Source organism: Myodes glareolus, chromosome 17 (assembly GCF_982192425.1).
Source record: "Myodes glareolus chromosome 17, mMyoGla1.1, whole genome shotgun sequence".
Taxonomy (NCBI): Eukaryota; Metazoa; Chordata; class Mammalia; order Rodentia; family Cricetidae; genus Myodes; species Myodes glareolus.
In genome coordinates this window covers 56,709,199-56,853,377 of record NC_142042.1, presented here as the reverse complement: position 1 = coordinate 56,853,377, position 144,179 = coordinate 56,709,199, and the positions used below count along the sequence as shown (strand labels likewise).

General features: G+C 45.4%; 1 protein-coding gene across 1 annotated transcript; it reads left to right on the top strand.

The window, feature by feature from the left end:
• Positions 1 to 75,525: 75,525 nt before the first annotated feature.
• Positions 75,526 to 141,191, top strand: Vtcn1 (V-set domain containing T cell activation inhibitor 1). The gene is made up of 6 exons (XM_087897703.1): positions 75,526 to 75,611; positions 119,038 to 119,102; positions 126,592 to 126,939; positions 132,372 to 132,650; positions 137,113 to 137,281; positions 139,554 to 141,191. The coding sequence occupies exons 1-5, from the start codon at positions 75,580 to 75,582 to the stop codon at positions 137,229 to 137,231; spliced, it is 843 nt and encodes a 280-aa protein (XP_087753829.1). The 5' UTR covers positions 75,526 to 75,579; the 3' UTR covers positions 137,232 to 137,281; positions 139,554 to 141,191.
• The last annotated feature ends 2,988 nt before the right edge of the window (positions 141,192 to 144,179 follow it).

Genomic DNA, 144,179 nt, shown 5'->3' with positions numbered 1-144,179 from the left:
TCAAGCCGAGGCAGGGCCTGGCAGTGACTGGCCTGGAATCTGATCCACGCTAGGGAGTCGGGGTGTGAGGGTTGCTCTGGAAAAGTCAGAGCAAGAACCAAACCAAAGCGCGGTGCCAAGGGTGTGGTTGGCAGTGTAAGGGGGCAGGCAATCTGCACAGCTGCTGGCCCATGCAACTGCTTCTCAGGTGTTAGACAGTGAGGCTCCTCTGGATGGTCACAGCTCTGTGGCAGGGCCTGAGGTGGAGACAATCGTGCTTCAAACAGGTTGTCTGATCCCACTTGGTCATGGGGCTGCTTACTGGTGCTCAGAACACAACCTGTACAGGTCTGGGAAGTGGCCCTGGGGTCAAAGGTTAGAGCCTGGGAAGATCATCTGAGAGAACATGTGGGGACTTTCGGAAAATGTTATGAAAACAAAATTTGGAACATTATGTACAAGCATTAAAAACACATAGGAAGGAATAAATCTTAGTTAAGGTTTCTACGGTTGTGAGGAAATACCATGGCCACAAACCAACATGGGGAGGAGAGGGTTTATTTGGCTTAAACTTCCATATCACTATTCATCTTTGAAGGAACAGGACCTCAAACATGGCAGGAACCTGGAGGCAGGACCTGATGCAGAGGCCATGGAAGGCTGCTGCTTACTCGCTTGCTCCCCATGGTTTGCTCAGCCTGCTTTATTATAGAACCCAGGATCACTAGCCCAAGGATGGCCCCACCCACAATGGACTTGGTTATCCCCCATCAATTACTATTTAAGAAAATTTCCTACAGGCTTGCCTACAGTATGGAGGCATTTTCCCAATAGAGACTCTTTCCTCTGAGATGATGTCAGCCTGTGTCGAGTTGGCACAAAACTTTCTCTCCCAAGCAATCACTGTTGAATAGGACAAGCTGAAAGTATAGTATAACATTTATATACAGTATTTATAGTGATAGCATATAATTTTGTATTTCTTTACTATATAATAAATATACCAAGGTAAATTTCTGTTGTACATACTTTGGAAAAATGTTTTAGTAATAGCTTATCCCAAACCCTGGGCCTTCCACAGTCTACCACTGATCCATACCACCAGCCCTGGCTCATACTTTGGGCACTTTTCTTTTCTTTTAACATGTGTTTGTTTATGTAGTGCTGGTGTTTGAACAGAGGGCCTTTTGCATGCTAGACAAGGGTCCTACTACCGAGCCACACTTCCAACCTTTTACTTAATAAATTTCGAAGCATTTTCATATCCATCTATATGGATATGATATAATCTGCTTATTTTTTAAAAAATTATTTGTTTATTTTTGAAGCACAACTAATAAAAACACAGTCTTAGATGTTGGGGTTCAACCTGAAGACCAGAAAAGCAAAGCAGCCAGCCACTGACTCTTACCTTGACCTCAATCTGAAAAATGGCCTCCAGGAATCTCAGAATGAGACCAAGTCTGAGAGCTGTCTTCCCCCATTTTATAATCCTGTCTAGAGTTGAGATTAAAGAAGTGCACCACTGGGATTAAAGGTATGTACTGCCCGGTTTCTATGGCAACTAGTGTGGCGATTCAGATTAAAGGTGTCTGTTATCATTGCTTGGACTGTAAGGCTGACCAGTGGGGCTGTTTCACTCTCTGATCTTCAGGTAAGCTTTATTATCAAAATACAAATGAAATGCCACTACAGTTGTTGAGATAAGGTCTCACTTTGTAGCCCTGGCTAGCCTGGCACTCACTATGTAGACCTGGCTGGTCTTGAACTCACAGAGATCTTCTTGCCTCTGTCTCCCCAGTGCTGGGAAGGTGTGAGCCTCTAGGCCCTGATGGGACTCCTTTTCGTTACTCGGTAATTATGAGAAACCCAGTTACAGCGATGCCCTCCGGCTTATTCAGGTTGTTCTTGCTGAATGTTTCGCTTCTTTCTGGTTTCACGCTAGTTTTCCTCTTCCATGGCCTCTGTAGATGCCCCTTGGTGCATCGGCTAAGCAAGAAGAACAAATGGAAGCACAGTACTATGTCCACTTTAGGCTACTTACCATAAACTAGAAGCCAGGGCATTGTGACCTGTCAACACTTTGACTTTGCTGATAATGGCTAACATTGAACGGGTCGGGGTGGGACAGTGACATGGACCATACATTGCTTGGAGCTCCCCCTCTGAAGAAAGCTCCAGAGCGGTGCATGACATCACCCTGCTATGCCCCCCTTCCCCCAATCCCAGCCATGAGCTGGAGAAAGGCTTCCTCTACAGCCTTGGGCAGGTGACAGAGCAGGCCAATTCACCAAAACCAGATTCAGAAACACAGACCTAGAGCGGCAGCTATAAAGCCAGATCCACTTGGCCAACTTATTTCTAAGAGAAATGGTCCTTCGAGAGTCCCTCTGCCTTGGTGGTGACCATCCATTCCAGCGCCTCTGGGGTGCGTGTATGCTTTCTCTTGAGAGGGGCTCACCAGGCTGAATTATGTGTGGCTCTGTTTCCACATTCCCTAAAATGAGAAATTGAGGAAGAACTTGCTTTAATGACCTTCTTTCTTCCTGAAAGTTCAATCAAATGATAGGAAAGCAATCTGCATGTAATTATAATAACCTTCCAAGTGAATCCTGGTGCCTCAGCGGAGGAGAGCAGGGAGGCCCATATCTATAATGAAACTCAGGCCTGTCACCTCTAAATCCCAGGGAGGTTCATTCAGGCTGAGCAGTCACAATCAGAAGGGGCATGATATATAGCATACTGGTCATGGGGAAAGGCTCACATGTTGTTCTCAACAGTGGAGGGTAACAGGACATAAGTCACTTGAGATAAGGCTTGTGCTGCTATCCACCTCTCCACTGGGTCTGCTTGGTAAGCACCACGACCACTCAAGTTATGAATGGGTATATTGCCTTTTTAGTAGCAGAGCAGAAAACATATTACACAAAGTTCTTGCCCTAAATCTTCAAACTGAAAGATTTTATGACTAATGACATTGACAGGTCATGTTTTGGAGGAGCTGAAAGCAGTCACAGGGAAATGCCCTATCTCTGCCCTTTTGGGAATGTATACCCTCAGACCTCCATACGTGTCTGTCATCCTATAGGTGATATTTGGCAGGCCAGGGGCGGGCAGTCTCATGACTAAAGTGATGTCCATCACATTCTTACTGTCCCGGGGCGGGTGTCACATGAAGTCTTTGCTATCTGAGATGAAATACTGCTTACCTTTTAAAACTAAAATACATCAACCAGGCATGGTGGTGCTTACCTTTAATCCTAACATTGGGAAGGCAGGGGCAGGTGGATCTCTATGAGTTCAAGGCCAGCCTGGTCTACAAAGCAAGTTCTAGGACAGCCAGAATTGTTACCTTGTCTTGAAAAACTAAAAACCAAAACAAACCAAAAAACAAAAAGCAGCCAGACAGTGGTGGTGTATGCCTTTAATCCTAGCACTTGGAAACCAGAGGCAGGTGGATCTCTGTGAGTTCGAGGCCAGCCTGGTCTACAAGAGCTAGTTCCAGGATAGGCTTCAAAGCCACAGAGAAATTCTGTCTCAAAAAACCAACAACAACAACAACAAAAACAAACAAACAAACCCAAACCTCACATTCACTCTTTAGGGCTGTGACGTTGACCAAAGAACTCCAACCTGAAGTTTCCTGTCCATCAGCATCTCGTAGGACTCCTGGGTTACCAGGTTGTTCCCCAGGAGTCCTCTTTGCTTCTCCTTGGCTGACATTCTTCCAGTTCCACCCAAGGCCAGCAAACCAAAGAGACTCTGGTCATCAGACTCGCGCTTTGTCCAGCTTGGGTCTTCAAAGCAGATGTAAGCTTCGTTCCTTTTCTGTTTACTCCTGACAGCGCTCCAGCCCTGGCAAGACCTCAGAGAACAGTGTTCTTCCCAGAAGCCCAACACAACTCATCTTTGTTGAGCTTAGCTTCTGCTTGATTCAGGGCAGGGTGTCCAGTGGGTGGTGCCATATGTAAGATGGGCCTCTATGGACATGCCTACTTACTGAAAGGCACTGAATGACTACAAGCCATTCTGCATCAACTGAGACATGTATAGCGTTAAGTGGTGTGACAATGTGGACTTCATAGTATTTATCATAGCATTTCTCTCTCTCTCTCTCTCTCTCTCTCTCTCTCTCTCTCTGTGTGTGTGTGTGTGTGTGAGAGAGAGAGAGAGAGAGAGAGAGAGAGAGAGAGTTGTCATACCCACCTTCATCTCTTTTCCTGCAAGTTTTCATGATGGTTTGAATGAAAATGCCCCCGCCCCCATAGACTCATACAGTGACACTATTTGAAAGGGTTAGGATGGTCTTGTTGGAGTAGGTGTGGCCTTGTTGGAGAAAGTATGTCATTGGGGATAGGCTTTGAGGTTTCAAGAGCTTAAGCCAGGCCCAGTGTCTGTCTTCTCACTGCCTAGGGATCTGATGTCTAACTCTCAACTATCTCTCATCCCCATGCCCCCCTGCATGCTATCACACATCCTGCCCTGGTAACAGTGGAATAATCCTCAATTAATTGCTTTTCCTTTTAAGAGTTGTTGTGATCCTGATGTCTCTTTACAGTAATGTAACACTGACTAAGACAGTTTTCCCCCCAGTTGTTAGATGATGTATGACTTTCCCATGGATGAGATAACAGATGACCTTATATTTGGTGACATGAAGCAGCAGCAATTTACTTATTTTTATTGATTTTATTGAGCTATACATGTTTCTCTGCTCTCTTCCCTAACTCTCCCCTTCCCTTCAATCCTCTCCCATGGTCTCCATGCTCCCAATTTATTCAGATCTTGTCTTTTTCTGCCTCCCATGTAGATTAGATCCATGTATGTTTCTCTTAGAGTCCTCATTATTGTCTAGGTTCTCTGGGATTGTGATTTGTAGGCTGGTTTTCTTTGCTTTATGTTTAAAAACCACGTATGGGTGAGTACATATGATATTTGTCTTTTTGTGTCTTGGTTACCTCACTCAATATGATGTTTTCTAGCTCCATCCATTTGCCTGCAAATTTAAGATGTCATTATCTTTTTCTGCTGTGTAAATATACTCCATTATGTAAATGTACCACATTTTCCTTATCCATTCTTCGGTGGAGGGGCATTTAGGTTGTTTCCAGGTTCTGGCTATGACAAACAATGTTGCTATGAACATAGTTGAACACATGTTCTTGTGGTACAATTGAGCATCCTTTGGATATATACCCAAAAGTGGTATTGCTGGGTCTTGAGGAAGGCTGTTTTCTAATTTTATGAGAAATCACCATACTAATATCCAAAGGGGCTGTACCAGCTTGCACTCCGATCAGCAATGGAGGAGTGTTCCCTTTTCCCCACAACCTCTCCAGCATAAGTTGTCATCAGTGTTTTTAATATTGTTCTTGTCCATTCTTTCAGGTATAAGATGGAATCTCAGGTTGTTTTGATTTGCATTTCTCTGATGACTAAGGATGTTGAGCATTTCCTTAAATGTCTTTCAGTCATTTTAGATTCCTCTGTTGAGAGTTCTCTGTTTAGGCCTGTACTCCATTTTTTTTTAAATTGGATTATTTGTTCTTTTGATGACCAATTTCTTGAGTTATTTGTATATTTTGGAGATTAGACCTCTGTCCAATGTGGGGTTGGTGAACATCTTTTCCCATTTGGTAGGCTACAGTTTTGTCTTGTTGACCTTGTCCTTTGCTTTACAGAAGTTTCAGTTTCAGGAGGTCCCATTTATTAATTGTTTCTCTCAGTGTCTGTGGTACTGGGGTTCTATTTAGGAAGTGGTCTCCTGTGCCAGTGCGTTCAAGTGCACTTCCCACTTTCTTCTCTATGAGGGTCAGTGTGACTGACTTTATGTTGAGGTCTTTGATCCATTGGGACTTGAGTTTTGTGCATAGTGATAGATATGGATCTATTTTCTTTCTTCTACATGTTGATATCCAGTTAAGCCAGCACCATTTGTTAAATATGCTTTCTTTTTTCCATTTTATATTTTTTTGCTTCTTTGTAAAAAAATCACATATTTATAGGTATGTAGATTAATATTCGTGTCTTTGATTCAGTCCCACTGGTCCTCCTGTCTGTTCTTATGCCAATACCAGGCTGTTTTCAGTACTGTAGCTCTGTAGTAGATGTTAAAGTCAGGAATTGTGATACCTCCAGAAGTTCTTTTATTGTACAGGATTGTTTTTGTTAGGTATTTCTTAAGACGAGCCTCTCCACCAATGCAAATAATTCCAATCAGACCAAATTAAACCGAATTAAAAGATGTCCCTGTTTAATGCAATGCTCCTGAGTGGTCCTGGGACAGCATGGAGAGGGGGAAGAGAGGAAAGGGGAGAACACATGAAACATGGAGATCACATGTTCATTCCCTGGGGGGCAGTTTAAGTAGCTTGTAGGAGTGGGCTTGACCCTCCCTGGGGAGGGGTCACCATTTGGTGGGCTTTCTCAGAGGTGGAGTTTGGACTGAGGTGACTCCCAGGGGAGGGAACTTGAAATGGAGTTCCTGCCCAGTATTCCAAAGATGGGTGCCAGGTGCTGGGATGAGGCCCCCGACTAAACATCTCAGACTTTTTGTATAAAGGGGTATTAGGGAGCTGGGGTGATGCTTTTGACTAAACAGTTTTGCCTATCCTGGGCTTTTTGCTTTTCCATATGAAGTTGAGTACCGTTCTTTCAAGGTCTGTGAAGAATTTTGCTGGGATTTTGATGGGCATTGCATTGAGTCTGTAGACTGCTTTTTGTAAGATTGCCATTTTTACTATGTTAATTCTACTTACCCAGGAGCATGGGGGATCTTTCCACTTTCTGGTGTCTTCTTAAATTTCTTTCTTCAAAGATTTAAAGTTCTTGTCATACAAGTCTTCCACTTGTTTGGTTAAAGTTACTTCGAGATATTTTATGCTATTTGTGACTATTGTGAAGGGTGTTGATTCTCTGATTTCTTCCCCAGCCCTTTTATCATCTGTGTACAGGAAAAACTACTACTTTTTTTGAGTTGATCTTGTATCCTGCTACATTACTGAAAGTGTTTATGAGTTGTAGAAGTTCCTTGGTAGAATTTTTGGGTTGCTTATGTAAACTATCATCTCATCAGCAAATAGTGAGAGTTTGACTTCTTTTCCAATTTGTATCCCCTTGATTTCCTTTTGGTGTCTTATTGCTCTAGCTAGGACCTCAAGAACCATATTGAATAGGTATGGACAACCTTGTCTTGTTCCTGATTTCAGTGGGGTTGGTGGGAGTTTCTCTCCATTTAGTTTGACATTGGCTGTTGACTTGCTGTATATTGCATTTGTTATGTTTAGCTATGTTCCTTGTATCCCTGCTCTCTGCAAGACCTTTATCATGAAGGGATGGTGTATTTTGTCAAAAGCTTTTTCAGCATTTAATGAGATGATTATGTGGTTTTTATTTTTTAGTTTGTTTATATGGCTGATTATGTTGACAGATTTCGTGTGTTGAACTACCCCTGCATCTCTGGGATGAAGCCAACTTGATCATGGTGGATGATGGTTCTGATGTGTTCTTGGATTCAATTTGCCAATATTTTATTTAGTGTTTTTGTGTCACTGTTCATGAGTGAGGATTGGTCTGTAATTCTCTTTCTTAGTAATGTCTTTATGTGGTTTGGGTATCACGGTAATTGTAACCTCATATAAAGAGTTTGGCAATGTTCCCTTTGTTTCTATTGTGTGGAACAACTGAGTAGTATTGCTATTAGTTCTCCTTGAAAATCTTGTAGAATTCTGGGCTGAAACCATCTGGTCCTGGGCTTTTTGGATTGGGAGACTTTTGGTTACTGTTTCTATTTCTTCAACAGTTATAGGTCTATTTAATTTGCTTATCTGGTCTTGATTTAATTTTGATAAGTGATATTTATCCATAAAGTTGTCCATTTTCTTTAAGTTTTTCAATTTTATGGGGTACAAGTTTTTGAAACATGACCTGATGATTCTCAGGATTTCCTCCGTGTCTGTTGTTATGTCCCCCTTTTCATTTCTTATTTTGTTAATTTGTATATTCTCTTTCTGCCTTTTGGTTAGTTTGGATAAAGGTTTGTCTATTTTGTTGATTTTCTCAAAGAACCAACTCTTTGTCTCATTAATTCTTTGTATTGTTTTCTTTCTTTCTATTTCATTGATTTCAGCTCTCAATTTGATTATTTATGTTAGGAATATTTCCTAATATTAGCTCCCTGTAGATGCAAAAATTCCCAGTCAAGCCAAAACAAAACAAGGCAAATTAACAAATACCCAGGTTTAATGGGAGATCTGCGCTTTCGGGTGGCCCTGAGGGAGAACCGGGAAGCTACAGGAACGTGACCCCTGGGAGGAAGAAAGGGAGACCACATGTTCCCCTTTTTGGGGATCACTTAAATACCCTGGGGAGTGGTCGACCTGGCCTGCTGGGATTTGGAGTTCAGACCAGGCCTGGGGGTTGGGATAGATGCAAGGGGCTGGAGCCTACTCTCCCAACTTGACAATTTCCTGCCATCTAGTTCTCTTGGGTGAGTTTGCTTTTTTTTTTTGTTCTAAAGTTTTCAAATGCTCTGTTATTTTACTAGTGCGGAATTTTCCCAGCTTCTTTATGTAGGCATTTAGTGCTATTAATTTTCCTCTTAACTGCTTTCATTGTGTCCCATAAATATGGGAATGTTGTGTGGTCATTTTCATTGAATTTTAGGAAGTCTTTAATCTCTCCCTTTATTTATTCCTTGACCTATTGATGCTTCAGGTGAGCATTGCTTAATTTCCATGTGTTTGTGGGCTTTCTGGAATTAGTGCTGCTGTTGACTTCTAGTTTTAAGCCATGATGATCTGATAAGATACATGGTGTTATTCCAAGCTTTTTTTTTTATTTGTTGAAGTTTGTTTTGTTATGGAGTATGTGGTCAAATTTTTAGACGATTCCTTGAGGTTCTGAGAAGAAGGTATATTTTTTTTTATGTTTGAATGGAATGTTCTATAGATGTCTGTTAAGTCCATTTGAGTCATAATATCTGTTAGTTCCCTTATTTCTCTGCTAATTTTTTGTCTGACTGACCTGACCAGTGGTGAGAGTGGAGTGTTGAAGCCTCCCACTATTAGTGTGTGGGGTTTAATGTATGATTTAAGCTTTAGAAGTGTTTCTTTTACATATGAGGGTGCCATGTGTTTGGGGCATAGATGTTCAGTATTGAGATTTCCTCTTGATGTACGTTTCCTGTGACTAATACGAAATGTCCTTCTTTGTCTCTTTTGATTCATTTTAGTTCGAAGTCTGTTTTTTGGTTAGGTATTAGAATAACTATACCAGCTTGTTTCTTAGCTCCATTTGATTGGAAACTTTTTTTTCCAACCCTTTACTCTGAGGTGATATTTGTCGTTGAGGTTGAGGTGTGTTTCTTGTATGCAGCAGAAGGTTGGAGTCTGTTTTTGTGTCCAATCTGTTAGCCTGTGTCTTTTTATAGGTGAGTTGAGTCCATTTATATTAAGGGACACTAATGACCAGTGATTGCTCTCCCCTGTTAATTTAGTTTTCATTGTTGGTGATGCTATTTTGTGTGGGTTTTTTTTTTCTCCTTCTTTGGATTTGCTGCTGTGAGATCATCAATTGTCTGTGTTTTTGTTGATTTAGCCAACTTTCTTGGGTTGGAGTTTTCGATCTAGCACTTTGTGTAGTGCTGGGTTTGTGGTTAGGTATTGGTTAAATCTGATTTTGTCATGGAATATCTTGTTTTGAAGAAAATACCCCACAGTTGACAACTGAAGGGAACTATAGCATCCCTTTTATCCACAAGCTTTTGGTGGCTACTGGACATCCTTGGCTTCTTGCCCCCATTGCTATAGGCTTAGATGTTAGCATCGTCAATAATCCTGATACATCTTTATGCTATTCTGTCTATCCTGTGTATGTGTACTCTTCCTCTGCCTCCCCATCACGAGGATACCTGTAATTGTATCTGGGATCTACCCAGACGATTCAGAACAGTCTTCTCATTTTAAGATAAATAATTTAATAATATCTCCAAAGATCTTATTCTAAGTAAGATTACATCCCATGTTCTAGGGATTAGGCCCTGATCTCTTTGGGGAATGCTACTCATTCTATTAAAAAAAAATTCTCTTACACAGACATTTCTTATAATGCTATGCACAATCGGTGGATTTGTATAAACGCTGTTCTTTTTAAAAATAATGATGATGGGATGGCCCCAGGCGGCTTGCTGAGTCCGACAAGGATGGCCGTGAGTCCCTGCAGCGCCATGCGGCTGGGGGAGTCAGGCGGGCAGTTACGGCAGATAAAAGGCTCATAGGACATAGTATTATTTAAAGAAAAGGGAGACATTTATTGCTTAAAGAAGAGAAAAACAGAGAAAACAAAGACACACGTACACACGAGACGAGACAAACACACACACGCACACGCACGCACCCACACACACATACACACACACACACATACACACACACACACACACACACACACACACACACACACACACGAGAGAGAGAGAGAGAGAGAGAGAGAGAGAGAGAGAGAGAGAGAGAGAGAGAAGATGGGGGGAGGGTCAAAAGTGGCTGGGATGGGCGTGGTTAGTTTTTAAAGTGTCCCAATGGAATAACAGCTTCTTCAATTGAATCTAACTTTTTTTGGAAGGAGCGTCAGATCTTCGAAAGATAACCCTGTGTAAATTCATTAAATAGGTGTCTCATGCTGGATTCCCCAACCAGTAGGAAAGCAACCACCATTTATTTAATGTCCAAGGCTTTTCCTAAAGTCTGTCTCACTAAATTGTCACTCTAGATTCCTCTGCCTAGTACTAGAACCCCGAAAGGAGAAACAGACAGGGAATGAGGTAGCTAATCAACAGATATGTTGGGCAGCAGTTAGGGCTCTTTTTCTTCAACTCAGGAGGTAGAGGGTGCGAGCAAAGCTCCAGGGAAATGAACTAGAACAATGGTTCACATTCCTTCCTATCTCCTAACTCATCCTTACGTGACACCCACGGATCACAACACTGTGGGACAGGACAGGAATAAAATCAGCTACTGGACATTCAGGTTACTTCTCCAGGACCAATCATGAACTTCAATGTTTCTTTACAGCCTAACACAGCTTGTGGAACTTCAGGCTTTTCTCTGTAATTGATATGTTTCAAGACAATAGAACACATCTTAGACTCCCTTGGGAGGATGAACTGGCTTTGCCATTGGTAGGTATCATTTCTGAGAAGACTCTGAAGGTTGTGGTGGAAGAAAGAAGCTGTGCTAATTCGGAAGATTAAGACTGAACAAAACTTCAGCTTTACTGATAACTGGCGTCAGGGAAGCTTATCAGGCAGAGGAGGACAGGAGAATAGTATCAACCGAAGATAGTGTTTTGCTAACAGAGACAGCCATTCAGACTTCAGGACAAAGGCTTGTGGGGCCAAGAAGGGAGGACTATTGTCTGCTCTTGAGTTTTGAGGGTAATTACCTTCTATGCTAAAAAGACTCTGGCAGTCACTGCACATAAAGCTTTTTCCACCTTCCAATCTGAAGGAAGGCCTTCTCCCTTTGACACACACTGGACTCCTGTAGTCTCCTGAGCAGAGATTAACAAGTCTCAAGTCACGTTTACTGAGGATGATGGTTGACCAATATTCCCCTAGGGCTCCAGGCTACTTTAAAACCATCGCTGCTCTACATTCCTGATCCAAGCTGTTATGTTCTCTGCACGTCTTCCCATCCACCCCATCAAAATAGCAAGCTCTCTCTAGTAAAACTCTGCCATATTCTTAGATGATGTTCATATGCACCACCCACGTGAGAATCCGGGACACCACTGATTCTCTTCTCGTCCACCTCACTTATAATTTAGTTATTAAATCCACGAGTCTTTTCGGTCTCTATCCTCCTTCCTGTATCTCTGGCATTTGACCCTGTTGGCTATGCCACCCATGAAAGTCTCATCACCTCATCTCTACTGCATCCTCCATCCCTTGCAATGCTTGCTTTTCCTCTTACTTATGTCTTTTCTTCCTGTGAACCTTGTCAGTCCCTCAATGTTCTCTTCTGCTAGTTTTCTCTAGTCTGCAGCTCATTCCATTCACTTCTGTGATCAACTATTGTCATATCAAACCACTGGTGAGTCCCAGATATTCAACCCCAGCCCAGCTCTCCACATTCCCAACCTTTCTATCTATCTGTTCGCTGCACATTTCTACTTCTATTTTCTTAATCTTTTTATTTTTAATTTTATATGCATTAGTATTTTGCCATGGGTGCTGGGTCCCCTGGCATTAGTCACAGACAGTTGTGAGCTGCCATGTGGCTGTTGGGAATTGAACCTAGGTCTTCTGGAGGAGCAGTCAGTGTTCTTAACTACTGAGTCATCTCTCCAGACACCAGCACTTCCATTTTAACCTAAGCAAACTGACTTGCTACCGTGCTAAGTGATCTCCGATCTTCTGCTTTTGTCGTTTTTATTGATTTACATTTAACTTGTATTTTATATATACCTTATTATTGGACCCATTAATTAGCATGCTGATTATGTATATAAATTCTCTATTACTATTACTGGTGCAATTATGAACGTTCAATATTCTCACTGTTATTAAAGTAATTTTTATTGAAGGTAAAATACACATCACAAATGATAACTGAACGGGTCGATGAATTAATTGAGCCATCATCCCGGTCTAGAAACAGCTTCACTCAGCCTCCCTAAGGCCTGCCTTGTGTGCTTTTCCCTCCCTCCCTTCTTAGGTGCAACCTCACATTATATGCGAGTTTTGTCTGTTTTCCAATTTTATAAAACAATGGCATTATAAAGGACATATTGTTTTGCTTAATGTTTGGGTGCTTTGTCCAGTCTACCTTTACCTCATTCGTTTTCATTTTTACCTAGAATTCCATTCTGTAAATGTGACTAATGAACATTTAGATTCTTACTACTTTGGAAATAATCATAGATGTGGCTTGAATATTCTAGTACATATTTTTTTTTGGTGCATATACCTCTGTAAATGCCTTCTTGTGTCTGTCATTGTAAATGCTTAAATGACTCATCAAGTCTGTGAATTGCACAAGCATATTAGATAGCAAAGAAAAAAATTTGAAAAAAGCTCTTGACAGGTTGTAGTAATTAGCTGAAATGAACGTAGCTAAACTGAACAGTGGTAAATGTAAGATTTTCCATTTTGCTTTAACAACTATTATTACACATGGTATTTGTCAGTTAAAATGGAAAAGTCTGAATATCCAATAGCACTGGAGTGGTTGTCTTGAGCATGAGTCACTTCATTTCTAAGTCCTCTTGAGACGGTGCTTCACTCTCGTGGATGCTGCTGCAGAGTTCGCCTGGCGATGAAAGAGCCCTGGCTGCTTACACTGGGGAGGGTGGGAAGGCCAGCATGAGTGTGAAACAGAGAGACCCTGACATCATATCCTGGAGAAGTATGGGGAGCACACATAAGATGGAAACTTTGATCAGAGCCAAACCAAGCAATGACACAAATCTCTCGGCAGCACCTTGCCAGGAGGATGGAGAAGTCTGAATGGCATCGTCAAAAGGCCTGGAGGTGGTGGGCTGTGCTTGTCCTTCCTAGGTCTGGAGTTCATGTGAGAGCAAGCTGTCTGGGAATAAGTCATCTGCTCACGGGCAGACTGGAGAGCAACCGTGGGGGTGGAGGCTCCCATAGCTGGTACTCCCCACAATTACTTTAGGTCTTCCCTCCAATGACATATCTTGAGAGGGCTTCTGGGCTGTCGTTAAGTCGCGATGATCTTAACCTATAAACTTAATGTTTGCCCTGTGGGCGAGTTCATTTTTATTGTCACCTTGGCACAACCTCCAGTCACCTGGGAAGAAGGAACCTCAATTGAGAAATTGTTCAGATAAGATTTACCTATAGCCATGTCTGCAAGAGATTGTCTTAACTGATGATGGGTGTAGGAGGCCCCAGGCCACTATGGGTGCCACTGTCCCCAAACAGGTAGGCCTGGATTATGTAAGAAAGCTAGCCAAGCAGAAACCCGGTGAGCAAGGCAGCAAGCAGTGTTCCTCCAAGGTTTCTGCTTCAGTTTCTATCCCGGCTTCCCTCAGGGATGGATTGTGACCTGGGGTCATGAGGTGAAATAATCCCTTTCTTCCCCAAGTTGCTTTCTGTCGGGGTGTTTTATCACAGCAGCAGTATGAGACTAGAAAACCCTGTATTTTCCTAACTAAATCTGTTTTTACAACTTATGCCAAGAATGAATAATGTCCATCAGGATATCACTTGCCCCAGTTAGCAAAAAGTTATACCAAGTCTTGTTTTAGATGGTCATCTCCTTTCTACAGATGGCCTTCAACCCTCTCCTCTCTCTCTCTCTCTCTCTCTCTCTCTCTCTCTCTCTCTCTCTCTCTCTCCCTCCCTCCCTCTCTCCCTCCCTGTCTCCCCTCAACACCTATCTCTCTTTTCTAGGGCATTCTAACTTTATAAACAAAAGCTTTCATATTTAATGTTAATTATGTGTATAATGTGTGGGTGTGTGTATGAGAAGCCAGAGGCACCGATTCCCCTGGAGTTGGAGCTGATTGTGCGCCGCCTTAGGCGGGTGTTGGGGCCTGAGTTCCCGGACTCTGCAAGCACAATATTCACTCTTAATCACTGAGCCTTCCCTCCAGCTCTGGGCTGTGTAACTTCAAGCAGCCCTATTCTTTCTCAAGTCGCATGAGCTCCCATCTCTGTGTGGAAGATATGACTTATGGGGGTGTGCGTGAGATACAGCAGGCACACAAAAAGCTTTTGCAAGAAAGTATGTGATCTAATGACTTGTAAAACAAACCCCTCTATAGCCTGCCAGTGTCGAGAAAGGAAACATTACAGCAGTTTCCAAAGTCCCTTCCAGAGTTTAATCTTTCTTTTCCTAGAAAAGCAAATGTTCTCTTGATTTTTTTATAGTGTTAATTCCTTACTTTTCTTCCTAGTGTTAATTCCAAACTCTTTATCTTTACCTCTTAAATTTGTATATAAATTAGATCATACAGAATATATCCTGTATTGTTTGTTTTAACAAAGATTTTTTTTTTATTTTATATGCCTGGTGTTTTTGCCTGCATGTATGTCTATGTACCACACGTGTGCCTCATGCTTGCAGAAGCCAGAAGATGGCGTTGGATCTGGAACTGGAGTTACAGACAGCTGTACGCTACCTTGTGGTCCCTAGGGCTTGAACCCAGATCCTCTGAAGAGCAGTCAGTGTTTTTCACTGCTGAGCAACCTCTCCAGCCCTTCCTCCCACACTTTAAGGAAGCTGATGATGACGACGAGTTTGGAACAAGGTCTTAGTACACAGCCCTATTTGGTCTGGAACGTGCAACATAGACCAGGCCAGTCTGGAACTCCCAGAGAGCCACCTGCCTCTCCCTCCTGAGTGCTGGGATCAAGGCATGTAGCTCAGATTTACTTTATTTTTACTTATGAGCATGCGTGTCTCTGTGGATGTCTGCCGTGTGTGTATGAGTACCCATCAAAGAGGCCAGAAGAGAATGTTGGATCCTCTGGATCTGTACTTAGGTGAGATTATGAGTCACCTGACACAGATGCCAGGAACTGAACCCAGGTCCTCTGGTGGTTCTTGTTGTACACGTTACTAGGATATCCTGAAGAGCTGAAGACAAGAGGCTGGGGATAAAACGCTTTAAAATAACCATTTTGAAAACGGCATTTAAGGTCTGTTTCTTGGTCTAAATTTTGTAAAGCTAATTGCCTCTGTTAGCTCCTGGGAACTTGTCTATTCATCTTCTCTCCTACATCAGAATGTCTTGGGACTGAATTTAAGCTGTTTTTGGTTGGTGCTTGTTTTTAATTGTTACATTATCTATATCTACACACACACACACACACACACACACATGATGTGTGTATACAATGCATAATACTTACAGCAAGGTCACTAGCCTATCTCAAATACTTTTTTGGTTTGGAGTATTTGGTATCCTAGTATCCTTCCACTCATAAGTTTTAAATGTACAATGAATTGCCATCCTTCAGACTTTTCCTCCTGCTATAGGACATAGAAGTCATCCCTTCTATACAACCATACCCCGGCATCCATCAACCATCTTTATGTATGTGCCCTCTACCCAGACTCCGGGAACTGTTAAAAGTCGATCACGATTGTGCATTGCTCTCTACTTCCACAAAGTCACGTTCCTCATGTGAGAGCTCATGCTGTTTCCTTAAAGATTGATTTTTATATTTTTAAATTATTTGTCTGTGTGGAGGAATGTGCACGTGAGCCTAGGTACTCACAGAGGTCAGACGAAAACATTGGAACCTCTGGAGCAGTGGTTCTCAACGTGTGGGTCACAACCCCTTTAGGAAAACACAGAGAGTTACACGAAAATCCGTAACAGTAGCAAAAATGCAGTTAGGAAGTAGCAATGAAGACAACTTTATGGTTGGGGTCACTATAACATGAGGGACTGTATTAAGGAGTCACAACATTAGAAAGATTGAGGGTCAGTGCTCAGCACCCAGACTGACAGGTGGTTGTGGGTCTCCCAGTCTTGGTGCTGAGAACCAAACTCAGATTCTTTACAGGGATCTAATGCATGGTTTTAACCTCTGAGACATTTCTCCAACCTCAAAGCAGTGTTTTCAAATTAGGATTTCATTCTTTTTATAGCCAAATAATACCTCACTGTATAGAGTAACCACATTTTATCTATTTTTATCTATCTGTCGATAGGCACTTAAATTGATGAAGGGGATGATTTTGAGGCTAATCAGGATGGAATTCTCACAAAGCCATAGAAAGCAAAATGACCAGTATACCAAGAAGAGGTAGGCGAGTTTAAGAAACAACTGGATCAGCTACTAGGAAGGGGAGCCAGTGTTTGAACTCAAGCAATTTCTCTTCAAAACCCACACTTTCTCCACCCTGCTCTCTGCCTTTCTTCAGACTCTAAAACATCCCCAACAAGTAAGGCCAATCAGAGACCTGCTTCCAGATTGGTGGGAAGACTATTCCTTTCTAGTGAGGAAGATAGGCTGCTCCGGGCCATTGGCCTCATGCACAGCAGGACCTGTTAGCAGCAGAACCTGCCTTGATGAGAAGAAGCAGAGGGATAAAGGCGGGGATCTTGGTGACTCCTTCACCAGCCCACCACGTTTCTTGTTTGACAATTGCTTTCCAATAAACAGTCTCCGCTCACTTTTTATTCTGCCTTGGTTAGGTCAAACTGAGCTGCCCTTCCCCCAAACTGGGGATGGAACCCAGGCCCAGAATGCACCAGAAAATGCTCTGCCACTGAGGCATCACCTCTCCTCCTAAAAAGACTTCTTATACTTATAGTCAGAATAGTCTTAGGTGATATGGACGATGTGCTGTCTCCCAAAGATGCCAACAAGTATGAGAAGCATCAAGGCACTTGGGAGTTTAACACAGACTCCATTTTCCTGACTGTGTTTGATGTGTGTGTGTGAATGAGAAGGATTGCTCACATAGAAGTGCCTTGGTGGCCTTGTAAATGTGTCAGTCAGATCTTCCTCTGCCAAACACTGCAGCGTCTTAGGCACTTCCTTCCAGGGAACGAGACACCCTGTACCTCCTCGTCCGAACTAAGCTGTTTGTCTTTTAACCCATTTGCCCTGAATGTCAAAGTGCAGGTGCTTTGGCCATGAATCCTTGACTCCCACAAATACACATAAAATTTATTCTTTTTTTTTCCCCAAGTCATTACTAGCAAAATAGCCGGAAGTGACATGCAAGGAGCAACCTTCCAACTCTCCTCTTGTGGGTGAGTGTGCACATGAGGGGCTGAGCTCTACAGAGCTCACACATTTATCTCACCTTTCCCTCAGTGAATTTAAACCACAGAATCCACAGAGTAGCACAAAGCACAGGTCATGCTTTGGTCTTACACTAAATGTCTTCAAAATGCCACCCCACAGTTTCCAGCAGAGCACCACGAAGCCCTACACGTGGCCTGTAACTCTTTAAGATGCACTTTCTTATGGAATAGAGAATGCATGGTTCTGATCGAATCAGACTGCCCCCAGCACCAAGAGCAGACAACAGGCTTCCTCCTTGCTGAGCTGTTAGACTCCTCTCCAGCACCCCCGGGAGTCGTCCTTTCTGAATATCATCCCAGTTGCTTTTGCTTTTCTTATTCCTTTCCATGTTAGCATCCAAAGTAACGGGTTTCACTATAGCATCTTCATGCATCTGCATCCTTGCATCATTGCGCTTTGCTCTCACCCTCCTGTCCTCCCTCATCTGCCCTCCCCCCTTGCTGGCTCCCTCCCTCTACACCCTGTAACGCTTCTGCTTTCATGTCTCTCCTCCTCAAACCCTTAACATTACTCCTTTTCTCTAATAGTCCCCTTTAAACTTTCATTTAAAAAGTGCACAGGCACACACACACACACACACACGCACACACACGCACACACACTTCGTGCAGTGGGCAAGTTGACGTAACTCTAAGGTTTGAGGGTGAGAGCAAATGGTATCTGTCTTTCTGAGTATGTCTTATTTTGCTGAACATAATGATGTCAGTTGCATTCATTTCCCCCCCGTGTCGGGTTCATTTTTCTTCACAGCTGAATGCTGTTCCTTCACTTCTGTGGTCTGCACTTTCTTTGTGGCTCTCCGCCTCAGTTCTCTCAACCACGAAACAGGAGGCTGAACCCTAGGAAACTTTAGGGCCGAGGTTCTTCCCCTTTGGAATGCTGTGACCCTTCCTTCTGTTGCGGTGACCCCCTACCATGAAATCATGTCGTGGCTGCTTCATTACGGTCATTTTGCTTCTACTATGAATCAAAACGTAAATATCTGATAATGTGATCCCAAGGGGTCTTGACCCCCAGGTTGAGAACCGCTGCTTTAGGGCCTATAAAATCCTTTTCAGTTCTAAACTATGTCATTAAAATTAAATCTGTCATCAACTGAGAAGGCGTGGGTGGCCACTCAATTCCTTCAGGCTGTTGTCATTTCTACTTCCACTTTTTGAGCTCATCCCCCGGTGTCTACAATTTCATTGCTCCCTGAAGTGCTTTTGCAGAGTGGCATGTTGGCCCTTGGGATACTACTCTTTAAAAAGAATCCACTGATCCAGAACTACAGGCTCCATCTCCCAAGAAAAATTTCACAATGCTATTTAAAACCTCAGGATTTTCTTTCAGTAAAGAAGCTTGGGTAACTTTCTTCGTCCTGTGGTTTTACAAAAGTGTATTTAGCCATACAGCCCTTTCTGGAAAACGAAATGATTTTAATGATGCATTTAGGGGCAGGCTGGGTTAACAATTTCCCTTCTGTTTGCATGGCAAATAGATGCCCTGGTGGTCCTGGAGTGAGCATATTTAGACCAGATGATGCTATGTTTATTTACCTCACTTTCTGGTGTCACTTTCTTAGGCACTGAAAAGTGATTGTCAGGACTAAGTCTCATCCTACTAATTCCCACCCCAATGCTGTCAACAGCTATAAAAGATTCCTCTCAGTTGACCAGAAGAGGGAAGCAGAGGATCTGAGATGGCACGTGAAATCCCTAAGTAATTTGGGAATAAACAGGAACACTGAGGCTGGAGGTTCCTCTTGGAAAAGATCATCCTTTGACAGGGTGGTCCACACACAGCTCAGATGTCTTTTCTGAATAGGGCTGTCACCGTCCAAACCATTACCTCAGACCTTTATGCATTTGCCAGCTTCCAGAGGAAATGGAAACAGCGGGGATTATCATGAAGGAGCTGGCAGGGATGTTCAGAAACAGTGATGCCAAGTTAGAAAGGCTGCAGCAGCAGCAGCTCCTCGAGGATCAGGATTACAGGAGTGTACCTGAGGCTGCAGCAGCAGTTCTCTGAGGACCGGGATTACAGGTGTGCACCTGAGGCTGCAGCAGCAGTTCTCTGAGGACCGGGATTACAGGTGTGCACCTGAGGCTGCAGCAGCAGTTCTCTGAGGACCGGGATTACAGGTATGCACCTGAGGCTGCAGCAGCAGTTCTCTGAGGACCGGGATTACCAGGTATGCACCTGAGGCTGCAGCAGCAGCAGTTCTCTGAGGACTGGGATTACAGGTATGCACCTGAGGCTGCAGCAGCAGCAGTTCTCTGAGGACCGGGATTACAGGTATGCACCTGAGGCTGCAGCAGCAGCAGTTCTCTGAGGACCGGGATTACAGGGTGTGCACCTGAGGCTGCAGCAGCAGCAGCTCCTCGAGGATCAGGATTACAGGAGTGTACCTGAGGCTGCAGCAGCAGTTCTCTGAGGACCGGGATTACCAGGTATGCACCTGAGGCTGCAGCAGCAGCAGTTCTCTGAGGACCGGGATTACAGGTATGCACCTGAGGCTGCAGCAGCAGCAGTTCTCTGAGGACCGGGATTACAGGGTGTGCACCTGAGGCTGCAGCAGCAGCAGCTCTCTGAGAACCGGGATTGCAGGAGTGCACCTGAGGCTGCAGCAGCAGCAGCTGCAGCTCCCTGAGGACCGGGATTACAGGTGTGCACCTGAGGCTGCAACAGCAGCAGCTCCCTGATTACCAGGACTACAGGTGTGCAGATACAGCTGTCCTGATCTGATCTTCAGTGGAGATATTTTCCTCTTTGGGCTTGCTTTCCCCTCTCCTTCAGAGACTAGCAGGCGGGTAGCGAATGTTAGGCACTACACCTCTGTACAGTTTCTCTCTCTTCCAACTCCGTTAACAAATCTTCTATAAAGACTTATGTAGCGGAGGCTGAAGAGATGGCTTGGCTGTTAAGAGCACTGACTGGTCTTTCAGAGGTCCTGAGTTCAATTTCCCAGAACCCATAAGGCATTTCACAAACTGTCCGTAACACCCGTTCAGGTAATCCAACACCCTCATAGAGAATGCACATAAAAATAATAAATTATTTTTTTACAAGATTTATGCTGTGTGTGAGTGTGTGTGTTTGTGTGTGAGTGTGTGTGTGCTTGTGTGAGTGCCTGTGCCTATGAGTGTGGGAACCAGAAGAAAGTGTTGACTACATTTACCGATATTTTTGCTGGACACTCAGCTTGTTCATGGGTCCTGGGATCTGAATGCTGGTCCTCATGATCGTACGGAAGCACTTCTAACCACTGAGTCACCTCTCTAAGTCCCCACTGTCATCCTTCCATTTGTAAACAATCTCTCTCTTTATCTCTCTTATCACACACACAACCACACCAAACACCCAAATCATACTAAATCAGGCCTGAGTCTCCTAGGGCAGCTTCAACTGTTAGACTGTACACTTTCCTCTGCTGATTTGCTTGCTCAGAATGCTCAGAGCACCCGGCTATGTTTTCTACACTCTGGTGGAGTAGATCTAGGGTTGGATCTCTATAAGAGGACCTTTTCTTCTGATCAGACAATTTTGCAGTTTCAAATTTTCCTATAACCTTTCTGGGCCAGGGATATGTGGTCCTTACGTCTAGTTGACTAGGGCACCTGTCAAGATCCTGATTCTATGCAATGATCTTAGTCGTAGCCTTCCAGTTTTAGATCCCAAACCACGTATGACTTACCTCCTAAAGGACAGGAAATTCTGAGTTTAGCCATAGATACTCCTTCCCCCAATGCCTTGCTCAATGCCATAGTGGCTCCTATTTCTTCCTTTGGAACCTAGCTATTCTTTCCATTGTTTATCTTATATAACATCTGCCACTTCTCCATGGTGAATGTAGTCAGAGGTGCCAGTAGATTTATTTATTCTTCCAAGTTGACAGAGTAACTCAAGCAGAAAAAAATGTATTGTTTTGGTTTGGTTTTGCAATGCTGGGGATTAAACCCAGAGAACCTTGTGCACACCAGGCAAACACTCTATGTCACTGAACCACATCCCCAACCCGCAGTTTTGAATTTTTTCAAAAGATTATTATTCATCCATAGTAACTGTAAGCAGAGTCTTATCCACTGGGAAGAATTGATAAGTCATGTTATATAATATTAACTTTTTTTTTTCGGCTCCATTGATTTGCATACTGGGAACAAATTTCTTAGTTATGAAGCATGATGCATTTAATGTATATTCGGTTTAATTGGTTTGTGATTCCAGATGAACAAATAGGATGTTGCGAAATATAATTTGATAGACATTATCTTTTTCTCTTCTTTCATTCTTTTTCTTTTTGGTCAGATTAATATTAGGGCTGTCCTACACTTATACACACACATGCAGGCAAAACACTCATCCACACAAAATAAAAGAAATAAATCTTTTAAAAAGCTTAAGTCTTGGAGATGCTTCTCAGTCCTGGCTGTTACTGTTCTTTTCATCGGCATACCACTTGCTAGCTTCAGTATTTTTCCTCTCCTTTTCACAAACCCCTTTATCTCCATTCTAACTTCTTAAATTGATGACTCAATTCTCTTCTTCAATAAGTTAGGAAATGCAGAGCTGTCAGGGTTTGCATTTGCTGCTCTAACTCAGATGCACCAGGAAGGCTGCTCTCTGCTGGGGCACGCTCTTTCCATACAGATCTTCAGAGGGGAGTTTTTGGTGCTCAGAGCTCCGTGGAAAGGCGCCTCAGTGAGGTCTCCCCCGTCGGTGGAGCACGGTCTCCATCGCCTCATCCTGCTTTGCTTTCTCTACACGTGGCCAATAGCATATCGTGTCTGAAAAATGTTCTCATTTTCATTACTTTTGAAGTAGACTATGTCTGTGACCTTTATTTTATTTTGTCATAATAACTATTTGGGAGTTTGCCCTCTACCTTGAAGTGGGTGGTTTATGTGTTTGTTTAATTTCCAGTTTTATTACTTTGTGAGATGAGAAAATGGTTCATATAAATTTTTATGATTTGAAACTTATTGGGTTTATTTTTGTGTCCTATTTATAATCCCCCTTTTTTTTTGTAAATGTTCTGCCAAAGCTTAAAGTGATGCCATATTTTTTCTTTCTAATGAAAAAAATATTCTGTGATTTAGGTTTTCTGCTTCTTGATGATTTTTATTTTATTTAAGCTGTCAAAGATTGAGATATATGCATTTAAAAGCCGCCATAAATAGTGTGTCTTAAGCATTTTTCTTGTGTTTTCAAAATACTTTATTACTGTCACATAGATGTTTCCAGCTGTTAAATATTTATTATAGATTGTAACTTTGTTCAGTATAAAATGTTTTTCTGTGACCTGTGTCTAGCTTTTTGTCATGAATTCCATCTGTCTGAAATTGTCTGAAGAGACAATCAAAGAACTGCTGGCCTGGGGCCCTAATGGTTCCAGGACCTTTTCTTGATTGTAGACAAGGAGAAAATGATATTCCCCAAAGATCGGTTGAATGTGAAGTGGGGACAAAGAAGAACATGGTTGTGAATCCCTTCTAGGGGTGAGAAAATGACATTGACCAGAGCCAGAAATCACACACCTGCCCACCCGCTGAGAAATGTTCTGTCACCAAATATTTCCCCATTTTGGTTGTGTGTGTGATTCACCGTAGACTATGGAATTGACTCCTCAATGCCCCTAATGCTGACTGTATATCCACTTAGCTAGCCAGGTTCCTAAGGGAGACGGGTGAAGAACAAGGTAGAACGAGTCGAGTCCTCCAGCAGGAACTTCTAGTTCCTCTTTCTTAGTGTGGTTAACAGTGGTTTGTGACCTCTGTGAAGGTTAATTTTATATGTCAGCCTGACTGGGCTGAGGGATGACAGAGAGCTGGTAAAAACGTATTCTTGGCAGTGTCTGTGAAGATGTTCCTAGGAGAGATTGAATCAGGAAATGAGTGACGATCTGGATCCTGCAATGGACATCCTGCCATGTTTGCTTGGAGGGTCTGATTGAGAACAAGGCAGGGAAAGCTGATTCTGCTCTGCATCTGAATTTGGACAACGACCTTCTGTCCTCAGGTGACAGAACTTCTGTTCCTGGTCTTACACTAAGACTAAATTTCTGGTGTATCTCAGCCACGAGCCTGCGGGCAGTACGTTGGGCTTTGGCCCATAATTGTATGAGCCAGACTATCTTTTCAGGGGCTGGAGTGATACTGGCTTAGCAGTTAAGAACACTGGCTGTTCTTGTAGAGGACCCAGGTTCGATTCCCAGTGCCCACATGTGGCTCCCAACCTCATGCGCCTCTAGTTCCAGGGAATTTGACGCCCTCTTCTGGCCTCATCAGGCACCGGGCATGCATATGGTGCACAGACATGTATGCAGACAAAACACTCGTTAATATTTTAAAAATGAACAAGAAAAAATATATATAGTGAATTACTGTATATCCAATTGTTACAGTGCGAGAAGACTTACCCAACCTTAGTCCTAGCACGGGGGATGGGGAATGGAAAACACATGAGAACTCCATGATATTCCCAAGGGGCCCACTGAGCCCTGAGAAGGTATTCTCCGTGAACCAAACCCCAAAGCAGTCATAGCATCTGGTTAGGCAGCAAAAAGAGAAGTAAAAAGCAATGTCATTGTATAACCTTGGCTGTGTGGTAGGAGACCCACGAGATTCTAGGGCCCTGTCTCTAACTTTACACTACATGAGAGACGAGCATGGATAGTCAGAGATCACCTTTCAAGAGCCCTCTACAAATGGGGGAGGAAATTGGCAGTTTGTGAAATGCCCGTATAACCGAATGCAGCAGGCGTGCATCTTGGTGAGTGTGAAGCAGTAATCAGCACAGCCAATACATAAAAGAGTGGGCAGACATTTATTACTTATAACAGGCAAGGCTAGTGCCTGAGTAATTTCCAAAGCCATGCTTTGGAATCTTAAGGCAATGGAGACAACGGGCCGTGTTCAGGCCTTTTCACATAGTGGTGGCCCATTCCTAAGCATGCTCGGCTAAGGAGTAATCCTACGCAGGCTCGGTTTATGATCATGGAGAGTAAAATGATAGACAGGAATACCTCTGGGTTTGCTCGACTTCCAGTTTTAGCTGGAAATAAAGGAAAGGATACATGGAAAGTACAGGGATGCATGAGTCTGCCCAGGAAGGTGCCTGCCTCATTTAGCTGTTAACACTGGGAGCGGTTTGGGCTGCCAATGAGGTTACACAGAACAAAGCGGCAGGTCCCAGTGCAGTGCCTGTGACCGGACGTGACTGCCCCTTCAGTGTGGTGCTGGTGGTTTCCAGATGGTCAGGATGGCCCACGCTTGTGGAGGGGGATGAAAAGACTTGCTGTCATTGGAGACCCGTGAGGAGAAAGTTGTACTCAAACTAGAAAACCTCTCCAAAAGTATAAAGCGAGAAAGTGAATAAATATTAAACCAGAATGCGACGCATATCACAGGAAAGCTTCGAACCTAAGAGCTTCAGAAGACAGAAAGGAATTTTACCTCTGGCAGGGCCAAGAAAATCCAGTTCCATGCTCATGTTTCCAGACCCGACTATGAGAACTATGAGAACTAGTTCCCCAGTGAGAGAGATAAGCATCCTGGGTTTCACGGATGTCCCCTTGGCAGTTGACCACGTCTATGGAGCTCATCTGGGGGAGAATCATGGGCTTCTCTTGTCTCTTGTCATACAGATTGAAGTCAATGCTGTCTTCATTGCTGGAAAGTCTAGGAGCTTAGCCAGGTTTCTTTTGATCACGGGAGGGGACCCACACTTACAATAAGAAATTTCCTTTCTAGATAAGAATTTTTGTTGGCAGCAAGCAACACTTTCAGTTTTTAGCTTCTCAAAATAACCAGCACAGGGTGATGAGGATATGTATCTGGGCCTGGAACAGTCTACTTTCCAGTTGTTCAATTTTGGGACTGTCAGATTTTTATCCTTCCACAGAGGCTGTAGGAAGAGGGACAATATTCGAGAACGGGTCCTCTTCAAAGACAGCTCCTGGATCCCTGAGGAAATATTTCTGAGTCATGGGACTGGCAAAAGGCTGAGAAATAAGGATTATAGAAAACCATCGCCCGGGACTAAGACCATACACTAGCCCCAACAGTTAGACCGAAATCAGAATGGAGTCACTCATGTTCAAAGTCAAAATGAAACTCTACAAAACCTGAGAAAGCAGGAGAGATTGCACCCGAATCCTATGATCTCATTGGTCTGACAACGAAGGACCCCCCCCCACTCTACATCCTCTCAAAAGGTAATGCAAAGTAACCAGATATCAGCCAACTGGTTATTTTCTCAGCTTTCTGTGTCCTATCACTACCTCACAAGGAAACGAGCCTTTGAGTAACATATCTGATCCTTGCTATCCCTTCCTTCTTCCTCAGACCTTCTGGTAAGCCAGTTAAGACCCTCAAATTGTTGATCCGGAGATGGCTTATTCTGCCTTTTTCCAATTTTTGATGCATTTGCAAAAGGTAGGAAAAAATCTGAAAAATAACATATATATGTAAACATGTGCATTATCTTATTTTATTTTTTATTTTTTTGGCGTTTGAGACTGGATCTTTCTGTGTAGCCCCGACTTTCCTGAAGCTCACTCTGCAGACCAGGCTGGCCTGGACCTCACAGAGATCTGCCTGTCTCTGTCTCCCAGGTGCTGGACTTAACAAGCATGCGCCACCACGCTTGGCTGGTGCCTTTTGTTTTCAACAGGCAGAATTAACCTCTGGTTTTTAATTCTCATTTGCCCCGAGAGAGTCGGCTCTCCTTTAGAAACTGAAGGCCAAGTCCTGGGCTTCTGACAGCAAAGTCAGCATTGCGACCGCGCAGCCGAGCTTGAGGCTAGACCCCAACAGCAATGTGAGCTCTGGGCACAGTGGCAGGTTGTTTCTTCACGATCGCTTCACCAGAAATTTCTGTTTGTCTCGAGTATAGATATATCGCTTAAGGAAACACCAGTCTTGAAAGAGAAAAGTGGACTTTTAATGAAGAGTTAAAAGAAGAGAGACTGTAACCACCACTGTTATTAATTTGGCACTTAATGTGCGCCAGGTCTTGCTTAATAGTTTCTATCCTTTGTGTCGTTGAAGTCCCAGCACAGCCTCCTGAGAGGCACTATTATAGGCTTTATTTTATAGCTGTGGGAATCTAAGCTGAGAAAGGTTAAGTAATTTGCCCAGACTCCCATCTAGGAAGTGGTGGAGTGAGATTTGAAACCTAGTTCTGCCTGACTCAAAGGGGGAAGGGAGGCTAATTAACATCCAGGCAAGCACCTCTGAAACTGGGCTACAGCCACACACTTCCTCAGCTGCCCATAACAATCTTCTGCAGCACTGAGAACTGGATCTGCCCAGGGTGGTGCGTGCGTGTGTGTGTGTGTGTGTGTGTGTGTGTGTGTGTGTGTGTGTGTGGTGTGTGTGTGTGTATCTGTATGAGATAGTATGTATGTGTGTATGTGTGAAAGTGTGTGTATCTGTGAGTATGTATGTGAGTGTATATATGTATGTATGTGTGTGTATGTGTGTGTATTTTAATGTGAGTGTGCATGTGTGTGTTCATGTATGTATGTGTATATACACGTATATGTTTATGTATGTGCGTATGCAAGTGTGTATTGTGTCTATGTGTATATGTGTTAATGTATGTGTGTGTATGTGTGCATGTGTGAGTGTATATGTGTGTATATGTATGTGTATATGTGTATGTGAGCATGTATTCTGATATTGTGTATGTGTATGAGAGTGTGTATATCTGTGAGCATATATGTGAGCATATGTATGTGTATCTGTGCATGAGTGTGCATGTGTATGTGAGTAGGTGTATGTGTGCATGCTGATTTTTGTGTGTGTATGTGTATACATGTATGCAAGTGTGCGTGTGTAAATATATGTGTGTTTATGTGTGTGTAAGTATATGTATGTTGTGCAAGTGTGTATGTATTTGTGAGTGTGTATGTATATATATGTGTGTGTGTATGTGTTAATGTGTATGTTTGTGATACAGTATGTTTCATAGAAAAAAGGGGGGCAGAGATATCAGTTAAATTTCCCTTTTTCTTGGCCTATTTTCTTCTGTGACTGAAAGGAAGGTAGAAGCAGACTGAGACACATTTTTCAATATTCAGATGTACCAAATGTTTACAAATGATTGACATTAAAACCTACAGAAAAATCCATCTCTTTTATATTCTACGCTTTATTTAGCGTATGTGTGTGCATGTGTGTTGGGGTGGTGTGTGTGTGCGCGCACACGCGCCACAGAGCACAAGCGGAAGTCAAAGGACTATTGTAGGAGCCGGTTCCTTCCTTCAATCATGTGGGTTCAGCAGATTGAATTGAGGTCACGAGCAGGAACCCTTTCCAGCTGAGGCACCATGACAGTTCTATTTCTTTTATTTTTGAGGTTTTTCTATGTAACCGAGGCTAGACTTGAACTTATTATGCAGCTCAGCTGGCCTCAAACTCATGATCCCAGCGCCCCAGCCTCCCCACTGCTAGGATTGCAGGTGTCTCTATGCCTGACCCGAAGAGTACATCTTGAAAATAAGCCTTGTATGTTGTCTGATGGAAGGGACTATTCATAAATGTCCACGCTGTCTGCTATGGTTTAACTTAAGTTAAAGTTAAACCCCACCCAGCCACGCCCCCAGAACTCACATCCTCAAGGCAGCAGAGTTCCAAGGTGGGCAGTTTGGTGACGATTGGATTTTGAGGGCTCTGTCGTCATGAATGAATTAATCCCTTTATTATGGATCCATAATTTTACGGGAAGACCTCGAGGCATCAGGAAGTGGGGCCTGTCTGGAGGAAAGAGATTGCTTGTGAGGTGCCTTCCTTTGTTTGCTTTCTCTGTCCTCGTGAAGTGACCAGCTGTATTCTGCCCACACTCTCTGGCATGAAATCGCACTATTCCCCAGAACTAAGAGCAGCCGAGCCAGCAGCCGATGACCAGAGCATCTGGAACTGTGAGCCACAGAATGAATTCTCCTTTCAACTGTTTTCCGTGGGTGCTTTGTCACAGCAATGGGAATCTGATCAACCCTCTCTTTGGTTTAAAGTGTAGTTAAGAAAGATAACGTATGCCCTTTCTTTCAAAAGTCTGTCAAAATAGTGGTAATCCCAGGAGCTGGGGATGCAGTTGAGTAGGTAGAATGCTCGTCTAGCCCTGGGTCCAATCTTCAGTAACACATAAAGCAGACATGGTGGGGGCACACCTTCAGTCCTATGCTCAAAAGGTGGAGCGAAAGCCATCAGAAGTTCAAGGTCATCCTCAGTTATATGGGAAATTCAAGGCTGGGTTACACAAGATCCTAAGACAGAAAAAGAAGATGGGGGAGGGAAGGAAGGGAAGAAGTGGGGTATCATGCCGTGCACAGGCTCCTGTGTCCTGACACACCCACTGTGAATTCTGCCTTGTGAAACTTTGTTTGCCCAGCAACTGTGGGACCCACTGCAGAAATCTACCAGTGACTCAGTGGTAAGAGGAGTCACATTTGTGGGCATTCCCCGGGAGGGGCCCAAGCCCAAGCATTCCTGAGTCTCAACACCTCTCCACCCTGGCTGAGAACCTAAGTACTACTCCCCAGGCACTCAGTACACAGCATTCTAAGGTCCACCCACGTCCAGCCCCTAAGTCCCCATCAGTCCCTCCAGGCCCTATCCCAACCTCAGTCTCATGTCACTTATGCTTGCCTGACTGAGAAAGAGCATCCTGGGTCAGAGGCTGCATTCTTACATCGAAAGGTCTGAGCCTCTCCTGGAAGGACGCGTGTCTTTTAGACTAAGTGACCCAAGTGTCTGCTGTCTGAGCTTTCGCTTGCCTCTGTGTGTGTCCTTGCATCATCCAAGGGTCCCTAGTTGAGCATCCTGTGCTGTGTCTGTTTTATCCAGTCTGGAGGTAGACCATGGGAGACTAACAGCATTCCTGCGCTATGTTCCCTTAACACTGACTGACCAGCCATGGGGGACCCCAGTTCATCACCTGTCTGAGAAGGTGATGGACTTCCAGCTGTGGATTCTGGCTTTGCCCCGGAGAGCTTTTCTGTCTGGTTGTCTGATGAAAGTCATCCATGTCTTTGCAGTCCGGAGTTATATTAACGGCACTGTTTTTACCGATGCGTTTTGCTTTAATATGTTGGGGACAAGATAAGTGCTTTACTACCTGTATAGTTGGGGTTCCCTAGAGAAACAGAACATAGAGAATGAATCTCTGTATATGTAGAAAGGGGTTTTATTAGAATGACTTAGAGGCTGTGGTTCAGCTATTTCAACAATGGCTACCTATGAACTGAAGGTCCGAGAATCCAGTAGCTGTTCAGTCCGTGAATCTTGCTGTCTTAGTTGGTCTTCAGTATATACCGAAATCCTGAAGTAGGCTCTAAAGCCAGTGAAGAAATAGGCATGCTAGAGAGACGAGAACAGTAGAAAGAGAGCAAAAGACCTTCTTCCATGTCCTCATACGGGCTTCCAGCAGAAGATGTGGCCCACGAGGTGAATTTTCGGAGCTCAAAAGATCCAGATTAAAGGTATGTCTTCCTACTTCAAAGATCTGATTAGAAGTAGATCTTTCCATTTCAGATTAAGCACAAATCCCTCACAGGTGTGCCACTCTATTCTAGGTTAATTCCAAATGCAGCCGAGTTGACAGCCAAACTTAGCCATCCCACTCCCTACATTGTCTCATTTCCTTCCAAGAACTCTGTGCATTAGAGCCTTTATGCAGAGGGTGTGGAGCCTATTGTCCTAGTCCGCTTTCTGTGATCATGACAAAACACTCTGCCAAAAAGCAACATAGCACAGGAGAAGGTGCTTTGGCCTGTAATTCCTGGTCACAGTCCTTTACCGAGGTGAAGTCAAGGCAGGAACTCCAAGCAGTTAGTCACATTACACCCACCGTCAAGGGGAGCGAGAAACAAACGCGTGCATGCTGCCTGCTGACTCTCACCTGGCTTTTCCTTGTCCTAAACAGCCCAGGACGCTCTCCCTAGGGAATGGCGATGCCCGCACGGGCTGCATCTTCCTACATCAATTAACAATCAAGGCAGTCTCCCAGTGACGTGCTTATAGGTCAACCTGACCGGATCTAGATCATTCCTCATTGAGGATCTCATCCAAGGTAATTTTAGACTGTGTCAAATTGACAATAAAGACTGCACAGCATGCTGCCTTGCAAAAGTTGAGAGGGTGGGGGGCTAAGCTAGGGCTCAAGCTGGTTGGCTTGCTTTCCATGTTCCCCTTCTCCTGTCACAGTACTGCAGGTACTGTTTGGATTTTGTTTAGCCTAGCAATGCTTATTTAAAGTCCATAAAGGATTTCATACAGCAATACATACACAAAATTCTACCATCTTTTATAAATAGATGTGTCCAACAACCTCGAGTCCTCAAATTCTCCTGCCTTCTGAAGGCATCAGCTTCCCTGACTGAAGCGGTGTACTCTCGTGTGCAATAGAACCCAGCAGAGTAAGTCTGTTTCTGTCCAAACCCTGCCTGATCCCCTCATGCTCCCAAATGCCCAGCCTGACTGTTTGGACTCTTTAGCCGTGATATTTGGGTGCTGAATGTGTTCTCTCTTGAACAGACTGAGAAGCAGGATCCTGGGCTAGGTGTTAGGAGCAGAAAACATAAATAAGGCTACACTGTTGATTGTTGCAGAAAATTCTTGGTTATTTCCAAAGTCAGTTCTTCTATAAGGGGAATGTCAGGACAAGGGGTGGCATGAAAGGTGCTGGGAAGTGGCCAGAGACCTGGAATCTGCTTCAGAGTCTGCAGCAAGCTTCCTGTATGAGCCACACTGAGTCATCCCCTTTTCTGTATCTTTAAGAGAGATAAGAGCGGATACTGTGGTTGGTTCCAAGATTCTGCGATGCCATTACTTGCAGGTCAGTTTTCACAGGAGCGAACCTTCTAGATGTGGGTGATGGGAGAGAGGGGACAGGCAAGCAAGCAACCCTGTCAGGCTCAGGGTTCACAGCAGCTGCAAGTTATGGACCCAGCCCAGTATGGAGCAGTTGGCTTGGATTACTGCAGCCACTTCGAATGCCAGACTTTCCTTTTCATCATTCCGGGGGTCGGGTCAGGGCCTGGCCATTTATTTGGATGCCATAGGAGGAACTGCTGAAAACATTTATTGTCAGAGTGAAACCCACAGCCCAGACCTATCTCTGGGAACTGTAGCCGGGAAAATGACACAAGTATTCAGTGCTCTCAGAAACCCCACAGGGATGACATTACTGTGCATGCTCCCCATCCATCTTTTAGAGCAGACGTCTTGCCACAGAAAAATGAACCTGTTTATCCAATTAGAGCAATCAGGAAAATAAATAGTTATCCATAGGACTGATCTAAAATAAATCAAAACAAGAGATCAGGCCCAGGTCCAAGAAAAAGTCTTCATGATGTATTTTTCCAGTATGTTCTTTTACACTACCGTGAGCCTCATGATTTCCCTGAATCTGTCATCATTTCTGGTTTCATATTCTGGTTTCTTAGAATACTCTTGATTTTTCGCTTTAGCAAAATAGTATGGGAAAATGATCTTTATAGTTCACTTGCTTGTATGGAAACTTGAACTCGGTCATGACTTCCTGGTACCTCCCAAGCTTTGGGGATGCAGATGAGGATTAAAAGCGAGAACCTTACCTTTAATGGGAGCTAAGTGGATCTGACTAAGTTTCCTGGATTGATTTTTATAGAACCTGGCCTTATTCTGGGGCCAGCTAACATTCCAGACTGTTCTTGGGCAGTGTGTGTCTCCTAAAGTGTGTGTCTTAGACCTTAATATGTACACGCATCACATCTTAGAATGCAGATTCTAAGGCCCGGGGAGCTGGCTCAGAGAGCAGAGTGCTTGCTTTGACACATGAAGACCTCATTTGATCCCCATGTCTTATTTTGCATTTCCGCTGCTCTGCTAAAACACCATGACCAAAAGCAACTTAAGGCATGGTTCCTAACTTAACTTCCCTTCATGATAGACTGTAGTTTGTAAGCCAAACAACCCCGAAAGCAGAGGCCATGAAGGAAGCTGCTTACTGGGTGCTTCTTGTAGTTTGCTCAGCCTGATTTCCTAAACATCCCTAGGCCCCTGCCCAGGGGTGGCACTGTCTCTCCCACACCTATCATTAATCAAGAAGATATCCTACAGACATGCAAGCTGACGGAAGCATTTTCTCAATGAAGGATCATCTTCCTAGGTAGCACTAGCTTGTATCAAGCTGACAAAAAACCAGGACTTCCCAGGATCCAGATAAATGCTGGATGTGTGGTATATGCCTGTTATCCCAAAACAGGAGGATCTCAGAAGCTGGCTGGCTGGCTAATTCAGCCACATCAGTAGGACTCAGGTCCCACTGAAACCACAAAGTATATGACTCCTGAAGAATGACACCTGAAACTGACCTCTGTCTTCTACCTGCAAGCTCATACATGTGCGCATGCACTTATATGTGTGCACACACGTGACCACCCGCAGCATTAACACAATGCATGCTCTGGTTCTGCAGTCTGAGGTCAGTCCAGGAGAGTGTACCTGTCTACCACATCCCTGATGACCACGAAGCTGCTGATAGGTAGACTGTATTTGAGCTTGCAAGAGCACATTCATGGCTTTCCAAGTGCTCTGCACCCACAGCTTCACTTGGGAGCTCATTAGAAGACAGCTTTTTAGCCAAACCCCATCCTCTGAACTAGAAGCTCAGGCCACATGACCCAGCAAGCTCTAGTGGCTCAACGCTTCCAGGTGATCCCAACATATCTACTGGAGGTTGAGGATCACCGCCTGTGTCATCATTATGGTTTGAATGGTTTCCCTTCACAAGTGACATTCTGAAATCCTAGCCTTCAGTACCCAGGCACATATCATGTGGCCTGATTAAACAAAGGTTTAATCAAGTTAAGTGTGAGTCTAACCCGATGTGACCAGGGTCCTCATTGGAAGATGGCAATGTGAAGACACAGAGACAAGATGGTCGAGTGACAGCAGACAGCAGAGCGATGTGTGGCAGTATGCAAGAAACACCAAAGAAGCAGAACTGGAGGGGATGAGAGATTCCCACCCGCACCTCAGAGGGAACATGGCTCTGTCAACACAGGAGCTTAAACTTGCACAGCTGTAAGCGGCCGTGAATATCTCTAAGCTTAGCAGTAAAGAGGCCGAGGAAAGTGGATCTTTCGGAATTCGAGGCCAACCTGCTTCATATGGTGAGCTCCAGGTCATCCACAGGTACATAGTGAGACTCTCTCTCAGACAAAAGAAAAATAACCTAGATTCTGGAACTAGGCCATACATACGTGTTCTCATGAGCCATGCAGTGGGCAGCACATTATGCCAGCCCTCAGAAATTAATCCAACCGTGAAAACCTCACACTGTACTAAACAGCAGTGTCCAGAGGGCCCAGGGTGAGAGTCTGAAAGTCAAAGGAGAAACTAGAGAAGGAAGTAGAAGTTGAAATAAAAAACAAGAAGCAGTGATAACCCTTGGCTTGGAGTGTTTGTGGGCTTAGTGATTAAAAAGAAATGTTTAGTGCCAAAGAAAACCATGCTGAGAAAGAACTAAGGGAAACAACCCCATTCCCAACAGCCTCAAACACCAAACACCAATAAGAACCTTGTAAAGAGCCTCGGCTAGTAAGTAAAAGGCCTATACTATGAAAACTTTAAGACATTGAAGGACAAAATCAAGGAAGATGCAAGGGAATAAAAGACCTCTCCTGCTCTGGATCAGTAAGATTAATGTTATTAAAATGTCTATCCAACTGCAAGCAAGCTACAGATTCCATGCAATCCACATCAAAACCCCAGTGCAATTATTCACAGAAATAGGAAAAAATATTAAAATTCACATCGAAGCTCAAAAGACCCCAGATAATCCAAGCAATCCTGAACAATGAAAACACAATTAGAGGTGTCAGCATACCTGATTTTATGTGACACTACCCAGCCATAGTAATGAAAACAGCATGATCGCACAAGATCAGGCACATAGATCAATGGGATAGAGCTGTAAGTCCACATAGTTGCAGACACCTGACAAAGACGCCAAAATTATTGGAGAAAAGATAGCATCTTCAACAAACTATCCAGAGAAAACTGGACATCTACACATAGAAGAATGAAAATTAGACCCATATCTCTCACCCTGGACAAAGATTCCTTCTCAGGGGAATCAAAGGTCTTACGCTAGACCCGTGATTCTGAGCCTTCTAGAAGAGGGAGAGAGAACAGTTCAAGGCACAGGCATGGGAAGGACTTTCTGAACAGGACTCTAGCTGCTTAGGAAATCAGACCAATAACTGATGGGTGGGACCTCATGAAATGAAAACGTTTCCCTGCTGCAAAGGAAACTTACCTGTCAAAGCAGCAGTCTACAAAATCAGAGAAACTTTGCCGGCAATACAGCTTGGCAGATTTTGTCTGGGACGTACAAAGAACCTAAAAAGCTAACCACAAGAAAACAAACCATCCAAATTTAAAGCAGGCTCGGGAGTTGAACCGAGTCCTCAAAGGAAGGAATGTGAGTGGCTAAGAAATATTGCCGAAATTTGTTAAACATCCTTAGCAATCAGGGAACCCACTATAGCTGTGGTGATCAGTTCATCATGGAAAGGGGATGCATTCACGAAGTCCCTCTCTCCCGAGGGACTATTGACAATCAATGATTGTTAGGGGAAAAACATACCACTTTTTCAACGACGCAGGCACTGGTAATTTCCCATGTTGCAACCAAAAAAACCTCTCACGCATGCTTGTGTAAGCAACCTTAATTAAACTCAGTGGACCGTGCATACATGAAAGAGGGGGGCAGACTTGGTAAGCACAAGAAATGTCTCAAGGGGTGAGGAAGAAGGATGAGGAAGGGCAATGTGTCATAAAAATGACAAGAAGTCATTACATACTTGCCCAGAACTGTCAGTAAAAGTAAATAAACAGAAAAATAAGTCAATCCTTGTAAGTCATGTGACAAGTGCTTATTGAATGCTTCCTAAGTGCTGAGGTCAGTTTTAAACTCCAAGGAAATAACAACAAAAATATCAACACCCTGTCCCTCCAGATACTTCCAGTTGGTAGAGGAGGGGGAGGAGTAAATAGAACCTTACTGTGTGTGGTGTTGTGAATGACAATGGCCCCCGCAGATGAATATATTCAGATACTTGGTTCCCAGAACTGTTTGGGAAGGATTAGGAGGTGTGGCCTAATTAGAGGGCGTGTCACTGGGGTGGGCCTGGAAGTTTCAAAAGAGCCTACCATTCTCAATTTGCCCTCTGCCTCCTCATACTTGGATCAAGATTCAAGCTCTCAATCATTGCCCCACCCCCTGCCTGGCCGCATGCTGCCGTGTTCCCCACCATGATAGTATTGGAGTCTGACCCTCTGAAACTGTAAGTCCCCAATATACTCTTCCATAAGTTGCTTTGACGATGGTGTCTTATCAAAGCAAGAGGAGAGTAGCTAAGACACTGCTCAATACAGATGGCAATCTACTCTAGATAGCGTGAAATGCTGTGTGCAGAGACCACCAAGAACAGTCAAGTATTGCCCTACATACAGTCTCTGATGTGAATGGCCCCCTGGGTTAAAGTGGTAAAGAACAGCTCAGTGACCATGACTGCTTTCATGGAAGATTCAAGAAGGACATTTCATTCATTGTTTAGGACCAACGAAAGCTCCCCCAGGGCAGCAAGTGTCTAAACCGAGTCCTGGAAGGTGAATGGCAGTTACTCAGGTTAGGAAAGCTGAGTGGGTTTTGTGGGAATTAGGAAGGCAGGCATTCAGAAAAAGAAAATAGTATATGACATACTGAGGCAGGAGCCCTGAGGCAGACCTAGATGAACCCACCTATCTCCAGATGCTGGACAAATGGTAAATATTATTAAAATCTGATAAAATTACTGTTATTGTTAAGTTCTGCAAGTTTATCCTGAAAATGCTCTTAGATCCCACGTTCATTTTTTTTCTGTAAATAGGCAATGGCATTGGGAAGGGAAGACTTGATTTCCTAAGTAACAGTTGTTGGAGTTCCTCTTACTGTCCAGAGCAGAATGACTGTCAATCAGCAGCTAGATCATCCTCATGCCTGCCTGGCCACCTGGAATGCCCTGGGAGGCTTTGAGGGAACTCAGGAAAGGCTGCATCTGGTTGCCCTGGCTCCCAAAGGGCACAGCTAAACAAGCTGTTTGAATGGTTTGTACCCAACTTCTGAGGTCACCAAGCCTTGACAAACAATTTTCACATTGGCCAGAGGGGCAACGCTTTCCCTAGTGGAGTAGCTGCTCTAGGGGGGTAAGACTCTGATTGGTTCAAAACCTAAGCCTTAATGACTGTGATTGGTCCGAATGAATACTGTGATTGGCTAAACAAATTGAAATTGTTGGTTCAAACAAACTTTCATGGACTATACAAGCAATCCGTTGAGCTTTATTGATTTGATTCTGTGCGCCTGTGCCACCTCCCTTGGTGTTAAATGAGGCCCAATAAAGACTTCTCTGAACGAACTTTCTCTGTCTACTCTGTTTAATGAAGGCTGAGATAGAAACAATGAAGAAAGAAGTCACAGCGTCAGAGATGGCAGTGTGTGAGTGCGTGCATGTGAATGTGTGTATGTGCTTGTGTGTGCATATGCATACATGTGTGTGTGAGCACTCACGCACACGTGTATGCACATGTCTGGTGAGGGGATGAAGGGCTGCTTGACAGCCAAATAAGCAAGGCCTGCTCAGTGGCATTGATCTGCAAAACAACACCTCAGTCTCATCTTTGACAGATGACTGTCCCCTGACCGAACCCTGGAGGAACCTCCACCTCCTGGGTCTGTAGATGCAGTTTCTGTGCCCACTGCCACTTCTCATGCCAGTGAGTTGCTGGGGTCTGGAGCACCTGACTCCCTGCAATGACTGCTCGAGAGGTCCCTCACTACTAGAACCCAGTTTGTGATGGCCCAGCATCCAATCAGTTTCCAAGCCCCAGTCTGAGTCCCCCCATCCCCAAGGCAGGTAAGAATAAGTCTTCAATGCCCCCATAGCCCGACCAAGAGCCTTCTGCTGGAATCTACTCAATCATGCCAGAATGGGCAGCCACTGATCATGGGTTGACATTGCCTGGCTTAGACATCCAGAGTGATTCAGCGGTCTCAATTCCTGTCTCACCCCTGGTGTACCTGCAAGGATCTGGGGTAGAGAGGCCGCAAGCAGGCCCTGGTCTCCAGAAAATGCAGAGCGCTGTCAAGTCTTTTTTTATATAAGAAATTTTTTATTGATTTTTATTGTGCTCTACATATTTCTCTGCTCCCCTCCCTGTCTCTCCCCTCCCCCTTCAACCCTCCTCCCAAAGTCCCTGTGCTCCCAATTGCTGGTGGGAATGCACGCTGTCAAGTCTTTAGGGCAGAGATCTCAGACTACAGGCTGAGTGCTGTAATGCTGGCCGCTGCCAAGAGATGATGTAGATATTCGGGGCCTACATGATCACTGTGGCACCTGAAATGCTAAGGGTTGCCATGCCCAAGGCCAGTGTGGGGAGCTGTATATTAGAGAGTGTCACTTGCTCATCCTGTCTGCCATAACCACCCTCTGCTGTTACCTGGGACTGGAGTAAGCCAAGGACTGGTTCTTTAGTTGCCTCCTAAACCCAGGAATTTTGGGATAGAAGTCTTAAGGGATCAGTACTAGGACCTTTTGATTCCTGATCTCCAGTCCCCCCCCCCCCCGCCACACACACACACACACACACACACACACACACCAGCACTCTTCTTCTATTAACAAATGGGACGGTGCCTCTGGAGGAAGTCACAGGGAGAAAGAAGTTTTGAGTGGTGAGAGGCACTTGTTTATTATAAGAATGTAAATTAATATGAAAAGCAGTGGGGCATAAGGGTTAATTTAGTGAGGCTTGCAAAAGACAGCGCCCTAATTTTTTCATTTCATTTTCATTGCAAAAGACAGCTCCCCAGAAAACGGTGCTAGGGACCTCAGATCTATACCTACAGAGGATTAAAACCGATCCCTTCTCTCGCAACCTCTAAGAAAGAATAAAAAGTGGACTAAGGTCTTAATGTGAACCCAGTACTCTGAAACCCCAGGGAGAAAATGGAGGGAGATCATCTCCAGACACTCTTACCGGCAATGGTGTTCTGGATTTGACTCCAAAAGCACAGGAAACAACAGAAAAACAGACGATCTAAAATCTGCATCACAGAGAAAACTGAGTTAAGAGAAAGGCTCCAGAGTAGAGAACAGACATTCATATGCATGTTGACTAATTTTATGTCAACTTGACACAGGCTAGAGACATTTGAGAGGAAAAAAAAACCCAGTTGAGAGAATTCCTGGGGAACCTATAGGATATTTTCTTAAGTAGTGATTGATGTGGGAGTGGCCAGTTCATCGTGGGTGGGGCCTGGACTGATGTCCCTGGGTTTTATAAGAAAACAGGCTGAGTAAACCATAAGGAAGAAGCCAGTAAGCAGCATCCTCCCTGACTTCTGCCTCAGCTCCTGCCCTGTTTCATTTCCTGTCCTGACTTCCTTCCGTATGGACTATGATGTGGAAGTATAGGCCAAATAAACTCTTTCCTCCTGAATTGCTTATGGCCATGATATTCCATCACAGCAATAATGACCCTAACTAAGAGAATGTGCCAGCAGGTTAATATCTGGAATATAAAAGCTTCAAAAACAAAACAAAAAAATAAATAATCTGATTTAAAACTGGGATGATGATTTGAGCAGATACTTCTCAAAAGAAGAAACGCAAAAGGTGAGTAAACGCACGAGAGTATATGGGACCATCAGCTATGGAGGGGCCATGGTCGAAAATAAGCGAATTCACAAATGCTGGCAAGGATGGAAGCGAAGGGCATCTTCCCACGGTTGGCAGAAAAAGTTGGTTCATCAACTCTAGGAAATCCTACAAGGTTCTTAAAAACCTACTATTAGAACTACCATGAGAACCAGCCACTCCATCCGTGAGGATAGCAGTCACACTATAAAAGAGAGTCCTCCCAGTCCGTGCTAATGTGGCACTGTTCCCAATAGCTAAATCTTGGAATCTGCCAATGGATGAATAGATTAAAAAATGTGGTGGATTATTGTTCAGCCAAAAAGATACATGAATATGCATGAAGATATATATCCTGTCACTCAAAGCAAACTGGGCAGAACCAGAAGACACCATGTTGAACAAAATAAGAAAGATACAGAATGACAAATATGTATGCGTATCTCTCTCTCACATGGAAATATAAAACAAACAAAAAAGTCAGCCTGAAATGGAATAATTAGAAATGTTTATGGCTTTGAGAGGGTACTAAGGTCACAGGGAGTTTGAGTAGAAAGGTGGCTAGATGGTTAATATATGCTGTGTGGATGAATGGGCATACCACTGCGTGGATGAAAGGACATACCTCTGCGTGAATGAATGGGCATACCACAATGGAGGCCATCAAAATATACAATTCATATAGTATCAATAACTACTAAGTAACAAGTAAAGTCCTTCCCAGAGGCTTTTATTAGAGTTAAACATGGTGGTACCTGACTGTAATCCCAGCACTCACTAGACAGGCAGGTGAGTTCAAGGCCAGTCCGGTCTATATAGCAAGTTCTAACAGGAACCACATAGTTCCTGTCTCAACAAAACAAAACAAGAGTCTATTAGTGGAAAGCTCTGAACACCTAAACGAACTCTATAGCTAGGCTGAAACTGTTGCCGCAGTGTGCGTTTCCTCACTCTTCTTACTCCACCGCAGGTGTATGTGGTTTCGGCACCAAGAGAAATTGAATGAAAGCTTTTACCACTTGTGCGTCACCATTCCTCTAGGGTCACCATTCCAAAATACAGAAAAAGTATTCAAAAAAAAAACCCAAGCATAATTATGTATATTTTTATATACCTAGAAAAATAGTATAAAAAGAGGTTCATGAAAATATTAACATGATTACCCATGGTTTAGCTGAAATAGTTGGCTAGGTTTCCATATTTCCCCTATGTAATTCTATATTTTTTTTTCTTTCTATAATCATGGAAAGCCTACTCACTGTGCTCCTTGCTCTGCTGTGCATGGGCTGGAGAAAGTGAATAGTAATAGCAATAGCACTGTATCGACCTACTGTGTGCTAGGCATCACTGGGGGCTCTGCGTGTGAATCTTTAGTAGTAACAGCAATAGCACTGTATCGACCTACTGTGTGCTAGGCATCACCTGGGGGCTCTGCGTGTGAAACTATAGTAGTAATAGCAATAGCACTGTATCAGCCTACTATGTGCTAGGCATCACCTGGGGGCTCTGCGTGTGAATCTATAAGGACTGTCACCTCTATATCATACCTGAGAAACAGAAACACAGAGCGGCACGCATCTGTCCAGGGTGACAAGCGATAGTGTTGATCCAGGTGGCTTGGTTGGCTCCAGCAGATACTTACAGCCACTCTGCTGTGTCATGATGATTAACCGACAGGATGAACAAACAAACGTACGTGTGTGCTAAAGGGAAAACAGACTTCTGACTAAGGCTCTAAAAAGCGAAAGAATCAATGGATCAGTAAAACTCATTCCAGAGGGTTCTGTTTAACCAGGATTTCACACATTATCTTTCAGAGCAAGGTAATGGGCTGTTTACACTCAGTGCCTTCCAAAGGCTGAGGAGACACTGATTTTTAACAGTTGCTGATGACTGACTTGGAAGAGCTGAACATTTTAATTTCAAGCAAGTGGAAGAATTAATTGCTAGCAAATTAAAAAGAGTCACCTGCCATTTCTCCGCCTCCTCCCTTGCCGGCCCTTCACCTGGAACAATTACAAGGGTGTGGCGACTTCAGCCATAACCACCTACTGACGTCTTTCCTGCCTTGGCAGCTTGTGAAATGATTTCTGGGGACTGGAGAAAAGGGCAATATGTCTGCAGGCCCCAGTCAGCTCTGCCCCCCAGGACTGAACGAACTCTGTGCACAGAGGAAAGAGTTCTGAAATGGAAAAACTAGGTGCCATTCCATATCCTTGACACAATATAGAGTGTCACATAGTAGGAGCTTTATATGAAATGGATACTTTTTTTTTGTCAGCTTAATAGATTTTTTTCCTTTCTTCATCTCTTCTTCCCACCCTCCCCATCTCTTTTTTTCCCTTTTTTTTTTTTCTGCACTGGGAATTAAGCCCAAGGGGTCTCCTGCAAGGTAAACACACCTTCTGCCTACCGAGCCACACCTCTAGATGGCCTAAAGCAAGGTCTACAAACCACAAATACTCTTGAATAATTAAGCCAATGCAGAGAACTGAACACACCTGTGCCAGCACCGTGACTTTAGAATAAGGAGGACTTTGTAACTCTGGAGTGAAGAGAACACAGCAGCTCTCCCTTGCCTGCCCCTCATCTTAAAGTACAACTCAGGATTAGTTTTATGGGCATGTGAAATTTGTCCATGTGCTTAAATTACATTTTTGTGGTTGCTGGGGGAATGAATAGAACCGCCACTGTTGTGTAAATTGAATGTGACTTCCTGGCAGTTGGGGCTGGTTTCTTCATGCACAGATGAGTTCAGAGTGTATCCACACATAAACATCTCTCCACGGGAGGTAAGGAGAAAACTCCCTGCAGGAAGAAGACACAGCAGCCTGACAGATGGAACAGACAGAGAAGCTTCACTTAAAGAGAAGCGTGTTTAAACTAAAGATAGTACTGGCCGTCTGATCCTTGATGGCGTGACCAGAGGCAGCATAGACCACCAAGCAACTGAGACAAGGAACGTACCTCATGACATCCTGGGGTGGAGGGGCTGGAGAGATGGCTCGGCGGTTAAGAGCACCAGACCTAACAAATGTTTGTACTCCTGTGTGTCACCTACAGTCTTCAGAGCTCTGTCCTGAGGAACCTGAAGCTCTGGAGGAAGCATTCTAGAGCAGGGCAGAGGTCAAAGTCTGGTTCCTGGAACTGGAGAGTTGACTTGGTGGTTAAGTACACTTGCTGCCGCAGAGGACCTGGGTTCGATTCCCCAGCCCTATATGGAGGCTCACTACCTCTCCAAGTTCCAGTGTGCATGGAGCGCACAGACACACATGCAGGCAACAGCACTCATAAACACAAAATAATAAAAATAATCTAAGAAACTTAAACAACAACTCTGCTCCTGTGGAGCACTTGGGCAGGGGAGACCATTTCCGAGTCACGACATAAGAAAGGTAAGGAACTTAATATTTAAGGTAAATAATGCATTCTATGATTCAAAATTAATTTGATGTTTATGCACTTCACATATTTTATGCTTTTCCCTTTGTTGTCCTTGTATTTAGTTCTTGCCTTCTCGAGCTAGTGGCTGTGAAACATTTCCCATACACTTGAACTACAAAAGTGCTACAGTTTGAATTCTTTCTGTATAAAAAAATACAGCTCACTGTAGTTATTGTCCATGACTCCTTTTTTTCTCCACCTCCATGCCTCATTTGGCGATCTTTCCATATCAATTCCACAAGAAGTACTCTCTTCATATTTTACAACCACACAGCACTCCACTGTATGAACGTGCCACGGGCTAACAAGTCCCCACCAACTGGCATTTAGGTGGCTGCTGAATTCCTGATACAACAGAATGAATAACCAAACTGACGTTAATTGCCCACACATGGGTGACACAAAACCACACACGCCAGCACTCATTCCCCTTCCATGCCACAGGTATGCAGTACAGATACATATTTGCTAATTTAACGGCATCATGCTATAGCCTGCATTTGGCGATAGCAGTTTGGCTTTCCTTCCCTGTGAACTCTACATCCCTTACCAGTTTGCTGCTTGAAAGTGGCGTCTTTCTTATTGACCTGTAGAGTTCCCTAAGATGTTAAAGACATTAACTAAGGTCTGTGAATTGAGTTGTACTCTGAGGCCACTTTTCGCTTGCCTTTGCTGGACTAGGTTCCGCCAAGCAGGGATTGTAGGAATTTTATCCTACACTCTCTTCCTTTGTTCACTATAGCTGTGGTATTCTTAGAGATATCCTTCCTACTCTTGATTCAGGCCGGCTCTATTTGATAATTGGTCCATATTTTTTCTTTTCCCCCCACAGGCCCACCATTGTTCCTGCACTGTTCATTGAATACCTGATCATTTTCCCTACTGACTTGAGAAGGCATGTCTAGCCCATGCCAGGGCTCTCTAGATTTTTGAGTCCACTTCTAAATTTTTTATTCTGTTTTATTGATCTGTCAAAAAAAAACAAACAAAAACAGGGAAGTTGAAACTGTGTAAGTCACTGAGATAGCAGTCAACACGGAAAAGGTAGAGAAATTTGGAAGATGAATATAATATTGATAGCTGGATGGTGGTGGCACATGCCTTTAATCCCAGCGCTTGGGAGGCGGAGGCAGGTGGATCTCTATGAGTTCAAGATCAGCCTGGTCTACAAGAGCTAGTTCCAGAACAGACTCCAAAACTACAAAGAAACCCTTTCTTGAAATATCAAGAAGAAGAAGATGAAGAAGAAAAAGAAGAAGAGGAGGAGGAGGAGGAGAAGGAGGAAGAGGAGGAGGAGAAAAAAACAAGTAATATTGAACCAGACATTTTTTGTAAGAGTATTATTTTTCACTATTTCAGTGAGCCTGAAAATCAGGGAACGGGGAGTTGGGGGGCTCAAAAGATGCTTCACATCGGAGGAGTTCAACACACTTGAGCTTTTTCATATCACTCATGTGGCCCTGCCTGTCCAGCCACAGATCTTGAGCACAGGATTATCTGATGAACACAGAGCCAGTATGAACCCTTCTTAGGAACTTGTCACAAAACTTGTCACAAAAAAAGACTCAGGCAGTTCTTGGTAAAGGTGACCATAAATCATGAAGTTCCCGACTTCCGCAGGAGCATACTTCTTCTGCAGGACTTCCTAGCAGCAGAGCTGGAGTAAAAGGGGCTCCAGACAAAGCGGCTTGTGAAGCCCTGCTCGGCAGCGAAAGGATGAATTGCCAAACTGCCAATCTGAGCAGAAGATGGAAGAGTCCCATTCGGACAAAAGCTTTGAGGGTGAAGACTTACGTAACAGATGTCAGAGCGGTGGGTGTAGAAATAACAATAGCTGAGTGCTTGCTTATCATGCCCAGGGCTCTGGGTTCCCTATCAACACTGGAGGAGAAGGAGGAGGAGGAGGAGAAGGAGGAAGAAGAAGAAGAGAAGGGGGACGAGGAAGAAGAAGGGAGGAGAGAGAAAGAGGAAGAGGAGAAAGAGGAAGAAGGAAAGCAGGGAGGGAGGAAGGAAGGGAGACAGGCTGGGAGGGAGAAATGGAGGGAAACAGGGAGGGAAGGAGGGACTGGAGAAATAACTTGGCCATCAAGAGCACTTGCTACTCATGCAGAGGTTCACAGAATGCATCCTGGGTGGCTTCTCACAACCCCCTGTACCTCCAGTACCAGGAGTCCCACCCACCTCTCTTGGCTTCTGTGGGCACTCATACATATCTTAAAAAGAAAAAAAAAACATTATCCAACAAGTGTGATGACACGTGCCTGTAAATCCTGATATTTCGGAGGAAGAAGCAAGGGGATAGTAAATTTGAAGACATCCAGGTGACAAAGCAAGTCCCAGGCCAACCTGGGTTGCATGGCAAAACCCTGTGTCCAAAACTAATAAATAATAAAACAAACAAAAATAATATTAAAAACAAACCAGGTAATTCCTTCCAAGAAAGATCCCTTACATCTTACATCCAGTGTATCACCAGTGTCAAGTCCAAAGGAAATTTAAACTCTAAAAGGCAGTCCAAATATCCAGAAATGAGCTCAGACTGGCCTGAAGGATTTCTGGGGGTTAGATAAAAGCCAGCATTCTGCAGGAACTTGTAAAACCAGTACCTACCTGCCAAAAGAAGATATTTCCCTTACATCAAGACAAATGGCTATCTGTGGTTGCATATCAAAGCCCCTGCTGGCCTCCAGTTCCTTCAGTAGCACAAGTATCTGTTGTATATTTCAAAGTTCAAGCTAGCATCTTAGCCTTTCTCACTTCCCCAGGCTTCTCTGTTCCCAGATGCCACTCTGTTCTCTTTATAAAGGCAGAGAGTCCCCCTGCCCTCGCTCTTCACACTACTCTATCTCCTGCTCTCTCCTATTCTCCTACTCTAGCTCTTGCTGTCTTTTTGCCCTTACTATGCCCCACTCTCTATGTATCGCTATCCCGGTATCTCCCCTCTTCTCTTCTGCTGTGGTGCTTAGAACAGGAATGCCCCATAGGCTCATGTATTTGAATGCCTATAGGGCGTGGCACTATTAGGAGGTGTGGCCTTGTTGGAAGAACTGTGTCTCTGTGGGGGCGGGTTTGGAGGTCTCATATATGCTCAAGCTATGCTCAATGTGTGACAGTTCACTTCCTGTTACCTGTGGATCAACATGTAGAACTCTCAGTTTCTTCTCCAGCACCAAGTCTACCTGCCCGCTGCCTTGCTTCCTGTCATGATGATAATGGTCTAAACCTCTGAAACTGTAAGCTAGCTCTCAATTAAATGTTTTTTAAATACGAGTTGCCATAGTTATGGTGTCTCTTCACAGCAATAGAAACCCTAACTAAGACACCCATTGTCCTTCTTCCTTAGTCCTGGCCATGGCCAATCTGCTGGTCATGTTCAGCCAATGTCTTTTTCTCTCTGCTTTCCCTCATATCTACATTAAAAGCCTTAATCATATCATGGATAGTCATGTTGCCCTCACTGTGTGCCCTCACTTACAACCTGATACAATCAATGTTACCTCCAGCATCTCTTCCATGACATCTGTTTTCCTCTCAGACCTGCATAGCCTAGATTCTCATCATGCTCTCCTCAGACTCTGTTCAGACTCTACAGCCGGGGTCCCCTCTTCCTTCTCTTCGTATCATCCCCACAGTTAGACTATTAAAACTTAGAGTTGATCCTTTTTTTTTCTTTTTACAAGAATTCTCTCATGCATAGTGATGGCTCAACCTGATACTCTCTGATTCATGCCTAGCCTGATTCCATCAAGCCTCTCTAGGGCACCGCTAGCAGACCCACTGTAACCTGCCCAGAAATGAATGTTCTAGAAAGACACCTTGTCTTTCTCCATCTGACAATCAAACTGCTGAAACAATGGACCCCACAGAAATAAGTATTTCCACTCCCCAAGAATTTTGTGTTGGGAGAAGGAAAAGGCTTCAGCAAACAGGGGAATTTATCTCCTGAAAAGCAATTTCACACAGTTATCACAACTTGTCAGACACCTTACAGGATGAGTCTAAAGGACAATGAGTCAGGGGTGGGCAGGACCACACCTTGATAGGATTGTTTATATGTGCATGCCCTGAGCCTTCCATTTAACCTTTAACTTCAGGCAGACTTGGGGAGTCAGGTGGGTCACTATGTTCTTCTTCCCAACTGAATAAACCTCCTTTTTTCTGCTTTCTTCCTTTTATTTGGCTCTTTAAATTGGATTATTGAGGTTGGGTAGCCAGACCTGACTTGAGGCACAAAGTTGTGACCTTCCTCTCCACATTACTAACACCATGGCTTCAGCCAGCATCATCACATCAGCCATGGCGGTCACTTTTGTCCCTTGTCCCTTCAACTGGGTCTGCCTGGTAACCCCCAGACCTGTTAAAGGTTCAAATATTGCCTCCTATTCTCTATTTGGCTCTTTCAGCTAACTTAATTGTTCCTTTGTCTGGGTCCTGAAGTTCCGGTTGTCTCTGCAACGTGATTGAAGAGAAAGCAGGGGGCAGAAAGTATGACCCACTCTTCTTTCTAACCCTGGAGACCAGTATGGTTTGCAGAGCAGCGGGAGTCGAAGGGCATCCTCAAATAAGGATGGAACCAACCCAGTTATAAAGCAAATAAAGTGCATTTGATGCTGGCTATTTGGTCTTCCTAACTCATGCCATTTTTTCCCATCTGCTCCATGCTCATGAGGAATTCTCTTTTCTGCCACCTCCTCTATCAGCTTCTCTGCCCTCCAGTGAGGCCTCCCATCCCCTCTCCCAGTTCAAACTGCCTGCCACCTCCTCTATTGTTACAAGCTAGCCTGCCAAACAACATTCCTATGTGACCATGTGCCTCTGTTCTCAGCTTTCCTAGGTTATAAAAAAAAATCCTATTCCTGCAAAAAGAAGTTTATGGACAAAGATCTCTAACCACAGAGATGGGCCGTCCTCAAAAAGAGATTCTATGCAGAATTTATTAATCTGTTTTCCAAAAACGTTCTGTGCAAGGCTCAGTCTGCCTCCCGGGTTCTGAGGGAGGGAAGCGGCTGTTTCAGTGCTTCCCCGAGTGTTGTCCCCACATGGAGAGTCACTTAAAAGTTTGGGTTTTGTTGTTTTTCTGCCGGCTTAGTGACTGCACATGAACAGACTAATATTTTAATCATCATTTGCTATCCCACAGCCCAGCAGTCAGAGCCCCTCAGTCACTTAAGCCATGGCCTGGTGGGGCTTCCTATTGATACGGAGGTTTAAACTAAGTCTCTATTTATCAATAGGACTCAGGAGTCAAAGGCTGGGGTGAAAACCTGCTAACTCACAAAGGCTGAGCAGCAACTAGCTGACCTTGCTTTGTTGCTGGAGATGCTGAAAGAGACGCATCTCTTCCCTTGTCCAAGAGCCTAAAGGAAACGCCAAGCTCAAGCCCCCACCCTTTTCTCCCTGTGCATCTTCTCTATCCAAATTGCCGGCTTCTCTATGACCAATTCCGGTCAGCTAGCTAGTCGTCGGCTCTGCCTTCTGATTCAAGTTTTAACTTTATTGACAATCACAGGAGTGACAGAGTATGAGCAAAAGACCCCACACTAACAAGGCTTGGGCTGTGATTTCCAGATCACCGCATTATAGGCACCATTTTCTTCCTCATGTTGTCCAAAGAGGCACCAACATTAATTCCTCCTGTAGGAGGAATTTCTAAGCAGTCTGTAAACCTGTTTATAAACGGTGCTGGTTCAATACAGAACTCAACAGGCAGCATTCAGAACCCATGGGGAGCTTTCAGGATGCCGGCTGCATATAGATTGTATGACAAAGATGAAGCTGAAGCAATTTCATTGTTTGTAGGTAAAACAGGGCATTGGACCAGAAACTCTCCAAGGGCTTTTCCAACTCTATAAATTTTATGGTTTCTGGAAGGATGAGAACAATTTTAGGTGAATTGTGGGAGAGACAAGTTTTTCCCCACAAATAGATAGAGCAGCATAGTAACAACGCTTGAAGAGACATTTCAAAGCTTATCCCTGAAGGTTTAGGACGTTCGTCATCTCACTTTTCTTGAAATGGCCCAACAAAATGGTCTCTTCCATCCCTTCAGGACAGAGGTGACAGTCCTGACAGCTGCTTTGGAAGGCCAGCAGGACCAAACAGGGAAAGGAGAAACCCTCTCTAGATGCTAAGTGTGTCCGGCACGAAAGTTAGGCTGGTGAGCTTCTTTGCCAATTTGACGCAAGCTAGAGCTATCTGGGAAGGGGAAATGCCTGCTGAGAAAAATGCCTCCATCATATCGGTCCATAGGGCATTTTCTTGATTAATGATTACTGTGGGACAGCCCAGCCCACCGTGGGTAGGTGGTCCTGGGTTGTATATGAAAGTCACATAAGAAGCCATGGAGAGCAAGCCAGTAAGCAGTATTCCTCCATGGCCTCTGCTTCAGTTCTCGCCTTCGGGTTCCGGCCATGAGTTCTTGCCCTGACTTCCCTCAGTGACAGAGTGTGAGCTGGTTGAGAGTTGCAAGCTGGTATAAACCCTCCCCTCCACAAACTGATTTTGGGCATGGTGTCTATTGCAGCAGCAGAAAGGAAGCCAGTTTCCTGGATTTGGCTCTCTGTAAGCTGGAATTAAAAGATGTGTTTGCTTAAACCATCAAGGGATACAAGGCTAGGAGATTCCAAGAGCCTGTTTTACCCTAATTATTAAAGAATCATTCAAATTTTCAATCTTTACACACTTTAGATTAATTTATAACGTCTTGATAGAAATCTATTCCCCATCCCCTTTGCGGCTGCAGATCTGTCTCCCTCGGGCCAGCAGTAGAAGCTGACACGCGTGCAGTGAAGTTTGTGGTCAGAGATCTAATCAGATCACTTGCAGCCACAAGCTGTTCACCAAAGTTTGCATCTCCATAAAGAGACAAAGTTTAATGAAGCTGGAAAACAAGGAAGAATCACTTGGAAGATGAAGTTCTACAAGCCAGCTCTCCCCATTCCTGTCTCAAATGTGCTATAAATTGATTATTCACCAGAAGCTACTTGTCTATGCACTTATTTGGAATGTTTTGAGACCGTGACTGAGGACTCAAAGGATTTGTTTTGTCCTTTGTCATGATTAGTAGATGGTTTTATGTTTCTTGATTACAATAAATCTGTTTTTGAAACTCATTATAATATCTAAATTGATCATTATCCCAAAAAGATGTTGGTGCTTGGCTGTCAGTATTTTGCCTTGGTAGAAATGAATAAACTAATGTTTAAAATGAATATCTTTGGCGTTTCTGTCTTAACTACAAAAAGAAGAAAGACAGAGAATGATAAGGTGGATTTGGAACGAAATGTGAGCTCAATCATTTATTCAATAAACCTTTGTCGAGTATCAGCCATTGGGCTAAGTGCTTTGAGGGGTGTGATGGGGAATAAATCACAATTCCTGCATTCGTGGAATTTATGGATTTGAGGAAATAAGCCAGAAGAATAAATAACTGTAATAAATGTAAAATGAAGAAATGCCTTAAGAGATGACAGAGTGCGTTGGACATCGAGGGGGATGGATACAAATTTAGCTGAGAAAGAGAAGATTCCAGAGAAGTTGGCACAGGATCTCTGTCTGGAGGGAGAGAGTCAAGATCTAGAAAGTGATGAGAGGCTGTTCCAGAGGGGAAGGAAAAGAAACTGCTTGTTGGAAGGAGGCGTGGTGTGGGGTAGCTGTGATGGGGTTGCCCGTGCGGGGCAGAACACACAGATTTAGCTCAGTAGCTGCTGTAGTTGCTCAGATGAAGTCTTAGAGCTGGCGCAGGTACGAGACTGCAAATGCCTACAGAGCCCCAGATTCAGAAGCTGTTTGGGAGGCAGGATCAGCCAACCTTGGGCATAGGTGGAAACAAGGGGTGGAGACACACATCTGGAAACCAGCAAAAGAAATTCTTGAAAGCGAGGAAGAGGCCAGCAACTCGGGCTTGCTGTCTGGAGTGCGTCAGCCAGACTCAGCGCTGGGCACAGGAGTCTTCACGTTTAGGTGTCCCTGGAGGGTCTGAGCACAGGTCTTGTCCTGCGATCATAGACATTTGTTGTGCCTTGGGTACCCTGCAGTGGAAACAGAGGAAACCAAAATGGGCTAGAAAACTGCTGAGGTGCCTGAGGATGACCTCCGTGAGTCTCTGAAGCCAGGAAAGAAATTCCAGGTAGAGCTCCTACAGTGAGCTATGATGGTCTCTGTCCTCGCCCTCTTGAAGCCTCCATTCCAGTGCAAAATGATACACACAATAGACAAATAGACATATGAACAAATAGTATGGGTTCTTACAGGCCATGGTGAAAATAAAACAGGATGAATCTAGAGAATAATCAGGGTGTGGTGTGTTGGGGGTAAAAAGATTGGTGAAATAAAAAAAAAATCTCTAAACTATAAAAGCAGAAAAAAAAACTCTCAGGACCAGGGCATTTGAGTAGAAATGGGAAGGAGGTATTTCTAGAAATATCTGGAGGGAGAGTGCAGCAGGCAGGGGGAGGGTGTGTCTAGATTCTGAGTGGAGAAACAGCTTGTGTTCGGGAAGAAGGACAAGGCCCGATGTAGTGAGAGTGATGGAGAAGAGGTCAGAAAAGCAAGCAGGCCTGGGTGATGGAGAAAGGCTTCTTCACCGTGGTCTCTAAGGCCAGAGTAAGGATCTTGGTGCATTAGGGAGCTCATTCTAGATGTGTTAGGAAACTCGCTGGGGTCTTTGAGTAGGAGAAGGACATGAAGGGGTCCCTGGGCCTGCTGTGCACTGAAGAGACCCTAACTAAGCAGAAGAGGAGGCAGCTGGTAGGCTATTGAGCCAGTCCACCGCGAGCAGCATGGGGACATGTCTGGGAAGAAGAAACGACATGGATGGATGATGATGGTTCTTGTGGAGGGGGAGGGAGGTTCCTAGGCTGATGTCTGGAGGAAGAACTGGGCTTGTAAGAGACAAGCTGTGTGATGGAATGGGAGCTGGAGGGAAAGCAGTGGACTTCGCCATCTCGCCATTCCTAATACCTCTCATTACAGTGTAGAGGAAGTCCTGAGTATTCAGTTTATCTCTCCTTCTCCTCATTTGTTTTTATAGTGAGGTCTTGCTGCTTTACCCCTGCTGGTCTCCCAACTCCTGGGCTCCAATGATCCCTCTACCTCAACCTCCCAAAGAGCTGGAAGAACTGGTGTGAACTACTGAATGAGGCAGATTCTTGAATTAATGCACTTTCAAAGTATCCTTACATTTATTTTCAGCTGAGACTTGGTGGTGCAAGTATAGCCTGGACAGTTTAAGTGAGCATGCTCAGACATCCCTATGTAGCTACGAGCAGGTTCCATAAGGGAAATCTCCATGATCGCTGTGTTTGCAGAAAGTCTTGCTTTGAAAACAGCTCCAGTGGATTCCTCCCCGCTACAGGTTTGTTAGGAGATGGGTGGAGGGTTGACCAGATGGATGTAGAGGAAACTACGGTTTGGGGATGGTAGATAGTCTATAGTGTGTAGAGGGTACTGGAAAAGTCAGCAGTAGAGAACAGGCCATGGTAGGGGATAATTAATACAGGTGCAGGAAGTAAGCAGGGCTCTGTGCCTAGGTCAGGAACATAACCATGGCCAGGGGAAAGCATCGGACACCATAGAACGGTGGTTCTCAACCTGGGGTGGGTCTCAATCCCTTAGAGGGCTGCATATGGGTACCCTGCGTACCATATATTTACATCATTGTAAATATTGATTCCTAACAGTAACAAAATTACAGTTATGAAATAGCAATAAAAATAATTTTATGGTTGGGAGTCACCATCACACGAGGAACCGTGTTAAATGGTCACAGCATTAGGAAGGTTGAGAACCACTGTTCTAGGGGAAGCTTGATTCTATTTACTGTTGTGGTGCGTGTGTGTGTGTGTGTGTGTGTGTGTGTGTGTTATCCATGAGAACAGTGCTCATTAAAAGCAGAGAGTGTTATATTTATGGAGACACATTTCTGTCAGCAAACTGCAGGGTTTTTTGAGCAATGTTGTCCCATCCATTTGCTTCTTCCTCTCTCCCCCCTTTTTCCTTCCATCCTTCCCATGCAAGTCCTTCATTAATAATTTTTATGTAATTGTATGTTGAATAGATGCTACTTTGGATGTTTGACTAAAGCACATCCTTTGTTTCTTTTTACTCTTGCTGTTGCTGAAGGCAAAGTCTTGCTAGGCTGACCCAGATCCTCCCTCATTCTCCCCAGCAGCTGTCGAAGCGCCATTTGCCAGCGTGTCCAACATGCATTTCTCTTTACTTATTCATGTATAGGGCCTCGTATTCCCTCTGTAGCAATGAACCTGCCTGGCTTTAAAGATGTTCAATAAATGAGTGAAAATAAACCTACTGAAGGAGATTCTAATTTAAATATCCCCTTAATCAAAGGGAATATAGGAACCCTGACCAATGTCTGACTTTTAACATGGCCCAGGGTCCCATGGAATGTTGTTTTAGGCTGAATTGGCAATACGACGTAGCCCGAGGCTGCCGTGTGACTACCCAAGCACCGAAAGTGTGTTAAAAAACGAGTGAATGCCCTCAGATAATTTCTATCAGAAGAAATGCTTTCTAAAACCCATCTGGATCAACCGGCGGCATCCATCACTGCTGGGAGGCCAGGGTTCTGAAGAAGCGGTTCTTTTACCGAACTGCTGGGTCGCTAGCCCAGTACCAAAACCTCAAGGTGATGGAGGCTGGATTTTGTCCCAACAGTCAGCAGCTTGTGAGGTCGCCTTGGAGGACCAGATCCCTAGTAGCTCTTCTACATCAATAATCTGCGACCATGGGAGAAAGAGGGCTTCATTCCTGCGGAGGCTTAGGGGAATGGTGTTAGACTGCTCACCTCAAAGAAAGTTTCCCTCATTTTCCAAAGGAAAGGTTTGGGGCTGCATAGGGGTTGGGGTAAAGGTCCCTAGACTCTGCAGAGTTCTGTGACCCCCCTCCCCCGCCCCGTATGTAATTTGACCTGCAGATCTGGAGGCCTGAGGCCTGAGGCCTGATCTGTGTTCTTCTTGAAATCAAGTCTCTGTCTTCGTATTGAGACTAGACTATGCAAAAAAAAAAAACAAAAAAACAAAAAAAACCCCAAAAATAAATAAATAAATAAATAAATAAGATAAAAGTGGACAAGCAGAGGCAGGTGGATCTCTGTGAGTTCTAGGACAACTTGATCTACAGAGCAAGTCCCAGGACAGTCTTAGAGAAATTCTGTCTTGAAACGGAAGCAAACCAAAACAGAGACCAGACTAGGCTCTGCTCCAAGTTACTTAGTGCTGGGTAAACCAGTGCCTTTCAGGTTTGCCCTGAGCGACTCCACTTTGTGAGAAACCTTTGACTCCATTTTGAGTGTGAACACGGGAGCAGGATGAGTCTGTCCCGTAATGGGCATGCAAATAGCGCTGACTGTCCAGCACAAGCCAGAAGACACAGACTGATAGGTAAAATGGGTGCCATCCCATAAATTCATTAAAAAAATTGGGATCATATAAGCTCATGAATGTATTAAAATCATATGAGGAAAACCAGGCCTCAGAACTTATCTCCCACCAGACCAGGGAAAGGACGTAGCACCTTCAGCAGGATTCCCTGAGGAGAATGCCCTAATGTCGTGGTGACGGTGACCCCAGTGACCTGCCCTCTGGCCATCCAGTGTGTGCTTCAAGGGACCAGCAGAGAACACACCACTGCTCCAGGGTTTCCAGCTCAGCTCTGTCTCCACTGCTGATGAGGCCTGAGCAGCTGTTGTCTCTGTGTTCATCCACTCATCCAGCTGACTCTACCTGTTTGGCTTCCACGTCTTACACTTTGCTTCTGCTCCCCCACTTAACTCAGCTCAACTCTGACCCTGTGTCTTGGCTCTGTGCAGCACTCCAGCACAGATGGCCTTTGCACCCCGATTGGCTTCCTGCTTCTGTCCCTCATTTAGGCCCCTTAGGTTCTCCTCCGACTAAGATGTGCCCTATTTGACCCTTTGCAGCACTCTTGAACCTGCACACATACAAATACATAGATAGATTTACTAGGTGACATGAAACATGTGATCTTAGGGTTAAATTTAGTAGCTCCTATTGGAGTAAAAGAACCTATGTTTGCCTTGGCCAGAGATCAAGGGAGTCGGGACTATTTGGCAAACTGCAGCCAATGAACCAAGATAGCTTGTGAACTTCTTGCTAGTCAGTAAACTCTGGTGTGGAGAGAGAGAAAACTTGTAGTATTTATCCATGCTCCTGACATAGTTCATTCACGACACCTGGTAACTTACTCCTTTTCCAAGTGAAAGCAAAGACAGGCAAACGAAGGGGAAAGTGTAACCTTCATCGCTCCTGAGAGTCTGAAATAGCTGATGAAGGAGAGAAGAAGGCCCCACAGTCACCCCTCTTGAGAATCTGAAAGACAACTTCTCTCACCCCTCATCTCTCTCTCTCTCTCTGCTGCAGATGGAGGCTATCCCAGGAAATCACAACTGGTCAAGGCACAGAGAATAAGAGACTGTGAGGTGCCCACACCCCAAGGCTCAGAGAACATCATGGAACTGGGGCAGGATGACTGTAAGGACCAATGAACTAGGAGGATGGCTGGGAAACAGTGTCTTCTGGACAAAACAGATTGTCGTACTCATGACCCCTCAACAGTATGGCTGCCTACCCAAGAGGTACCCAAGACCTTCATATGAGTTAACACCAGAGAAGGGATGGGGGAAGGGCTCACAAGGTCCCACCCCAAGGTAAAGGGCTATAGGCAGCTAATTACTGCTGAGAGAGAAGACAGTTTTCTTCAGGGATAAACCTGTACCCAAGTGGTCAGTCCTGCATCCGTGTACATATCAGCAACACTAACTGGACTCAATAGTTGTGTGTGTGTGTGTGTGTGTGTGTGTGTGTGTGTGTGTGTGTGCTTATGGAAGGAGAGAACATGATTTGAGACGGGTTGTGGGGTGATGCAGAAGGAGTTAGAGAAGGGAAGGAGGAGTGGACATGACAAAAAAAAACCATTGTACTCATGTATGATATCCGCAACAAATTTAAAATATCAGTTGAAATGATAACCATAGTTTTGACAAAAGGGAAGGTGGAGACAACAGGGCTTTGGGGAGGCCCATCAAGGGAAGACTATTTTCTCCTGTTAAAGCATGGATATTTTTATAAATTCTAGTCTCTCTTTAATTCTTTTTCATCTGCTCTGTTATATGATTTCTGATCAAAAGACAGAGTCTGTCGAACACCAGAACAGGAACCTCCAGGAAAGCCATCTGACTGAGAGACTTTAGAAAGTGAAACTGTGCTTGAAGTGCAGGTCAGTTCCATCCCCACTTGTAATACCCTTGGCTCAGCTTCTACACTGTACTCAATGTCGTCTCTAAATCATTTCCAAAGGGACCACAGGGCCCAGGCAGCTGAGGGTACACCAGATCGAGATGCTGGAACATTACATTTAATCTTTGCCAAAGTGGACCACTGAACTGGTTCTGGATATCTTGTAAAATGAGGCCACCTGCTAGGTTTGAGCCGATGTAAGTTGAAATAATCGGGTACACAGCTCTTCTTCCCAGTGTGGGAGCTTGAGGAAGGAAAGGAAGATGGAAGCCGACAAGAAAAGGGAATGAGGTCCCTCACTCTGGGATCTAATTTGACTTTCCTATTGACTGATAATTAAAAAAAAATCTTCAACACGATTAATAAAGCCAAAATTGCCTACAGAAACAATTGTTTTCCTAAAGACATTTCAATCAAGACTGTTAAAAACAGTCTGCTGATGGGGAAATTGGGGTTCCCTTCTTAGCCCCATTAATAAAGGAAGTTAAGAATGGACCCAAACAGAAGCACATTAACAATTTTATTAGAATTTAAGAGACCAGCTCCAGGGCAGGCCAGCTGTGAGTCTCAGCAGCTGCCTTTAGGGGAAGCATGGTGGGAAATGAGAAAGGTCAGGCATGCTGTTTGAGCTACCAGGCCAAGGTCTGTCACGTGCTAGTAGGCATGGGAAGTGGGGCTTTAGAGGAAAAATAAATAGTCCAAAGCATCAGGAAAAGCTTTGGCCAGCATCCAAGAGAAAGAGAGAGACAAACAAAACAAAGTCGTCACTGAATTCTGACTCAGGTGGGCAGACTCAGAGAACAGCCTCCTGACAATGTGAAGATCCCGTGCTAGGGAGTGGGGATGCCGGCAAGAAGAAGGGCAGTTTCTCATTAACAGAAGAATGAATGACTCCACCTATTTCTTTCTCTTTCTTTCTTTCTTTCTTTCTTTCTTTCTTTCTTTCTTTCTTTCTTTCTTTCTTCCTTCCTTCCTTCCTTCCTTCCTTCCTTCCTTCCCTTCTTTCTTTCTTTCTTTCTTTCATTCTTTCTTTCTGGTATTTTGTATGTTTGTTTGTTTGTTGTTTTGGTTTTTGGTTTTTCGAGACAGGGTTTCTCTGTGTAGCTTTGGTGCCTGTCCTGGAACTAGCTCTTGTAGACCAGACTGGCCTTGAACTCACAGAGATCCACCTGCCTCTGCCTCCCGAGTGCTGGAATTGAAGGCACGCATTGCCACCACTATTTCTTTAACTTTTCTTTAGCTTAAGGTGATCCTACTTTCCTAGGGCAGCCCTTCTTCCTGAGGGGTGGTCCCTTGGCCAGGTGATTGGCTTACCCAGCTGGAATGTCAGGTTTCCACAGGGTCAGGACTTTCCCATAATGGGCTCTCATTGATACGCAACCGCTTACTTAGGAGCACACGTTTATACCCTTGAGTCAGAGCACATTAGTCTTCTTCTCTCACCCCTCAGCCTAAACAGTACATCTCACAAACCCTTAGTGATTCTGTGACAGAAGAAAATTTTTACCATAAGAAAAACTAAACAGTCAGGCAGTGATGGGGCACACCTTTAATCCCAGCACTCAGGAGGAAGGTGGTGGGGCACACCTTTAATTTCAGCACTCGGGAGGCAGAATGGTCCATGGAGGGAGTTCCAGGACAGCCAAGACTACACAGAGAAACCCTGTCTCAAAACAAAACAACAAAACGCCAGAAAAAGAAGAAAAAAATAAGTAAATCAGCTTATATGTTTCTACTTAGCTTTTAAACTCTACTTAAATTTTAATCTTTGCTTCGCCTTTTATTTTAAGGGTTAGAGACTATAGTTTGTAGGCTGTAAACTGTATTTGTCAAGTCTATCAATCAAGAGGATGCGGCTAATACGGGGGACACGGACACACATAACATCTCAGAACTTCATTGCTGAGCCAGCCTGAGCCGCCAGGTTTCTGGCTGCTACACGGACGTCTGGAAATGCTGCATTTTATAACCCCAGATCTGCCTAGAGAGACTAGAATTTTTGGCAATCTTGCAAAATCACAAGAGTTTTAATTAAATTGCTTTCAACATGGCTTGACTTAATGAGTCGTCGGACAAAATGTTGAATTAACACAAAGAATTTCCTAATGGAGCGAGAACAAATAGGAGGTGCTTGTCTGAGCTTTCTATAATTGGAGTCACCAATCAGAAGTGTCAGCTGAAGGCTCCCTGAAGAAATCCTTTGTCTCTGAGTCAGCATACAAAAATCAAATGCTGAGGGGCAAAAAAAGAGTCGACTTTTCAAATGCCGAATCGTTCAGGGTCAGAGGGAGATGGATGGGGCCTTCCTCGCTGCTGAGAACTCATAATCTAGACGTGGAGGTGAGAAGTGGGCACGTATAAGATGGCTGTAAATTTCAGTTGAATGTAAGAGACCAAATATAAACACTGAAGCGTCTTAAGTCGGGTGGAGGGTCAGTGTGGAGGGTCAACAGAGTGTGCTTACTGCATGGTTTGGTGGGGGACCAAAGGAGCGTTCTGAGCCAGTCCAGGAAGTAAGGGTAATTCCATTGGAATGCGCAGACAGGTCAGGGTTCCAGGTGAAAACACGGTTCTTGTTGGACTGACACAGGATGAGAGACCAGCAAGTACACCAGTGTCAGTGCACAGTACAGCAGGACTATCCAGCAAGGAATCACGGGCCTTCAGGAACGGGCAGGTGGGGCTGGAGATGGCTCAGCCCTTAAGAACACTTGCCGCTCTTGCAGAGTACCTGAGTTCAGCTCCCAGCACTGGGCTCCCACGCTCACGTGCAAACACATAATTAAAAATGCAATAAATCTTATTTTAAAAGAGCAGCATGGATAAATTCAGCATTAGACCGAGAAGAGGGATGAGAAGAAAGATGTAAATTTGACTTTATCTTGTTGGAAGGGTGAGCAATACCTTCACGGTTGTGTTTACAGAGAAGCCAGCTAACGAAGTTCTCCAGACTGCCTTACAGGGAGAAAATAATAAGAGAAATAAGCCACGACTATTGAAATAGTTCAGCTTGTCTACAGCCATACCACCCTGAATGTGCCCAATCTCCTCTGAATAGTTCAGCAATAAAGATAATAAAGAAAGTGTAAGTGAGACGTGGTTTCAATAAATAAATTTGGAGGCCGGGTGTGCTCAGTGATAGAGCACTTATCTAGTGAATGTGGGCCCTGGATCCCATCCCCAGTATCACTAAATAAATAAATAAAAATAAATGCATCTGTGTTCTTGTTAGATTGACATAGATATTTACATTTTCATTTTGCTTGTGTATGTGAGTGTGGAAAGCCAGCGTGAGCCTGGGAAGGGCATCCTGACCAGATGCCCTGACGGAGAGAGCAGAGGTCAACTTCGGGTGTCTTTCTCTATCACTCACTGTTTTGAGACAAGGTCTCTCATGGAACCTGGCACGCACTGTTTTGGTTGGACTGACAAGTCATCAGTTCTCACGTCTCCACCTCCCTGGTGCTGGGATTAGGGACACGTGCCACCATACCTAGCTTTTGTGGGGTGCTAGGGGTCTTAGCTTAGGTCCCCATGCTTCAGTGACAAGCACTTTACTCACCAAACCATATCCTCGGTCCAAGTTTTAATCAGTATGTTCTCCAGACACCGCTCTGTTGCACACCAGAACCTCACTAGTGACAATTCCACAACAGCCTCAAGCAGCTGACATATGCATTCAGTTATACATGGCCACCCTCGGTGTGGTCTTGAACCACAGCCTCCACTAGTCCTTCCCACTGGCCACCTGAGCACATTTCTGTGTGAACTGGCAGAAAGGGGAAATGGTGTGAAAACGGGTCTTTGGTCTATTTACTGGTCGATGCTGAGCGTTCATGGTGCATGGTACACGGCATGTGCAAAGAATGGGGATGCCCTTGGGATCAACAACTACAAAGGGAGAAGCTGGGGTGGTATACATTCCAGCAAGGCTACAGCCAATTCCCCAGGAACCTCCGAGGAGACCTGCAGAAGGAGAGCAAGTTGAAGGACTTGACAGGATCTTCATCAGCCAGTGACGATCCTAGGTTGCCAGAGGAAGGGAACATGACCTTGGTCAAAGGATGCTCTTTAAGGAAACTCTGTAGTAGGCTGACAGCTAGAGTCTCTCCCACTTGCTGAAGAAGCTGTTCAATGGATTACTTCGTTTCTGAGGAGGGATCTGAGCAGCTTATTACCGTCCTCGAACAAACTTATTGAACCCCCAGGAAGAACAAATAGGGTGAGTGTTCCTAATATACAACAGGCAGAGCAAAGGAGAATCAGCTACACAAACCCTCGTGTGCAAAGTTCTCCATCTGCATATTCACCCAGTGTCTGCCCGCAAAGTCCTGGGCTGAGTGCGCTGAGGGCTGGAACGTCATACACAATACGGTCAGGCCTCAAGAGAGAGAGGACTTTGGTACAGACATCCACCACGCTACAAAGCAACATCTTATGACTTAATGTGTGTCCTAAGTGGATGCTTATGGAGGGAAAGGAGTGTGCAAGCCCCACCCCAGCTAGGGGAGTGTGGGAACAGGATTGGAGAAGTCATCCGTGTCGTCTGTGGCCTGAACGAGGGCTAATGTTGAACAGAGAAGTGAAAAGCACAGAGCACAGCTCCAAGCACAGAGGCAGTAGACAGGCTCGCCTGTCGGAAATCCTGAGCCATGGGTCCAAACCTTTGAGCTCGGAAGCTGGAGGTTCAGCTGCACATCCTCAGGACCGGGTGCTCTAGTCAACCCTGGAAAATCAAAGTGCAGCCTTTCAGTCTGGGGATTCTTCAGCCTCACAGGGCGAGTTATACAATTCTATGAGGCGTCGACTTTTAAGGCACTAGCCAGGCAGCAGTAAGTTCAGCCATGCAAACCATAGCACAGGCCAATGTACTAAAAGGCAGAGGGAGGGTTACACAGACAAGTGGTGGCTGGCTTAATCTGGTTTAAGAAGTTTAGAAGCAGAGCTGGGGAGATGGCTCAGTGGATCACATACTGCCGGGTGAGCCCGAGGACCAGAGTTCAAATCCCCAGCACCACCCAGATGAGCAGAGTGGTGCAAACCTATAACCCGACTGCTGGGGTGCAGGGCAGAGACAGAGATTCCTGGGGTTTGCTGGCAGGTCAGTAAGTTTTAAAAATGTGAGCTCCAGGTTCAGTGAGAGACCGTCAAAACAAACCAAACCAAAACAAAAACAATATGGCAAATGATAGGAGCAGACACTGGATGCCCAACTCTGGCTTCTACATGCACACACACGCACAAACACACACACACACATACATACAAGTGAGTGCACCTGCCCGTGCTTATACACGTGTGCATACAGACACATATACACACACCAAAATTTTTGTAAACCTTTAAAAATTAAAATAAGTAGGTAGAAAGTTCTTGGCTAGTGTAATCTTGCAGATGAAGAAACTGAGGCAGGAGAGAGTGTAAGGGTCTCATCAAGGTCACATGACACACTGGTGTTAGAGGTGAAACATAACAGTAAACACACAGCCTCCCTGTCCCTCCGACGACCTCCTAATGTTTGGCCACAGGCTCCCTTGTCAAGCCTGTAAGCCTCTTCCTTCAGTTACTAGCCACAGGCGCCATGGGCCAGCGCTTGCTGGGTCAAATGGCAGCTCTTCTAAGTGTCACCACTTCGCAGAGCAATGACAGTGGCTGAATTAGCCATCTGGTTTCCTGGAGTTCATGAATGACAAAGCAAAAAATACGGACTTTATTGCCAGGATAAGAGAATGATTTACGAGGCCCTGGCAGAGGTCATTAGCCGTGGCTCTGATGGGAAGTAAGAAATTGCTCAAAGCCGTAATTCCGGAGAGTGGCAAACTCTGTAGTCACCTGAGACCGTGGTTTCAGCTTGAGGTTCCAGTTCAGCTTTGTGTTCATTAATTTGCTTGTTTAATTTAATCAGCTTGGGTCCCGCTTCCTGGTATGTCTCTAAAACAGTCTCCCTGTCCCCTACTACAAATGACTGTGGCATTTCTCAGGGACCTAGATCTCTTTAATTATTTGGTGACATGTGGGATACCTTGTGACCAGAAGGGAGCAAGATGGGAACTGGGATGCCAACAGCAGTGACTACAGTGTGTGACCAACTTGAAATGAAACAATAGAAAGCTACGGTCTCAGGACTCCAGAAACTTGAAAACAGGCTCAGGTCTGTCCCTTGTCCCAAACGTGGTGACTTCTGACTAAAGAAGGAAGCAATCACTGTTTTCCCTCAAGAGCGGTCCAGGTGGTCACAACTGCCTGGGTATGACCCGCTTGAGTCTTCTTGCTTGTTTTGTTTTGAGCCGGTGTTTGGCTGTGCAGTCAAGGCTGGCCTCAGACTCTTCATCTCTCGGCCTCGGCCTTCTGAGGGCTGAGACTGGAAGCATGTGCTACCCCGTGAGTCTTGTACTCATAACTGTGGGGATTCAGATGTTTTGTGCTTGATTTACTGGTTCTAACAGGAGCCAAGCACATGGAGAGGCTTTGTTGACCCCCCTTATTCTGTCTGTGAAGGTCCTCCATAGTGCCAGTTTTGAAACGAGACCTGGGTAGAATAAAACTTTATAAAATTGCATTCAGCTTCAACTGTCGTCACTTACAGATATACCCAACGTGCATTAGAACAGGCAGAAACAGTTCCACAACTGGTTTGCTGTGCAATAGTAAGCTGTAGTTTGCTACAAGGTGATAGTTCTCCATCACCGAGATAAAATGCCTGAGGTAAGCAAAGGAGGGAAGATGTTGTGGGACTCGTAGCTTTAGTTTGTGGTCATTGGCTCTTTTGTTCCTAGGCTGAGGGTGAGGCAAATCATTATAGCAGGGAGCACATGGCAGAACCAAACTGCTGACCTTGTAGAGGCTGGAAATGGGGCCGAGGCATATGTGGGGACAGGAGAGGAGAGACAGGGAGTACAGGACCTCCTACCTTCAACTAGGTCCCATCATCTAAAGTTTACACTCCCTACCAATAACCCATGAATTTATAAATCTACAAGTGGATTAATCTATGCATGAAGTCAGACCCTGAATGACTCAGTCACCTCCCTTAAGTTCCACTTCTGAATATTTTGGAAGCCAAGTCTTTAACACAAGAGTTTGGGTGTAAACGTAAAATCCAAACTGCTGGGCTGGAGAGATGGTTCAGTAAAGTTAAGAGCACTTGCTGCTCTTTTAGAGAATCTAAATTTAGTTCCCAGCCCTCACATCTGGCAGCTCACAACCATCTGTAACTCAGGTCCAAGGAATATGACATTCTTCATGGGCACCTATACACCCGTGTATACACACATACACACACACACACACAGACAGACACACACACTAAAATGATGATGATGATAAATGTAAAATCATCCCAAACTAACATTAGATAATTAGTAAAAAAAAAATATGTGTTTTACTAAGAAATGATGACAATCTGTATTAGTTGAGGTTCTCAGAGGAGCAGAACAAATAGAATATGTATATATTTGCACACACACACACACACACACACTATATATATATATATATAGTGTCGGGGTCTGGTACCAGCCTGGACCATAAATTATTTCGTCGGACCAGAGGGGAAGCATTGGATTAAAGACACAATTCAAGTGGCTTTATCAGGTGGGAGATTCTGAGTGATCCTTCATGAAATCCTGAGTTCACACCCTGAAAAATTCCTCTGTGCTTATTCTCCAATCAGCCTTTATACCAAAACATAAACTGAGGGGAAAATTCATTGACATACTGTTTCCTAGGCAACCAGGTGAATGTCTCTGATCACGTCCACACCTTTGACCACACTCACCGTTCTATGCCCATTTTGTCCCGTCTCCCTATCTTGCTGCTCTGTATACCAGCTCTGTCACATAGGTCTGAATTAGCATCTCTATCCCAGGCATCCTCCAAATTACAAAGGAGGAGCAGAACAATCCTGACCCTTTGTTAGGGTAGGGACAGACTGTCTGGAAGACCACCTCAGGTGCAAACTACGGCCGCCATACCATGTAGATATGTGGGCCTACAACACACACACACACACACACACACACACACACACACACACACACACGTACACATTAAAGGGCTAACACAATGGTTGTCATAAACCAGAGAGGCTGAGAACCTGGTAGCTGCTCAGACCATGACTCCAGTCCCACTCTGATGATGACAGCCTAGAGATCCTGGAGAGCTTCAAGCCTTCAGTCCACACTAGAAGCCCAGAGACACTGGTTCCAACAGCAAGAGAGGAATCAGCAGTGGCAGCACAGCAGAGATGAACTTGCCATAGAGAGTGAAGTCCTATCCAGAAAGAAGTTCATCTGATAGTCTCCTGGTCCATTCTCCCTGCCATGCACTTTTTTATGATTAACTTTTGCCCAATTGTAGGGTTCAAAGGTTAATCAGGCCAGGAACCTATCCATTTCTCATGTGCTGGTTACCTGTCCCTATTATTCTCCACATGGCTAGAAACACATTCAAGTCAATCATTTCTTAAAATTCAGATTTAACCAAGATGGGTGTGGTGGGTCATGCCTGTATTCTCAGCATCCAGGAGCTGGTACAGGAGTTCAGGGTTGACCTCAAAACATCATGAGTTTAAGAACATAATGGGCTACGTGACTCCCTGTCTGTCCCCGTACACAAAATTAAGATCAAACCAAGATATGTTAGACTTAAATGTACCTCAATGAGAGAGGGCTTATGTTGCATGTTTAAGGCCCTAGATTCGATCCCCAGTACTGTAAAAGAAGCAACCGAGATATGTCCTGATGGGGCGACATGTTGATGTGTGAGTCTATGTGAGACACAGATTGACTTGCTTCATCCTGCAAGCGTCCATGTTCACCTGGCTTGGGGCATGAGAAATATTTGCATGATTAGGTATGTGGCAAGAGACAGGAGAGGAACAAACAGGGGTTAAAAATTAGCTGTGGCAGGTGCCGGGAAAGACGACAAACGAGAAAACAGCAGAGTGTCCAAGTATACTCAAGATTCTCAGGACACCACCATCCTGGGGAGAATGAGAGGGTCTGGGCTCTGCTCTCTATTTTTGATCCTAGAGAAAGCCTCCATGCTACACTGTAACCTCTTTTCCTCCTCTCCATCCTTCCTTCACCCCTCTTTGCTTCCCTCTGTCTTCTAGTTGAATGGCTTCTATTCTCCAGTCTAGCAGACTTCAGGTTACTTTCTTTGTCTGTGCTTAAACTATTTCTGTATTTCACTGAAGCCTCTGGCAGCAGCATTTGGGGAATACAGCAACAGCCCGAGGTGCTTGGCACACAGCAACCCAACTGATCGCTGACAAGCCTATGCTGAGAATTTCTGTCTCTAAGGATCTTTCCAATCCCAAGGCTTGTTGGGAAGGTTAAATAAGTATGTGGGAATCTATGACATACAGCAGAACTCCCTCAGTCAAGAAGTTTGTGAATCTGAGCTCACAGGGGTCTTAACAGTTTTTGGACTGGGTGGATGTGTCCTTATTCACCTATATATAAGTCTGTACACTGAAAAGTGGCTATATTGCTAGTCATGGAAGGCTGTCATAGAGTGGGGGTACCCCGTTTCTCCATTAGGACATAAGCTCTGAGATTGATGATATTGGCCTGATACTTCTGAATTGCCAGCCTCCTTGGATACAAGTCAGTTTACCTCCCTAGTCTGTCTCCCATGGTCCTTCAGGGTACCTACATTTTCAATAACTAACATTGCTGCCCAGGTACCAGGTACAGGACTCTGAGTGGCAAGGCTGGGAGGAAGACCCGAAGATTTACCATGTGTTAAAAGCTATCCATGTGCCAATTCTGAGCTTGTGCGTTCACCTCACTTACAAAGATGAATAAAGCAATACCTGTTCGTAATGAACAGAAGGAAATAAAATATATGAACACCAAAACATGTCAAATTATTCCAACCATGTGACAAGTGGAAGTCAGAGCAATAAGAGCAATGAGAATTCAGAAAAGGTTAGCGCTAAGGGGCATAGTCATGGATGCTTTTCAAAGGTGCGGGTGAGCTTATTTTAGACTATAAAGGGTGGGAAATACCTGGGTTATGAGAGAAAAGAAAAATAGACCATGCGTCAGGAAGGTGAACAAACCTAAAGACAGGAAGGACTCTCGTGTGTGCCTAGAAGACAGTGAAACACAGACATGAGCAAATGCAAAAGTGTGTGCACCTAACCGGCTTCACTCACCAACATCTTGGCTAGCTTTGCAGATCAGTGCACGTCAGCTTCCTGATCCTTTTACACACATGCACAGCATTCTACAGTTGGGCTGACTGTTGCTCACGCATCTGGCTCCCCTTGGTGAGTGCTTAAGCCGCTGCCAGATTCTAGTTATTGGGAACCGCTGAAGGGAATCACCTCGGGCCTTTGGTTTGTTGGTCCACTTGACGATTATCAGACTAAACTGTGCATTTGTGATTGCCACTGGTATTACTGAATTGTCCTGTGGACTACACTCCCATCTTTATCATATGAGAGTGCCTATCTCCCTCATTGTCAGCACAGTCTGCCAGCCAGTCTGGAACACTAAAACACCTATAGCTTTCCTTGGCACTAATCTTATGGCTGAAATTATGCTTTCATACATTTTGAATGCTATCTGTGATTTCTTTATAACAAACAGTACGCTTGTATCCTTCCATCGTTTTCCTGGGATTCTCGGGAACGCAGAATGAGCGGCGAGAGCACCCTCCACTCATCACTTGTATTTTGAGTCTCATTTTGTTTATTGCATCAGCGATATCTTTTCTTCCGCATCACAAACCACCACAGAAAGCATTAACTTGAAGCCATGGCCACGCGTTTGTTCAAGATGGCCACGCGTTTGTTCAAGATGGACTCAGCTGAATACCTCCGTGTTCTACCAGGTGCCCTTGTCCTTTGCTGTCAGTGGAGAAAACCTGCCACCTGGTACTCTAGAAGCCTTCTTGGGGTGCTCACAAAAACAGTTTAAAACATCCAAAAACAGACAAAAAACCAGCAAGTGAGCCAGTACCATGCCATGTGCCTGAAGTCTCTGCATCGTGTCTGCTGCTGAGCCAGTGGGCACAGGAGGCTGGACGAGAACACAACACAGGAGAATAAAGTAAGAGAAGAGAATCTGAGGTCAATCACTTTGACCCCAGCCTGCGTTCCTTTCCTTATTAATACTCCTGGGATAGTTTTTGTTTTGGGGCAGTTTATCACTCTCTATGGTCTTGAGTCCTGGAATTTGAGTTGTATCTAGGAAGCTCTTCCCACTTCTAAGATTACAAAGGTAATTATAACTTTTGTTCAGTCCTGTTGTAGATTCATAAATTACACTTGAACTTTGACTCATGTGGAATTTACCCTTGTATTCGCTCTGCAGTTGAAGATTGTATTCTTTTTCTTGCAGTGCTGGGGATCAAACTCAGGGTTTTCTAATAGCAAGACTTTACTACTGAGGTACAGTCACAGAACTATACTTACTAATTAAATCATAGTTTTTCTCTCTTTGAAAATGGTGTGACTTTAGCCAAGATTGGCAAAGCAAGGCCAAGAACAAACGACTTAAATCTCAGTGACCTTGGCACAAAAGGCATTTTCCAAGCTCATACTCTACACCTATCATGAGTGAGCATAAACTCTGAGCATCAGCTGTACTCCAAGATCCAGGCTGATGGGCCACTCCCATTGGGAGAACAGTGAGTCTTACACAGAGCGAGAGCGATCAACCCCAAACAGGAGCTGACAGCTTGCTGTAGGGCAAAAGTCCCACCTACACACATTCCATTGGCTAGGAAGGCACAGGACCAATGCTGTCAATAGGTTGAGGAAGACTTCTCCCTCGAAGGACAGCAACAGTTCACTGCTCTGGGTTGTCCTTTCTGCGGATGTCGCTTTGGGAAAGATCTGAGGCCAGCTGAGTATCTGGTCTACCCTACAAAGCCCTGTAGTTATGAATGTCAGAGCTGCCTCAGTCTCTTATTCAGCCTCTGGTTCACACGTCCTAGATGCTGCTGAGAAGAGAGAGTGCCCCAGTAGACCGAGGCAAGGGTGTGTAGAAAGGAAGAAAAGAGGGCCGTAATGGGTTGAGTTGTCACCTTGGGCTGCCATAACAAAATACCATCTTCCAGGCAATTAAACAACATTTGTTTCTCAGAGTTGAAAGGCTGGAAATCCAAGACTGAGGTGCCATCAGAATCGAGGCCCTCTGAGCGACTCTTAGGGGATAGAATGGACCGACCTTTGAAGTTTCTTCACATGACCAAGAGAGGATGGGGCAAGAGTTTTTGCTGAGTTTCCTATAGCAGGGCATTGATCAGATCCTAAATCATCTCCCCAGGTACCCTCATTACCCTGAGGGTTCAGATTGCAGCCTACGGGGAGGGTGCTGTGGGTGCAGCTCAGGGGCAGACGCTTTTCCAGAGCATACAAGGTTCTGGGTCCAACCCTCAGCTCTGCAAAGGGCTAAAGCCACAAAGATTTCATTTTAACACAGGAGTAAAGAGGAACAAAAAGACTTCAGTACCCACCAGAAAGATATATTGCATTCTTGACAACACCTCCCCATCTCTGGAGCCCTGGATGTGACCTTCTTTGGAAAGAGTCTCTTTACAGAAGTAACCATGGTACAGTGAGGTCATCTGAGTGGGCTACAGACGCGCCAAGGGAAACAGCCAGGCAGATATGCAAAGCAGACAACGTGAAAAACTCGCCTATGGGGCAAGGAGGGAAGCTTGTCCCACAGTCATCGGAAGGAACCAAGCTGCCAGTACCCTCACGCTTCAGACCGAGCACCCACAGATGTCATCTCTTCAGTCAGCCTCTTAGCTACAGTGCCTGTCTGTCTGTTTCCACACACCACAGCAGTCACCTCCAGCTGCTTGGTAGGGGTTGCCTGCTTGCTGTTTTAACAAGCACCATTCTCATTCTGATCGGAAGAGAGAGCTGTGGCCAGTTAGCAATGTCTCCCAAGACTCAGGGGAATGAACTTGGAGTCACCTGACCAGAGATTTTACCCAGCATTCCCATGTACTCTGCCTTAGTGAGTATTGCAAAGATTACATAAAACTATGACCTGCTAAGTCCGTGGTTGGGCTTTGAGGAGTCTGTGTCTGGGGACTTGGACCGAAAGGGAAGACAGAGAGAAGACGTGGCGTCTGCCTCAGACACTGTTCCCTGCAGATGAAGTGATAGCTCCTCAATGTTTTCAGGACCGTGGCTTGAAGCCAGAGCCTCGTGCGTGCATGACAGGCAAATGCTCAGTCACCAGACCGTATTTCCAGGCCAGCCTCTTAATATTGCCTAAATAGCAGCAATCCTTACTGAACCCTCTGAGGCTTGCAGCAATACAATTACAAGGTCTGTTCTAGATAGTTCTGCTGAGCACTAAGAGCTTTCCTCTAAATACGCTCGGCAATAATCAGTGGTATGGTTCAAAACAGTCAGGAAAGGTAATCTTGAGTCTTTGTGTCTTCCTCAACACAAAGCAAGGACGTATGGCTGAGGGGACACATGCCAGTGACCCTGATCTGACCAGCTAAAACTGCCCACATGTATTAAATGTCACTCCGTCCCCCATAAAAATAGGTACAATTGATTATTATGTATCAACTACAAATAAAAATACATTTAAAAGGCTGACTCTGTTGGTAGAGGTGCAGAGAGAGAGCCCTGAGGGTATGCATGTGGCATAGCTGGCCACACACCTTTTGTCTACCATGTGGTGGCGAGGGCGAGGGAAAGATGGACCCCTCCCCTTGCCTTGACCCTGGCCAGCTGCAGCACAGTAGAGCTGATCCTGTTGGTGGAGGTGTGCCTGAGTCAACCCCGATGTTGTGATCATGGGACAGCTGCCTGCATTGCTCATCCGTCATGTGGCAGCATGGATGGGGAGAAATGCTCTTCCTCTACACATATACCCCTGCCCATCAATGCTAGAGGCCAATGGAAGCCGGCCCTGAGGTCCTAAGAGAGGGGGAGCTGTCCCTACCCCTCATCGGCTGCAGCACTTGGGAGAGCGGCCCCTGCACCTCCCGTGGGCAACACAGTAGAGCTGGCCCTGAAGGTGTAGGTGTGGGAGAGCCCACCCTGATGATGGGAAAGCAGGAGAACTCTGGCTTGCTGCATGGCAGTGCTGGAGAGCTCACCCTGGTGGTGAAGACAGGGAAGAACTGGTGGACTGACCAACCCCACAACTACCCAGGCCCAGAACCAGGGTTATTGGTTGGCCCACCCCAAAATACACCCCATCTGTGATCTGTTGGAGCTGGGGCTAGGGCTGCAGGATCTCCACGACACAGGGCAGCAGCTGGATGTCCAGGAAGCGTCCTAGTGAGGATGCAGCGTCCATGTAGCAGAGATGGCCAGGGGCCTCAAACCAGACCAATGAGTCCTTGCAAGGAACACCTTTATCTAAAAACGTGTGGCTAACGGGGTTTACTGCGTGACTCACCGTGTCATATGCAGCTTCCATGACGAGATTTTTCCCTTCGTTTTTTTTTTCTTTTTTTCTCTTAAATTTTATTTTGTTTTATTTTTGGGGTGGGAGGAGATGGGTGGGATTGGGAGGCAAGATGTGAAAGACACAAAGAGTAAATAAAAAGAAAGTTTTTAAAAGGGGGGGACAAAAATCCATTTTAAAAACTCTTTTCTAGCAAACTGTCTCACAATAACAAAGCTTCATGTCCTTGTCACTTTTCGGTTGTTGTAACATCTATAGATGATCAAGGTCATCTACAGAGCAAAAGCTTACTTGGGCTTCCAGCTCTGGAGAAAGAAGAGTCCTACGTGGTGGGGAGGCGTGGCAGCAGGCGAGGTGGCTGGAACACCTACACATGTTAGGCTTGACTTAGTGTGTCCTGGCAATAGCAAAATGACACAGGAAGTGGCTCCCGAGAATTTCAGAGAGAAATGTGGAGCAGAGTAAGGTGAAGGTTTGTTATCTATTGCTTACGTAACAAAGCACCCCCAAATGTAGCACCTTGAGGCCCCAGCCTTTTATTTGTTCACCATTATGTAATCCAGGCAGAGCTGGCTGGGTCTTCTCACCCGAATTTATCTGTGTGGCTGAAATCAGCCACCAGGTCAACTGAGGCTGTTGTTCCAGGGGTCTTGGCTGGAATGGCTGATCACCCCCCCCCCCCCATTTCCACATGGTGGCAGAAGAGTGCTCGATAGCCAGATAGGACATCCCAAATGCTCAAGGACTCTGAGACATGTCTGCTAATCTTACAGAGGCTAAGTGTCAGTGCCTGTCTGGGTTGATCAAAGATACCAGTATAGGAAAGCGTGTTCCTAGGGGCCCTTGTAGGCAAATCCTCAACAGTCTTCCTGGGAAACCTTAGGTGATGCCTTGAGACTACAAAAGGTAAAGTTTGTAGAAAAGCCGGAAGTTTGGTCTCAGAATGTACGTTCGGGAACTTCGAAATCTGTGTTTCTTTTGTTAGTATGATCTCAGGTAAACACCTCCACAAGTAGGACCTAGGGAACTCAGATCACTTGGCTTTGAACAGTTCTTTCATCTGCGAGGCTTAGTCTCCTCTAGCTGGCAAACTCCTCCCCTAGGTTATTTGTGGTGAGGGTCCTGTGAGCTCGGGGTCTTTTGTGAGGGCGGTAGAAGCCTCACACAGGTGTGGATGCTGTTCCTGACACGGCCAGGCCCCCACTGTTCCGGGAGACATTACGCCTGGTGTACAGGAAGACGTATGATACTCAGCAAGAAGCATGAGGCCCCGCTGTGTAAATCACCTTAAAAACTCATGTGAGGACTTTTCTTTATTCCATACGCATTAAATTTATCTCTGTCGCTCTCTTTCCCTAAGATCAATAAAAAGAAACTGATTTTATTTAAAAGAAAAAAACCGAATTACTTCTGCTTCCCCTTTGTGCTCAAACCTAAATGGCTCCTTCTTTTCCGATGCAGCATGCTCTCTTCTGCCTCTAACGGTGTCGGTGTCGATCCAGCTCACCTGGCAGTTCCAGGAAGAGTTAACTGATCACGATCCAAGCCGCTCCCTGTTCCCCATCCATCAACTGTTACCGAATCCTTTTCATGTCTGGGTTGGTGCTAGGACCTGGAGACAAAGAAAAAGCTGGTTTCTCTCCTCCAGGACCTCACAGAGCAGCCACAAGACAGATGCTTGAAGGGGGAAACAGTGCCGTGGCTGGGTACTGTGAAAGGGAGCAGATGTGTTTATTCAACAAATGTTTAATGATCGCCTGTTCTGTGCGTGCCTCAAGTCAGTGTGAAATACAAAGACGGTTAAGCGACCTCTTCTATTTTTACGGTAGAGGAGACAGACACGTCAACAGCCTTCCCAATTCAGGACCACAGAAGTCGGCTCCAGTGTCACGTGGGAGCAGGGAGAACAGAACGGGCTAGGCGGAAGTGATTGGGAAGGATTCCCACACCAACAACAATTGAACAACAATTGAAACAGCAACAATAAAAGGACAGGGATAGATTCCAGGCGGAAAGACCAACGGACAGCCAGGCTCAGTGGCCTGCAAAGTATGGCACGTGAGAAAAAGCAGTGGAGCCTGCCTGGTCCACGGAGTGAGAATGGGGAAGGGAAATCCAGAGATCAAAGCACAGGGAAAAGATAGCCTCACTGGATCTGCACTGTAGGAAGATCATCCCAGAAGTGGGTCAAATGCCCCCTAGGCGCTGCCTCGGGAAACCAAGGCACTTGTAAACTAAATTTTTGTCTAATTCGTATGTACTGTATGTGAGTCTGTGTACCTGAGTATGTGTGTGTGCCCATGTGCGCGAACCCACAGACATCAGAAGAGGTCTTTGGAATCGAAGCCACACCTGTGAAACAGCTCTGCAGAGGAAGACTGTCAAGGTGGAGAAGACCCCACGCTGAGGTGATGGGCTGGGCTTCAGGAGTCATGGAGCCCACCAGCATGTCCGCTCAGGCTTACCACCCAGCCTGTGGCGCTCTGTTCTTCAGGCCACTGTAGCAAAGTGCTCACAGAGGAAGAGCCAGGCAATGGGTGGAGGAAGGGATGTAGGGAGCAAGGGGACAGAGAGGGGAAAAATGCTGACGTTCCTGACTTGTGCAACCTCATGATGAGCCTCAAAGAATAATACTGTTAGGAAAAAATTATCCTAAGAGGGGCGCCGAGGAAGGCGTTCATGTCCGGGGTACATGAGAAATTGGTTGGGAACGTCTTCTGGCACCCAGATCTCACCTCGGCACGAGGCCCGGCCTCTGCTGGGTGTGTGTGTGTGTGTGTGTGTGTGTGTGTGTGTGTGTGTGTGTGGTGTCAGGCTTTAGGCACGGCCGTGACTTCAACAAAAGCCCGAAAAAGTGGTCACCCCAAAGCCCTACCTGCATGCATTTTAAATGGGGAACTCACCAAGAGAAGCCGAACTTGCCTGGTGGAAGCACATGTGCAGGAAGGCTCATTTTCCAGCGTGGCCCTGGACCCCGGACTCTGGGGCCTGGGACCGCAGGAAAAATTAAGGCCCTTCGGTGGGACCTCCATATGTTAGAAAAAAGTGATAAAAAGGGCAGCTCTGCTGGTGCAAAGAAATCCAATTAGGTCAGATCAAACCAAATCAAAATGCCCATTGTTTTATTAAGTATGGCGCTCTCCGGTGGCCGAGCGCATGGCAGGGAGACAGGAAAACGGGGAACACATGCAAACCCGGAACTATGTGTTTCTCCTCTGGGAGCCCACTTAAATACCCTGTGGGAGTGGTCCCAGGGAGGTGTCAGGACCTGGTATGCTGGGATTTGGAGTCCAGACCAATATACTCCCAGGCCAGGGGGCAGGGATGGATGCCAGGGACTGGGGCTACGCTCCAGACTTAACAGATACCACCAAAATCTGGTGTTTGGGGAAACATGAAGCCTTTGACCTAAAGGAAAAGCTTGCTTCTGCCCATCCAAGGCTAAGTGGAAGCTCTGGAATCCCCCATCTCTGCTGAACGTACGCCACCCTCCACCCTACAGCGAAGCCCAGTAAGATCAGTAAGACTGAAAGGATAATGTCTCTCCCTTGTGCACGTTCAAATTCCAAAGAGGCCGCTTGACAACCTTGTGGTCCTCTAAGCACCTGTGGGCCTCTGAAACCGTCCTCATAGCAAACAGGGCACCATGGTGTTTCAGTGACATTAAGTGAGTGACTCCGTCACTCCCTGCGCGTGTCTCTCTCCTCTTGGGTGTTAATCAATTGTATGTTTTTTCTTTTCAATCTTTCTTTGTTGGCTTATTCAGCTTATTCCCCTGGCCTTTCCCAGACAGAGGGCGCGTTTCCTTTCGCCTCTGCAATAGCCCACGGGGCAGCTGTGTTCCGAGAGGTGTGACCAGGAAGACTGGTGAGGCTGCAGATAGAGACGAGGTTGTCTACTTGTGAGGTCTCTGAGGGAGATGGCAGTGGAGACTAGCAACTGGCAGTGTGAGGCCAGAGCTCACGGGGCATGAGCCGAGAATGCAGGTGTTGGGGTATCCAGACACAGGGCAACTGAAGCAGAGCAGCGGCTGAGGTCACTCTCAGGACATCGAGTTGTGCGAAGAGTTGGGCAGTGCTCAGGGGCTGAGGCAGGAGGATGGACGGAAGTATGAGACAGCCTGGGCTACATAGAGAGCTTAGTGAGTTTCAAGCCAGCTAGCCAGGGCTGGGGTGAAAATCACCTCAGATAGGAGAGACACAGAGACAGGGAGGGAGGGAGAGAGAGAGCGGGGCAAGTGATCTGCCTTGCACTGAAAGATTGGAATGCTAATCCACTCACCTTGAACAATTTTCTGCCCTATGTATCCTAGACAACAGCAACAAGAAATGGGGTGGGGTGGGGCTGTAGTAGGGAGAAGTGGTCCCCTTACCCTTTCACTGAAAAAAAAAAAACAGAAGAGATTTGCTCACATGGTTGGGTCTTGCCAGAGAGCTTCAGTAACACAACAGGATTGTTGTCTCTTCTGCTTGTCTCTCTGTGATGCCCCAGTATGGATCAGAGGTGTGAGAATGACTCCATTTGGGGGGTGGAGGGGATCGACCCAGGCTACTGTTAGCCCCAGCCAGGATCAGGTGCATGAGAGACTCTTTGGGGTGACCCAGCCTATGTCTGAGGTCAGCACCAGCAGGAATGGACACTTCCATTCCTCCTCCCCCGCCCTCCCTCGCGACCCCTCCTGGAACTCTTCTGATGGCGAGTTTGGATCACCTTAGCTAACTCTCCCTATGCAGTTGGAAGCTAAAGACCTGTCTGAACTCAAGCCCTGAGGTCGTCCTCTCTCCGGTCTGGGCCTGGAAAGCATCCCTGGGCCTTGGCTTCACGGAGCTGTTTCCTCATACCTGAGCCTTCCACGGCTGCATACACCCCTCCCGGCCTGCACTATTTAAAGCCAGCACACAGGTGTTCCTAGTGAGTCACAGCACCCAGGAGGGCAGCGGCAGGCAGCTCCACTCACCCACCCCATTCTTCCTCACCATGGCTTCTTTGGGGCAGATCATCGTCTGGAGGTAATGAGTCCGTTCTCTCTCTCTCTCTCTCTCTCTCTCTCTCTCTCTCTCTCTCTCTCCCTCTCTCTTTCTCTCTCCCTCCCTCCCTCCCTCTCCACCCCTCTCTTCAGATTAAAAACAGGGATGGGGTCTTAGGGAAGTGCTGAGAATGTCTGGGCTGTGCTGCAGGGCCACACTTGCACCCTTATCTAATCCAGCATTGGGTCAGGAAGAGGTTAATCAAATTCAAAGCACACACACACACCTGCTCAGACCCAGGGAAGGTTCTGGTTGGTGGTTTATCGTGGCAGGTTGTATCATCCTGCTAGGGCAGCTGTGGGCTGAAAACTATGTGTACCACACTAGGGACTTTTCTGAGATGTTCAGACACACTGAAACCCAGTGGCATAGAGCTGTCTAGAGAGGATGGAGGGCAGGGACTGGTGGTGGCTTTAACACGGGACACTCTCTCTGCAGCCCTCAGGAGGAGGCAGGCAAATGTGCTTCAGCTCTTCTGTGGGTATAATTTCTCTGTACTACCCAGAAACTCACATCAACACCCTGCCAGAGACCTGGCTGAAAGATGAAAGATGGGGTCCCTGGTTTTCCCAGGAAAACCTGGAGGGAGAGCCTGGTGTTTATTGCTGCCTAGCCCCCAGAAAGGAAAACAAAATACAGTAAAGAGAAGCAAGCTCATCTGCGTTTGCTCCTCAGGAATATTCCAGCTCCCTTACCCCCCAGGACATCGTTTACCTTTCTCATTGAAAAGAGATGGAAAATGGAAGCTTTTGCTTTCCTGAAGTAGGTGGTGGTTTAGTATCAGTCCCAGCTCAACAGTTTTTAGGAAGAAAAGCATGCTGGTTCTTGGCCTTGTTTGGAGGACCAGTCTTCCAACTCCTATACATCTTTTCCAGTTTTTTTTAAAGAAAGAAAGAAGGAAGGAAAGAAGGAAGGAAGGAAGGAAAGAAAGGAAGGAAGGAAGGAAGGAAGGAAGGAAGGAAGAAAGAAAGAAAGAAAGAAAGAAAGAAAGAAAGAAAGAAAGAAAGAAAGAAAAAGGTGAGGTAGAAAGAAAAGCAATTAACAATGAAAAGTCTATAAAAAAAAAATGACCAAGTGAACGTCGCTTCCCATAGACAGCCTAGAAAATTCTTTTCCCTGAAACAGAACTCTCCCTCACTCATGTTTGGCAAGAGGGAGTGGGGGGATGGGACTCCACAGGATCAGCAGAGGGGTCTCTAGGCTGCACCCCTTCCTCACTGTGCTGAGCCAGCGCCCTAGAGAAGCAAGAGATGGCAGCCACCTCCATCCAGACATCGCAGCCTGTGTGAATATCCTCAGGAAGCGCCTGTGGCGGGGGCTGGTATTTTGTGAGCCCCTCTCCTTCTGCCTTACACTCACTGCAGTGTGCATCTGGAATCTCAACACCCCTTGTGAAGGTTCATTGTCACCTCAGAGAAATCGGGCATTTGTTCACGGCCCTGGAGCTATATGGACAAAGGGTGGGGCAGTTTTAAACCTACTCACCCTGAAAAGCCTATGAGATGCTCACTCCTGCTCCCACCATTGCCCTCCTCCCCCGTCACCCAAGTTTAGGTCCCCAGGATGGGAACCATGAAACAAGTGTCCCTGTTGTTCCAAGGACCAGCGTGTGGGCTTTCTAATAATACACTACAACCAGTCTGACGGGTTTTGCTGGTGGATCAGCCAGAGGTGGGTGTTCAAACTATGAGTCCTCCACCCTCTAAGGTTTAGAGACCCAGGAGGGTCAACAGAGGCTCCTCTTGTTGCCTTGTTCACCATTTAAATGTTGCATTTGCAAAAACAGAGACAAACCTTGAGGGTGACAGCCTGGGAGGGTACATTGAACATCTCAGTGAAAAGTGGGGTCAAGAACTTTCCTCTAGATTAAAAAAAAAAAAAACCCGTTTGCAGAGACCCAGTATTCCTCCTTAGTGCCAACAATCCCCTTCCTTTGTCATAATCCCCTTTACTCATAATAGTTCCTCTCATTAATAATAGTTCCATGGCAGAGCGCATAGGAGGGCCTGCCATTTTTTGCAGACCTGGCAGATTGCTCCCTTAATAGAGAGTTTAATCCCTTCAAACCTCTCTCTCAGGATGTACGTTCCCCGGTGGTAAAATGCCCTAGTCCATGAGGAACTGTGTGTTCCAGACTCCTCTTCCTTCATGGCTGTCCATGACACCAGCATTATTCACGAAACTTTTGTCAAGTGCTGCTTGAAGTCCAAGGGTAGAGAAGCTGGATTCCTATTTCGGAAGGTGTTATGTTCTAGTGAACAATCTATCAGGGTATCTATTCTCTACAGCGTATTGCTTTAGACAATGGGACAAAGACGATCAATGCTGACAAGCGTATTGTCTAATAATCGTAAGGTCCCCAAAGATATTCCTATGTTATGGGATGATAGACTCAGATGCCAGCGGGAGCCCTTCCTTGCCCAATGCCTTGGGGAAGGTTTCCTGAGCCAGATGTCTGGGCTCCTTCTTAAAAATGAGTTTGTAGGAACTACGTTAAATAGAGCGAGAAAGACACTCTACATGGAAGGAACAGGACAAACTGAAGCTCACGGCAGCACGGAAGGCTGGTTGCTACTTTGTCATACCATCCCAAGGTGAACACTGAGATGTGCTGAGAAATGGGACAGGGAGGTGACACCAGGTCACTCGAGGCCTTATTTAGCAGGCTGGGAGCTCAGGACTGGTTATTGATGATGACCGGCCCTCGAAGAATTTTCTCCTTAGGTAGGCAGGAGTCTGGAGGCAATGAGAACAGATGGAAGGCATCTGATGTCAGAATGAGAAGGACAAGGGAGAGAGAACAATAGTAGGGACCTTGGGAGGGGAACTAGATTCACGTAGCACCAGGCAGGTGGTGCAGAAGAGCAGAGGAGGGGAAGGGCCGATCCTGGAATGAGTTCCCTGGCCCTGGATAGGGAAGGGTGAGATGGGAGAGAGGGATGTGATAGAGAAGTCCCTTAAGTGTGGTGCATATTGAGCTTGAGATTCCCCTGGACCCATCAGATCTTGCTGATGTTCAGAAGAACAGAAAGCACGGGGAAGAAACTAGGAGGGGGCATGGGTGGAGATTAGATGTCACCAGCTCTCTGGCAGGTAATGGTTCCATGGGCCCGTCTCCTTAGGAAAGCCCATAAGAGGACAAAGCAGCCAGGGACTCAGGGGTGAAGAACACTGACATTTAGGGGTAGGCGGAGAAGAGAAGGGGAGAAAGACTGGATGTCCAGAGAGGTAGAGAGGAAGAGAGATCGGAATTGAGAAATCACAAATACCAGTGAAGTAGATTTCCGCAGACCACCAAAGCCTAGGACTCCATGAAACCCCTCTCTCTGAAATTATAGAAGATCATTGGATGGATGAAGACACCCAAAGAAGGAGATTACTGGACAGAAGGATGGGTGTCTCTCTGTCCCATGAAGGTGGCTAAAGTAGATGATGAAAGCTTGAGCAAAGGAGACTCATGGAGCTGGGCTCTGAGTCCTGGCCTTCCATTTCCCCCATGAATTCATGTAGGCAACCAGACAGAATCTCGGCAGCACTGTATGAGCTTTCCTGGTGAGAGGGCTCAGCCTTGATGAGGTTAACTCTTCAAGTCCCACAGAGACATTAAAAGATGGAGTCCAACTTTGATCTCTTGGAGCCAATTAAACTGAAGGCTGCGGGGTCGTAGGCTCCCATGAATACTTACTTGTGTGTCAGCTGAACACAAACTCGTCCCCACCTCTGCCCACTGTGGTGGCTCCCTCTTTCTTCAACAGTCAGAACGTGTGCCACTTCAGCTTTGAAGTCAGTCCCTTTTGGCTTTTTCTAGGCACCTTAACTGCCTCTTTTATGTTCCCAGCCAGACGTGCTTATGAATGTATGTTCCTGGTGATTCTACTTTCCTCATTAAAGATCTGACATGATCATTTTTGTCAGGGAGAGGGGGACAGTTATCACTGTAGACACATATCTGGGCTCGGGCTGTAGATTGCCCTGGACTGATTGCCTGCACAGTTGTGAATGTTTATCCTCTATAAGAATCAGTTTCCCTACCTATAACACAGGGTTGATGATGGTAAATAACTGCTCGGGTTGTATGAATGGCATGTAATAAGTATGTACCCAACACACCCTAGTGTTCTACAGATATCAACCGTTACTATATTCATTTCATGCAAGTTCCTCTGTAAAATCTATTATGTGACTGGCTAGCCATAAAAACCTATCTTCAACTCTATGGCCATTGGCTTTTCTGTCCTTGAAACAGATATTGTAGTGATGGCATTGAGGACTTTTAAAGAGCCAAGCTTGTGTGTGTGTGTCTGTGTGTCTGTGTCTGTGTGTGTGCCTGTCTGTGTGTGCACATGCACACAACATGACATGCAGAGACCAAAGGACAATGGGTGTTTTCCTCTATTACTTTTGACCTTAGTTTATACATTCGATCTTAACTAAAAGGCTAAGAAATGATATAACTGGTTATCAATGATTAGAAGTTGGGTACCTGTCTGTCAGTTTGAGACGTACTACAGTCATCCAGGAAGAGGGAATCCCAATTGTGGGATTGCCTTTATCATATTGCCTCTAAGCAATTCTATGGGACATTTTCTTGATTAATGATTATGTGGGAAGTCCCAGACCCCTATGGATGGTGCCACTCCTGAACAAATATGGTCCTGGGCTGACCATTTGTGAGAAAGCAAACTGAGTTATCCATGAAGAGCAAACCAGTAAGCAATGTTCCTCTATGATTCTGCTTTAGTTCTGCCTCCAGGTTCCTGCCATGACTTCACTCTAAGGCAGACTGTAAGCTGTAGTATGCAGTACCACTACCCTCTGCCATGTTGCTTTTGGTCAAAAGACAGCAAACTAGAACAGTCTCCTACTGAGCCCAAGGCTCATTTTTTTTCTGATATGCTGGCTGGTCAGAGAGCTCCTGAGATATCTGCCTGTCTCTGTCCCCCAATTCTTGGATTATGGGCGCACCGGCAATACCTTATTTGTATATGAGTGCTGGAGGTTTGAATTCAGGTCCTCTTGTTTTCATAGATAGCACACTGATTCACTGAACCATCTCCTCACTCAGCAAGACAATCTATTTTAACAACACTCTAGCCACAGAGGGTTTTTTTCTTTTGAGGGAAAACCCACAAAAGTAAAGTTGGTCACCCTTTCACTCCTGTCTGTGAGTGTGAGACTGTCATTCTCTAAACCTGGGGATCTGAGAATGAGATTTGAGAAAAACTGCGTCTGATAAACATCATTGTCCAGACACTGAGGCAAGGGGCTTCCAATGTAGGCTTTGGGAAGTCCTACTGTGCGCACAGCTCAGCATATGCACCTTCTGATGATACAGTGTTGATGACAAACATCCACCCACCCTGCAACCAGGGAAGCTGAGTCTCCAAGGCACGAAGAATATTCCAAAGATGTGATCTATGGGATAAGCAGGGAACTTGAGGTGTTTGAACTTGAGTGCGGCTAATTATTTTTATTATGAAAGCAAGCAAAACATGAGGGGACATTTACAGTTAGCTTAAGCAAAGACAAGTACAGTGAGGGACTATATCTGGTTTTATACGTCTTATTATCTTTGGTCATGTGAAAAGAACCAAGAATATTTCTCCTGGGCCTTTGTCTTTTCCCACAGAGGTAATGTGTCCAGGCATTTTTCAATGTCCTTGTTTTTAAGTATTTGTACTTATTATAGCTTATGTAACTTTTTAAAAAGAAGGCTGCCTTGTGGGAGGAACATCTTATACTCTGTCCCATCTAAAGTTTACAGTAAGGTCACAACTTTCTTACACAGGAGCCCACAATAAAAGAAACACCCACCAGAACACAGTTAGAGTATGGGCCAAGGACCAGACATTCAGAACTGGCCACTTGGCTTAACTGCCTCACACGCCTAATGAGCTCCATTTCAGAGCTGCAGAGACCGAGGCACAATTATTGCCCGACAGCACATGCTGGGAGCCCACAGGTTCCTGACTCATGCTCTCTACTGAGTTATAAAGAGAGTCCTCCTTCTCACCAACTCGCTTCATCTCCTGCCATTAAAGCAGAACCCAACTCAGTGCTGGCAAAAACTCTCTTCCTCGGTGACTGGTGACTGCCAAGGTAGAAGACTCCATGGCTGGCTGACAGGGAGCTAGACTGAAGACCCAGAATTAGGCTCTCCACTGTTTCAGTAGCTGCTCTACAGATGGTATCTTAGTCAGAGTTTCTATTGCTGTGAAGAGACATCATAACCACCGGAATTCATACAAAGAAAAACATTTAATTGGAGTGGCCCACTTACAGTTCAGAGATTCAGTCTCTTATCACCATGGTGGGACATGACAGCAAACATGACAGGTGCTGGGGAAGTAACTGAGAGCCATACATCCTGCAGGCAACAGGAAGTGATCTGAGACACTGACAGTATCCTGAGCATAGGTAACCTCAAATCCCGCCCCACAGTGACACACTTCCTCCAGCAAGGCCACACCCACTCCAGCACAGCCACAGCTCCAAATAGTGTCGCTTGCTCCCTATGAGATTCTGGGGCCAACACAAACTATCACAGACGGTAAGCATAGTAAAAACAAAATAAAAACAAACAAACAAAAAAACACATAGCACACACTCACAGAGCTGGGACTTTGCGTCTGTGTACCCCTCAGACAACTAAAATAAACCATGTACCTTCTCCGAGGCCATGCAATTAAAGAGTCACAGGAAAGGACATTTTCAAAGTCCTGGAACACTAATGATCTTAGATAGAAAGCTGTGCTGTCCTAAGAAGACTGTTTCACTCAAGCGTCAGGGATCTTCGGATCTGAGCATCCAAAGCTTCATTTGTGTTTACCCTGATATATTCTTTAAAAAAATGGAAAAATGCAGGAGTTAGTTTGACCTGTCCATCTCTCCATTTCCTTGCTGTGTGACCTAAGCAAGCCATTCGATGTCTTCGTTCTTATCCCTCATCAGTAAATTGGGTGTCAGTAGTTTCCTGGCCTTTAGGGTTGATGTGAGAGCTACCTGAACTGATAAAGGACAAACTTGGCACTCAGTGGGTCCCTCCTCTTAACTGAATTGTTCCTTCCCTATGTTTGTTGAAGAAAAAGAGTGACTTGGATGGAGGGAGGGTCAGGATCATTCAAGAAGAACCTAGAATGGGTCTAGAATGTTCTGGATTTCACTGGATCAGAGATACCGTCTTTTTAGTCTTTTCTCTGTGAGAACTCTCTGCCCCTAGGGATGTTGAACTGGGTAGACTTGAAACCACATACCTTGTCACGGTCACCCCCATATTTCAAGTGTGACCCGCAGCAGCAGCATCCTGAAGCTGTTGCAAGAACACATTCTCAGTTCCTTCCAGGTCTTCCGAACTGGAATGGGCCCAGTGATGCGCACTCGATAGTCTCTCTGGGTGCCTCACAGAGCCATGCGAAGCAGATCCGCTCAAGCCTGGGATGGCCCAGCCAAAGGGCAGAGGCTTAATCCAGATGGACAGAAACTTCACTGAGATCAGTTTTGCCACATTCCTCTTTAACAAGTGTTTAAAACAGCAATGGGTGGATCTTGATAAAAATGAAGCCAAAGGTTTGGGTTTCCACGGGTAAGAAGCAGCTGTTCTGTTTGCCTTCATATTTACCCTTTGAGATCCTGAGCCTAGCACCCTTCCGGATTGCCACGGCACCGTTGCCAGCGCCTTTCTGTAGTCCCAGCACAGCAGTAGAGGAGAAAAGTTTCCTTTCTTTTCTATGTAGATTTGAAATGAAACATTTCACGGAACGATAGGATAGAAGACTTGAGGAACAGTGTCAGTAAGATCTGGGGCATCAAATGGCGTCTTTTCTCTACCCATCCTGGTTCCTTGCTGGGCTTTCTTCTCTCTCCTGCCCCCAGAATGGTTGTTCCTCACATCTCTTCTCTTGTCTCTCTTCGGTCCTCTGACCAAACCCTGCCTTCCCATCGCCTTGGCCTCAGCTAACTGTCTGACGTCATCCTTCACCGAGGAAATGGAAATGAGCAGACAGGTACTTCTCTTCCTCTTCGTTTCCAGCTGCCACGTTCATGGACGCCTTTCTCTGCTTTCAGACTGGACTTCTGGGTGCAGATTTGCCCAGCGCTATCAAAGGTCATTTCCACAGGCTCCCTACCTGTCCCATCTCCCCAGCTCATGCACACTTCCTCTAGCTCTCGCCATCCATCTTCCCTGCCCTTCTATTCCCCAATTGGCACACAGACTGGGCATCAGGATTTTCCATCTTAAAGACAAGAACTGTCTCTCAGCCTCCTAACGGCTCTGGCTGCCCATCTCATCTCGCTCTTCCCCTCCTTAGCAAACTTACTGCAACGCTGGTCTGCAGGGATTGAACTGATTGGTGGCTTGGGGGTTCTGAACACAGAGCGGAGCTAGCCTGCCTGTTCATTCCCAGCTATGTGGCCTTGGGTGGGCTTCTTATCCTCTTTGTGCCTGGGCTCTCGCTCTGGGTGCCATCTCAGCCAACACTATAGGATCGTGTGAGAATTACACAAACTGAGCTTGATAAAGCACTTACCAGACCCTCACTGACAACTACCTGTTCAGTTGTGATGCCCCCAGTTGGATTATTTATCCTCACTGGACCGAGATATTACATGTGTCTTCTCGTATTTACCTTTATGACAGCTCTCAATACGGATGCCCGATGACCTCCTGGAAACACTTCTTCTTTGGTTTCCATGACAGCACAGCCCCCTTCTTTCCAGCCCCTTCCTTCTTCACCTTGACATGGGCCCCAGATCTTGGAGCTGTCCTCTGCTTCTCTGCACCTGAGATAGCAATCAGCATTCTGTAGCCAAGAATCTCGCCTCGGGCTCAAGGATCCAGTAGTCGTTCCTGCCTTGTGTTTGACGATGGATCCTTTCCTTTGCCAAAAGGCTCCAGGCTCCAGGAGCAGAATGGAAGAACACAGGGACCATCACTCTTTGTGGTGGCTGGCACACCCTACACAAAGTACTGTAAAGTGTGTGTGGTGGGGGGGGAGTCAAATAAAGAGCAAGCAGGGATAGGCCTGGTGGCTCGTGTCTGCAATCACAGTATTTGAGAGGCCAAAGCAGGGATCGATCATGAGTTTAATGCCAGCCTGAACCCTGTCTCGAAAAAATAATAGTAATTTTTTTTTTAAATCAAGCACTATGTGGTGTAGAAAGGAGCATGCTGTAGACCCCAGAACAACCTCAGTCAAACTCCCTTAAAGTCAGGGACATTTCCAGACAGGTTCTGATGGAAAACCTTGTGGAGGGAGAGTTGGCTGAGGAATCGCTCCAAGCCGTAAGCTGGTCTTTGGTTTTTAGCTTCTACCTGTTCAGAGAACCTACTTCTCATTTTCTCCTTCTTTTCTTTGAAGAAAGGACATGTCTTAGAGACTGTCTTTTCAGTTAAAGAGAAGCCACAATCAAAGGGAAAGTCTGGCTGTCCTATTGGCTTTAGACCAGGTGACTTCATCTAATATCTTTAATGTAAACTTGTAGAAAGTTAGAAAAAGGCAACCAAGCACCCCCTCCCCCCAATTACCACAGACACCATCACCTTGGGGCCAGCTCTGTGGTGCTCCCCTGCAGAGGAGCTTCGTCTGGTGCTGACTAAGTTGGCCCCCTCACAAGGACAGTGTACAAGGATCAGGCGAGATGGGCTTGCCCATCGCTGCTGGCCCAGAACTTGAGACCTAGGTAGCATCTGAGAGTGAGACAGGGTGTAGAGAGGGAATCAGGCCTCTCTAATTCCCCACTGAGGTCTGAGGGAAAAGGGTTGTCTTCCGTTAGCTGAGCCTCTCTGAATAGCCCCACGGAGCTACTGTATTGAGGCTGTCCCGTAGGCCAGGCTTGGCCCGATAGCATGGGCAGAGGAACTCCTGTACAGGGTGACCAGGTCATCCTCACCAGCATCCTACAACGGTTGCAGAAGTGTCCTAAGTAAGAATAAGAAGAGTACTTTCCATGGCAACGGCTTTATGAATGCCAGCCAGGTGCCAAATGAATCCGCAAAGCTATTCTGAGTCCTAATTGTGACAGTGCATTCCTATGCCTAATGCTTTCTGCTGTCACTTCTCCTTATGAGTGTACAGGATTTTGAAGCATTGAGATTCAGTGTTTAAGGCCTTGCTGAGACAGCTAATCATCATATGTAAAGAGCGAGGCTATTTCAAAGAAAAGACTTAGGGGCTTTAGAAAAGAGCTCTTGGCAGATGAGGAGGTAACGCAGACAGAAAAGTTCTCATCGTGTAAGAACAAGGACCTGATCTGATGTCCAGCACCCACATAAGAAGCTAAGCGAAGCTCTGCGTACCTGTAACCCTAGCACGGAGGAGGTGGAGATGGGAGGACCCCTGCAGCTTCCCCAAGCCCTGAGCTCCAGGTTCAGAAAGGCTCTGCCTCCAAGAGCCAGGTGAGCAACAGTGGAGGAAGACACCCAACATGGACTTCACCCTTGCATGAACGTGTGTACACACTCCTACACAAGCATGTGCACACACATGAACATGGGCACACATACCTTAAATGTACACACACACTGTGTGCCGGGAATGCCTGTAGGTTTTGGAACCCATGTGGGTGGGCTTCTTCTGAGTGAGGAGAGGTGGGTGCTGCTCAAAGGTTGGCGCTTTTCCTTTAGGTCTCTTACTAGTGACTTTGCTCACCTTTGGGAGCTAATATTTGAGGGAGGAAGGATTAATTTTGGCTCACAGTTGGGGGCAACAGAGTCCACTGTAGCAAGGGCTGCACTTCTCTGTGGGTCTACGGATAGGTGTTTAGACTGCAGTTAGAAATTATAATGAATGGTTTAGAGAAATGGAAATGACCGGCTGGTCTCTAGATTCAATCACTTCCTTAGCTATGGGTGGTTGTTTAGGTTAGACAACACGGTCAGGAAGGCACGATGCTAGATGACTCCATGACTGCAGGAACCCATGCTGGGGCTCGCTCACATCTCAGGACACCAGTGAGGAGAGAGAGAAGCACGCTGGTACTCACCCAACTTTCTCCTTTGTAATTCAGTCGAAGACCCCAAACCATAGGACGATGCCATTCACATTAAAAGCTGGTCTTGCCCGCTTCAGTTAATCCTCTCTAGAAACACACTCATTAATACTTCCAAAGGGTACTTTAGTAAGGCCCTTGTTCTTAACCCAATCAAGTTGGCAAATTGACCATCACAGGTCTTCAACTCTGCCCAGATTAGTGAGGAGGCTGGGAGGTCTTAACATGGTCATGCCTGGCGATCTTCTCTCTTTGATGTTTCTCTCCCACTTGGAAAGACGGGAACAGGGGCTTTGGGATCGTCTCAGAGGATAGTCCAGAACAGGCTCAAACACGGAATGAATTATAATGAATCCTCTGCATTTTGGCCAGTTGTGAATCTCTGAAGAGGTCTCCACCTGCTAAAGAAAAAAAGTTTCTTTACTGAGTGATAACTACGTGTGTCTGTGCATATAAGGATAAGTATCTAGAATACAGCTAGACGTTATATCTAAGGGCTTTGGGAAATGGAAGTAATAGGTTCTTCCCTAGGATCTATGGCTTTTTTAGCTATTGGTGGTTGGTTAGATTTACAGCAATCCCGCATGAGTTCCTTCCTATTGAGGGGGCTTTAAGCCCATTCAGAGAGCTGCTGACTACCCCAAGTTAACAATGTCGTGATTGCACCATTGGAGATATCTTGCTGGGTGGGTCACAGCTGCAGTTCCCACGCTTTACCCCTGGTAGGACTACTGATTGCTTTTCTCCCTTAACATCTTCTGAGACTAAAAGAGCTAGTCCTCGGGGAGGGGCCTCCAGGTCAGCTCCAGCATGGTCCCTCCAAGTCCTGTGACCAAAGTGTGTGGTGTCTTCAGCAACAGGATCCCACATCCGTTTCTGCAAGGCATCAAGGGCAATGGAAACTGACTATATTTTTTTGGAGTCCCTTGGACTCTCATGACCAGGAATCAAAGGGAGGTTTCTCAGGTCTAGCCCAGGGTTCTTGTTAGTCTATGTCTGCTGGAGTAGTCTCACCCCATGTGCACAACTCCTGGGAGTGTGTTTAAGTAAACTTATAAAAATAATATGTTTCTCTATGGCTTTAAAAACTATCCTTAGTGTTATTTATCTTTCCTCCCTCCCTCTCCCTTTGTATTAACCTCCTCCCTCCTCCCCATTTAAAGGGCCCCCGGGTTTTCCCATTTCCTGCTTCATAGCACCCTCGTTTTACCATCCCATGTAATGTCTGGTTTTATTTCACTGTGAAATACAATTGTAACATTTAAGGAAATGTTGAAAATGATAATTAAAAAAACCAAAGTCATCTGTGGATTAATCACTGGGACTATTTTCCTTTTGGTTTCTTTACTTCTAAAGTCAACTATAAATAATTTAAATAGTTGTTAATAACGAGGAACGCTTTTATACTCGGCTTTTCCTATTGGATGCTTTTGTTATTAAAACTAAATTTGAAAGCAGTTGTACAATTAAAGAATTTCTGTTTAAGGCTGCAGCAGTCGTAACCCTATATGGTAATATGTCTTTGCCCTCCTCCCCGGTTAGAAAATACCATATCTGGCCACTCGTATTAGTTACTTTTGACATCACTCCGACAAAACCCTTAATGGAAGCAGCTTAAAGAAGACATTTACTTTGGATTCAGTTTCCATCACGGCGTGGAAGACATGATGGCTGCCACAGTTTGGTCCACCGCGGTGGGAACTTAGAGTGTAGCATGGTCACACTTTGAAGGAAAAGGAGAAGAAAACTTTAATGGCCTTCCCCAGTGAGCCACCAGTCAGACCTCACAGCCTCCCCGAACTGAAAAGCAACTGTGGACCACAGGTTCAAACACACAGCCCTGCAGAGGACATTCGATCCAAACTATAAAGACACCGTTCTTCCTGGAAACTCGGTCTCAAGGCCTAGTGGGATTTCCCCCTCCTGCTTTTTAAAAACCTTTCAATTCTCCTCAACCCAGTGTCTAGTTGAATGTGAGCATCATGTGGGCCTAAGTAACACACATGACTTGGTACTCAGTAGTATTTGTGCATAGATGCTAAGACAGTACTTCCCAATGAGAGTTCTAACCCTTATCCCAGAAGAGTTCTGTAGTCAAGCCAGTATGGAAATGCTGAATGGCATTAGGATTGGCCATGTGGAATTGCCTAGGGCTAGGGGTTTTTGTTTGCGTTTCTGTGGTCGTTTTGTTTGTTTGAGACAACCCAGTCTTGAACTTGCAATTCTTCCTGCACCGGCCTCTTAGGTGCTAGAATTACAGGTGTGTGCCTCCAGACCTCGCTGCTCAACTGTTTTTAATCAGTTCAGCCATAAATTCAGCAGACTGAACCCAGCACAAATGCCTCTCTGCCATTGATTACGAATATCTGTGCTAAAGGCTTGACAAGCTCTATGGAGGTAAAGAGGCCACTGATGTTATAAAAATGCAATCCTTTAAAATTATACTAATTAGTATCCATCAGGATACCTTCGAGTTACCAAGGCCTAGGAAATAATAGTAGCCATTGTTATACACGCAGGCCTTGTAGGTGTAGAAGGGAAGCTGAGATACATTACCCTACATATGAGTTTTATTGGCAGAGTTAGAGCATCCTGGCCTGGAGTGGGAACACAGGTCTTCAGGTCTCAGGAAGAGCTTCATTAGCTGACATAACCATCACAGGTAACATGGTGGGGGACTTAAGAGAAAATGCTTTCGATGTCCTCGGTTTCCCTCAGATTACAAGAATGAGAGCTTTGAGCCACTCCCTAGAAGGGAGAGTCGAACCTTTCATTTCTAGGGAATCAAAAGAGTTGCTTTCAGGGGGGCAAGTTCCATACCATGTGACCCCATATACATACTGGAAGTTAGGAAGGAACCGGTAAAAGTCTAGCTATGGCTGGGCATGGTGATACAAACCTTAAATCCCAGCAGTTGGAAACATCTCCATGAGTTCCAGGCCATTCTGGTTTCTATAGTGAGCTCCAGGACAGCCAGGACTACATAGAGAGACCCTGTCTCAAAAACAACAAAAACCCAGCTCTAACGCCAGGCCATCTTGGATCTGAGCAAGATGGCGGTAGGAAGGCTTTGCTTGCAGCAGCAAAAGGGGAGGAGGAGAGGACCCAATTCTGTGAGAGCTGCAAGGTCACGGCACCCATTGCTTAGCAACTCTCTGGAAACATCTGTAGGGGTGTGTGGCTTGATTTCTGGGAGAGAGAAAGGAGCAGCCAGAGAGTCTTCAACCTAACAATCATCAGAAAAATAAAAAGCATATTACTGTGGAAATCCCAGGGCAGAATCAAGGGCCTGGACTGACATCCTACGACGTGAACACTTGCTGAGCAGATGTCCGGGAGGCCACAGAGGTTGATATTTCCTTCCCAGGAATTCCCACACGTTTTGTATCTTTTCAGACGTCCCCCTTTCCAGAAAGTCTTTGTGGCTTAGCGCTGTTTGTTGTTTATGATGAACTTGGGGCTTTCGTTCCTCATTAGACCAGAAGGAGAATCCTTGGGTGGCATTGGTGGCTTCACCTCAAATGATTTACTAGATAAACGTGGGGTGTTATTTTGACTGCTCTCTTGTTATTATAATTGCTAATTAGTTCCGCCATACAGGAAGTGATTATCACTCTAGTTTATGGGTGTTCCTCTGATTTGCCTGAACCCTCAAGCCGAATTACTCAGTCTAGATGCGGGGAGGGCACTCAGGACTGACTACGGCTGCTTGTGCGGACCCTGAAGACACACACAGCCAGCATGTGGGTTTGGGTTTGGACAGCTCCTGGAGCCGAATGGCCGGCACACAGAACGGAAGTGTTGGGCAGAGGTAGCTTCAGAGTGCAGTGACAGCGGTTGGCCAGGACTAAACCAGGACTGGAGATGCTCCCTCCCTTCCTTCCCTCTCTTCCCTCTTTCCTTCCTTTCTGCCGTCATTTTGCTATCTCACTGTCTGGAATTCTTTCCCGAGAGCCTTTCTATTGCCGTCTGGCTCTCACGCCGCCTAACGCTCATCGGTTTGACCCACACTCTACAGTAACTGCGCATTTTGAGTGTTTGTCAGCTACGTTTAGAAATAACAGTGACACTCTGGGGAAGCAGATGGAAGGTGGGTGTTACCCCTATGCGAACGCAGAATTAATTTAATAATAGTCGTTGACGATAGTTTGGTGGGGTTAAACGACATGAAGTAAGGTCCTGTGGATTTTGGTCCTTACAGAACGTGTCACTACCCAGAGAGGGTGTGCCTGTGACAGATGTTCCTGACTTTCAGGGGCACTGCTATAAACACTCAGTCACCAGGGGAAAAAAAAACCTTTCTGGGATCAGTGTGTTGACTCAAGTGGATAAAGGTACATGCTGCCAAGTCTGATGACCCAAGTTTAACGGCTAGGACCCCACATGGTTGTCTTTTGACCACCACCTATGCGTGTGTGTGCGTGTACACACGTGCACACAAGCAAAAAAAGATACCATTTTAAAATTTAACAAAGAAGCAAGCCTTTTGGAGTTCTCATGAAGTAGAAGTGAAGCCTTTAACCTGGGCTCCCTCAAGAAAACAAACACTGGCGAGTCTTGACCAGGCCACGGCATAGTGCGGATCCTCACATCCCATTTGTCCTCGAAACATAGAGGTCAAATCATCTTAGCACTGTGCAGGAGGTGCTCAGAGCACAATGGGGGAGGAGACACAGACACTACTAGTTCCCTTCCCAAGAGTACTGTGTGCCATCCCGTGCCGGTCAGTGTCTCCAGGCCTCCTATTTCGTCTGTCAGAAGACAGTGAGTGGCCCTCGCTGTGTGCAAGCTTCCCCCCTGAGAGCTCTGCAGAGTGCAAACCGCTGACCCTGGCGTCTGTTCTGACAGCTTCATGGGAGCATGATATTGTATGCTAATGGCGTACATCCTGTGTAAGAGAGATGTCAAACTCCATGTAACTTGAGGCAGAGGTGTGTAGGATGGTGAATGAGGGATGTGGGGGTAGCCCTGGGACGTGCAAAAGATGACCATGTAATAGTGCTGACGGCTACACATAGCTGTCTTGCATGACAAGGCATATCTACAATTGTCCTTTGGAGAAAAGAGAATTTAGAAAAGACCGCTATACCTTGGACTTTAAAATAAACAGAAGTCTGGACAATGGCAGTTTCTCAAATGCCCACTGTTTACCACAGATTCGGTTTTCAGTCTATCAGAGATGCAGCATGACGTGTTTGAATCTTGTCAATCGTTCAGGTGACCTCTGAGTGTGGCCTTTTGACGTCCCTCCACCCCACAATCACAACCTTTGATGTTAAGCTCCTTTGTGGTGTTGGCATTCTGCTCGGAGCACCACACACATTACTGATTTAACAAATGCTTGTTGGGCAGCTTCTACGAGTTTTACATATATTAGTTATTTAACAAACATTCATTGAACATTTTCATTGTATCTGGCACCACAGATCCTAGGGAAGTGATCAGGACTGAAGAATAAGGCCTCAATATTTAGGAACCGACTAGGAAAAAGAGACAGACAAACAAATACCCAATTACTATACTGTGCTAACTGCACCACAGGCTGCTCTCAGAATGTCGCAGAGCCTTCTTGGTTATGATGGTGGCAGAGTGTGGTCAGAGACGGTTTAGAGGCGGTAACTTCTAACTTGAGTGTGGGTCGCTGAGAAAAGAGAAGTGGGAAGAACATCTAGGCAAAAGGGAAAGCCTGTGAGGTAGAGTAAGGACGGGAGAGAAAAAGCGGAGATCCGTGTGTGTGTGTGTGTGTGTGTGTGTGTGTGTGTGTGTGTGTGAGTGTTCCAGAAGGCGCAGAGAGGTCACCCCAATCCAGGTGCGATCAGCCAGAGAGGTCACCCCAAGTCAGGTGTGATCATCCAGAGAGGTCACCCCAAGTCAGGTGTGGTCAGTCAGAAAGGTCACCCCAAGCCAGGTGTGATCATCCAGAGAGGTCACCCCAAGTCAGGTGTGGTCAGTCAGAAAGGTCACCCCAAGCCAAGTGTGATCTTCTCAACAAGGTAAAGTTTTCATTTTTCATCTGAATGAGTTAAGACTTAAAGTGACAGGAAAAAGCAAAACAGGACACTTGGAAGGGTGATTAGACAACATGAAATCCAGTTATTTTTAGACTAATTTGCTAACGAGCAAAGGGAAGATGCTGTCTAGAGCCACGGCAGGACTCTGTTCAGCCCACAGTTTCTTTCCTGACCGCTTCTCCCACGCACCAACAATTTCACCTTATCCACACTAGTGCTTAACACAGCAGACACCAAGGGAATACAGCAGAATCCGGGCCTACCAGCCCCCAAAACCTGTCTTCTTTTCTTATTTAGAAAAGTTGTGTGGTTTTATTGTCAGTGAGATGTTCAGGGTGTTTGCGAAGAACCCAAGTGCTTGGGCTTTGCCAGATGACTCTCAGGATAGCAGAAGCTACTTCCCAGAAGCCCCTTGGAGTCCAAACCCCAGAGGCCTCTTTCTGCAGCCTTTCTGTGAGGTGCATGAGGGGGAAACTCTACAGTCGGTGGAGAATAATGAGGATGCTTTACTCGTCAAAGCTGGCAAGACCTGGCCGGTTTTGAAGATCCAAAAGAATATTCCTCTGAGAGTTCTCCTAAAACTGGCGATGATTCCTTGTATTTACCAGTGAATGGATGAGAGAAACATTCCACTTTCACACATGTAGCAAACACATGATTACCCGATACCAATAAATGTCACTTACTCTTTTCCCCTGTGCCGTCACACCTAGCTAAGCAAGCCTCCCCTGAGCGGCACCCCCAGGCTCCACTCACCTTAAGAAACCATTTGTCTGAAGAAAAGCTCTCGTATCTCAAGGCACGGAGCGTGAGCCCTACATTTAAAACGTGCGGCCTATCAGCTAGCTTCATGGTTGTCTGCCCTCGAAGCAGAAGAAGCACTTGTGACGAACAGAATTGCAGGCTGGTGGCTTTTCCTGACTCCCTGAAGGCGTCACACTGTGAAGTGTTCAGCGTATCAGGAATTTCAGAGTGCCTGGTGCTGCACACCTGGGCTCAGCGACAAGGCTGATGTCCAATCCCTGCCTGGGGCAGCTGGCAACAGCATGTGTGCTGCTGGGGAGAACACGTGTGCTCACTTAAAGGCGGGGATATCTTCCGTGTAATTTATAGCACGCATTTGCTTGGGTACGGGTTCTTGCTATGAACATTCTTTTGAGTGCAAACCACTGACCTGGCAATCTGTTCTAGCGGCCCTGGGGAAGACTGAGTTTGAGAGGTGACGCCTCCAATCCAGTCTGAGATGTCGAACCTGGAGTAACTTACGGGGGAGACCTGTAGGATGGGGAGAGCAATGTTTTGAAAAATGAAACCCAGGGAAACATTTGAAGGACCCAAATTTAGCAAGTTTCATGGCAGTTTCAAATTCAAACTGCTACAATAAATTAACTGGGCATTCTCAATACTTGAACATGTTGGAACATGTGCACAGGGAGTGAAACAAGCATTGCACTTTATAAGCACTGTATCCTAAGTGGAAAATGCAATGTCTAATAAAACAGGTGGAAAATGGAATGTCTAATAAAAATATTTAAATTGGCAAAAAAAAAAAAAAAGAAAAATGAAACCCATTTTACATCTGATGCTCCCACATTTTACAGCGTTAGAGATTTTCCTGCTTGCTTCCGAGCCTTCTTCCCGTCCTTCCCTCTGCAGGATAGCTCTGTTGAGGTGTAACTGATGAGGACAGAGCCTGTATTTAAGATGCATGAGTATTTGATATTCACTGTGAAGTGACATTGTGTAGAGTTAACGAATATGTCCTTCCACTCAAGTTAACATTTTTGCATGTGTGTAGATCTGTATAGATGACATGTGAATATGTGTATCCGTGTGTGTGTGTGCAAGTGTGTATCTGTATGCTGTATATGTGTGTTATCAAAACATGGTCTCTCATCAGGTTTTGTATGTCTGATGTCATTACCTATATATGAGTATTAGGTTCCTAGAACTCATCCACTTCACATGTAAAAGCTGATACCCTATGATCAATTCCCATTCCTCTACCACCAGCCACTGGAGGTCCCCACCACCTCTCTGCTTCTAAGATTGCACAAATAGCTGACCTCTTATTACTTGTCTTCCTGTGTCTATGTTATTTCACCTAGGACAATTTCTCCAGGTTCCTTCTTGTTGTTGCACATGGTAGACTTTCCTTCTTCTTAAGGTTGGAGAACACTCCATGCTGTATTTGTGCCCCAGGGTCTTCGTGCATCTAACTACTGATGGCACTCAGATTATTTCTGGGTGGGAGATCTTCCAGACAGCATCACAATGGTTGTGGGTATACAGGCGTCTTCTCATTTCCTTTGGATTCATGCTCAGATGTGTGGTTGCTGGATCATCAGAGAGTTGCACTGGTGATTTTGGGGGGACTTTCCATGAAGTTTTCTACAATGACTGTAGTAGTCAATGCACATCGCCAGCAACAACAGACAGGGGTCCCATTTTCTCCATCCCCTCATTAATGTTTCTTACCCCTTGTCTGTCTGGTAAAGACTTTCCTAAGAAGTGGAGGAATTAGCTCACTGAGGTCTAGACTTATATTTCAGCCAGTTATGATAGCTCTCATCTATAGTTCCAGTATTCAGGCAGCTGAGGCAAGAGAATCTGAGGTCAAGGTCAGCATATGCTCCAAGACAGATCTTGTCTCAAGAGGTGGGAGATAGGGTAGGGTACTTCTTTGAGGATTAGTGATTGGGCACCTTTCCATACACCTGTTGGTTTATCATTCGGCTTCTTTGCTATCGAAAGTAAGTTATTTGGGGCTTGCTACTGACTTATGTAAGTTCCTTTTGTGTTTTGGACATTAACCCTTATATATGGTTAGCAAATACTTCTTCCTTTCTGTGCGGTTTTCCCCTTATTTTATTGATCACTTCCTTCATGACACAGACATTCTCTTTAGTTCGCGGTAGGCCCATTTACTTAGTTTTGCTTTAAACATCATATGTTTAATAACCATCACCAGAATATCTGGGTTATTTTTCCTCTGTGTTGTTTTCCAGTCAATGTAGGCATACAGGTTTTATGTGAAGATGTAAACCTCTTTCAAGGTCATTTCACATGTTAGAGGCTGGTGTTTCTGGGTCATCACGGGACCAGGCCTCACCCCGATAGTTACAGCCTTTTGTTCTCCTGTCTAGATCAAAACTCCTATAGAGGCATTTGTAGTTGGCATTTTCTTTAGACCATCAACCAGCTCCCAAATAAAGACATGGAGTCACATTATTCATTATGAATACTCGGCCTTGGCTTAGGCATGTCCCACTAGCGCTTTTTAACTTAATTTAACCTGTTTCTATTCATCTATGTTTTGCCTTGGGGCATTTTATCTTTCTTTAATTCTGCATGTCCTACTTTCCTCCCTTTGTTTTCTTCCTGGAGCCCAAATTCCTCCTCCTGCTTACTCTCTCTGTTCAGAGGTTCTGCTCCTATCTCCTCCCTCTCTATTGGCTGTTCAGCTTTTTATTAGACCAGTCCGGTGCCTTAGGCAGGCAAGGTAAAACAGCAACACATCTTTACATAGTTAAATAAATGCAACGTATCTTCACAAGTTAAACAAATGCAACACATCTCTGCATAGTTAAACAAATATTCCGCAACAGGCATCACTGTCCACAGTGGCTACCAAGTTAGTGATGGTGGTGGGGAATATGAGGACCTTCCCAGCCCCCCACTTTGCTGATGTCAATTCCCCAGCCTCCGTTCTCTAGTTAACCATGCTACCATGCTCTTAGCAAGGTATTCCCCATTCACCTGGATATCAGTGGCTAACAAGATAAAACAGCGTAGTAAATATTTCAGTTGGGAACAAAACCAAAGGCAGCTGTCTCTTCTCGTTTCTTTATTATCAACCAAAGAATAAAAGTTCCTACAAGGTGGAAAAAAACTTGCAGGGCCTGGGGACCATTGGCTTCCTCACATCTGATGCCATCCTTAGACAAGTCTAGGTAGGCAGTAGAGAAGAGATACCCACAGACTCCTCTTCCTGCCGACTCCCCATGCTCCAGCTCACAGTGACGAGCACAAGGGAAAAAGTCACACGGAGAAGTCCAGATAGACTGAGAGGGATAGGACACAAAGTAGACAGGAGGGAATACTAAGTGGGGGAGACCAGAAAGAGCCTCAGAGAGTTGGGGGGAGAAGGGCTTCAGGGAGGAAAAATGTTATAGAGGTTGAGAAAGAGGAATTCTTTAAAGAAAGATTTGCTGTGTATCGCCCATGAAATGCCTCTTAGTAACCTCCTAGCCGTTCACTAGGTTCACATCAAGTTTTCTGCTGTGTTGATACTTATCCTTTTGGCTTTGATTTTAAGATGGGGTCTTGTTAAGTAAGTACCTGGTCTGAAACTCTTTCTGCCTCCCAGACTGGCCTTGAACTTGTAACTCTACCTTAGCTTTCAGTGCTGGGGTCACAGGCACGGCTGCCACACTCAGTGCCTCATGCTCACTCGACTGACACAGTGTCAACAACCGGGCCACAAGACATCTGGAGTGTGTGTGACTGCAATAGGACAAGTTATGTGCATCTAGAAAACATCTACGGGGCGGGAAGTACTAGAGAGCAAACGCAGGGCCTACATATATGCTAGGCCAGTGCCTGCCTCTGAGCTGTAGTTTAGCACAAAAGTCGACTATAAATGTGGCTCGCTCTCTCTCTATCCCTCTCCCCCCTCCCTCCCTCCCTCCCCACCCCCCCCCCCCCCTCTTTCTCTCTCTGAGACATTACCTGAAATGAAAGGATGGAGTGTCCCTGAGTTTAGCTATCTCGTGGACATCATCTGACCCAGTAGTGGGCTGTCAGCTCAACGCCACATCTTCAGATAGCTGGGTGCTGAGTTTAGCTATCTTGTGGACATCATCTGACCCAGTAGTGGGCTGTCAGCTCAACGCCACATCTTCAGATAGCTGGGTGAGCCAGCCTACTTATGAAACGTGTCTTCTTCAGGGCTGTGCTGTCACCTCAGCCAGTGATTCCTCGAATGTCCACCTCGGCATGAGTTGCTTCGCCAGCTGCCTTTCCCGGGTGCCCTCCGGGCGAGCGGGCTACACAGTTCTCGCAGTTCTCGGAAGCCCAGCCTGCCAGGAAACCCCATGTGCCTCACTTCGTAAGCCAGCATTGGCTTCACAGGTGGAGATCTCTGTTCCCTCCAGCTGTCTCTGCTCTCTGTCGTCTCTCTCTCTCTCCTCTCTCATTTGGTCCGGATCACATTAGTTTTATAAAGTGTGATTTAGGCCCTCATTCACGGTCCCCCCCCCCCCAGCTTGCCTCATGGGGAAACACACAGCAAGCTCTTTAAACTATCTGTCTGTATGTATGGGAGAGAGAAGGGAAAAAAAAAACACTACAGAAAGATTCTCCAAAGAAACATGTTCACTAATCTCCTCTCCCTACTCTGAGCCTTTTATATCCTTTGTCTGAGGGATGCGGCTGAGAATTATGGAAGTGAGTCACAGACTCCCTCCGAAGCTCTGTGTAACGAGGCGGAACCTCTTTGGCATGCAGCATCTATCGTATGCCAGAACTCTGTTCAAAATTTAAATTTGACACCTTATTGCACAAAAGTAAAACGATACAGTTCTTGCTCCTGAAAAATCCCTGAGATTAGAGGAGACTCAAATGTAAGAACAAGCCACTTTAACACTGGGATCCTGTCCCTCTAGAGGAGTATACAGGGTACTTCTGTGTGGACGCAGAGGTGCAGCCACTGGCTTCTCCCAGAAATCGCCTAGAGGTAGGAATCACGCAAAAGAGAAAGGAGGCTGGGGCTTGGTTGTAGGGCACTGCTGGGAGCGAAGGGTTAATAAACACCTTACCCGCCCCCCCCCCCCAAAAAAAGACAGTCAAATTGCCGAGTGGCAGCTATACTCTTTAGCTGGTTAAAGTGGCTAGAAAAATAACTCCAAAAAAAGAAGGAAAGAAAGAAAGGAAGGGAGGGAGGGAGGGAGGGAGAGAGAGAGAGAGAGAGAGAGAGAGAGAGAGAGAGAGAGAGAGAGAAGCAAAAGACTTAGTTTATCATTAGTATCTGAAAGAGTCTGTTTGTGGTTATGTGCACTGTGACTGCTGGTACCTGTGGAATCCAGAGGAGGGCAACAGATCCCCTGGAGCTGGAGTTACAGCAGGCTGTGAGCTGCCCAGCATGGGCGATGGGGACCACACTTGGGTCCTGAGCAACAGCACCGCATAGCGCATCTCTCCCTCTCCTACAGCTCCTTTGTAAGAGTTTGAGAAGTGGCCCCAAAGCCCTAGCAGTCAAATGTGAACATGTTAAACCTCTCCGGTCTGCCCTAAGGAATCCTAAAACAGGGCCCATCTGTGCCTAGATAGTTGAGACAGACCCACGAAGCGGCTCTCAACTTCGCAAGCATTGGTGAGCATCTGTGGTGAGAAGAGGCCTGGCTACAGCATCTCTCTCCTCATTTCTCTCACTGTTTTCTACCCAATCTCTGCTCCCTACACAGGCTTTCTAATAAATAGTCCATTTCACCTCCTCCGTCTCCAACCCCAGCGTAAAATGTAGCATTATGAAATAGCAAAGGAAATACTGAAAAGGCCCGAGAGCATGCTTGTTCCCTGAATAACAGTGAACCAGGGAAGAAGGAAACGGTGACCTACAGCGAAGGCATTGGTGAAACTGCTGCTGGGCCCCAGAGTCCTGGAGCTGTTCCGGTCCTCTGTCCAAACAGAAACATCCACATTACACAGCGAGTGCTCGGGCTGGGCGGCTACGCGCCCCACATTTGACAAACTCATTCTCATTTCAGCTACCTCATCATCTTGTTGTCCCTTCAACGACATAGCCCAGAAATCAAAACAGAAATGAGTCCAGACCATGCCTTTCTCATGACTTACACTTCAAAGCCCTGCTCTTTTCCATTTGGGGATAGGGGGTGCCTTTCACTGGGGACCACTGTCCAGAGCAGGGAAGCCAAATTCCATGCAAGCGATGCCGCTTTGGGTCCTGATGTGGGTACTCCCGGTCCAACTAGATTTTGATTTTGATAGAAGTCTGTGAAAACTTCTGCCAGAAGGCTGGGATTGACTTTCATGAGCTAGCTGGAGGACTGCCTGAACAGAAAAGGACCAACAGCCCCAGTCAGCCCAGCCTCTTTTCTCCTGAAGCCCTGCTCCGTCTGCTCCAGACACGGAGTTTTTCTGAGTGTCTCGGGCTCAGCGTCTGCCCAAACTAGTACATTGCACCGAAAGACGAAGGTAGCATTTTGTCCTTGTTTCAAGTAAGATGCCTGAAGAGGGAAAGAAACCAAGAAGCATCTCAAATGTCAAACTACCAGAGCTAACTTGTTTCTATTCTGTCTCTGGGTTGTGAGAGGCAAAGCTAGTTGGCTTCTAGACTGAGGGAAATCTGGAGAGGCTACGTCTCCAGACCCGATTCTCAGGCCCTAGCGGGACCTGCCTCTGAGTGTCTCTGGGCAATCCTTTCCTCTAATCTTTAATCCTCCCTCTCCACCACTTAGGCCTTGCCGTGAGTGTATTTCAGATCCACAGCCATCCGAGGTCTTGCTGTGGTCCTTAGCCTTGTGTGAGAAGTAAAGTGTCTTAGTTAGAGTTACCACACCTGTGACAAAACGCCATGGCCAAAGCAACTTGAGGAGGAGCGAAGAAAAGGGTTTATTCAGTTTGCACTTCCACATTGCTGTTCATCACTGAAGGAAGTCAGGACAGGAACTCAAACAGGGAAGGAGCCTTGAAGCAGAAGCCTATACAGAGGCCATGGAGGAGTGCTGCTTACGGGCTTGCTCAGCCTGCTTTCTGATAGAACCTAGGAGCACCTGCCCAGGTGTGGCCCCACCCACAATGGGTAGGGCCCTCCCCCATCAACCACGAATGAAGAAAATGTGCCCTACAGCCAGATCTTAGGGAAGCATTTTCTCAGTTGAGGTTCCCTCCTTCAGATGACTGTAGTCTGTGTCAAGTTGACATAAACTAGCCCGTGCTGGTGTTTGTTTGTTGATGTTTGGTTTTTGGAGGCAGGACTTCTCTGTGGAGCCCTGGCTGTCCTGGAGCTCATTTTGTAGACCATGATGGCCTCTAACTCACAGAGATCCAGCTAATTACTTGGGTGTTATTATTATTATATATCTGTTAATATTTTTTCCCTAAATCTATCTGGCAATTGGTGTTTTGTTTGTTTGCTCATTTTAATATGTGCTAGGCTTGATTTATATTCTCTTTCTAATGATTTCGGTATCCAAAGGCTTTTGATTTGAAATTTGGCCCTGGTTTCCATTAGCTCTACCAAAACTAGTGTTTTCCTTGAATATTTTCTGACTTAGAAAAGATTACTATGAACTTCTACTTATGAGAATTTCATCAGCTGAAATTCTTCGAGGTCTGTGTTAAAAAGTGCATTTCCTCAGAGAAGAGTTATTTTTGCTACTACTGAGAATTGGAGCATTGTCAACCGTGCCCTTTACAGCTAATTATTGGTTTAAGAGTCTCTGGGACTGAAGGCACCACCGATGTGTGTCTCGAACACATCTGAGGGATTTGGGGAGGGGTTCTCTGATGTGAAAGTCTCCAGTCAGGGTCCTGTAAGTTTTTGGCCCTTAGCTTTGTCTTGACATTCTGTGTATTTCAAACATTCTGGAATACATGGATAGCCACCATGCTCAGCACTGGTCTGGATTCACTTTCTTGCTTCGCTCTTAGCCCCTTTGTCTCCTTCTCTTTCCAGTAAAACCAATAACCAGATTTCTGCATGTGCGGTTTAGGTTGGTTCTTCACTTCAGCACTCTGAGTACGTTTTAGTTAGATGGTTGATTTTTTAAGGGCTATTTAGTCCTCCTTACTGCTGTAATCTTTGCTAGCATCTCCTGCAATGTTCCTTTTCTCTTAGAGGGAGAACTTTGTTCGGGGCCTCATTTCCGGAGGAAAATGTCCAAGAAGACTCAGTTTGAACAAGTAATCACCCACTGCTATTATCAGTTCCTTCCCCAGGCTTCACTCTTGATCATAGCCAACCTGGGCTCTCTTATTTCAACGTTCCAGAACATTGTGTTACAATTCATAGCAAGAGTTCACATCACCATCTTCAAAAACAGTTTTCCTTTATAGAGAAAGACAAGTGATAATTTCTACCATAAATGGCTCCAAAAGTTCAGAATGGTTTTGTTTCCCATAGTAGCACGGTATGAATATTTATTAATCCAATGTGCTTAAGAAGCCATGTGTTAGACACTCTAAGGAAACTGTCTGCGAGGCAGAACCTTTATTTAACGGGCATGACAAAAATCACATTTAAATAATTAAATGCCGTGCTCCATGAACCTGTATAGCAGCACGGACAAGGGCGTAGGGGCCAAAAAAAAAAGCTGGGCATATTAAAGGGCCCAAAGTCATTTAGAATGGTTGGGGAATAGAGGTTGGCAGCCCAAAATGGGGGGGGGAATGGAATAACGTTTACAATCTATGCAAACTCTTGAACTTGTGTATGTGTGTGTGTGTGTGTGTGAACTTTTTTTTAACATTTAGGACCCATATACAGTCTCCCCTTTCTATAGTCAAATCAATATTTTTATATTTAAATCATAATCTTTTTTCGAGATAAAAACAAGATATTTGAAAGAACAGACATTTTAAATAGGAAAAGGAGAAATTTTAATTTCATGATAGCTCAGTAGCTCATGGCTGGGTCTATGCCAGGGTGTTGGCTGCAGTAGATCTGGATGGCCCCAAAAATCAGAAGTGGAATTTGGAGGTAGATATGGGAGGATTATAAATAGACAGAGGGCTTCCTGGCATGTGGTGTTGGGCTTGGAGTTCCTACCAGGAAGACTTTGTTGGAGAAGGCTAAGCCCCAGAGTTAGCAAGGACAAGAGGAAAAAATGGCAAAGTGACAAAACCTGAAGTCATGAGGTAGGCTGTGGGCTAGCCTGGCCCCAGGGAAGAGGGAGAGACAAGATCCTATGCTGGCGACTCAGAGAAACTTCTGTATGTTTGTTACAGATGACCAGGCCCACGGAATGGGTCCACTTAAGGACGACTGCTGCCCCTAGGACGGGAAATGTCACCCTGTCATGGGTCTCAGAGCAGTTCTTGATGTGATCAAGCAAAAGTCATAAGAGAAGTCCCAGAGTATAGCGGGGACAGAGTATAGCAAGGACACGGCTAGTCCACCCATAGTGACTGTGGCTCTAGTAGGCCAGGCCTTCATGGGATGAGTACAGCAGGCTGAGTGCACACCCAGATTCCCACAGGCTTTACAAGGCCTTAACTGCCCAACTCTCGAATATGAGAATGTAGTTCCCAGCAGGTAAGAGTAAGCACTAGGAAGACTGCTTTTAAGGAGACTGAATAGTGTAATGCCCTGTTGCCTTCCAGCACATAAGTGTGCGTTTTCATGGAAGATGTTCTGGTATGCCTGACGGAATGAATGACAGAAGCCTCAGAGCACACAGAACCTGACCCTGTGCCTTATTCCAGAGCACAGAGGAGCCAGACCCCTGAAACAGGGGTGTGACCCGGCAGACAAAAGCTCCAAGGGAGACAGATGGGCTTTGTCGGCTAGTTTTGTTAATGAGCAAATAGCAAACTGACCCCAGGGCAGGTTCTTGGAGAGGCAACCTGCCCAAGTGCTTCTGTGTCTTTTTCAGTGACCGGTCTGGGTTCCCAGGAGGCAAGAAGAGGAATGAGAAGTCAAAAGAGCCGCTGTGGCTTTAGGGTGTTGGCAAAGGGAACCTCAGTTAGATCATTGGCTGTGCCAAGCCGTGTGTTTGCCTGAGACCAGGTCACAGGGACTTAGCTCCTCAATGAGTGATGGAGAGGGTGGGCTACAGAACCGCCCTGTCCATCCCATCTCTCCTGCCTCCTGCCCTGTGTGCTAGTGGTGACCTAGGACCTGCCCTGTTGTCCCACCTCTCAGAGGGTCTAGGCTTCTGAGGTCCACCTCTCCCTCCTCCTTCACAACCTAAACCCATGAAGGAATGAGAAGAAAGGACAGCTGTGGGCTGGTCACTAGGACTGGTGCCTGAGGCTGAGACAGTCGACCAGTGGCTCCGGGTGGCTTTTGAAAATCCACAAGGAGATTGATAGCCACTCTAAGCAGAGAAGAAAAGGGCACAATAAGCCAGCCAGTTTGGTGAGAACACACAGTTCCAGGAACAGAAAGGTGAGAAAACTAGCTTGGGGCATTTTAGGGTGGACTAAACTCTGGCCTCACTTTGAACTTGAAGAGAGTGAGAAGGGATAAAAATAAATATTAATTTTACAGTGTAATGATAGCAGCTAATGTTTAAACTTTAGGAAGCTTAAGCTGTGTATTTGGCCACTCTCAACAACCCCGTGGAAGGAGCGTTGGATGTAGGTGTGGGGATAGGATGACGTCAATGTAGCTCAACTCTAAGTCCTTGCTATCAGGAAGCCTTGGTTAGGAAGAAAACTAACTTCTCTTAAAGAGTTGATGTAGGAGAACCCTCTCCCTGTTTCTTTGATCCCAGCCATGATACCCCTGACTGAGCCATGCTCCTGCCTCCATCCATGGCTGAACCAGAGGTATAAGATAAATAGCACAAGGCGCCATGCAGAGGGACTGTGAGTGAACAGAGGACCCTTCAGGACTACAGTCAGTCAGAAGAAGGGGGTGTTTGTTCACAGGCAAACCTCAACTGTTTAGGGGTGTGGTATGTGCACCTCTCTCCTAACCCCCAGTCTGGAGAACTTACAATTAGCAGACTGTTTTGGTTTAGATGGCGTAGCTTGCTTATGGGTTACCAGGCCTTCCTAACAGTACAGGTCCTTCTTCAAGGGAGAGTCATAAAATATCTGTTTGCAATGTTTGGTTTTGAACACAATGGAATCAGTTATATCGCTGAAGGAATCTTCTGGAATTTGTTTTTCTTCTCTGCATTGAGAACAGGAAATACAGGAAGGACTAGTAATCAACCTTGCATTGCCTTTTGTCTGGCTCTGGTTTACGGTAGAAACTACCAGGACAATGACAGGTGTGCTAATGTGTGCTTCACGGCAATCGAGGGCAGTTGAAAATAGAGCTGGCCCGCCAATGAAAAGAATGGCTCCACTGCCAATTCAAATATTGTCTAGGGAAAGGTGTCGGTGTGTTCATGTTCTGGAATTTTCCATTTGATACTCCCTTTCAGCTTCTCTTTCACAGTCCCAGACACAAAATAGCTTGCGAAGGGAGATGAGTATTGCTTTCAATCTGGGTGTGACCATGCATCCTCCCATGGGTTACAAGCATGCAGAGCACAAGGCTGGCACATGTTTACAGGACACATAAACACATTTTACAGACTTACATAAAACACACTACCATAGTCAAGACTAATGGGGATAGCATCTTCGACCAGAGTCTAACCTTGCTCTGATTTCCCAAGGAAGAATCCTTGGGGAGTTACTGCACATTCGGCCTCAGCTTGCTTCCTGAGGGGACTGTACAGTTGTGGGGACTGGATGAAGTACCAGTCGTCACTGTTATAACAGGAACAAAGGGACATATGTACAGAATCCATGACTATGGCAAAGGCAAGATCAGAATGAATTTCCAGGGACTATCAAATCACAGAATCACATAACATTCTTAAAGGACATTCAAAATTTCTGTCTTTTATCTGATGTGGCAAACACTTTGCCACCTGTGTCTGTCCCGGTGCTTACCCTACCCCCACCTCTACACGTTCATCTAGTGCTGAGGGACCAGTGTCAGAGAGCTCCGAGTCTAAATCTAACCCTCAGGACTTTCACCCAGGGGCTGTGTTCCTTCCAGAGTCATGGAGATTAAGCCCATATGGCATCTTCCAAATAGTAAAATGACCACAGCTTGTGTTTACTCTCCTTTAAATTAAATCAGTTTGATTCCTTCAATAGTTCTTCAAAAGATTTGTATTCTAATGGGGCCATGGACGTGAAAAGCTCCTGGCTACCAAGAGGGTGCAGGTTTGTAAGGAACCTTTCTCTGTCCTGCTAGCCAGCTCCCAAATAATGGCATGGAGATTTATTATTATGAAAGCTTAGCCTATAGGTTCGGCTTATTCCTAACTAGCTCTTATAACTTTAATCAACTCATATTTGTATTAATCTATGTTCTACCACGTGACTTTTACCACTCTCCCATCCCGTGTGCCTGCCTTGTTCCATGTCTCTATGGAGTCTTTTGTGCACCTACATTCATCTCCTACTTCTCTCCCTGCCCAGAAGTCCCGCCTATACCTCCTGCCTAGCTAGTGGCCACTCAGCTCTTTATTAAACCAATCACAGCGCTGTATCTTCACACAGTGTACAAATATCCTACAATAAAAGTTAAGGACTGAAAGGGAGAAGCCAGAGAAGCTGCCTACAAATACTTTACAATGCACCGGATTGCTGCCTCCAGCAACAGGAGCCTCATTCAGTCCAAGTAATCCACAGTGTCAAGGTTGGGAAACCCCATTCTAACCTACATGTGTCAATCAAAGTTTTCAGCATGTGCCCAAAAAGTTGCACAACGAGTGTCAGTGGTCACGTTTTAAAAGTAGCCTAAGATTCTAGCAGTTTTTAGTTGCAGCCATGTAGGGCACCGTTTATCTTGTTGCTGACCCACAACTGACAACCACAGGGCCTGCATGCTCCCATTTATCCTGGCTGGAATCCTTCCCTGGGAGCCCTCAGGCTACCTAGAGATCTTTTCCAGCACAATATTCCGGGCTACCACTATCCGTCATTCAGATAGTTGTTGGAAATGTTTCCTGGCCATGTCTCTCCCCTTAGATAGGTGATGTTGGGAGGTAATCACGGTCTATGCACCAGAGTACCCCCATAAGATTGTATTGTGATTCTTGAGGGGAAGCTAGAGAGAACAGAGAACATATAAACAGCGGTCAAGTGTCATGCATGTTGCTTCCTAAAATCGCCTTGCTACACACAAAACCTGCCAGCCACCGCCACCAAAGCACTGTGGACAGGACAGGGTGTCTCTCATCTCCCATGCACACTCCTCAAGTCCCAGTCAACAGTGCCTGCTCTCCCAAGCGCAAGACCTTTCACCCACTGCTCTCAAGCCTCCTGTTTTCAGTTTCCTGAATTAAAACTTGATTTTGTCTTCACCACTGGAAAGAGTTATAAGGGTGAGTGGCGATCAGCAAGCACTGTGCACCCTAGGTTCTTCAGCTGTGGGAGAGGAAAATGAGTAGACCACAGTCGGGACTCGGAAGCTCGAAGCTGATACTCGTCAACACCGAGAATACGGTTGTTTTGGGTATTTTCCCCCTTGAAGCTCAATGCATTGTTCTGCATGGTGTTTTAAAGACATTGTCCTTTGGAATCCGGGAAGAATGAGTTTCAGAACACCTGCTCTCTGCGCAGGCACGGAAACCTGCAAAAAACAGCACAGGGTTTGTATATGGCGCACCCATTCTTTCAGACTTTAAACACATTTCTAGACGGTGTGTGTTGCCTAATCCAATGTGACTGCCATATAAGTAGTTGCCGCACTCCGTGTTTCAGTACAGACACATGTTTCTCGGTATGCAGATGCTTAGGTAGTGCCACGCAGGGCTGCAGGGCTCATGGATATGGAAGGGTGGCTGTTATTCCTTCTCCCTGTTAAGGAGAAAGTCAAAGTCATGTCCTCAACTTTACTCAGACAATCTCCTTCATAGACTGCTTTAAAGCAGAGTTGTTCAGATTGATTTCATTTGCTAACCTAGCCTAGCTTTCAGTGTTTAAAATACTTTCAGTTATGCAGGTAGAGCTGAGCTGATGACCTGTTAGGAATGTGGTCGTGTCTACGTGTGCTTGGGAAGGAGACAAGAACCACTCATCCCGGAATAAAACAAAGAACGTTTATGTTTTCTAAACCAAGCACTCTACATGAGATAGATACAGCTTCAAAAAGCCCTTGTTTTCACAAAAGGAGCTAACTGAGATATGTAGGGGTGGTGACAAGGGGAGCTTTCCAACCTGTGGCCACCTTCCATGGTCATTCTCAGTACTTACAACAAGCAGCCAAGGGCACAGGCTCATGGGCCAGAATCCACAGGCCTGAAACCTAATCGACAGAACTTTGCACATTTGATCTTCCATGTAACCTAAGACTCAGTTTCCTCATATGAGAAAGGTCATGAGTGTTGCTTACTGTATAGGATTAGTGCTAGCATTGAACAACATATTGCACATGGTACATTGCAACACAGAACATACCAAGGAGCTATGGCCTCTTAATGACGAATGCAGAGTTGGGCCAAACGGAGTCTCCATTCACTGCTGGTAGGGATAGAAACTAATACAGTCACTATGGAAACCAGCATGGAGACTTGTATATAAAACTGAACACAGAACTGTCATATGACCCAGTTGTACCATTCCGGGGGATGTACCCGGACAACGCCAAGTTCTACCATAGAGATGCATGCAGATGCTCGTGTATTTAGTACTATTCATGATAGCGAAGACCTGAAACCAGCTTAGATGTCCACCAGCAAATGCTTGAGGAAAACATGGCTTATATACACAGTGAAATTTTGTTCAGCCATAGAGGAAAATGGAACTATAATGTATGAAGGAAAATAGATGGAAATTATTGTGTTACGCACAGCATCCCAGAATCAGAGGCAATTACTGCATGTTTCTCCAGATTTTAAGTTGTGTGTGTGTGTGTGTGTGTGTGTGTGTGTGTGTGTGTGTAAGTAGGGTAAAAGAGGCCCATGGGGGATGTGTAAAGGTGTGGGGGAGGGTAAGAGACCCTGTATGAAAGGAAGGCAGAAAGGCTGTGCAAGGAGGAAGAGCGCTGGCCGAAAGGAGGCAATTGGGGATGGGGAGGAGAGAACGGGAGGAGTGAGAGATAACAGCATATATATACTGCAGCTACTTTCCCTGTTGCTGTGATAAAATAACCCTGGAAAGAACAACTTGAAAGGGAAAGGTTTGTTTTGGACTCACAGTGGAGGTGTAGAAGCGGCTGGAGACGGACACGTCTGAGCATATTGCTTTTACCCTCAGGAAGCAAGGGTAACAAACATCACTGCTTCTCAGCTCACTTCTGATTCCAGCTCAGGGAATGGTGCCGCCCACCGTGGGCAGCCCTTCCCACTTTAATTATCCTAATCCAGATAAGCCTCCACTAACAGGCCCAGATGCCACCTCCCAGGTGACTCTAGATCTCGATGACATTTGAGATTAACTGTAATCGCATGGCAATTCCATAGTGAAATCCATTTGTTTGTATGCTAATTTAGAAACCAATTTTAGGAACGAGAGCTCTGATAAAATAAAATTTTATCCTTCAGAGATAGGGGTCTCTCTCCTAGTTTACATCTTAATATTTGTAGGAATATTGTCTGCCATAAAACGTGCTAGAACATGAGTAAGCTCTTTTGTGATTAGAGAGCAGGGGATTCGTGACGGTAGTTTGTGTGTTGCTTCGCACAGATTTATTCCCAGTGCAAGAAAAGCTGAAATAGAGAAAAACAACAACCTCAGTGGGAGAGGCTCTGCCTGGCTTTTCCGTCTCATTGTTTCCTTAATTCTGAATGAGTAGTTGCAACTGAAACCGCTTCCCTGGAGCGGGACACCCCAGCCCCGCGTGTCAGGGGTTCGCTTCTGTGCTCTTCTCGACGGGCCCACTGCTCACGGGGCCAAAAGCCAGGGCACCCATTTATTAGTCTGTGTCTGGTTAATATTTTCTGAAGCTCTGCCTGGTCCTAATGGGCCACCTGTCTTGGCTTCCAGTTTACTAACCTAGGTATGGGTTACTGCTTCTGATGATGGGCCAATTACAAAGTTGCATGGGTTCTGGGTGGTCTGTCCCCTGCCCTGCTTTTTTTTCCTCCATAAGCCTTATTACCTTTATTGTAGAACGTGAGATTTTTCAGGAACTCATGAAAGATATTTTTTAAAATGCTCAATGTCTTTCAAGGCCTGTGGAAGGCAGCAACAGTAGGATCGAAGACACGTGAAGCAATTAAACATGGCACCCTGGGGCAGAAGGAATGTGTTTCGGCCAGGCCCCGAAATGAGATGCCAAGGTCCTGACCGCACCCCGTGTGGTCAAAACAGCTCCCTTTCTTTATGTCTCTGACTCAGACAGGCTCTCCGTAGTAACGTGGCTCAGTTGAATACATTTCTGAGTGAAATCTTTATTTTCACTTTCTGGAAATGGGCTGGCAAATGCCTTTTGATGGTTCTCGTTCCCCCCTTCCCCGCCCCGGCTTAAACAGTTCCGACCTCCATGGAATTCCTGGGAAAATTTGATTCTTTCTTTACCAAAGCCTTGATCACATTCTGCATCCTATTAAAATCATGTGTGTCAGTGTGTGTGTGTGTGTGTGTGTGTGTGTGTGTGTGTGTGTGTATGTATGATCTAACTCAGTGCCATGCAGAAAAGCTTAGGAAGGAAGTAAACATTTTACCTAGCATGTGAAAAGACAGAGGGAAAATATATTGAAATACACTGCAAAGTGGCAGCTCCCAGGGAGAGGCGATCACTGTAGAAATGGGGGGACGCTATTTGGTCTTAATCTTATGTGGCATTCCTGCTGGGTAGCTAGCCAGACAGGCTTCTCACTGTCTTGATTAGTGGTAAGCTTTATAGTGTGCATTGCCTCCATGAGACTGGCCACCCAAGGCTCCATGGGTCATTAGGTCACTAGCCAATAAAGTCAGGCTTCAAACAATGAGGGCCTGGTTGATAAAGTGGGGTTTTAGTTTTTCCTTTTGGCTGTTTGTCTTTACATTTAGTTTAACCATGAATGCGCCTTGATCACAGGGACTTTATTTGTCCTGGCTCTGTATTTCAGCTGCATTTCCTAATATCATCTCTTTAACATAAAAGATATATGTAATAAATATTTAATAAATTAACAAGTCTCCCCCAAAACATTGGTTTTCATTTGGGCCCATTTTTAAAGAGCATTTAACAAAACTGCACAGTGAATCCCAGAGCAGAGGTTACAAGACTGCTTTGTTTGTTTGACTGAAGACAGTCTATGCGCATGAGTGCTTGCCTGCAGGCATATCTGTGCACTGTGTGTGAGTGCTTTGCCTGCAGGTGTGTCTGTGCACCACGTGCTTTGCCTGCAGGTATGTCTGTGCACCATGTGTGTGAGTGCTTTGCCTGCAGGTGTGTCTGTGCACCACGTGCTTTGCCTGCAGGTGTGTCTGTGCACCATGTGTGTGAGTGCTTTGCCTACAGTTATGTCTGTGCACCATGTATGTGCATTGCCCTCAGAAGCCAGAAGAGGACATTGGATCCTCCAGAACTGAAATTCTGGATGGTTGTGAGCAGGCATGTGTGTGCTGGGAACAGAATAAGGGTCTTTTGCAAGCCTAACAAGTACTCTTAACTACTGAGCAATCTCTCCAGCCCCCAGAACACGGCTTTATGTTAGCGATTTTCCTTAGTATTGCTTCTGGAAACTATTCGGAGAAAGTTAAACCCAGAAAACAAAGTAAAACGTTTTGTTTGTGCTTTCTTTAGGCCCACTTGCTCCTTATTTCACACACTAAGAACATTCCATCCCCGTAAAGGGTCCCCAGGACAGTCCAGGTAAAACCACTAATAAACTCCTACTGAACTAGAATGAACAGTGCAGACTGGAGGCTAGCAGGGGCTTTGATATGCACCACCGGTTTGCATGGACTTTGATGTGCACCACAGGTATACACCAACAGAGAGCTAGATGCCCCTTTCACCAGAGGCAAGGGGACATGAGGGAAGTGGCTCTCTCTGGCAGGCAGAAGCCCATGGAACAGGTTTCTGAGGAATGCTACATGGCAGCTTCTGTGTCCAGCCTGAGCTGAGCCTGGACTGTCACTTTGGGATATCACTGCCTTTTGAGGGTGCTGAGCTCCTCCTTTAGACCTAACATCTTTCTCCACCAGGGACACACTGTAAGACCTTTCACCATTGGTTTAATGAAGCAGAGAGTGGATGCTGAGCGTGTGTGTGGCTCTTTCAAAAATCTTCTGTGCGTCAATATGTACTGGAGGATACCCAGGATTACCTGGAGAATGACTGATAGATTAATGGACCATAAGGCAGTGGACTTCATTCATTACACAATGGGTGACCTAAGGAGAAATGTATTTTTTTAATTAGCAAGCAGCAGACAGGAATTATTTAACTTGGCTGCTCTGACAGCCCCTGCTTCCCTTTCCAAGGCTCTGGAGGCTGAATGATTTCCCAAGAGAACACAAGTTTAGAAAAAACCTCCAGCTGGCGCCTTAGACAGAACACTGGCCTGCAGACAGATGCCAGTGTCCTGCGGTGATGTCCAGGGACATGTGTCGGCCTGGGGGTGACGGGAACGGGCTCAACTCCTGAAGTACACAACCTCCACTGCCCTCCTGCTCGCCGTGAGAGTTCTAGCTTCAGTCTGTCGCTGTGAGATACAGCCTCTGGTAAACAGCCGCTCGGGGGAGAAAAGGGTTTATTTCATCTGACTGATTGGAGTCCCCAGTGAGGGATGACAGGGTAGGAGTCAAGCAGGAGTTTGAAGTAGGAACCATGGCGGAGCGCTGTTGGCTAGCAGGCTCAGTCAGGGTCACACTTTGGTAGCTTACTTATACAATCCAAAGAATGGTACTGCCCACAGTAGGCGAGGCCCCCCTACATCAGTTAATCAATACAACTCTCACAGACATGTCCACAAGTCTGATCTGGGGAAATTCCTCCGCTAAGACTCCCTTCTCTGATGACTGCAGGCTGTGTGAACTTAAGAGTTAACGCTGTCTAGGACAGTGAGTTTGCAGGACTCTATCACTGGCTGCTGTCCAGTTGCTTCTAAATTTTTAAGAATTAACAAAATAGAATCTTAAGATTGAGCTTATAGGACTGGAGAGATGGCTCGGGAGGTAGATGTGCGCACTGTGCTTGCAGAACGACCAAATAGCTCACAACTATACCTGGAACTCAAGTTGCAGGGAATCCAAACCCTCATACCTCCTCGAGCACTGGCTGCACTCACACAATCTGACACAATGTATCTGTGCACACACATAATTTAGTAATAATAAATAGTAAAACAACAAAACTTAAAAGAAAGGGCTTATAGCAAATAGATACAAGTAAAAACTATTTATTATAGCAAAGAGTAAAGCATGGATAGCCCTTTGGGGGTTATGAACTATCAACTGTTTGGTCCCATAATAATGTTTTTGTTGGTTTGTTAGGGGACGTCATAGTCAAGTGGGACAAAATGGAAGGCTTATCCAACAGTAAGAGTGCCGTCTCATAGTCTAGACCGCAAGGCTAGTTACATCTGAGAGCTAGGAAAGAGACTGCGTCCCATCCCTCAGCCCCAGACTGTGGGAATTGCCAACCGAGCTTCCTCTGCTCTCACCCTCATGGGGCACTCTCCCTGTGTGTATGTATGTGTACATGTTTTTGCATTTTTTTTTATTTTTAACTGAATTCGCTTTTTGAAACTGTCTTATTATGTTGCCTACACTGGTCTTGAGTCCCTGGGCCAAGGGGTCTGTTGGGAGAAGGGTCACTTGTTCGTCCCGGCTTCGATAATAGTTGCACACAATGCGTCCAAGTTCATTTCTCCTTTCTGTGTGAGGACACCTGCTCATCTGAACTCACTGTCTCTGTAATGGCCCATTTGTCAGTAAGGTCACGTCTGTGGTACTAACCTAAGAATTTGGGGTGGAGGAATATATGCAAACTGTGGCATGTTTTCTCTAAGTGGAAATTGTTGATGGCCCATTTTATAAAGAAATGAGACTCAGAAGGTTATCATATCTTCAAAGGGAGTGAAAACCCTGTCACAAATGCAAGTGGCTGCAGTCAGGGCAAGCTGCAAAGTATCCCCCTTACTCTCAGTTTGCTAAACTACTCTCAGGCCTGGTAAAAGCTGAGGCTGTGCTGAGGTGTAGGGAGAAGGGAAGTGGTCACCTAGGTCTCCTGGAAGCAGGTTAGCAGATGCCAGGTTATTAAGAGTGCCACTCGCTGCCCCATGGCTGAACCTCAGCAGAGATTGCTCCGAGGCAACAATTGAGTCAAGTTTTTCCTTGCAAGTCAGCTCTCTTTGACTGGCCCATCCTGAGCCAAAGGGAGGAGGGAAGAACGAGCTCATTCAGGACCAAGTACAATGCTGTGGGCCTCCTTTCTCACTCCGTAACATCATCCTTTGCTTCCTGCGCCTCTTTTGTCTTGCCTGTTGCGTAACCACAGTGTAGGTGTCAGGAGTGTGTGAGCGGCCAGCCGCTGAGTGTTGCGGAGCCCACTCTTGAGGAGGTACACGGTAGGGCAGACGGCAGAATGGGAGCTTCTCAGAAATGGCTTTGCCAATGCACCCTTTCACCGGCACCTTCTTCTCTGCCTGAGTCCCTCGTGCCAGGTAAATCTCCTGGAGCACGGGCTCCGCTAAGTAGATACCCACACACACATGCCTCCCCTCCCCAACCTGCTGCGCACACCAGCTCCACCCGCCCCCGGCCCCGTTGCTCCTCTCCCCAGCCTGCAGCGCATAGGTGCATACCAGTCCACCAGCCTCCATTCTGAGGAGCGCTACACAAAGTAACCCAGTGCAGACCTGAGGGACAGTCTAACCTTCGCTCTGCTACTTGCTAGGGACTTTAGGGAAGATGCTTAATCTCCATGTCACTCATAAAGTGGAGGCAATGTGCTTGATTGCCTCATAAAGTTATTGAATGGGCAGGTGACGTAAGCTGTAAGTGTGTGAGGGACAACATGTCTGTCACACAATTCAAGCAGTCAGTAAGTGTTAACAATGCTCTCTCATTTAGCTGTTTTCTTTCTCAAGAGCTATTTGTTAATCTGTTAGCTAACAGCTGTCAGTATACATGTCAACATTGAACTGCACAGCGTTTGGGTCTGGATGATGGAATTGTGAGTGATTTCATTGTCCTATTTTTGATCGATTATTTAAGTTCCTAAACTTAATTGTTCAGTAAATGCGTATCACTTTTAAAATTTTTAGTGTTGGAGGTGGAACCTAGGGCCTTGAGCATGATAACCATGTGGTGTTTTTATTGAAAAATACTTTTTTCATAATATATTTTGCTCATGTTCCTTCTTCCCTGATTCCTCCCAGGTCCTCCCCACCCACCCAACTTCATGTTCTTTAACAAACAAAAACAAGAAACACACAAAAAATGACCCTACAACCTCTCCCCACCAAAAACAAAAAACAAAAATCAGAACAAGCAAAGGACTACTAACAAAAACAGCCAAAACACAGAAAAATGAAGCAAAAGGTCCACCGAGAATACCAGTTAGTTTCCTCGTGGCCCTCTACTGCTGGGCATGGGGCCAGCCCTGAAGTGTGATTTCTGTACCCAGGGAGACTCTACCGAGAAAATCGATTTCCCCTTTGCCATCAGATATCAATCACAGACAGCATTTCAGTCAGAGTGGGGCCCCATATTTCCCCATCTCAGTGCTGGGACTCCATCTGCCTCGGGCCTGTGCCCATCTTGTGTGTGATGTAACAGTCTCTGTAACGTCCCCTTTCCATCTCTAATTTTTATTAATTTGGATCTTCTCTCGGTGTCTTTTGTTTAATTTGGATAAGGGTTCCTCAGCCTTGCTGATTTTCGCAAGGAATTAACTCTTGGTGTCATTGATTCTTTGTATTGCTTTTGTTTGTTTCTCTTCTCTCCTCTTTTGGTTTTTTGAGACAGGTTTCTTTCGTTGTATAGCGCTGGCTGTCTTGAAACTAGTTCTGTAGATCAGATTGGCCTTGAACTCCCAGAGATCTGCCTGCTTCTGCCTTCTGAGTGCTGGGATTAAATTTAACCTCGAATGCTGGGATTAAAGCCACGTAACACCACCACACAACTGTATGTTTCTATTTCATTAATTTTAGCCCTGAGTTGGGTTCTTGTCCTCTACTCTTTTCGGGCGTTATTTTTTCCTGTTGTTTGCGAACTTTAAAGTATGACACTGTGCTGTTGGCATGAGATTGCTTCCAGGTTTCTGATGTAGACACTTAGTGATATGAATTTGCCTTTTAGAGACACTTGTATTGTGTCCCATCAGTTTGGGTATATTGTGTTTCCATTTTCATCCAGTCCTAAAAGGGTTTTAATTACCTTCATTTCTGCATTGAGTCATTTTTAATTCACTAGTGAGTTGTTCAGTTTTTTCTGCTGTCTCTGCTGTGGATATCCAGCTCTAACTCATGGTGGTCAGACAGGATGCAGTGTGTTATTCCGATTTTCTTATTTCTGCTGAGATTCCCTTTGTGTCCTAGTATGTGGTCGGTTTTGGAGAACGTTCCATGAGCTGCTGAGAAGAAAATAAATTCATTAGTGTTTGTATGGAATTTGCTGTCTGCTAGGTCCATTGGATTCCTGACATTAGTTAATGCTGACATTTCTCTGTCAAGTTTTTGTGTGGACGATCTCCCTACTGGCAAGAGTGGGGGTACTGAAGTCCACACTATCACTGGGTAGGGTCAATATGTGATTTTAGCTATCATAGTGTTTCTTTATGAATTTCACTGCTTACACTTTTCTGTAATTCCTTTACACAAATCAGAAGCTTACCTGGGTGGGGTCTTGTCTTGAGGTCTCCATCCCTTTATTCCACTTAGTATCAAGCATTTCATCTCCTTGAGCACTGGATTCAGCTCCATTCCACTTCCTGGTGCTCCTTTTCTCCCCAAACATTTTGTATTTTTTTTTACTTGCTCAGCTTGATCTTTTTAATTATAGATCTGGATGATCTATGATTAAATAATCTGGATGTCACTTATGGCCACATGACATAGTTAATACTCGGCTGTCTTGAAATTTCTTCTGCCAATGTCATTAATCCAAAACTCTCCAATTTAGCCTTGGGCAGATTTTTTTTTGGACAAAGGCAGAAAGCTGCCACATTCTTCTCCAAAATATCACAAGAACAGTCACTAATATTCTTTCCCTCTGAAATCTCCTGAGCCAGGCTCCCACAGTTCAAGTCCCCCTCAGCATCACTGTCTTTCATGCTCCTACTAGGATGCCCCCATTAAGCCCCACTTACAGCATTCAACTTCTTTTCTAATCCAAAGTCTACACTCCTCCAACAAACAGCACAGTCAGGCCTCACAGCAATACCCACTCCTGGTAGTAACTTCTGTCTTAGTCACTGTTCTGATACTGTAAAGAGACACCATGACCAAGGCAACTATAACAAGAGAAAATATTTAATTGAGGGGCCGGCTTACAGTTTCAGAGGTTTAGTCCATTATCATCATGGTGGGGAGCATGTTGGCATGCAGGCAGACATGGTGCTAGAGAAGTAGCTGAGAGTTCTAGATCCACACACACAGACAGCAGGAAGAGAGAGAGAGAGAGAGAGAGAGAGAGAGAGAGAGAGAGAGAGAGAGAGAGAGAGAGAGAGCAGCTGAGCCTGGCTTAGGTTTTTGAAATATCTAAGCCCACTCCCAGCGACATACTTCCTCCAACAAGGCCATTCTTCTTATTCCTTTTCAAGTAGTGCCAATCCCTAATGACTGGGTATTCAAATATATGAGCACTATTTGTGTTTCCTGGATGTTCTGTGCCTAGACATTTTTAGATTTAACATTTTCTTTGACTGAACCATCCATTTCTTCTACCTTGTCCTCAAGATCTGGAAATCTCTCTTTCCCCCTCATCTTATAATAAGCTAAGAAATCTTACCTCTGTGGTTTTTGTCTGATTTCTTAAGTTTTTCCTTTTCATTTCTAGTTTTATTTTAGCTTGGGGTTTTTTATGATTCTCTTTCTACTTTTGTGTCTTGAAGTCTTAAAATGTTTTCATTATTTCTTTTAACTGTTTGTGCTTTCACAGCCTTCATTAGGGCATTGGCTCATATCCTCTTTAAGGTCTTTGATCACATTCATAATTGCTATTTTGTAGTCTTTGTCTTATACTTCAGCTAAACTGCATTTCTCAGGGCTTTTATTGAAATACCAGCTTTCAGAGGAGGCATAGTGTCTTAACTGTTCATATTTGTGTTTTTGTACTAGGATATAGGTATCTGTAGTTATAATATTTGGGATATTTCTTGGCATAGATGTCTGATCTTTTTTTGAGTGGGAAGTTCTGTTCTTTGGTTGCTCATTCCCACTCTAGATTCTAGGAAAGTATGGTGGCTGAGGGCTCTCAGGTAGAGTTTGCTTCTGTCAGTTGAAAGATAACACAAAGAAATGGAGGTGGTCTAAGAGGAAAGGCAAAGAGGGTCAGAAGAGGGTGCACACCAAGAGGCAGAGGCCCCAAGGAGTGGAGGTGGGGTGAGAGAAGGGGCTCCTTCAGGAAAGCTCAAAGTGAGTCTAGAGAGGGGAGCAGGAAGGATGATGAATCCCCAGCATTGTGTTTTCTCTAGTAGAAAGTGTCTCTGCAGATCAGCATCTGGCATAAAAGAATGGAGGTGGGATGGAATGGAAGGATAAGTGGGTTAATAGGAAAGAGCTAAGAGCACCCTGGGTCTGCACCAAGCGGTGGGTGGAAGGTGGTGCTCCTGCAGCCAGGCTGTGATAAGATAAAGAGTAAATCTGGAGAAATAGGAATTAAAGGCTAGGGGGACCTTGGTTTTGCACCTAGATGTACAATTCTACATATGTGCTTTATTGCTATAATCCTACCACACTTGTTTAAAACAGGGACAGAAGACAGTCACTGAGAACCTGAAGGGCACGGTAGACCAGGTATGAGTACAGACAAAGTAGAGAAGGCATGACCAGGTGGAGGTGACAGTTAACAGAAAGAATCAAGAAGGGAAAACAAACGATACAAAGAGGTGGGCAGTGTTGTTAAGGGTAAGGCTGAGTAGGACACAAGGTCTCCTCAAGTGCCATTGGACAATGCAGAGACCGTGTTAACAGTCTTCTCTGGTCTGGAAACATGTTGTGGCATTTTAATTGTATTTTAATAAATAAAGCTTGCCTGAAGATCTGAGAGTAAAACAGCCCGGCTGGTCAGTCTGACAGACCAGGTAGTGAGTGGTAACACACTCCTTTAATCCGAGTAGCCACACTAGTTTGCCATAGAAACCAGGTAGTGCATGCCTTTAATCCCAATGGTGCATGCCTTTAATCCCAACCCTATAGAGGATTATAAAACAGGAGGAAACAGCTTTCAAACACAGTCTCATTCTGAGATTCCTAGAGGCAGGATCACCATTTCAGACGGAGATCGAGGTAAGAACCAGTCTCTGGCTGTTTTGCTTTTGTAGATCTTCAGGTTGAACCCCAGTTTCTCTGAGCTTTTATTAATTGTGCTTCACAAACAGGAAACTGAGATGACACTATCAGATAAAAGGGACATTTCTTCACTTGTCTCCAGACGCCAGTGGGATGGGGGTGGGATCTCTGAGACTCCTAAGGTTCTCATTTCTAAGAAAGGCTCATGTGGGCAAAAAGCTTGTGATGCCTGACTTAGCACACTTTACACGGGATGCTTGTGAGGCAGCGTGTTGGGTGGAATGAAGAAGTAACTTCCTGTTTCTCCCCCTCTGTCCGTAGTGTTATTAACATCATCATTATCCTGGCTGGAGCAATCGCACTCATTATTGGCTTTGGCATTTCAGGTATGTGCTATCCAATCCCAGCCCGTGCTGTGCCCATCTCCATTAAACCTCTTCTCACTCACTGCGACGTGTGGGAAGAGCAGGACTGTTCCCCAGAAAACTTCAAAGTAGAGACTTGCTCTATGCACTGTGTCCTCTTCGCCTGAGACATTTGTCTTCTTAGGCCTTAGCCATTTCTAAACAGGGGCCTTATAGAAGGATGACCGGCCATGACTACTGTACCAGGTAGGAAACAGATGACAGAAGAACCACTCTTGAAAGGCAGTCAGCGTGTGTCAGTCACAGGAAGCCCCCTCATCCCTCTTCCCATAGGCCACTTCTCTAGAACATCTGTTATGGATGCTGTTAATTATGATGAAAGACAAGTGAAGAAGACAGCAGCTGTCTTCTTTGAGGTGAATCCTGGAACTCGTTCTTGTAGACCAGGCTGTCCTTGAACTCACAGAGATCCACTTGCCTCTGCCTCCCTAGTGCTGGGATTAAAGGTGTGTGCCACCACCACCAGGCCCAAAATACTTATTTTAACTTGGTCTGTGACCAAGCTGTCACGTCATGATTTTAGTCTTTATAGTTTCAGTATGCTCTTTCCTCTGTACTCTCCTCCAGGGTATGGTTGCTTATTAAAGAGCAGCCATAAGGCCTGAACTAAAAAAAAAAAAAACTTGCTGTATGTGTATTTGCTTAACCACATTCCTTATCATCAAAAACATATTCTACTTGCTTTAAAATTGAGTTTTTCTGTTTGTATTTTTGTAATATTCTAGTTTTATTTTAATTATGCTATGTAACTGACAGCAAGCATGTGCACAAGAGTGCAGCGCCCAAGGAGGCCAGCAGAGGGCATTAGACCCCATAGAACTGGGTTACAGGTGGTTGTGACTCAGTGTCCCTGGGGAGCCAAACTCAGGTCCTCTGAAAGAGAGGAGTGTGCACTCTTAACCTCTGAGCCATCTCTCTAGTCCCTTGTTTTTCTTTTTGACTTATAGTTCTTTATATATTTTGGTTGCAAACTGGCTAAGTGAGTTATCAGATCTCTTCTAATCTGTGGTTTGCCTTTTCTCTCCCTTCATACATTTCAATGAACAAATGGTCTTCATTTTAACATAGCCAAATTCATCCATCTTTTCCTTCATATGTGGAACTCAATCTAATCAATTTTTAAAATGTTTGCCTTCCTTGAGGCTGTGACAGCCTAAATTTTTAGAAGCTTTGGTGTTTTGCCTCATGCAGGTATACTTACAACCCATCTAGGGTGGCTTTCGTAGCAGACAGGTCAAGATTCAGTATTTCAACATGGCTGCCCAGTAGACCCAGCACGATTTATTCAAAACTCTTTCTTCTCTCTAATGTCCCCATCATCATAAGTCAGCCATTATGTGTGTGTCGATAGATTTCTGAACTTGCTAATCTGTTTCATTCTAATGCAGATGGTCCTTGGTAAAACAACTACATTCCAATGTACCAATTGTATGCTGGAAACCTTGCAAGTTCAGGGCATTTGATAAACCCAACCTCTCAGACACCATGCTTGGCACACAGCACACTGCAGTGTGGCCATTGCCTCTACAATCATGGAGCCAATGGGAGCTACACTCACACCTGGTTCCCTGGTTCCAGAATCACCAGAGTATCCCACCACATAGCACCAGCACGGGAACACATAAAAGATCAAAATTTGGAGTGTACGTTTTACTAGATGTGTGTCATTTTTGCACCACTGTAAAGTCTAATTAACGCCAGCTGAACTACTGTAAATGAGGGACCATCTCTACTCCCTTTTACTTTCTTTGGATTTGTGTTATTTCATCTCTTTTCCTGCCCCTAAATCTTAGGTGATCTCCTCTTCTCTTTTCCCTCCATGAGGATTTATGCGCAGTAACAATTGCTAGGGCTGAGAGGCTCATGAGCTCTCCCTCCCCACAAAGAGCTAGTGGCAGTTAATGGTTGTTGGGCAGGGAGAGGGGAGCCTTGTTCCTCAGTGGAGTAGCCTCTGCTGAGTCACCTAAGCTCCTGAGATAATCTCTCGCCCATGCTCACAAAAGAGACCCTAATTAAGGCTATTGGGTCACGGAGAAGAAAAAAGACAAAGTAGAAAGGAGTCTTAGAAGAAGGAGATCCACGGGAGTGACAGAGGGACAAGAAGGGAATAATGGGTGAATATGACCAAAGGTATGAAAGTCATGATGAAGCCCACTATCATCTATCACTAGTCAATATATGCTAATAAATAAAAAGGAGAAAACCAAACCAAGGGCTGAGGATGGATCTCAGATGCAGAGCCCTTGCCCAATGTGCAAAATCCTGGGTTTCACTCCAGCATCGCAAAAATAAACAACCAAATATATAAATAAACATTCTAAATGTGGGCCTCATACAATACAAGCTGCACTTAAGGTGAATTTTTGCAAGAGAGGTTGAGAGACTCTCATCAACCCCTCCTTAAAGGATATTCAGGAGGAAGGGAGGCGTAGCAGAAAGGTGCCTCCCTGGTCACAGTAAGTGTCCCCCAGCACTGCACGGCGGTCACTACTTGCCCTTCTCCAACAGCCCCTCACAGTGCAAGAGTTTAAGGATCAGAGACAGGTGGGTCCCAAATTCGACAACTTCATGCCCTTTGGGAGATAACTTAACTTTACGGAATCAGCTTTTTCACTGTTAAAATATGCATGATCATGTGAGAACCTAAAGATTGCTCACACGTACATAAGTGGCTGACACAGCTGGACACCACGAATACTGTTAATACCCATTTCCTATGTCAATGAATTCATTTAGCACCTCTTGGGAACGACACAATTTTCTGGCCATCCCAAGGAAGGCCTTTATTGAAGTTAGGGTGGTCAAGACAGACAGCCAAAAGACATTATCTAATACTGTTCCACCTTTGGACATGAGATACGCCTCTGGGCCCCTATCAGAAGCATTGTACAAATTGTTTGGAAAACATTTCCAACATTGATACAGTTATTTGTAAAAAAAAAAAATAGCTCTTTGTGTGTCTTATATTTATGACCTTTAGATGTTTTTATTTTAAAGTTTTAACATGTGTGTACTGCCGTGTTGGGGTGAATCAAGCCTGGGGCTCACACATGCTAGGCAAGTGCCCTGTCACTGGATTCCATCCCCAGCCCTCTGGCTTTTATTCTTAAAGTAGTGATATCTTTATAATCGGTTGAAATATTTCAATCTAACTTTAACAATTAGCAAAATATGCCAGAAGCAGCCTGGGCTAAGCACCAGGCAGGACTGGTTTGGTCCTGGCTCCCTACTTGCTAGACACAGGGCACTAAGCAAGTCACTAGCATCAGAGCTTCTTCACACTCATTCATAAGAAGGATCTGATGCTCATTCTTAACTTTGGTGGCTTAAAATGAGCCACTAAGGGTAACGCCTTTAGCGCGAAATTCCTTTTTTACCTCCCGAGGCCTGGTCCTCTGTCTTTCCAAATTGTTGGGGTTAATGTTTTAATACCCAAGACTTAGATTTAGCATGACAAGTCGGGTACACTACTAAGCGTTTTACTTGTGCTGTATCATTTAGTCCTTTTAGGGATCCCATAAGGGCGCATCCTCATACTACATATAAAGGCACTAATAAAGATCTTGGAAATACCGCCCAGTGTCACATATCCAGAAAGTGACAGAACTATGATCCGGAAGGAGTGACATCTTCATCATACTCCCAAACCCCCACACTCTGCCACTTCCCTACATCCCCCCTTTATTTCTCCCGATCTAGTTATCTTTCCTAATTTCTTCTCACATGAGCCCCTGCTACTCACCCACTTTTCCTCTCTGCTAGAGTGTTACCAATAGGTGTCACCTCTGCCTGGAGCAGGCTGTGTGTTTCCATCACCGAGCCATGTGCTATGCTGCGCTCTGCACAGCTGCGCTCCAGCAGATGCTACAGGACCCTCTGCTAATGGCGTCTTCTGTGTTCTATGCCATTGGAATGTATAGGACCTGGGATGCATTGTTTCAAAGGACGGTTCATGTCCTAAGTTCTATCCAGGGCCACCCCCATCCCAATCTTTATGAAATGCTTGCCTTGGGTTTCCTGTACTCCCAACCCCAAATATCCCTGCAGGAAAGAAGCAATGAAACATTACTCACCTATGTGAATATGTTGAGGTATAAAGCTTGCCCACCTCTGGTGCCTCCTACCCCTTTCCTTAAGCAACCAGAGCTATGGTAGGAATTGTCCCTATATCATAGCTTTAGCTACAACTCAGCATAATTCTACAGTCATCTAGAAAGGGAGCTTCCGCTTAAGAATTGCCCAGGTCAGATTGGCATGAGGTCGTGTTTACGGGGCTTTTCCTTAATTGCTACTTGATTTAAGAGGGCTCAGCCCACTGTGAGTGGTGCCGGGCAGGGGCAGGTGGGCCTGGGCTATATAAATAAAGGTAGCTGAGGGGCTGGGGATATGACTGGGCACTTAAGGGCATTGCTTCTCTCACAGAGGGCCCAGCTTTCGTTGACAGATCCCACATAGAGCATCACAACCACCAGGGGAATCTGATGCCTTCTTCTGACCTCGTGGGGGCACCAGGCATGCATATGTTATACATACATACACACAGGAAACATTCACATACATTAAAAATAAATCAATATTTTTTAATTAGAAAAGTAGCTGAGCAAGCAGGGCAGGCGATCCAGCAAGCAGCGTTACTCTGTGGTCTCTGCTTCAGTTCTTGCCTCTTGGTTCCTGCCTTGGGATTTCTGAAGAACTCACTGTCTTTTACTTCTCCCCTTCCTTTCTTATGGATGAGAATTCAATCGGTGTCACGCTCATCCCATTGGCCACGTCATGAATAGGAACTCAAGTGACCTGAAGCTGCCGCAGGTCCCCAGGCACACTGAAGCTGCCTACTTTTAATTACCAAGTTCTCTAGGAGATGTGTCAGTGGGTCCCCTACCTGTGGGCTCAAGGCCAGCACATTAAACTGAATTCCGTCACACAATTACCAAACTGAGATATGCCATTATTATTTCATTTCCTCCATAATTGTGCTAATTATGTGTGGGATTTTTTTTCTGAAAGAGTAATTTTCCAGATTAACTTCAATGACACTTTATGACGCTCAGTCACCTTCACTCTGGCTCTGGCTGAGTCCCAGTTGTTCTGGGGTTTCATTGAGGATCTGTATATTTTTATTGTCATCTTCTTAAGGCTAATGTTTCTCCCGCATTTAAGTGCGGTGGCCTTGGTTCTTTGCTCTTGCGATAGGTGGATTATGCAAGCAGTGCTTTGATTTGTGTTTATTCTCATTTACTCTGGAACTCACAGAACATTATTTCTCTGTGGAGCAGAGCAGCGGACCCGATCAGACCTGTAGTTATGACTAAAACCATCTGCCCCTTGGACAAAGCTGACAGATGAGTGCCAAGTCCAGATGTGAGTCAAGGAAGAAGGCAGTTACCATGGTAAAGGGGAAAGACGAGTTCTGGAGGGGGTGCATCTGCCAGTTCTACCTTGAGTGGCTGAAAAGAGTGTTTCAGAAGAGCTGCCATCCTGTCTCAAATATGAGTGGAATGTGGGTAAGCAAGATACAGGAGAGCCAGAACTCTGCACAGGAGAAAGACGAGCAGGGTTGGGAAGGCACAGAGTGTGACCCTACAGCCCGTACAAGCCTGGTTCTTGAAATAAACAAAGAGGATTGAAAATAATCCTGAACCTTCAAAGCAGTGTTCAAGAAAGTACAGGAGACAGGGGTGCCGTGTTACCACAGTCAAACCTCCTTTTGCTCTCTTCCCTGGTTAGTTTTCCAAATGTCTCGCATGAAAGGCCACACAGGGCAGCTGCTCCCCAAATCCCTTTTCTTCCACGCCGTCAAGCCTTAAAAAGATCTTCCAGCCCAGCCTATGTGTGCATGTCTGTTCCCTTGGCCTCTTTATTCTAGCTCTACTTCTTCTTCTGTGCATAGCCCTCCGTTCTTTTTTTATGCAAATCTACCTAGCTTAGTATCTTTGGCTCTATTTCCCATTCATTGCCCTGGTCTCTTTTGTAAAGGTCTTGGAGTCAATTAGACAATCCCAAGCCTTAATGAGCTAGAAGTGCCAAGGACACCCTTGTGGCTAGAATGTTTGCTTCTGTGTTTGAAAAGGAACATGGACTATTTGTTCATGAATCTTTACACTGAAGAAAGAAAATCAACAAACCATTGGACAGAGACAAAGCAGACGATGGAGGGGGACAGGGGGAGAGGAAACTGCCAGGCAGGAACAAGAGGCATTCACTGTGTGCCAGGCAGTGCTTGGCACCGACGGCCAGGCTGGGAAATCTGCAACTCATTCCAGAGTCCGTAGTAACCACGGGAACTCACTGGTTAGGTGGCAGGTGTATTTGGATTGTACACTAAGAAAGCTCCTTGCAAGATCAATGCGTTCAAAATGTGTGGGAAGGAGGCAGACAGGCGCAGTGGGGAAACCAATAAGGAATCTGAAAAGTACAGTTGAGCGGTGTCCAAGACCCATTATAGTGACATCTGAGGGTGTCAGGAAGGCTTAAACCAGGTGTTTGTGTGAAGACGATATAGAGGCTGGGCAGCACCTCCTGCGGTCTTGACTATATGCCCAGCAGCCAACACGGCTCTTAGGATGAGGCTCTCCACGGTCTCTTTCCCGCACTTCCTTGTTTCTGCTCCTTGGTCCTCTTGGGCTCCACGGCCATCGCCTTAGCTTCACATCCATGTCACAGGAGCCTCCAAAAATAATCTGTCACCCTAGGGTGCTCTCAGGCAGAACAGCAGGCACAAAGAACCCCCAGCCTGAGTGTGCTGTAGGCTGCACAGCTGAAGGAAAGACCATAGAATGGAGATATCACCATGGTAATGCTCCTCCAGATGGTAGGATCAAAGAGGTGAGGAAGGAGGTTTCTATCGTGGACCAAAGCATCATTAAATACCACTCTTCGTTACAATATAGATAACATCATAACCTCAGAACCATCACTTCCCTTCTTGGTGCCTGAGTTTCTCTATCATTCCAAGGAAGATAAAGTCCCAGCTCATTAGGATTTAACTTTCTTCAGGATTACTAATACTAATTAACAGGAAGCACAACTTTGGGTCCCTCCTGCTTAGCTAAGAATAATACCTTACTTGCGTAATTGCCGTTTGCAGATCGTTTACCCCCGTTTGATTTGTTCCTCATAGCGACCTCTCAGAGGCTGTTACCTCCATTTCTCTGGGAGTCAGAGGAGTCACACCACGTATTTAAGGGTGCATGGCAGACTTGAATACTCGTGTTCAAAGCCTCAACTCCGACGTGTTTTCCTCTTGCTGCCTCTCCGGGGTTGGGTAGATTGTTCTTACAAACTCTGTCTGTAAATGTTAACATGGCTTCATCCTCTTTCTAGCCGTGTCTTTTAAAAATGCTTTTCTCTACTTCTAATTGATCTGGAACATCATCTCTGTCCGGCTTGCATTAACAAAGAGCTTGTTCGTCAAAGTCCCAGGGCTTCACTGTTCCTTCCTGAATCGCAGGCAAGCACTTCATCACTGTCAGGACGTTCACCTCGGCTGGAAACATCGGAGAGGATGGGATTCTGAGCTGCACTTTCGAACCTGACATCAAGCTCAACGGCATCGTCATCCAGTGGCTGAAAGAAGGGACCCTGGGTTTGGTCCACGAGTTCAAAGAAGGCAAAGACGATTTCTCACAGCAGCATGAGATGTTCAGAGGCCGGACGGGGGTGTTTGCTGATCAGGTGGTGGTCGGCAACGCTTCCCTGAGGCTGAAAAATGTGCAACTCATAGACGCTGGCACCTACACGTGCTACATCCGTACCTCCAAAGGAAAAGGGAACGCCAACCTGGAGTATAAGACTGGAGGTGAGTTACTTCTGCAGGGTGGGCAGAGGGGGCACCCAAGGATAGCTGAGAATAAAGGTCACGAGTCGCTGATGAAATACAGTGTGTTCATAAATGACCAATATCAGACCAAAACTCTCTCAGCTCAGCTCTGTTAGTAGCCATCGGGTTGTTATGCCCAAGACAGTGACCCAGTGACCTGCTATAATATTAAGACTTAAAATATTTTCTTCGAGTTTCTCACCATCTTTGAATTTCTAGGTGTATTCCCAAATCTCTCTCTCTCTCTCTCTCTTTCTCTCTCTCTCTCTCTCTCTCTCTCTCTCTCTGTGTGTGTGTGTGTGTGTGTGTGTGTGTGTGTGTGTGTCTGTCTGTCTGTCTGTCTGTCTGACTGTCTGACTAACTGTCTTTGTCTCTCTCCAGGGTCTCACTCTGTAGCCCTAGCTGGCCTATAACACACTCTGTATATCAGGTTAACCTTGAAATCACAGAGATCTCCCGTCTCTACCTCCCAACTACTGGGATTAAAAGCGTGGAACACCACTCCTAGCTAATAAATGCAGTCTCTTGAAGGTAGGCCCTGCTGTTGCTACTAAGAGAAGCCTACCATCTGTCATGAAATATTTCTATACAAATCAGGCCCAAGCCCACATCTGAAATGAGTCTTTCCAGAGACTCCTGCCAGAGAGCAGCTTTAGGAGCGGTCCAAAAGGACCAAACCAAAGCAATGCTGTCATACGAACTCAGTATTACCACCCCAGTGAAACCCGCACTTCCTTGCCAACCCGGTCCAACAGATGTTTCCCGAAGCTACAAGGGATTCAGATAGTTGCGATGAAGAATATGAAGAGGATTAATAAACAGAAGTGACTGTCCCTCCTATCACAGTGCTTCCAGTACAGATCTTCGCGAACTGAAGGACTGCCCAGGAGAACAACAGACTATAACAAATAACACCTTCTGAAAGTAGAAACAGCCGGGCAGTGGTGGTGCACGCCTTTAATCCCAGCACTTGGGAGGCAGAGGCAGGTGGATCTCTGTGAGTTCAAGGCCAGCCTGGTCTACAAGAGCTAGTTCCAGGCTCCAAAGCCACAGAGAAACCCTGTCTCAAAAAAACCAAAAGAAAGAAAGAAAGAAAGAAAGAAAGAAAGAAAGAAAGAAAGAAAGAAAGAAAGAATGAAAGAAAGAAAGAAAGAAAGAAGGAAAGAAAGAAAGAAAGAAGAAATATGTAACATGATGGGCCTGCTTGTTGGGGTTTCTGTCCCGCCCGGTACCACAACCGGCAAATCCCAAAGAGAAATCACACACAGGACTCCATAAGGTTATAAACTGATTGGCCCATTAGGTCAGGCTTCCTGTTAACTCTTATAACTTATGTTACCCCATTATCCTTATCTACATTAGCCACATGGCTCTGTACCTTTCTCAGCTGGGCAAGTTACATGCTGCCTCTTCGGTGGTCTGCACAGGAGTGGTGGAGGGAGCTTCCTAGAATACTCCCAGTCTCTTTGCTCCACTCCTACTTCCTATCTGGCTTTCCCACCTATACTGCCTGCCTGGCCAATCAGTGTTTTATTAAAATATAATTGACAGAATACAGACAATTCTCCCACAGAAATAGAACAAGAGAGGGGTTCAAAGGAAGGGAGAGAGCACACCCAATGCACATGAGGGAAGGGGTAAGAAACCCCCAGGGAGAAGCTAAAAGGGGCCTTGAAGGATGGGCATTAGTAGCCTGTGCTCCTGAGTCTAACCAAGGCTTTGTGGGCCTTTCTTGAACTCCTCTTTATATGTGTATGACATGAAGCACTGCCCTAGATCCAGGCCTGGATGAGGATGGTGACCCAACACAACCTCTCTGAGCCTCGGCATCTTTATCTGAAGAGGGAGCCTAGTGGGCAATATTTAACAGTAAGACCAACTGCACAAACTCCACTGAAAGCCTAAAACAGTGAGCCAAGAAGACACACTACTAAACTATGACTCAGGATCTAAAGCACACAAAACACTGACGAGGAAAATGAAACAATTCTCTTCAGACAGAAATTACAAGTAATTTTCTTCCCTCTCTCCTTCTCCAGGAGGGAGAGGCACCATTTGATAGTCTTCCCACTCAGCTCAGTCAGTGTATGTTGGAGATGTGAAGTCAGTTTTCTGAGACACCTAACACACGCCCCTCACATCATCGGGTGTGGAGAGCTCGCACCTTCCAGTATGTCGTGCTGATGGGAGGAGAACTTTACCCAACCATGATCTTCCTCTCCAAAACCCCTACCTGACTCTAACCATGAAAAGAACATCCTGTAAATCCCAACGGGAAGGCACCCTACGCAATACCTGACCACTACTAAAACTCTTTAAAGAAAAAAAAAAGATGAAGTTTGAGAAAATGCCACAGTTCATACAAACCTGAGGTGAAATAACTAAACCATGCTGGCATACTAGTGAGATTCTGGGACAACAGCAGAATTCCCAACGTTAATGGAAAAATGGGAAAAATACAAATAAAGTCTGGCGTTTAGTTAGCAGTGATGCTGGTTTCTCGATTTTGACAGAAGAACAAAGGCCATTGAAGATGCTACATTAGAGGAAACTGAACGGGAAACTTACAGGAATTCTCTTACTGAATACTGTCTTTGAAACTTTTATGTAAATCTAAAGTTGTTCATATAACCAATTTTATTTGTAAGCTAACTTTAAATTTTTAGTAGATTAGGCCAGCCTGGAAAGATGGCTCAGTTGTTAAGAGTGCTACCTATCCTTCCAGAGGACTTGGGTTTGGTCCCCAGCATGCACATGCCTGCACATGGCAACCCAAGGACTATGATCCCCCTCTACAGGCACTCTATGCACATGGTGCACACATGTACATGCAGGCCAACAGTCAAATAGATAATATAAAAATAAATCCATTTTTTAAGGAAAGTAGAATTGGGCAGTGGTGCTACATGCCTTTAATCCAAGCACTCAGGAGGCAGAGGCTGGCGAATCTCTGTGAGTTTGAGGCCAGCCTGGTCTACAGAGTGAGTTCCAGGACAACCGGAGCTGTTCCACGGAGAAACCCTGTCTTTAAACAAACAAACAAAGAGAGAGAGAGAATAAATTAATGAGATAAAATAATTCCAGAATTTTAAAGTTTTAGCATAGGTTTAATAACAGATAACCATAGGATTATTTCGAAGCTCAAATAAAGTAATACCTGGGATACACTTCTAGCACAAGGCATATGCTCACGACTTAGTTTCCATACTGCCTCCTAGAGACACGTTCCCTACCTGCTCCAAGCATGTGCATCTCATCTTCCTTGCTATGGAACAGGCTTGCTGGGAGGAAGGTGAAGAGCAGGGTGTGGTGGCACACACCTGTATCCTCAGCACATGGCACCGAAGGCCAGAGGATCAGGAGTTCCATGGCATCCTCAGCTCCATAGTGAGTTGAAGGCCAGTATGGGCTACTTGATTCTGACTCAGAAACAGACAGACAAACAAACAACAGCACAAAGGAAAGGTTCCCTTTCGTTCTCACTTAGCACCAGCCTAACCCTAAGCAAAAAAGCAGTTAAATGACTTTAATAAATTACTGACTACCTGGAGGCCTGGTGAGAGGGCTGGCTCAGCAGGTAAAAGTGATCAATATTCAAGCTGGAAACTATGTGTCTTAATGACTTTTCAAATTGCTCTGAATAGACACCATGATCAAGCCACCGATAGAAGAAGGTGTATTCGGGGCTCACAGTTTCAGAGGGTGAGTCCACGATCATCACAGTAGGGAGCATGGCAGCAGGCGGGCAGGCATGGCCCCGGGGCAGCAGCTGAGAGCTGACATCTGATTCACAGGCATGAGGCAGAGAGAGAGAGAGAGAGAGAGAGAGAGAGAGAGAGAGCTCTGAGTTGGGATGGTGTGAGCATGTGCAGTCTCGAAGCCCAGTGACACACCTCCTCCAACAAGGCCACACCTTCTAGTCCTTCTCAAACAGTTCCATCAACCGGGACCAAGTATTCAAACATATGAGTTTATGGTGGCCATCCTCTCTCAAACAACCACACCATGTAAAGATGGAAGAGGAGAACCAGCTCTGCAAAAACTATCCTCTGAGCTTCACAGGTGTGCTGTGGCACATGGACCCTTACAACTCACCAGCACCATCAGCACCATCAACACCATCAGCACAACAACAATTTTTTCAAATATTAATTGTGGATTGCCATTTTGTCATAATAATAAGCCCAGATCCTTAACATTTATTTGTTTGTTTGTTTGTTTGCTTGCTTATTTATTTATTCTTCTCTATGTTACTACAGAAGACCACAGTTTCCTCTCCCTCCTCTCCTCCAAGTTTCTCCCTGCCACCTCCTTTCTTCCCCTGGATCAACTATTCCTCGGTTTCTCTTCAGAAAAGAGAAGGCCTCTCAGGCATATCAACCAAACACAATATAACAAATTACAACAGACTAGGCACCCCACACACACTACATCGAGGCTGGACAAGGTGACCCAGTAAGAAGAAAAGGTCCCCAAAGCAGGCAACAGAGAGTCACAGACAACCTGGCTCCCACTGTTAGGAGTCCCACAAGAACACCAAGCTATACAATCATAACATATTGTGTTACTCTGCCTAGTTGGAGAAGAAGGAATGCCTTAATTCCCAGATGTTACTTTGACGAGCAGCATTTCTTAGAATAAAACAAATGGCTGCCATTCTATTTGTAGGTATCAGAGCTAAAGTTTCCACCCAAGCAAAGTCCAATCCCCATGGCGACAAGGTCTGTGAGTGGGCTTTCTGTGGCGATAAGTGAGTGCCACCATGCTGCTTGCTTCTTTCTCCTTCCTCCTCCCTCTTTATCTTAAAACATCAAATCCAGATGCTATCCATGGCTTGACCCTATTGTCCTAAGGCAACAGACGTTTTCTTCCTTCCTTCCTTCCTTCCTTCCTTCCTTCCTTCCTTCCTTCCTTCCTTCCTTCCTTCCTTCCTAATGATCCTTGTACACAGAGGACATTACTTATCATAACACTGATATATTTGAAACTCAGGCCCCTGGAGTTTGTGGTATTGGTCAAAGGGATATAATGTATAGCGATGCTCTGGGCAAATCATTATTTATTTATGCCCACGACATAAAGGGCCACACAAAAATCACCATGGGGAAGCCCTGGGTCACTTAAGTGACAGAAGTGATTGTGGTTGTGTTTTTTGTTTGTTTGTTTGTTTGTTTGAGACAAGGTTTCTCTGTGTAACTTTAGAGCTTGTCCTAGAACTAATTCTGTAGACCAGACCGGCCTCTAACTCACAGAAATCTACCTGCTTCTGCCTCCTGAGGGCTGGGATAAAAGGCGTGTGCACCACCACTGCCCAGCTGATTGTTTGTGTTTTTAAGACCTAGCACTTTAAGGCTTTTTTCTATAATCTGTCTTCCATTGACATTTATCCTTTTCGACTCTTGCCCCTGCAGCCTTCAGTGTGCCAGAGATAAACGTGGACTACAATGCCAGCTCAGAGAGTTTGCGCTGTGAGGCTCCTCGGTGGTTCCCCCAGCCCACAGTGGCCTGGGCATCTCAGGTTGACCAAGGAGCCAACTTCTCGGAAGTCTCCAACACCAGCTTCGAGTTGAACTCTGAGAATGTGACCATGAAGGTTGTGTCTGTGCTCTACAATGTCACAATCAACAACACATACTCCTGCATGATAGAGAACAACATCGCCAAGGCCACGGGAGCCATCAAAGTGACAGGTGCGTTTCCTGAGGCTTCCTGCCTCCCGTGCTGTGGAATGAAGCCCAAGATCTGGGGGTTCTAGTCAGGCACTCTCCTCCTAAACACACCTGCACAGCTCTCCATGTTTTATCACATGTACTATTAGAGAAAAAAATATGTCAATTAAAACTGTATTTATCTGATATGTACCAGGGATCAGACATCTCTAGTCTTCCAGATCCTCTAGAGCAGTGGCTAAGTGTGGGTTGCAACCCCTTTGAGGGTCACCGGGGTCGCCTCAGATCATTGGAAAACACAGATGTGTACATTACAATTCACAACAGTATTGAAATTACAGTTATTAAGTAGCAATGAAAATAATTTTATAGTTGGGGGTCACCACAGCATGAGGATCTGGGTTAAAGGGTCACAGCATTAGGAAGGCTGAGAACCACTGCTGTAGAGATTTTGGTCATAATCCCAGTTGGCACTGATTTCTGTACTTGAAAGCCTAGCACAGCACAATATTTATAGCATATTGGTTGACAAGGGTGACTGAGATTGGCATGGTAATGCAAACCTTCAATGCTCGCCCTTGGAAGGCAGGTGGGTCTCTGTGAGTTTGAGCTAGCCTGATCTCCAAAGTGAGGTCCAGGCTAGGCACAGCTACACAGTGAGCCTCTGTCTCAATTTCCTTCCCCCAAAAGGCATGGATTGACTTCTCCTCGGTCGTCTGGAGAGCGTTAGCACTCGGAGGCTCTTTCTAAGTTGGTGGGAATACTTGGTGCACTGGAGAGACATGATGGCTATGTGACAGCTGTGACCGAGTTAACTGGTCCACTGCACCCTAAATTCCCCCAAATTCACGAGATCCCAACCTGTCCTTGGGAAGGTCTGGCATCTGAAGATCAGAGGCCTACCCCTCTGACTCCATCTTCCTCCTCAGTCATCCTGGGACTGAATGAATCTCACCAATACTGACTAGTAGTGACCACTCTTGAGGAAAATCTGAAAACCTTAGAGGGAAGTGACCTCAGCCTGTCTGAGAAGCCCCCTCACCTGCCCGTGGTGCTTTAGTGCATTTAGTGTATCCCAAACCTAGGAGGAAACCAGTTTCAAGAAAAACCAGACGCAGCTGGAACTTATGAGGCTGTGGCTTCTTGTGCCTTGCGGAACCCTGTCTTCAGAGGCTGGGGTTTGCCAAAAGAGCCCCTGTCTGTATCAAGTCTAGAGAAGTGCAAGCAAGTATCTTGTACATAGGATGGCTGAGTTTAACTGACTAAATCACAGCAGCTTACATTTGTATTCAAATTTTAGTTATGAAAGTTAATCTATAGGATAGCAGAAAATACTTGCAAATCATATATCTAATAAGGTGTTAATATCCAAAAGAATCCTTATAACCTAGCAAAAAACTAAATAGCTAAATTCAAAGGTTTTTGTTTTTCAGTGCAGACCCGGGATCTTGTACACGCTAGGCAAGCAGTCTACCTGGGATTACATCTCCAGGCACCTAAGCCTTGTTGCCTTTCTCCACTTTCCATGCATGTGTGCTGTTCATTTTGGTGTGCATAGGGTATATATGTGCAAGCTTTTTCATGTGTTTTCACACATGTACTGGAACAGGGTCTCTCAATTAAACCCGGAGCTAGTCTCAACAGACAGCCTGCTCTGGGGATTGATCCCCAGTTCCCACACTTTGAGACTGGAATTATGGGTATGCTACCACGCTCACCCTTATGTTTATGTGGGTTTCTGGAGAACTCAAGTCCAGTCCTCCTGCTATCGTGGCAGGCATCTTTAACCGCTGATCCATTTCTCCAGCTCTCTGAGCACTGACTTTGAAAATAAGTATATGGGAAAGAGCATTTTTCTAATTCTGTTACTCAAATGACCAAAAAGGCACATCAAAGTGTGCTTCACGACATCCATCCTGCGGGGAAAGCTAAGTGAAACAGCAGGAAGCTAATCGCCTCAGATCCCAAGCCCATTGAGATGGTCACCAACATGCCACCGAAAAAAATCAAGGCACAGAATTAACAAGGGTTGGTGAGGAACCGAGGAACTGGACCATTCGAGCACTGTTTGTAGGACGGACACTCGTGAAATCAGCGGAAAATGGCAAGCTCTAAAAACAGACCAGTCATGTGATCTGACAGGCATACTGCTAGGTATAGCCCCAAAAAATCAGAGAAAAGACTTGAATAAATATTTGCACATTCGTGATCATAGTAATACTATTTGTAATAGTCGAAAAATGAAATCTGGAATGTCCATCGATGGCATAGAAAGCAAGTGGACAGAATAGGATACACTATATTAAATGCACACCGTGAAATACTAGTCAGCCTGGACAGTTGTTCAACAAGTATGTTTTCTGTGCAAGTATGTTCATAGCACTTTTAAACCCCCATGAGATACCCAGACAAATGGTACAAATATCATTAAGAAGTTAATCTCAGTATTAATAGGGGCCTTCTAAGGGAGAGTTGTTATTTATGACTAGACCAGAGCAGTGGGTAAGCAGACTTCGAGTGAGATTAGAAAGAAAGAGAAAATAAGGACTCAGAAGCCTTGAAATCAGGAGCCGGTGGCGGTGGTCCAAGGGATGATTGTGAGCACATCATTCCTTTGAAAAAGAAAAAGAATCAAAAGCTGCTCGAATAAAAACAAATCTATAGATCTTGATAAAGCAAATGTGAATGTCAAGAGCAATAAAAGTCAAAATGGGTTTGCTGTCACCACCCAGGATGTCTAAGAACTTGGTAATGCTACCACCACAGCAGGGAAAGAGGAGCGATATGGGCAGGCAGGAGACAATGGTTTAGAGAGGATGCTCTTCAAATGTCCATGGAGGACGCAGGCAGAGATGCCCATGCTCGGCACATCAGCTATCACATGTCGGTGTGGGGGGCTGCATCTCCACTCCGTGTGTTTGATTCTAGGAGCAGGATCCCTGTGTGTCTAACCTTTGAGTGCCCATCTATCTCCCTTACCTGGAGAAGGAGGCCATCAGAAGCTGAACATATGGGGTTGAGCTCCCTCTTTCTCTGCTGTCACTACCATGAAAGGCATATTCCGCTCTGCTCTTTAGGAAAGGATCTGTCCCAGAAGATGGGAGCCTGCCACACTTTGGTGCTGTCTGCCACAGGATGAGGGTCCAGGCTGCGACCTCCAGCTTCCTACCAAGCGTCACCCTTTACCGCCAGATTTTTAAGCAGAAGAGGTGTTATTTAGGCCTTCTGATTGCCTGGCTTTTGTCCTTCTTTTCATTGGCTCCACGCCAACCTGGGGAAAGGGTGTTATTTATCGGACTCCTCAGAAACCTGACGATATGGGGCTGGAGAGGTGGCACAGCGGTTAGGAGCACCTATTTCTCTCACAGGGCACCCGAATTCAGTCCCAGCAGCCACATGGGGCAACTCAACTCCAACTCCAGGGGATCCAACCTCCAATTCTGGAGCTCCCAGGAGCTGCACCCACACAGGCATGTCCCCACAGCAGATAGACACGCAGAAAAACCAAATAAATCCCGAAGGAAAAATGAAACCCAATAGTAGATACTAAAAAAATATTTACTGACAGGTGGTGGTGGCAACACGTGCCTTTAATCCTAGCACTTGGGAGGCAGAGGCAGGTGGATCTTCGTGAGTCTGAGGCCAGCCTGGTCTACAGAGCACGTTCCAGGCTGTGACACAAAGAAACACTACCCTGAAAAACCAAAGACCTAAACCATGAATTTGCTGAATAATTGTGTTTTTTAACCGACCTATTTGGTAACAACAATAAATCCAGATGTGAAAGTGAAGGCAGAATTAAAGTAAAGAAATACCTTCGTAGGTGGGGGGTCGTGGAGGAAATAGCTATTCGGCTGTGTAGGTCTACTGCATTGGTGGTATTCACAGGTAACACTCGAGTAACCATTCGCCGGGCACCATGCTAAGTCACCCAGGGATCCTTATAATCGCCCTGTGAAGTGGGCCACCCTTATTTTAGCTTTCTTTGTAGAGGCAGAAACTGGAGCAAACGTGTATTGAGTTACTTACTGAAGTCACACTGAGTGACAGAACTGAAATAGCCGCATGAAATCGGATTGTCTAGGAAGGAAAGAGTAGAAGAGGAAATAGACAGTTCCTTATTTTGTGGAGGTCTGATGGAATTCGATGGCACAGAACCTGTGAAGGCCGCTGCCTGGGGAGAAGTAGGCCCAAAAGCAAGGAACTGGCCTGAGCCCTCCCGTTAGCAACATCTTCCCCGTAGTAACCTTCCTTGATGTCATGTTTCATTCGGCTGTAACCTCACTGACTTGGACCACAGAATGGACCTTGCTCCATAAAAAGGGAAACCTCTGAGTTCATTTCAGAAGGGTGGAGAGAAGAAGACAGAATTGCCCTTGTTAGACACAAATCGCTCTGTTTTTCAGATGCTCTTTCTTTTTCACGCAAAGGGGACATTCAGCTTCTTCTCTGTGACTTTGAACTTTTTTCTCTCCTCTTACAGATTCAGAGGTCAAAAGGCGGAGTCAACTGCAGCTGCTGAACTCGGGGCTTTCCCCACGTGTTCCTTCTGTCCTTCTGATTGTCTGGGCACTGCTGTCTCTCTCTACTGCCAGATGCTAAGATGAGGGGTCTTGGCCACACAAAAGCATGCAAAGTGGCTGGTACAGCAGGTGAGCTAAAACACAGAGCATTGCTGGACGGCTGAGCCCATGCCCTTAACAACAGCCAAGCCAGCGCTCCAGCCCTAGATGGCTGAGCCCATGCCCTTAACAGCCGAGCCAGCGCTCCAGCCCTAGACTAATCGTTAGGAAGCAGGAGTCCAACAGCTGCCAGCATCAGCCGCAGGAAGGAATACGCCTTGATGGTAGGGCAGGGACTTTTCCCAGCGTTGTGGAAGGCTAAGGTTTGTAAGGATCTAGTACTAGCCAAGAGCAGAGTCCTGAGCGACAGGTATGAAAACAAACTCTACACAACTCAACTCTGTGTGTAAATCCAAACACCTATTATTCATTTGCTGAGTCGCTAGCCTGCCCACCTTGGGCTCAGGTGACTCACCAGCTAGCCTCCTGCTGAGATGTGTTCTCTGGCTCCAATTACTGATGGGACACTTCCATCTAACGATTCTTCTGAAAGCAAAATTTGCTCAACGCTGAGCTGTGAAATTCAGTACTCCTACGTTCCCACGAGGCCTAAGGCTCACAGTCCCAGGGGTTTCCTGACTGTCCTCTGTCCTTCTGGACAGTGTCTTGTCACAAACCCTACCTACAGCGTTTCTTCCAAGTCGTCTCTCAGACTGATCCCAATCCCTTTTTTATCATCTTATATCCAAGTTAATTCTAATTTACTTTATTATTTTGTATATATGGGTGCTTTGACCATATGGAGCCTGTGTGTGCTTGGTGCCCACAGAGAATGAAGAGTGTATGCGATTTCCTGAAATTAGAGTTACAGACAGTTGTGAGCTGGCATGTGGTTGCTGGGAATCGAAACTCCATCCTCTGGAAGAGTAAGCAGTGCTCTTCACCACTAAGCCATCTCCCCAGTCCTAGACCAATTCTTTTCCTGTTACAGGCGATAAGAAACTAGGTACCAAAATGAAAATATTCAAATACTGTTTAACCTCAGAGGCCTCTAACTTTCTTCCCTCTGCCCTCAACACACACACACACACACACACACACACACACACACACACGCCTTCTGGCTTTGCTCTCTCCCTCCCAGTTCTTTCTGGGAAATTTATTCTACACCAGTTCATATCCATGACTTCCTTTATCCATTTCAGGGAAGTGTTTTTCAGCCTAAGAGCCCTTTCCTGGGGGCCCTTGAATCCCATATTCATCTGCCGTGTATACAGCGCATCCTGCCCTCTCTGAGGCAAATGTAGGCCTTGCCTAGATAGTTAAGATCTGGAGGGAGGTAGAGATGTGTTCATTTGTTTCTTCTCTTCCCTCTTGTGTTCTTTAAGCTCTTAAAACAGTGCAATGTAAAAAGTGGACTCTGTAAGGAAACCTGCCAGCTCCCATCACTTCTGACCCCATGGTTTTCGGCAGAGGGAGATTCCCCATAAGGGACTGTCCCTTAGGGACTTCACAGAAGAAAAAAGAAACTCTATCTTCCTCCCTTTATTTCTGTTTCCACTCTTAATGAGTTTTTTTGTTGTTGTTTTTTGGGTTTTTTTTTTTTTGTTTTTGTTTTCGAGATAGGGTTTCGTTGTAGTTTTAGAACCTGTCCTGGAACTTACTCTGTAGGCCAGGCTGGATTTGAACTCACAGAGATCCACCTGCCTCTGCCTCCCAAGTGCTAGGATTAAAGGCATGCACCATCACTGCCCAGCTATTTTCAGCTTTTAAAAAAAGTCAAGTCATACATGTAAAAGACAATATTCACACATAACACACAGGGTTACATACACATACATCCTCAGTTACTACTTTGTTCTCTATAGAAAGTAACTTTAAACCAAACTTTTTTCTGGAGGAGATTTTGGTTTTTCAATTTGTTTATCTTTCTCTAAGTAGATTTTTAAAATAAAGGGATGGCTCATTATTTGAGACACACATTCTTATTGGCCATGGCATTTTCGGCCACACACTCTCTGGCTAGGAGTAGATTCAGACAGAACAGTGTCTACCAGCCTCACTCCAGGATCCTGTTCATCCTTTATCTCTCCGTTTCTGTGTGTTCTGAGGGCCTGCTGCTCTCTGAGACTGTAGCTGGATGGTCGTCCTTTAGTTTAAAAGTTAAGCCATCACCTTCCCTCATCAGCCCATACACCGTGGACCACAGCAGGACAACAGAATAAAGAAAAAACAATCCTGTTTTAAAACAGGAAGTACACTCACACAGAGGCAAGTAGGGGGAGACTCTGGGTTCCCAGTGAGCTTTAGCTGAGTGCCTCTCACGATGCCTCTCACGATGCCTCCCTGCTGTTCTTTCCAGAATCCCAGAGATCTACAGACATATTCTCCACGACATATGACCTAGTTTTGTATTTCTGGGAGAAAATGAATTCATGTCTAGAAGTCTGGAGTGAACCGACAGGAAAAAGACGCAAAGAAGAAAACAAAAGCAACCCAAGATGCCTCCAATAGGAACAAGACGGACCTAGAAAATATTTCAACCAAACTAGAGTGTAGTAAGACAGCTAGTACAATGTGTGCAGGGTGGGCGGTTTCCCAGGCCTCAGGGACCTCCCCTTGGCCGCCAGCTCCGGGGGAGCGAGAGGTTGGGCTGTTCTGTTGTTCTCATAGCTCCTGGATGGGTTTGCTCGCCATATCCTCGTTTTGTATTCAGCACATTGAACATAGTGTACACTGTGAGAAGCAGCTAATCAGCCGCCACTTCACAACTCCGAGGTGGCAGCGTTTGAGTGACGGGCCCCGCGACGCACTTCTCATTAGGATGCTTTCAAAAGTGTTTTGGCTTCTCCTCCCACCTGACAAATGTCAACCATGTAGGGAGGGTGATCATAATTTCAGGGCAAACAAAATAGTTGAGTGATGCTGATTTTTCCAAATAATCGGAATGACTTCTTTCTCGGGCAAACAAATGCAGCTTAGTACTTGGATGATGCTAATTTGTTCACGGCCCAGGAGAGGCGCTCTCCTTATCCTGCCCTGTGGCCTTATGTCATCATGAGGTTTGAAGTTTCTACTTTCTACCCTGCATGGATAGTCGTGACCTCAGCTTCCGGCCTCCAGAGCACTGGGGGTGAAGCGGCGGGATTTCCCCTCTTCTTATATTTCACGTGACGTTTGGTAATGGAGAGAGACTAACTGCCACAACTAAAGTAAGAGGGAGAGCAGGGTTACTGGTACCTAGAGGGAAGAGCTCAGAGATTATGTTCAACATCTTGCAATAGACAGGAAAAGTCCTGCCTGCTAAGAAAGAATTTATCCAACTCCAAATTCCAACCACATCAAAGTTGGGAAATCCTGTATGAGAACAAAAGTGATGCGGGGAAAAGGTAAGTGCAAGCAAGCCCCTTTGCTTCTGACAGTGGGCATTGGCTTCTGTTTCTGGCTCCTGTGCAGAGAGCCCAATCTCTGCGCTGTGTGACATCCTTCAGTGAACAGTTGGCGAGCAATGTGAGAGACTCTCCACAGGACTGTTTTCAGTCACGGTACTGCTGCAGCCCTCTCCCTTCATTCTGCCACACACAGTAAGTTTGGCTCAAAGGCTGCCTGATTTCCATTTCAAGTTTTCTGGCTCTGGATTTACATCTCATGATCATGTCTGGACAAAGCACAAGTTAAGGCAACAAAAATCAGTCTTCCTCGAAACACACAGAGACTTCTGGGCTTTGGGAGTTCTGTTTGTTTTTAGGGTGCTAGAGATCAAATCACTATACCCTAGCCAATGCAAAGACTTCTAAGAGAAAATGGGGCAGTGTTCTTTGAAATGAAGGCTTAAGAAATGAAGCTTGGATGGACAGAGAACACTTTTTTGCCAGCTCTCTCCCCATGCTCTTGTGTTGATCACTATCTCCCTGGACTTTGGATCATGATGTCTGTATTGCATTTTGTTACAAAAAGCTTGAGACCATTCTAGAGGATTATTAAATACACATGCCCTACACTGCTGTCTGCCTGGTCTGTCACAGAAGGTGATAACGGAGAAATAGATGAAAAGTCTACAGGACATGTTCTAAAGATCAACACCTCCCACAGATAACAGGCCTTCCACAAATGTTAATTGGAAAGGATGGGAGTCTGTATGGACTGAGTGTTCTGGATAGTTACTAGATAGGAAATTTCTACAGGCTTGTACCAGCCTAACCAGTTTCTTTCCTTTTTTTAAAATATTTTTATGGTTTATTTAACTTTATTTTATGTGCATTGTTGTGCATGTGTCAGATCCCCTGCAACTGGATCTTCAGGCAGTTGTGAGCTGCCATGCGGGTTCTGGGAATTGAACCCGGGTCCTCTAGAAGAACAGTCAGTGCTCTTAACCACTGAGCCATATCTCCAGCCCAAGCCTAACCAGTTTATATCAGGAAAAATAGTCATGGCTCTTGACTTGAAATAGATAAATTCAGGACACACACATACACACACACACACACACATGCATGCATGTGTATATACATATCAATTGCACTAGCATCACAAAACACAGCTCCTTTTTGTGAGATGGGGTCTCTCTATGTAGCTCTGGCTCTCCTAGAACTCACTATACAGGCCAAGCTGGCCTCAAATTCAGAGATCTGCCTGCCTCTGCCTCTCAATTGCAGGAATTAAAGGTGTTCATGACCATTCCAAGCAAGATGACGCTTACTATTGAGAAACTGCCAAGTTTTAAACCTGGAAGAACTTCAAAGTCATCCTTTCTAGCCCCTTCATTATTCATATAAAGATCCAGGGGTCCATGGTAAAGTTCAGGTCACCAGGCAACCTCAAGTTACATATTTTCTACTGGCAATTGGTAGAAAAATAATATCAATGGAGGGAAATTTCCAAAGGAAGCCTAGACATGGACATTTATCCTTTTTTGTAATCCCAGCTGAGTCCCAACATACCTTGTGGAGAAAAGGACAATAGGCTTCTGTCACTGACAGAGCAGCTGAGATGAGTTAGGAAGGACGCATCTTGTTCAGTCTTAGGAGTCTTGGTACGTGGTTGGTTGGCACCATTGCTTTGGGCCCTTGGGGATATGAGTTTGTTGCAAGGAGCAGACAATGAAGCAAAACAACTCACATCATAATGACTGTGAAGCAGAGAAAGGCTCAGGCAAGGGATCATTTAAGGTCACACTTCCAAGGGCCTAAATTCCTCTCTTGGCCCTACCTCCTTAGGCATCACTACCTCTACTGGCTTCAAATACTGAAAATTCAGTCTTTATTTAACACATGGGCTTGTGGTTATATTTCAGAATCAGAGACCAAAGGTGAATCAAGCTGTGAAAGTAAACACTCCCATGATCTTGTCTACATTCACATAGCAGATGCAGTAGACAACAGATATGTAGACCACAAACTTGATATGGTGTAGCCTACAAATACCTGAAACTGTTCAAACCTAAATGCGCTAAAGTCAAAACACATTTAAAGGAATAAACCATTCTACCCTCAAAGTGAATCATGAGGGTGAAGTTTAGAAATCAGGCGGCCTCAAAGGCTCATGTGCTGAAGGTGTGGTCCTCAGCTGGTGGCACTGCTGAGTCGTGGTTAGACCATGAAGAGGCTAACTATATCCTGATTTCATCTACTCATGTGCTAGCGCTGAATGGGATATTAGGACCTAGGACCTAGTTGGAGGAAGCAGATTCCAGGGAGCCTGCCCTTAGAGGGTATGTTTTACCCCTTCTTCCTTCCTGCCTTGCCATCTCCGCATTCTGCTGGTAGGTCAGCTGTGATGTCTGACCAGTCGCAGGTTCAAAGCAATAGGGAGGACCTGGAGCTAGAGAGATGACTCAGCAGTTATGAGCACTGGCTGCTCTTCTAGAGAACCTGGATTTAACTCCCAGCTCCCACAGGCTTTACAACCTTTGGTAACTCAGTCCCCCTGGGTCTGATGCCCTCTTCTGGTCTCTGCGGGCACTATGCCCATATGCCTTGCATAGACACACATGCGGGCAAAATGTCCATAAAAAAATGATACTTAAAAAAAAAATCACTGATCTTGGGCCACCCAGATGCCTCAGTGGTAAAGAGACTTCCAGCAAGCCCAAGAATTTGAGTTCAATCCCTGGGACCCACGTGGTAGAAGGAGAAGGGGCAAGTTGTCTTTTTACCCCCACGTGCATACCTTGGACCATGCACAGGCACTCCCACACACATACAAACACATTCATTAACTAATTAAATTTTAAAACAACGGGACTAAGTGACCACGGAATGAACTCTCTCTGAAATTATGAGTCAAAATAATCCTTCCTCTTCTTAAAATGTCTATGCCAAGTGTTACAGGGGCAAAAGGAAGAGCAACTAGGTGAGCTGCCCACCATGCCCGGGTTACAAGAAGACTCAGGTTAAGTGCATAACGACTCAGATCTGTGCATTGAGAAATGTGTGAGAAATGTGTGCGGGTCGCAATGAGGTCATAATAAGACCTTTGCTCGCGTGGATGGTGGTACCTGTGATTCCCACAGTCCCCCAACCACACATCAGAGCACTGGATGCGCTAATTCAAGCTGTCTTATTTTGTGCCTGAACTGCTTTCGTTCTATCGTTCCCATAAACTTCAATGTGGGAGGGATCTGTGGGAACACAGAGGCTGTTCTTTCTCCCATCTTTGAACTTCACCTACCCTCAAGGAGCAGCAAAACCTCTTGCCTCATGATTCAGAGCAGGGCAGCACACGCTGTCGTCCCTCTTCTCTAGCTGGTCTGTGTCATGTCACACAAAAGCAGCATCTGTTCTTCTCGTCCTTCTGTACTTCGGCTCCCTTGGCTATGATGGTACGATAAGCCCAGGGGACCAGGCAGCCTTTGGAGGGGCTGGGACCTAAACAAGGTCAGACAAACATTCCCGGGGAAGGCTCGCTAAATTTTAGACGCTGGAGCACGGCAGCCGGGTCAGAGGCTGCAAAGGGAGGTCTGCAGTTATTACTCCAGGAATCCCGCCTA

Bases quoted from the DNA above. Each gene is read 5' to 3' on its own strand.
- Vtcn1 (XM_087897703.1), top strand. From the start codon at position 75,580: ATGGCTTCTTTGGGGCAGATCATCGTCTGGAG. The intron at 75,612-119,037 runs GTAATGAGTCCG...CTCTGTCCGTAG, and splicing joins GGGCAGATCATCGTCTGGAG to TGTTATTAACATCATCATTA. The intron at 119,103-126,591 runs GTATGTGCTATC...CCTGAATCGCAG, and splicing joins TATTGGCTTTGGCATTTCAG to GCAAGCACTTCATCACTGTC.